The sequence below is a fragment of the Plecotus auritus genome, assembly GCF_963455305.1.
Source record: "Plecotus auritus genome assembly, chromosome: 10".
Classification (NCBI taxonomy): domain Eukaryota; kingdom Metazoa; phylum Chordata; class Mammalia; order Chiroptera; family Vespertilionidae; genus Plecotus; species Plecotus auritus.
The window spans coordinates 48,219,100-48,351,521 of record NC_137785.1 but is presented as its reverse complement, the minus strand read 5'-3'; the positions used below and the strand labels follow the sequence as shown (position 1 = coordinate 48,351,521).

General features: G+C 53.4%; 12 protein-coding genes across 34 annotated transcripts in view; 7 read left to right on the top strand and 5 right to left on the bottom strand.

Annotated features, from left to right (window-relative positions):
- Positions 1–4,226, top strand: part of HSF4 (heat shock transcription factor 4) — a gene marked incomplete at its 5' end in the record, with an annotated part of 5,213 nt that extends 987 nt beyond the window's left edge. Inside the window, 11 exons of one of the 7 annotated variants that reach the window (XM_080645684.1) lie at positions 16–143; positions 242–366; positions 667–742; positions 884–948; positions 1,448–1,550; positions 1,807–1,934; positions 2,047–2,274; positions 3,257–3,362; positions 3,435–3,500; positions 3,588–3,657; positions 3,919–4,226. In XM_080645684.1, the coding sequence (XP_080501810.1) occupies positions 16–143; positions 242–366; positions 667–742; positions 884–948; positions 1,448–1,550; positions 1,807–1,934; positions 2,047–2,274; positions 3,257–3,362; positions 3,435–3,500; positions 3,588–3,657; positions 3,919–4,070 (1,247 nt within the window). In that variant the 3' untranslated portion in view covers positions 4,071–4,226. Of the gene's footprint in view, positions 1–15; positions 144–217; positions 367–666; positions 743–883; positions 949–1,447; positions 1,551–1,792; positions 1,935–2,046; positions 2,275–3,256; positions 3,658–3,918 lie in introns of all 7 variants that reach the window. The other 6 variants (XM_080645682.1, XM_080645685.1, XM_080645681.1 and 3 more) reach the window with 6 other exon arrangements.
- Positions 4,227–4,313: 87 nt separating this feature from the next.
- NOL3 (nucleolar protein 3) lies at positions 4,314–8,782 on the top strand. Of its 2 annotated transcripts, none has more exons than XM_080644959.1 (4): positions 4,314–5,165; positions 7,619–7,923; positions 8,064–8,477; positions 8,581–8,782. In XM_080644959.1, exons 2-4 carry the CDS (start codon positions 7,629–7,631, stop codon positions 8,586–8,588), a joined length of 717 nt encoding a protein of 238 aa, XP_080501085.1. In that variant the 5' UTR covers positions 4,314–5,165; positions 7,619–7,628; the 3' UTR covers positions 8,589–8,782. The 2 variants fall into 2 exon arrangements, with proteins under 2 accessions (XP_080501085.1, XP_080501086.1); XM_080644960.1 differs by having other exon boundaries at positions 4,718–4,938.
- A 314-nt stretch (positions 8,783–9,096) lies between these two features.
- On the bottom strand, positions 9,097–17,088 carry MATCAP1 (microtubule associated tyrosine carboxypeptidase 1). Of its 2 annotated transcripts, none has more exons than XM_080644856.1 (7): positions 16,990–17,088; positions 13,340–13,965; positions 13,113–13,256; positions 12,695–12,827; positions 11,529–11,834; positions 11,344–11,441; positions 9,097–10,379 (listed from the first exon to the last, which is right to left on the bottom strand). In XM_080644856.1, the coding sequence occupies exons 2-7, from the start codon at positions 13,907–13,909 to the stop codon at positions 10,215–10,217; spliced, it is 1,416 nt and encodes a 471-aa protein (XP_080500982.1). In that variant the 5' UTR covers positions 13,910–13,965; positions 16,990–17,088; the 3' UTR covers positions 9,097–10,214. The 2 variants fall into 2 exon arrangements, with proteins under 2 accessions (XP_080500982.1, XP_080500981.1); XM_080644855.1 differs by lacking the exon at positions 16,990–17,088 and adding an exon at positions 16,489–16,661.
- A 341-nt stretch (positions 17,089–17,429) lies between these two features.
- On the bottom strand, positions 17,430–23,230 carry EXOC3L1 (exocyst complex component 3 like 1). Its single transcript, XM_080644854.1, has 12 exons — positions 23,061–23,230; positions 22,757–22,976; positions 21,551–22,163; positions 21,354–21,471; positions 21,093–21,218; positions 20,894–20,994; positions 20,575–20,685; positions 18,480–18,609; positions 18,266–18,388; positions 18,033–18,188; positions 17,817–17,941; positions 17,430–17,735 (listed from the first exon to the last, which is right to left on the bottom strand). The coding sequence occupies exons 2-12, from the start codon at positions 22,854–22,856 to the stop codon at positions 17,546–17,548; spliced, it is 1,893 nt and encodes a 630-aa protein (XP_080500980.1). The 5' UTR covers positions 22,857–22,976; positions 23,061–23,230; the 3' UTR covers positions 17,430–17,545.
- A 2,419-nt stretch (positions 23,231–25,649) lies between these two features.
- E2F4 (E2F transcription factor 4) lies at positions 25,650–32,379 on the top strand. The gene is made up of 10 exons (XM_080645691.1): positions 25,650–25,843; positions 26,275–26,384; positions 26,524–26,685; positions 27,006–27,049; positions 27,770–27,831; positions 28,039–28,345; positions 29,020–29,226; positions 31,060–31,107; positions 31,308–31,352; positions 31,459–32,379. Exons 1-10 carry the CDS (start codon positions 25,709–25,711, stop codon positions 31,572–31,574), a joined length of 1,236 nt encoding a protein of 411 aa, XP_080501817.1. The 5' UTR covers positions 25,650–25,708; the 3' UTR covers positions 31,575–32,379.
- Positions 32,380–32,579: 200 nt separating this feature from the next.
- On the top strand, positions 32,580–37,956 carry ELMO3 (engulfment and cell motility 3). The gene is made up of 20 exons (XM_080645677.1): positions 32,580–32,859; positions 32,993–33,033; positions 33,126–33,198; positions 33,364–33,414; positions 33,627–33,796; positions 33,878–33,977; positions 34,070–34,221; positions 34,303–34,381; positions 34,520–34,570; positions 34,657–34,779; positions 34,869–35,000; positions 35,103–35,204; positions 35,305–35,413; positions 35,522–35,658; positions 35,756–35,919; positions 36,026–36,138; positions 36,227–36,331; positions 36,434–36,516; positions 36,599–36,685; positions 36,773–37,956. The coding sequence occupies exons 1-20, from the start codon at positions 32,782–32,784 to the stop codon at positions 36,983–36,985; spliced, it is 2,163 nt and encodes a 720-aa protein (XP_080501803.1). The 5' UTR covers positions 32,580–32,781; the 3' UTR covers positions 36,986–37,956.
- A 1,215-nt stretch (positions 37,957–39,171) lies between these two features.
- LOC308235601 (uncharacterized protein) lies at positions 39,172–51,213 on the bottom strand. Its single transcript, XM_080644590.1, has 7 exons — positions 51,156–51,213; positions 48,051–48,152; positions 42,031–43,023; positions 40,619–40,834; positions 40,348–40,491; positions 39,918–40,135; positions 39,172–39,832 (listed from the first exon to the last, which is right to left on the bottom strand). The coding sequence occupies exons 1-7, from the start codon at positions 51,177–51,179 to the stop codon at positions 39,664–39,666; spliced, it is 1,866 nt and encodes a 621-aa protein (XP_080500716.1). The 5' UTR covers positions 51,180–51,213; the 3' UTR covers positions 39,172–39,663.
- A 61-nt stretch (positions 51,214–51,274) lies between these two features.
- TMEM208 (transmembrane protein 208) lies at positions 51,275–53,455 on the top strand. Of its 8 annotated transcripts, none has more exons than XM_080644587.1 (6): positions 51,275–51,405; positions 52,036–52,131; positions 52,548–52,607; positions 52,689–52,825; positions 52,987–53,026; positions 53,171–53,452. In XM_080644587.1, exons 1-6 carry the CDS (start codon positions 51,400–51,402, stop codon positions 53,306–53,308), a joined length of 477 nt encoding a protein of 158 aa, XP_080500713.1. In that variant the 5' UTR covers positions 51,275–51,399; the 3' UTR covers positions 53,309–53,452. The 8 variants fall into 8 exon arrangements, 6 of the variants coding, with proteins under 6 accessions (XP_080500713.1, XP_080500712.1, XP_080500711.1 ...); XR_013959195.1 differs by having other exon boundaries at positions 51,281–51,405; positions 52,689–52,851; positions 52,987–53,071; XM_080644586.1 differs by having other exon boundaries at positions 51,281–51,405; positions 52,987–53,071.
- A 110-nt stretch (positions 53,456–53,565) lies between these two features.
- On the bottom strand, positions 53,566–70,095 carry FHOD1 (formin homology 2 domain containing 1). 3 transcript variants are annotated; one of them, XM_080644580.1, is made up of 24 exons: positions 69,804–70,095; positions 61,876–61,982; positions 61,422–61,486; positions 60,798–60,865; positions 60,619–60,724; positions 60,448–60,542; positions 60,082–60,193; positions 59,903–59,997; positions 59,657–59,800; positions 59,400–59,545; positions 59,142–59,318; positions 58,981–59,004; positions 58,534–58,587; positions 57,564–57,679; positions 56,870–57,480; positions 56,395–56,550; positions 55,776–55,958; positions 55,571–55,690; positions 55,334–55,495; positions 54,751–54,941; positions 54,470–54,662; positions 54,226–54,388; positions 53,948–54,145; positions 53,567–53,874 (listed from the first exon to the last, which is right to left on the bottom strand). In XM_080644580.1, exons 1-24 carry the CDS (start codon positions 70,002–70,004, stop codon positions 53,792–53,794), a joined length of 3,570 nt encoding a protein of 1,189 aa, XP_080500706.1. In that variant the 5' UTR covers positions 70,005–70,095; the 3' UTR covers positions 53,567–53,791. The 3 variants fall into 3 exon arrangements, with proteins under 3 accessions (XP_080500707.1, XP_080500706.1, XP_080500708.1); XM_080644582.1 differs by lacking the exon at positions 55,334–55,495; XM_080644581.1 differs by lacking the exons at positions 58,534–58,587; positions 58,981–59,004 and having other exon boundaries at positions 53,566–53,874.
- A 1,306-nt stretch (positions 70,096–71,401) lies between these two features.
- Positions 71,402–94,398, top strand: SLC9A5 (solute carrier family 9 member A5). Of its 6 annotated transcripts, XR_013959207.1 has the most exons (17): positions 71,402–71,806; positions 75,082–75,384; positions 76,859–77,022; positions 77,216–77,294; positions 77,577–77,754; positions 78,321–78,541; positions 78,745–78,947; positions 79,171–79,260; positions 79,358–79,428; positions 80,156–80,285; positions 80,771–80,859; positions 81,020–81,146; positions 85,376–85,546; positions 86,029–86,098; positions 87,429–87,563; positions 90,862–91,451; positions 92,429–94,398. XR_013959207.1 is itself a non-coding variant. In XM_080644750.1 (16 exons), the coding sequence occupies exons 1-16, from the start codon at positions 71,614–71,616 to the stop codon at positions 91,320–91,322; spliced, it is 2,550 nt and encodes an 849-aa protein (XP_080500876.1). In that variant the 5' UTR covers positions 71,402–71,613; the 3' UTR covers positions 91,323–94,398. The 6 variants fall into 6 exon arrangements, 5 of the variants coding, with proteins under 5 accessions (XP_080500876.1, XP_080500875.1, XP_080500874.1 ...); XM_080644750.1 differs by having other exon boundaries at positions 77,712–77,754; positions 90,862–94,398; XM_080644749.1 differs by having other exon boundaries at positions 86,032–86,098; positions 90,862–94,398.
- A 3,445-nt stretch (positions 94,399–97,843) lies between these two features.
- On the top strand, positions 97,844–107,128 carry PLEKHG4 (pleckstrin homology and RhoGEF domain containing G4; the record flags this gene model as incomplete). Its single annotated transcript, XM_080643971.1, has 21 exons — positions 97,844–98,384; positions 98,552–98,647; positions 98,722–98,845; positions 98,941–99,034; positions 99,119–99,193; positions 99,274–99,390; positions 99,622–99,720; positions 99,813–99,961; positions 100,123–100,261; positions 100,356–100,472; positions 102,199–102,381; positions 102,626–103,122; positions 103,197–103,443; positions 104,056–104,145; positions 104,225–104,446; positions 104,539–104,709; positions 104,780–104,957; positions 105,607–105,723; positions 105,860–106,096; positions 106,184–106,299; positions 106,456–107,128. 21 exons carry the CDS (start codon positions 97,844–97,846, stop codon positions 106,459–106,461), a joined length of 3,615 nt encoding a protein of 1,204 aa, XP_080500097.1. The 3' UTR covers positions 106,462–107,128.
- A 96-nt stretch (positions 107,129–107,224) lies between these two features.
- Positions 107,225–128,079, bottom strand: KCTD19 (potassium channel tetramerization domain containing 19; the record flags this gene model as incomplete). The annotated part of the gene is made up of 16 exons (XM_080645227.1): positions 107,225–107,338; positions 108,224–108,325; positions 108,608–108,762; positions 108,894–109,085; positions 110,336–110,963; positions 111,334–111,448; positions 111,674–111,757; positions 111,952–112,094; positions 112,517–112,620; positions 113,876–114,036; positions 115,390–115,600; positions 117,414–117,545; positions 118,763–118,954; positions 119,803–119,953; positions 124,640–124,936; positions 128,071–128,079. The coding sequence occupies 16 exons, from the start codon at positions 128,077–128,079 to the stop codon at positions 107,225–107,227; spliced, it is 2,790 nt and encodes a 929-aa protein (XP_080501353.1).
- Between the last annotated feature and the right edge of the window lie 4,343 nt (positions 128,080–132,422).

The window sequence follows — 132,422 nt, the reverse complement described above, 5'->3', positions numbered from 1 at the left end:
CGCCGCACTCCGTAGACGGTTTTCGGAAGGTGGTGAGCATTGAGCAGGGAGGCCTGCTCAGGCCCGAGCGCGACCACGTGGAGTTCCAGCACCCGAGCTTCGTGCGCGGCCGTGAGCAACTACTGGAACGCGTGCGGCGCAAGGTGGGGCAGCCTGCAGGGGCCAGCGAACCCGGGTGGAGGTGTCGGAACGGCTGGCCAAGTTTTATGTGACTCAGGCCCCCCGTGCCTCCCACCTGCAGGCGCCTGCGCTGCGCAGTGAGGATGGCCGCTGGCGTCCCGAGGACCTGGGCCGGCTGCTGGGCGAGGTGCAAGCTTTGCGGGGAGCGCAGGAGAGCACTGAGGCGCGGCTGCGGGAGCTCAGGCAGTACGGGGGGAGCGGGAGCCGGGGGGAGCTGGGGGAGAGGGGGGTCCGTGGCGCCGAGGAGGGTGGGAAAGGGGTAGGGGAGTGGGGAGTCTGGGTGAGAGGATATTGAAGTTCTAGGCAGCTCCTTCCTCTCTCGGGTCTTGGCGCCTTCATCCAGACAAAATGGGCGGGGCTGTGGAACTCTGTTCTCCGTGGATGATGATCATCCGGGTGGTTGCGAGCTGGGACTTGCCAGTCTGTGGGGAGTGGTGACTGGGGCAACTCTCAGATGCCTCAGCCCCTTCCCACCCCTTCTCCCAGGCAAAACGAGATCTTATGGAGAGAGGTGGTGACACTGCGGCAGAGCCAGGGCCAGCAGCACCGGGTCGTTGGCAAGGTATTCCTCTCCCCCACCGACTGACTTCTCTCTCCCACTCCTGAATACGCCCCTCTGCCAGTCCTCTACCCCACCTGAAAGTGCCTTATTAGGATGGGGACAAGGTCCAAAGGGTGAATTAACCCTTTGTTTCCTCTTCAGCTGATCCAGTGTCTCTTTGGGCCACTTCAGGCTGGGTCCAGCAACCCAGGAGCTAAGAGAAAGCTGTGAGTGAGAAAGCTAGGGACACTCACCTGCCCCTACCCCCCATCCAGCACCTTCCCTGCCTCCTCCTCCAGAAACCCCTTCCTCAGGAATCCTCATCCCTCTACCCCCATACCAGTCTTCCTTCCCCCAAGGCCATCTCCCCAAGACCCCCCTTGCAGGACTTTTCCCCTCTTCCCCCAACTTCACCACCAAAACCCAACTCTCAGATCCCTCAGTTCTAGGACCTTATCCCCAAATTTCCACTTCAGCAGCCCCTTCCCCTTTCCCCCAAAGCATCCCAACATCAGAGGGTCTGGGGTTCAAACCATGCCCCCTCCTACCCCCTTTCTACCCCGGGAGGGCCCCCATCTCTGGGGTGAGCCCCTTCTGCCTTCAGCATGTGACTGATGCCCTGGCAACAGGCCTCAGCTCTGCTGACTTGGCTGCTGGGGCCTATGGGAGGGAGGTGGTGCAGACTGTGGGGCATGAGCTGAAATCTGTATCCTGCCACCTGCATAGGTCCCTGATGCCAGATGAGGGGAGCTCATGCCCAACACCAGCCAAACTCAGTGCCTGCCCGCTACCTGGTGCCCTCCTGCAGGACCCCTACTTTATCCAGTCGGTAGGTTTTGCTTCTCTTTCCTTCCCTAGGGCACAAATGGGCTTATGGAGAACCTATTCCTTTTCCCCCTTCCTCTCCCCAAAAAAAGAGAAGATGGAGGTCAGCCTCACCCTCCACCCCCCCCCCACCCCAGACCAGGCTCCCCAGCATGGGCTGCAAAACTTCCCCCTTAGACCTGGTCCATGTGGGTACTGATTGGGTTCTGGCTCACCCTGTGGCTTGAGGTGAAGGGTTAGGCCTAATCTTCTACTTACAGCCCCTCCCAGAGACCACCTTGGGCCTCAGCAGTCCTCACAGGACCAGGGGACCCATCATCTCTGACATCCCAGAAGACTCTCCATCCCCCGAAGGGACCAGGCTTCCTCCCTCCCGTGTTGGCAGGAGGTAGGAGAAACAGACAGGGGCTGTCCTCTGGGGAGAGCCTGGCAGTCCAGATGGCTGTGGGGTAGGGGAGAGGTCAGTGCCAGGGTCTGGTTGAAGCTTTTCTCTGGTACAGGGAGAACAACCAGGCATTGCTCAAAGAAGAGCCAGCCAGCCCAGGAATGGATAGCCAGGCTGGACAGGCCCTGGCCCCAAACGAGTGTGGATTCTGTGTGTCAGCTCCACCACCACTGCCTGTGGCTGTGGTGCAGGCCATCCTGGACGGAAAAGGGAGCTTCAGCCCTGAGGGGCCCAGGAGTGCCCAACAGCCTGAACCAAGGGGGCCCAGGGAGGTACCTGACAGGTGAGCAGAGAACCCGTTCTTGACTGTGAGCCCTGTGGACCACTTTGGCAGGTAGACCAGCACTACTAGGCCCTTGGCACTTCCCAGCCTTGTCTGCCCCCTGGTGGCTGAGGAGGATGTTGGGTGCTATGAGATGACCTGATTTCTCAGAGCTGCTCTAAAGAGTACTGGCATCAGGCCGCCGGTTTGGCTCAGTGGATGGAGTGGCCTATGGAACGAAAGGTCCGGGAATTGTTTTCCCGTCAAGGGCTTGTACCTCGGTTGCAGGCTCCTCCCCCGCCCAGGCCCTGATCAGAGCGACATTTCTATCTTTCCCTTTCTCTTCCACTGTCTCTAAAAATCAATGGAAAAATATCCTTGGGTGAGGATTAAAATAATAATAATAGCCCTGACTGGTTTGGCTCAATGGATAGAGCGTTGGTCTGCGGACTGAAAGGCCCTAGGTTCGATTCCGGTCAAGGGCATGTACCTTGGTTGCGGGCACATCCCCAGTAGGGGGTGTGCAGGAGGCAGCTGATTGATGTTTCTCTCTCATCGATGTTTCTAACTCTCTATCCCTCTCCCTTCCTCTCTGTAAAAAATCAATAAAATATATTTTTAAAAATAAAATAATAATAATAAGAGTACCAACATCAGAGGTCCTAGAAAGTGGAAACATCTCTGTGGTAGGGCTCAGGAATCTGCATTTTAACCAAGTCCATTGAGGTGGTTGTAAAGATTGTAAAATACACAACAGTTTAAGAACCACTGGTATTAGCAATTGCTTAGGGAGGGGACACATCCCAAGACCCCAGCTCTACAACCCAGTCCTCAGGCCAAAGGTAGGAGGCAGAGGCACTCTTATGTGCCCCTCTGTGAGGGGTCCCCCCCCATACCATTTTCTAGATATTGTCAGATTTAGACACTGTTGTATCCAGGTTCCTTTGGAACCTAATTGGAGGGGGAGTGGTACTGCAGGCCAACAGCAGTTCTCTGTGCACAGGGGGCCTCTGGGCCTGGAAAGCGGGGGCCAGAGCCCAGAGAGTCTGCTGCCTTCAATGCTACTTCGGGCCCTCCCTGAAAGTGTGGAGCCTGCAGGGCCCCTGGATGTGAGTACACCTTCAGCAGGGCATGGCGCTGTGCAACCTGGGAGGGGCACCATTGACCCTGAGCTCCCCCAGGTGCTGGGCCCCAGCCTCCAAGGGCGGGAATGGACCCTGATGGACTTGGACATGGAGCTGTCCCTGGTAAGATTGGGGTGGGGGGCAGGGGTTTGGGAGTTGCTGAGCCCTACCTCCTTTCCTCTGCTGCTTCTGTGGGGTTCTCCCATGCAGATGCAGCCCTTGGTTCCAGAGAAGGGTGAGACTGAACTGGCCGTCAAGGGGTTAAATTCTCCAGGCTCAGGTAATGGTCCTGGTGACCCAGGACCTGGGGGAGGCCCTGGTTGACCAGAACTACCATGATTGGGTGGGCTGGGCAGTTTGTGTTTAGGCTGCCCCCTAGAGAGCTGCTGAAGTCATCCATCCCCTTACCACTGAGTGAGAGTGGGGAGGTTGAGGATGGAAGTTTCATCCTAGCTGAATAGAGGGCGAGATGGGTGAGGCTCCCCTTCCCTGAAGAAAGTGGGGCGTTTCCCCCTGCTGAGCACTGTCCCACTCCTCCTAGGGAAGGACTCCACTCTTGGGACACCACTCCTGCTGGACGTCCAGGCGGCTTTGGGAGGCCCAGCTCTCAGCCTGCCTGGAGCTCTAACCATTTCCAGCCCCCCTGAGAGCCGGGCCTCCTACCTGGGTCCCGGGGCTGATCCCTCCCCCTGAGACTCTCTAGTCTGAAGCCAGCCTGGCTGAGGGCTGCCTGCAGCCTCACGCCTTCCTGTGGCCCCTGGTGGAGGCTGAGCGAAGATCCTGCTACTCAGAGGCCCCCTTCCACTACAGTACCAAGTTATGCACATAAACCGCATTTTTTTCTGTGTTTCTGGTCTCTTTTCTCTACCGACCAGGGAGCACAGAGGCCTTGGGGGAGGAGGGGCGATTTTGCGTTCGTAGAAGCGTCCAGGTCCTAGAGCTTTAATGGAGAAACTCATTCCTGGAGAGTGGAATGCTCGGGGATCCTGCTCCTAGTTCCGCTGCTTAGGCCTGGATCCTCCGGCCCAGATCCAGTGCAACCTCCGGGGAATTGGGGGCTTTGGGGGCCACACCCAGCTCCGCAATGAATCCGCTCTGGGATCCTGGGTAAGCTGGTCCCCTTCTCTGAGCCTTATCTGTGGTAGGTAAAGAGGGGTAAAGGAGAAGATGGGATTGAAGCGCCTGTGAATTGCCAGGCCTCAGTGGGCGCCGGGTACGTGGGGCCGCGGACCACACTGCACCCTCATTGACTCACCCTGCGCGCCCGGAGCGGGGGAGGGAAAGCGGACTACGTGTAGGAACCCTAGCAAAGCGCTGCTCCTTGCGGCCAGAATGCCCGCTCTCCCCTACTCCTCCCCGTTCCCGGCAGCCCTGGCTGCCCCGCCCCCACCCCCGCGGCAGCTGCTGCTCCCATCCCCAACCCCAACCCCGCCCAGCTCTTTCTGCCTTGTCATCTACCCCGCCAAGGCTCGACCCGTGAGTGGGGCCGCACGGAGCCACTGGGGGAGGGAGAAAAACTGAGATCGTGTAAAATCCGAGCCCCCACCGGCAGTGCTCCCAGGTCTGTGAGCCCCGCCCCTCCGCGAGACTCTAACCCTGGGCCCCGGTGGAGGGGAGATAAGGGGAGTCTGTGGTCGCACCTGCCAAAGGCTCCCTAGCAAAGGAGCCCGCGGAGCCAGGTGGGGAGGGGGGCCGAGACCCCCCTCCAGGCCTGGAACTTGGAGCTGCCTGGTGCCCAGGAAGGATCTGGCCCGTGACCCTTGAAGGACTGGCCGCAGCATAACTTAGGTACAGTATTTACTTCTGAGCTTTGAGTCTCAGAGGGGAGGGCCTAGGTCAGCGGGGGTTTCTGTATCCAAACAGGACCAAGAACAGGACTTGGCAATGGGAGGAGGAGGCTAACATAAAAATAACTTGGTTAGGAGTGAGGGAGAATGAGGGGCTAATCCGATCTGCCTCCTCCCTCTCTGCACCTGTACAAGCGTAGGTTCTGTCCCCTCTCCCTTCTTGCACCTGTGTTTGGAGTACAGTCTTTAGAAACCTCAGCTAAAAAGGGTAGGGGGTCCTTGTGCAGAGATGTCAGCTAGCGTAGTGCCGAGGGCATGCACTGTTCACTGGGGTACACAGGAGAAGAGATGAAACCAGTCTGCCTATAACACACTCAGGCATTGGAGTGGACTGGGTGACATTTGTTTGAGACTTGGAGGATGGGTCCAGAGCTTGGGAGGGGGGGGGCTGTATTTCAGGCTTAAGGAATAGCATCTACTAAGGTTCAGAAATGTCAGGGGCTTAATTAGTTCTCCTAGCACGGAGGGTTGGGGAAAGTGGGGGGAAGCCTCACTGTCCAGGAGGTGGGAGAGTGGCCAGGCCACATAGTCTGAATTCTCTCTGATGGGCAGTGGGGAGCAGGGGACAGGTAGTTAGGGCTGACATTCTGCTTGGCAGGAGGCCTCATTGTAATTCAGGTTGGAGCAAGTCAGATTGCAGTTCTGTCCCTTGGTCTCTCTGATCCTGTCTTCTCATCTGTAAAATGGGGACAATAAATCCTGCCCCAGAGAGTTGTTGAAAATCTCTGTGCTGTGGGGGTGATGAGATGGGAGTGAGAGACACTCAGAGAAACTTTCAAAGGAGATGAGGTGAGGATGGTGGGGTTGAGGCGGGTGCTGATAGAGACTCACTGAGAGGTGGGATAGCAGCATTTGTCACAGGTGGGGCATGAATGGAAAAGGAGGGGTAAGGGGTAGTAGTCCTAGTCTCTGATCAGTAACCTGGGGGAAGGGTTGACGCTTCAATATGACCAGGGAGGCATAGCATGACACCAGGTGGTAATGAGAGAGACCTGGGAGGCCGGAGGGGGATAGGACCAAATCTGCTCCCCCAGACCCAGAACCTGGTAAGGAGGTAGAGGACGGGACCCAAAGGGAGGATGAGACCAGGAGGGTACTGTGTGGACAACACTAAGGCTGGAGGAAATAGGCTGAGGGAGTGGTCCAGGGCCTGACCTCTTTGCCTCTTAAACCAGGGGCCTGGCTGCCTGGGTCAGGCCATCCAAGAGGGGATGGGCCATTGTCCTCAGATGTCAATAAATAGACACAGCAGATTAATTTCTGCCTAACACCTGCTGTTTAGTAGAAACAATCTCTCATGTGATGCATGGAGGAAAACAGTAAAAGTTTGCAAGCACTTAAAAATAAATTGTTGGTAGTTTTTTTGAGTTTGGCCCTGGGTACTTCAAGATGAAGCAAGAGGTGGCTGTGAGTCATTCCCAGGGCAGCAGGGAGACAGCTGGGTCTCAGGTGATGCAGGTGATGCCAGGAGATCTTGGTCAGAGTTAGGATTAAAGAGAATTCAGGTATCTCTGCTCAGGGATTAGGGAACCAGGAAGGGCCATGAGACCACATTGGGGTTGCAACATGGTAGTGGCCTTGGTGAGGGGGTGCCCTGAAAGATGGATCTCGGGGTCAGGATAAGGGGTGTGGTCATTCTCCATTCTCCAGTGGGTGAGAGGAGCAGGGGAGGATCTCAGGACTGTGCTCTAGGTGAGGAGGCGAGTCAGGGCTCTGAGGGTCTAGGCTGGAGGTGAAAGCCTAGACCCGTGGTCGGCAAACTGTGGCTCGCGAGCCACATGCGGCTCTTTGGCCCTTTGAGTGTGGCTCTTCCACAAAATACCACAGCCTGGGCGAGTCTATTTTGAAGAAGTGTCATTAGAAGAAGTTTAAGTTTAAAAAATTTGGCTCTCAAAAGAAATTTCAATCGTACTGTTGATATTTGGCTCTGTTGACTAATGAGTTTGCCGACCACTGGCCTAGACTATGAAAATAGCAGATAGACTGGAAAGGACTTGCAAGCTGGGTGTGGGATCTTTGCCTGTTAAGGCGGGGAAGCAGGTTTGGGAAAGAAGTTAGTTTGAATAAACTAGGTCTGAACAAATGGCAGTATCTGCAGGCAGCTGGGGCTCAGGAGGGAGATCCTGGTTGGGGAGAGCGGTCAGAAAGTAAAGGGTCCTGGGAGAGTTGAGAGGAGGGCCACACCTAATGTTTAGGGACCCAAGGAGAAGCCAGAGGAGGAGACAGGACTGAACCGGCCCAAGAGGCTGGAGTAGAGTCCGGTGCTGCGGAGCTGTCCTGCCGCCGGGGTTAAGGTGAACTTAGACCCCAGCCACCGGTGTTCACTGGAGCCCTGGGAGAGAGGTCAAGGGCGGGGAAACCCTGGCCCCCAGTACCTCTCTACCCCTCCCCAAGGACCCCCACAATGGGCAACTCGCAGGAGAGACCGTCAGAGACGATCGACCGCGAACGGAAACGCCTGGTAGAGACGCTGCAAGCAGACTCTGGGCTGCTGCTCGATGCGCTGCTGGCTCGGGGCGTGCTCACCGGGCCCGAGTACGAGGCGTTGGACGCGCTGCCAGATGCCGAACGCAGGGTGCGCCGCCTGCTGCTGATGGTGCAGAGCAAGGGCGAGGCCGCCTGCCAGGAGCTGCTGCGCTGCGCCCAGCGCACCGTGCGCGCGCCCGACCCCGCCTGGGACTGGCAGCACGTGGGCCCTGGTGAGCGCGCGCGGGGCGGAGCCTAAGTCAGAGCCGGGGAGTGACGAGGGCGGAGTTCTAGTCTCCCCCAAAAGTGGGCGTGTGCGGAGGAAACCGCAGAGGGGTAAACTGAGCCTGAGACACTCCCACCTCCACCCCAGGCTACCGGGATCGCAGCTACGACCCTCCTTGCCCAGGCCACTGGACACCGGAGGCAGCCGGCTCAGGGACCCCATGTCCTGGTCTGCCTAGACCTTCACACAGTGAGGAGGCCGGGGGTTCTGAGAGCTCCGAGGCAGTGCAATCCGGAACCATCGAGGGGCCCCAAACAGAGTTAGAAGCTGAGGCCTCTGAAGGGGCTGAACCCGAGTTGGATTCGCCAACGGATCCGGAACCAGAGGCAGAACCAGAACCTGAACTGGAACCAGAACTCGAGCCGGAGCCGGCCCAGGAGCCAGAGCCAGAGCCAGAGCCTGAGCCAGAGCCAGATCCCGAGCCAGAGCCGGCCCAGGAGCCAGATCCCGACCCAGAGCCCGAGCAGGAGCCAGACTACGAGGCAGAGGATGCATCTGAAGGTGTTAGGCCGCCCAAACCCGGCGCCAGGTTTGCGGGAGGTTGTAGCCCCGGGGGCAGTGGGCGGGCCCCACCTGACCAACCACTTTCCCCCTTCATTTCTAGATTCCTGAGGGCCAGAGCTCTGACTGGCCACTCCCCACCCAAGCCTAATAGGACCTGCGATCCCGCCCTGGCTGGGGTGGATTACCACCCAGGCTCCACCTGGCCCAGTATTCGCTGGAGTGAATAAACTGTCGAGGGTGGGTCTGGGCTCTCCGTGATTCCGGCCCTTGGCCCGGGAATAAAGGTATGGACCTGTGCTCTGAGTCAGTGACCTGAGTAGCCCTGTGCCCCACCACCCAGTCCTCAGCCTCCTTTCATCAATGGCTCAAGCTGCACCCTAGAGATCCCAAATCCAGGTGTCCAGTGACACAGGGGCCAGACTTGGGCCCTTTTATCAGTTGGGCAGGTGTTGTCAGCAGCCCTTTTCCATGGAAGCCCCCGGGCCTGGGACAGAAAGCCAGGGAAGGGCAACTTCTCTCCACTTACCGTAGGGAGGGCTAGAGCTGAGGGCCCTGGGAAATGCGATTAGGAGGAAGAGGAAGGGATCTTGGGTAGACAAAGACTGCACAGCTTATTGTAATTGTTGTTTTAATTGTGTGGCTTCTCTCAGGACTGGGAGCTCTGAGGGCTTGACCAGTGACTGGCACACAGAAGGCGTTCAGTGCATTTCACTAAATGAATAAGGGCTTTCCAGCTGCATTTCCAAATTTTACAGATGGGAAAACTAAGGCCAAGGGTGGGAGTGGGACTGGGTCAACCTCAGACAGCGAGTCTGAGGTGAAACTGGCAGCAACAACCATCTCTGCACCTCTCCTGGTCCAGGAGGGGCTCAGGATTTGGGACAGGTAGGTGTCTGCCCCTCAGGCTTGATTATGGCTGCTGCCAGGCTATGCCAACCTCTGTCAGAGACCAGCTGTGAGGGTGTGGGCAAAGACAGGGACAACCGAGGCCTGAGGAGGGGGTGGGGGCAGGGGCAGGGCCTGGTGAACTCTCAGGCTCAGCTCACAAGGCCTGAAGGACTGTGTGTGTGTCTGCTGAGACGGGGGCTAGGAACAGTGGGTGCCTTCCAGAGGAGCCTGTCCCTGAACCTTCAGAAGCTGCTGCCTCCAGCCCCAGGAAGTAGAGCACATAAATAGGGAATAAATACATGCAGTGGGAGAGGCAAAATGCTGGAAAGAACATCCCAGCCCAGCTGGGTCTCTACCTACCGGGACCCTTGTCCCTTGAGTCTGTGTGAAAGCCAGGACCCCAGGCTCAGGTAACCACCCCAGAAGAAGGGAGACCCCCACCAGGACCCAGTGAGAGGTAGACAGCATGAAAGCTGAAGGAGCACCAAGGGGCCGGGTGGGGGAAGGGAGACTGGAGTACGCAGATACCCAAAGTCACCTCATGCAAGAACAAGGTTCTACTCCCAAACCATCGCCCATCCCCATCCATGCTTAACTTCCCTGCTGCCCCCAGGCTTCCCCTCTGCTCAACAGACAGAGGCAGGAGGGCACACTGTTTGCTCAACATGCTGCTGCTGGTCTCTAGGTCCAGGGAGGCTAGCAGGGAACACAAACCCACTGATGGTGCCACTCCTCCCTCCTGAGATGCTCCTGTCCCCTCAGCTTCCCCAAGAAACACCCAGGCTGTGGAAGCACAGAGCAGCCCTCTTCCTGTTCAGGGGGATGGTCTGGAGCCCTCAACCAATATCAGTCAGGCAGCAGGCGGCCCAACTCTGCTTCGTCCAGCCGGTTGGTGGCCATGATGTGCTCTAGTTGCTGCCGGTAGCGCTCCAGGTCCTGCATGAAGTGGGGCACCCGAGTATTGTTCAGCACCCCATAGGGCCGCAGGTGATCTACATCCTCATAGGACACCTGCAGGGAGGAAGCTGGGCTGAGGGGTAGGCAGAGGCCCCAGCTTTCAGGCTGGTCCCAGCTCTCTACCAATGGTTTATTGCCCCTTGCTCCCGGAACTCCTTCCTGTCCCCTCCTGACCTATTCCCAATGTTATGTATCCTGAGGCTCAGTCCTGGGTGTTTGCTCTTTCTCTTAACACCTTCTTTTATCATCTATGCCCTACAACCCCACTCCTGTCCCCGGCCTAGCTCCCCCAATTGCCTTGGAACACTTTCTCCTAGACAGCCCACAGGTACCTCAGACTCCGCATAGCCAACACTGAATTCTTAGGTGTCAGATTATGCCAGGCACTCTCCTGACAACCGTCTAGGTCAGATTCCAGGGAGGGGACTGGACCCTGTCACCCTCCCACTCAGGGTGGCCACTGAGCTCAAGGGATCCCACTCTCTGAAGAGCTCCCCATCCTGCCCCTCCCTCTCCAATTGCATGGCCACTGCTGGGTTAGGCCAGATACCATTAGTTCTGCAGGACTGATTAGAAAGGCCTCCCTCCCCCCATTCCCTTTCCTAGGTCTCTCTCTTAATCCACCTCCCATCTGACATCCAGCCACAACTTGCTTAAAGCTCCTCTGAGTCCCTATTGCTTCAGATGCAGTTTACCTTCTCAGCTTGGCACAGATACCCAGTGCTAGGGACTTGGTTCCTGGCCATTTCTCCAGCCTCCATCTCCAGCCTTCCTGACTGCTCCTTTGGTCTGGAGTGATGCAGTATCTACACACACACACACACACACACACACACACACACACACACACCTGCAGGCTGGGTCAAGCACCTGCCAGACTGTCATTTCACCTCCTGTGCTCACCTCCACCTACCAGAGAGGCCTGGCACCAGTCTTCAGTCAAGCACCCATCAGAGGCTCAGGGAATACTACGATGAGGAGAGCTGGCTGGAGCCTCTGAAGGCCCGTGGCCACTCACCTTGCCCAGCGAGGTCAGCAGCGGGAAATCGATGGTCTGGCGGTGCCGCAGAATGCGCACGATGCCATCCAGGTACACCTGGTCTTTGCTGAAGCATCCTGTGGGCATGGGAGGGCCATGAGCCCCTACACCAGAAGCCACCCCAGCCCCTGCCCCAGCTCGGTACTCCTCAAATGGGTACTCACCTGGCAGCGAGGTGTCGGTCTGGCCGCGTTTGGCGCGCACGCAGTACTCCCAGCGCACGTCTGTGTCCTGCACGTAGCGCGCCAGGTCCTGGAAGAGCTGGCGGAAGGACAAGTGCGCTGCTCGGTAGATGGTGTAGTAGAGCAGCGCCGCGCGCCACAGGAAGGGCTGCTTGCGGAACAGCACGCTGTGCAGGCTGGCCAGGCCCTCCTCAGTGGGGTTCGCTGGCCGCAACCCGTATTGCAGCCGGCCCTCAGAGCTGTGCCAAGGCTGCCGGGCATTGTTCACGCCTCGCAGGTAGTGGGTGCCTGGGGGAGGGCGAGGGCGAGGGAGGTGGTGCTGGGCGGGTCATCCAGAACCCTCCTGCCAAGCCTGTAACTTGTACTCATGCGGGTATCCTCATGCCCCTAAGCTCCAGCTCTCCCATAACCTCTCCCTGCCACCCCTATCCCAGCTTACATACGCATCCAACCTCAGGGGCACCCGCACCCAAGGACCCATAGAGTCTCACATGCAAGAGTCCTCTTCCACCCATCCAGGGACTACACACACACACACCTCCCAAACTCACACTGCTTCCCAGTCCCCTGGAGAGGACGGGACCTCACACACCACCCCAGCCCCACATCCTGCATGCCCTATTGTTTTGACAGTCTCGCTGATTTCCCTAGCAAAAACCAAATTTTGCCCAGGGCAAGAGAATTCTAGATGAGGAGGGACAGGCAGAAAAGAATATCAGTTTGTGTCCTCTGCTTTCCCTTCCAGCCCGGCCTACCCCCTCCTCTACCTGGCTCTGTGTGTTCTCAGCCAATTCCATTCCCACCCTGGAGGGCCTGCATGTTGGCTGGGCTAGCGAGACCCTCAGTGTTTTCCCTCTGGCCTTTCCAGGCCCCAACAGCCTGTCTCCACTGTCCAGGGAAAACAGAGAGGCAGAGGAGGGAGGAAAAGATACCCAAGAGGAGTGAGAGATGAGGGTGAGCCCAGAGAGGGGCAGGCATGTTTGGGCCCACCTCTGAGAGCCAGAGGGAGGGGGTGACTGCTCATGAAAGGAAAGGGCCCTAGCCTCAACGGTAAGTGGGAGAAAGAGAGGGGTGGGGCCCCTCATTGTCCTCCCACATCCCAGCCCCCTCTCATCCCTACCTGCCCACCCACCTACCCACACCCTGACCTATCTCGTGCCGCAGCATGCCTTCTAGCCAATACTGGCGGGCTCCGGTCAGGTTGATGGCCAATGTTGGTCGGCTGTTCTCCACCATCATCACTGCCTGGGACAGCAGGTCTTCACTCAGCTGCACCACAACCTGCAGGCAGCAGCAGTGCTCGGAGCCATGGCCACCAGCTCTGGGGCCACTGTGCAGGTGTACCCGCTAATAATGCCACAGGGCATCCAGCCTGGACACTTGGCCAGGACACCCACCCTGATTCACCACCTCTGCTCAGAGCCAGCTCCCACCTTACTAGGGCAGGGACAGGGTCTTGCCAGGGGTCTCTAGCTGGCCAGGTGTGGAGCTGGGCCTGGCACCACCCACTGGTCAGGCCAGTTTGGGTCAGGTAGAAGAGGGTGCTCAAAGGCAGAGCAAGCTCACCTCTCCAACACAGCCCTCCTTCTGCATGTATTTGCGCACAATAGACCAGATCTGGCACTTGGTCAGCAGCTGGCCCCCAGTCGCAGCCTCGAAGTGTTCGTAGGTGCCAAACTTCTCCAGGACAGCCTCAATGATGCCAACTGCCTGCACACAGGGCCGAAGTGGGTGGTCAGGCCAGGCCTCTCGGGTGGTCAGGGCCAAGGTGAGGTGGGGCAGGCTGGACTGACCTGGTGGATGAACTGTCCAGAGGCCTCACAGTACTTCTCCAGCACAGCCATAGGCATGGGCTCCTGGTACTCGAACTGTGGGTTGTAGGTGTAACGGGACTGGAAGAACTTGTCCCGCTCACTGTCCATGTTGGTTGGCCGCAGAGCCATCAACAGGCAGGGGCTCCTGCTGGCACCACGGCCTCCATACTTTTGAGTCTTAGCAATGTGAGGCAGGGAGGATGCAGACCGCAGGGTGCCCCCGCCTAGATCCCGTCTGCGTCCAGGTGGGGCCCGACCCTGGGTGCCACCCCTGTGTTGGCCAGTACTATTTATAGTGTAGGTGCTCTCACTGCGACGCATGTGGCCACAGTGGCCCAAGCGCAGCTCTGAGAGGGACTGCAGCTCAGGCCGGGGCCGCAGGGCTGAGGAGACCGACAGAGCCAGGGGCAAGGCCAGGGACCGAGGCCAGGGGTACAGCGGTGTTCCATCTCGGTCTGAGGGCTTCAGCCTACGGCCCGAGGTTGAGCGCCTGGCTGGTGGGCTGGGGGGTGGCTGCTCATACACCTGAGCCCCTGAGTCCAGCACCATTCTGTTCTGGGGGTCACATCCAGCTGGGTCACTCCAACTCCCCACACTGTGGACTTCTGGGGACACAGAAGGGCATGTGGAGGCCAGCATGAGTAGGTGTGGCCTGAGGACCAGCAAGCCCTATACTCTACACTGCCCTTGCTGGGTTCCCAGCGGTAGCTGGCCCCTCGCCCCACCTACCCCAGTGTCCATTTCCTCCAGCAGGCTCACCAAAGCAAGCTGGACTGGGAGAAATCAGGGGGAAGAGTCTATGGATCACCTGGAACACCTTTAGCCTGTGAGCTCCTGGAAGCAGGCCTGAACCCCTACTCATGATTCTAATCCCTGTGCTCAGCACCCAGCTGGGCTGGAAGCTGGTAGAATGTAGCCTCAGCTGCCAGGCTGATGGGTGAGGAGGCCTCACCACCTTCTACCTGCCTTCTTTCTATAGCATTTCTCAGTCCCCCCTCCCCTCCCACCTGGCCCCACCCATCTCCTCCAGCCCATTAAGCCTCAGTTTGAGTGCCTGCATGCCCCTAGCTTACGCTCGTCCCTCCACCTGGAATGCTCTCTCTCCACTGGACCATCTGTTCAAATCCAATTTAGAATCAGCTCTTAGGGGTCAAAGAGAAATTTTAGTAAAATCAAGCCAATCCCTGGTCTGTCCCCTATCAGAGGCATCTTTCTAGTTGTCATCCAGGGCCAGTGCCGGGGGCACTCACCCCTGACTCTGTACCAGAGCTCAGTACAATGCTGTTTTTCTCCAGCCTCTGAACTCCCTTGCCTGCCTGCTCAGGGACACATTGCCAGCATTTCTCCTCTCTTCTACATCTCCTACATCACCAATATCTTCTTCTCTGCTGGATTCTTTACATCAGCATAAATACATGTGTTATTTATCCATCTTAAAAAAACAAAACAAAGCCCTAACCAGTTTGGCTCAGTTGTTAGAGCATTGACCCGCGTGGACTGAAGGGTCCCAGGTTCAATTCCTGTCAGGGGCACATACCTTGGTTGCAGGCTGGATCCCCAGCTCCAGTCAGGTTGTGTGCAGGAGGTAACCAATTGATGTGTCTCTCTCACATCGATGTTTCTCTCTTTCTGTCTCTCCCCCTCCCTTCCTCTCTCTCTAAAAATCAATGGAAAAATATCCTTGGGTGAGGATTCACAAAACAAAACAAAAAAAACCCCACACACTCCCTCCAGCTGTTCCTTACTGCAGCACATTTCTTTCTTTCCTGTTCTCTCTCTTTAAAATATGTTTTTGTTGATTTTAGAGCAAGAGGAAGGTAGAGGGAGAGAGAAATATGGATGAGAGAGAGAAACATCGATTGGCTACCTCTTGCATGCCCCCCATGGGGATCCAGCCAGAAACCAGGGCATGTGCCCTGACCTACCAGGAATCTAACCTTTTGGTGCATAGGATGACAGTCAACCATCTGAGCCACACCAGCCAGGGCTCCTGTTCTCTCTTAAATTTCACTCCAGTTAGGCTTTCCCCCCAATCTCTATTGAAACTGATCTGACCAAGGTCATCAATAATCTTCATATTGATCAGCAGCACTTGACACAGTTAATCACTTCATTCTGGACACACGTTCTCCACTTGGCTCCCCAAATCTCCTACCTCACTGGCTGTTTGTTCTTTTCTTTTCTTTTTTTCTGACTGTTTGTTCTTGCTCTTCTTTGCTAGTCATCCCTATCTTCCTGACCTCTTAACACAGTAGTGCACTGGGAAATTTATATGGAAACTTCTCTCCTCCATTTGTGCTCACTCCCTAGGGAATCTCATCCATTCTCATAGTTTTAGGATCATCAGCCCAGACTTCTTCCATAAACCTCAGACCAGTATTGCCAGTTCTCAATTCAACATGTTTTTACTGGAATGTATCACAGATATCTCAAACTGAACATGTCCCCTGTCGGGAATGTCTTTTACCCATATAACTGCAGTGGTCACTCTCCCACTTACCTCATATTTTTGCACAAATATGTTATTAGGAAAGCCTCCCTAAAGCACACTCTATGAAATAATAAATCTCCCCTCCCTACTCCACCACAATTCCCCACTCCCTTCCTCAGGTTATTGTTCTCTGTAGCAGGTATCTCTATCCGAAGTACAGCATATTTAATTGTTAGTTATCCGTTTTCTCCTTTTGAGTGTTCACAGCGTGTCCCCAGAGCCCAGAGCAGCTGTTCAATAAGTGTCTGAACCCAAGAGCCCCTTTCCTTCTCAGAACTGGAATCATTCCTTCCTTGCACTTTGTTTTCCCATCTGGATCTGATCACCTCTCACCCCCCCCCCCCCACACACACACACACATTCCTTCCACCCCGCCTAGAGACCAGCTGCTTAAAAAGATTTCTGGCCTCAGGCTTCACTCCCCTCAACTAACTGTACACTTTCCTGGACTTCTCAGTGGTCTCAGAGCCTCTACCTGGACCAGTCCCCCTTCATCTTTCCTTCCACCGACTTCTTTGCAATTACCAGAATACGCCTGTGTCTTTTATGTCTCAGGCCCTTCTGCCAAGGATGCTTTCCCAAAGTCTCCCTGGAGCAAACTCCTACCCCATTTTTCAGGGCTTGGTTTAGGCCTCACCTCCTCCGGGAAGTCTTCCAGGCGTCTTAGAGGCTCCCAGTGTGCCTAGGAGGCCTCTTTACCGCCCTAGGTTGTTCACTGTCGTAGCCTAGGTCCGTGTCCCCTCACCATGTCCTGAACTCCCTGAGGGCAGGGACGGGTCTGATTCACTCCCATGTCTCAAGCATCCAGCACTAGATGCAGAATGAATGAAAGATGGCTAGGGGAGGAACCCAGACTGAAGGTGGAGTCTGGTGACAAATGAGAGGGTGTGGCCTGCACCAATGGGAAACTCCCGGAGAGGATAACGTGGAAGAGGAGCCAATGGAGACGGAGATTTTGAGGAGGGGCGTGACCTGCAGCCAATAAACGGCGGGGGATGAGGCAAAGGGCGTGCCCAATGGAGGGCGGGGCCAAGAGACAATAGAAGGGGTATTTCTTCGTAGGTGAGGTGGGGGTCACATCGCGCGCCTTCTCAGCCTCTCCGGGTAAAAGGGTTCCATTCTCGTGTCGTACCCCCACCTGTTCGCTGCTCGTCTCTCCGTCACCGTTCCCGCTCCGAGACATCGGTCACCGGCAACCCAGCCCTCCGGAGTTGACGCCTGGGACGCACGCACTCGGGTGCGCGCACGCTCACGCGAAAGCGCGCGGATTCGCGTCAATCTCCGCGGCGGGTTCCAGAGAACACAGCTGCGGGGTGGGGCCAGGCAGGGCAGAGGGGGGCGGTGTCAGCCATCAAGTCACGTCCCTAGGCGGGGCGTTGTCCTGAGCCCGCCCACTCCACGCAGGCCAGGCCGTTTTCAAGGCTTCAGGTGGTACCCAAGTCAGGGCTGGGGAGACACGAAATCACAGCTTCGGCGCGGATACGTGGGGATGCAGCCCGCTCACGGAAGCCCGGGTACTTGGGAATTGATGCCGGGACAGATGGGGTGCTTTAGGCGTGTCCCTGTCCTGGACCCCCTAACGTTCGCGGACACTTTTATTTCATCCCCTCTTGCCAACACACACAATTCAGGCGTACGGCGGGGGCGGGGGGCGGGGAGCGGGCACACAGCTTTATTCTGCGAGCAGTTGAGAGTCAGGCACAGGACCCCGAGAAGAGGCAGGAGGATGGAGAAGGTGTAGGTGCTGGCACAAGGCTGAAGAGTGCGCGACGACCCGCGCGGGGCGAGGGCTGCGGGCCGTCCTGCAGGAAGCTGAGTGCGGCTAGGCGCTGCTCTCGGGACACGTCCCCGCGCAGGTCCAAGAGGGCAGAGATATGTTCCTCGCTAAGGGGGGACCACAGTAATGCATCAGCCCCGTCCTATCCCTCCCAGGTCCCTTCTCCCTTTCCGCCTCCATCTACGTACCTTACGTCGGGAAATTGTTGCCGAAGGCTTGCCACCTCGAGGCCAAGCATCGTGGGGTCGTGGAGGTTCAGCAGCTTTCGCAGGGTGAGCAGCACCGGCGCGCAATGAACGCTCTCTTCCAGGCCCTGAACACGTTGAGGTAGGTCTTGAGCCCGGCCTTGGCTCCCACCCAACCCCGGAGGCTCACACCCATCTGCTCACCCAACAAGCTCTTACCAAATCGAGGAAAAGATCCCGAAGCTGGGTGGCATCCTGTTGCATGCGCTCGGCTGCCTGGTTCCGCTCATCCGCGCTGCGGCACACTAGGCGGCCTTGCATCAGCGCACACAGGTACTGCAGCACCACCGTACGCTCTGCCTCGGCCAGGAGCACCTGCGGGGAGGGCTATCAGGTGGGCCCAGGACACCTTTTCCATCGGTTCCACCCTCGCCAGCCTTTCCCCAACACACCTGGAATGCGGGGTTCCGAACACGCCAGAAGTTCCGGCAGAAGAGCGCTGTCCGCTCGCACACATTGTTCAGCAGCTCCGGGCTCGACAGCCAACGGCGCGAGGGCAGAGTCGCGAATAGGGGCTGGAAGGACGATCCAGACCCGGCATTTCCCGCAGAGACTCCCAAACATACCCTTATTTCCTCATACCCTTATCCCCACCTGAAGTCTCACCTGGAGCTCCAGCAACAGCGCCTCCAACACCAGCCGGCAGATCCTCCTCTGCAACTCGTCCAGCGCTGCCTCCACCGGAGCCAAGGCCCCTGAGACCACCCCTTCGGGCTGCAAGACGGACACGGAGGAGCTGGACCAACCAAAAGTAGGGCTTCAGCACCAAGGCCAAGGCCCTCACAGCCCTCTATGGTCTGGCTGCTTGGCCGCCACCTAATGGCGGGAGTGTGTGTGGCGGGACGGGGCAAGAAGGGCCACTCCCTCTCACTTCTGAAGGTCCAGGGTGTGGACAGGTGGGCTCAGCAAGCTAGAAAAGACACAACCCAGTCGGACCTGTTTCTAATTCCCAGTGAGACCTTGAGCAAGCCATGTCTTTCTGTTTCTGTTTCCTTTTCGGTAAGGGGAGAGAGTTCATCACAGTCAAGAGGTAGTAACTTGTTTGTCTAACCTCTCTGTCCCCATCCTATGTAATAAAAGCCTAATATGCAAATTGTCCCCTCAAGTGGTCATTTGACTGGTTCAACCTGGAGACCAGGAGTTCGACTGCTCGCTATGACGTGCACTGACCACCAGGGGGCAGCGCGGAACATGGCAGGCATCTGCGATGCGATGCTGGCAGCGGTTGGCATTGGAGGTGCTGCCAGCCCCAATGGGCCCCGATGAGAGCGGGACCACCACAGGATGGTGGAGCAGGTGAGTGGGCAGCAACAGGCCAAGGTGGATGCAAGTGGGGGCCCGATTGCCCCGCCGACCACCCCACAGACAGGCAGGGCTGAGGGCCCAGCCCCAATTGATCGCCCCGCAGGCAGGATGGCAGAGCAAGTGACGGGGTGGTGCCAGGCCAAGGCAGGGTGCCAGGTGGGGCTGCGAGGCTGGGGCTGTGAGGGTGGGGGCGTGAGCTCGGGCCCGATTTCCGCAGGCCACCCTGAAGGGCCCTACCTGTGCACAAATTCATGCACCAGCCCTCTAATCCCAAATAATACAAGACCCAGGGGAAAGGAAATACTTTTCTGTTTTGAACCCCAGACACAGAGTAGGCCTTGGTGAGTATATGTTGAATTAATGAATACATGAGACTATGTGCTAGGCACTGTGGTAGGTATTTTACATTAAATGTGATCCTCAGAACGTCTCATTATCTATATATATACTAGTAAAAGCCTAAGTGACTGTTACAACCGATCAACCAGTCGCTATGATGCACACTGACCACCAGGGGGCAGACACTCAACACAGGAGCTGCCCCCAGCCCACAGGCCCCAATCGCCGATGGGGCCTGCCAGCCAACCTCCTGGTCGCCCTCCTGGCCGCAGGCCCCGGGCCCACCACCCACCTGCTGCATTGGTGGTTGGCCCTCCCCCAAGCCAGGCCCTGGGCTGGGACAGGGAACCGGGGGTGGGTGGCAGTGGACGCAGGCAGCGAGGGAAGGAGGAGGCGGGGAGGCAGGGAACCGCATGGTGGTGGTGCACAGGTGGTGAGGGAAAAAGGAAGCGGGGAGGTGGGGAGGTGGGGAGGCAGGGAACCTGATCGGCCCTGATCCCTGGCCAGGCCTAAGAACCCCACCCATGCACAAATTTCGTGCACGGGGCCTCTAGTCTATATATAAAAGCCTAAGCGACCTTTACGACCAGACAACCTGCTGGTAGCTATGATGTGCATTGACCACCGGGGGGCAGGCACTCAATGTAGGAGCTGCCCCCTGGTGGTCAGTGTGTTCCCACAGGCAACCTCTTGTGGCTGGCCAAATTCCTGCAGTCCCTCCCCCTGACCGTCCCCTATCGGGGTGACAGGCCAACCTCCCATGGTCCCTCCCCACTGCCTGGCTGGCCCCAATTGGCCCTGATCACCAGACAGGCTGAGGGATCCCACCCATGCATGAATTCATGCACCAGGCCTCTAGTAACTCATATAATACTAATAAAAAAAGAGAGATTAGTAATTAGCCCAAGGTCACACAGCTAGTAATTAGTAGAACTAGGATTGGAACCATGGGGCTATGTGACTCCAAAGTTCCTAATAGACTAGTGAAGGCTGGGTCCATACTTAGCAGTTACTTAGCAGTTAGTGAAGGTGGGGTTCTGTGGGGGCCTTATGGTACCTGAGTGCCGACTGGTGGTTAAGGGCAGCCAGTAGGTAGGACACGTAATGAGGGACCACTGCTTCCCCTCTGAGGTGGTCTCGGGAGAATCGGATCAGAGCATCATTAAAGCTGCAAAGGACAGAGGTGGCACCTGTACCTGCTGACACTGGTACCCCAACAATTTCTGTCCCAAGTACTCTGGCCCCCACCTCCAAGATACCCAAGGCACTGTTCCAAGGAGCCTTTCCCCTCTGGTGAGCCTTATTCACTCAGAGCCCCCCGGGGCTGCCCATGGAGCAGGGCCAGGGTTTGGGGGTGGGTCAGTGCCTTGGCAGACCTCCTCAGGAACGCTCCCAGTTCTGACAGTGCCATGCCGTGCACCCGCTGCTGCAGTGACTGACTGACCAGGCTGGTTACTCGAATGTTTTCTTCCAGGATCTACAGGCAGGGATGGACAGCCATCAGCAGCGTCCTAGTTCTGCCCTCCTCCCCTTTCTTTATGAGGGCTGTCCACCTGGCTGCCACTTCCCACCCACCTGCAGCACGATGGCTGGCATTGGTGAGTGGTAGAAGCCAGATGGATCTGTGTCAGGCTCCTGCTCCCGGCCCCATTCAGCCACTTCCCCATCCAGTGCCTTCTGCAGCCATTGTACCACACTTGCCTAGCGGAAGGGACAAGGGGCAGCAGAATGTAGCAGGGCACTGACCCTGCTAGAGACAGGTAGCCATGTGACTCTACAAATACAGTCACACAGCTGGTGGCAGAGCTTCTCTGGACCTGGGCCCCAACTACTCACCCGGACTTTGGATACAAATGTTGCCTCTAGCTGCTCGATATTCTCCAGGGTCAGGAGAGGTTCTAGCTGAGACACATCAGCCTCCGGCCCCAATTCCAGGCTCCCCATCATTTCTGGCCTGTTGATGAGTGGCCTAGTGTCACTCTGAGCCCCCAGCTTCTGATCCACCCGCTTCCCATTGCCCCACGGGCACTGACCCCGGGTACACATGCAGCGCCCAGTGCAGCAAGGTGAAGGCGTCGGCGGCTCCCAGCTCGGGCCCTTCCAGGAACTGCTGCAGGCAGCGCCGCAGGCCTCCGTGCAGGGTGTGGGCCCACAGCTGGACCACCTTGTAGTGTGGTGGGCAGCAGGGTGCTATTAGTGCTTCAGCTGTGGCCAATTCGGCTGGCAGAGCCACCCGCAGAGCCTCCAGCCACCCTGCTAGGGCCCCTGGTCCAGGCAGCAGAGGTGTCCCAAAGTGGACCCGCTCTAGGCCCTCCTCTAGTGCTCGCAGACAGCGCTGCCGCCAGTCCCGGGGGGCCTGTTCCAGGGAGGTTGTTCTGCCAGCCTCCACCTCCGCCACACGCACAGCAGCCACCAACAAGGCTGGGTCCTCCCGGGCCAGCTGCCCTGCAGCCCCTACAGCTGCCTCCACAGCCTGGCCCAGTGCCTCAGCCAGAGGGCCCAGCCCCTCAAAGACTGGCAACTCCAGACCCCCCAGAGAGGCCCATGTCTCCTCTTGCAGCTGCTCCAGCTCCCTAAGGCCCACATATGCCTCCAAGAGCCGATGGGCATCAATCAGGGTCTGTGTGTGGACCACTGCAGCTGGCACTGAGGAGGAAGCAGAGGAGACAGCCCTGGGTCTCAGCCTTCCCACCTGTGCAATGGGTACAGGATCAGATGCTGAGGCCCTGCTGCTGGGGTTATATATAAAGTATTTAATAACCAGTAGAGTAGACTTTTACTGAATAAACTTAATCTTATTAGAAAATAAAATATAACCAGTATAGTAGAGCATTGGCCAATCTGAAAGGACTAGGGAAGGTCCTAGAGGCCTGTTGGACCAGGTGTAAACCCTTGAGCTGATGGAACATAAGGAAGTCAGGGATCCTGGAGGGAAGGCAGGGAGGAACTGCAGGACATTCTAGTGGCTATTCACCCACCCTGTTAGGGAATATTTCAATTTAACAACCAGGGTGGCCAGAGCCACTTGCCTGGGTATCAGTGCTGACTCAAACATCCTCTGCTCAGAAACCTGAGTGAGCTAATTTGCAGCCTGCTTTATATGCCATCTGAAGCCTGAGTTACTCTCTGGGAAGCCCTTGGTGTGTCCCTCCATGTAACCTCCCACTGGTACCCCAGCCCCTTGGTGAGTGTGTTGACTGACAGTTGGGGGCTGAAGCCCAGGGCCCTTGCACACTCACCTGCTCGCAGCCGGGGCAGCAGCTGAGACAGGGCCTGCAGTTGCTTGTGTTGGACAACCTGCTCCCTCAAGGGCTCTAGGGTCTGTACAGCCTTGGCCATGCCCCGGAGCAACCCATGGGCCTGACCCAGGGCCTCACGGGCTCCTTGCACGGCCTCGAGGGCCTGTGCCAGTTGCCACACACCAGTCTTCACACCCTCCAGGTATGACTGCACCACTGACTGCGGAAGGGAGGGAGACGGTGAGGCCTGGCCAGCTGGCCACCCCCCCCACCCCAGCTCTCCTGCCCCTTGCCTGATGCCCACCTTAATGCGTGCTTCCAGGGAGCGGGTGCGCTGTACCTCACGGCTGCGGTACTGGCCCAGCCTGGCCAGCTGCTCTGGCCGGTAGAAGATGCCTGAGGCCCACTTGAGTGCTGCACCCCGGGCCAGCTGCTCCGCCCTCTCCTGCTCCGGCCACTCTGACCCTGGGCAGGAAGAGCCTGGGTAGCCATGTCAGTTGGGCAGGGCCTGAAGGAAGCAGCTGCCGACCCTGCTCCCCTTCCTGCTCCTCAGCCTGAAACCCCAGGGCAGTCTACTCCTCTCACTGACCGACAGAACTCCAGCCAGACCTGGCAGGGAGGACCCGAACCCACCACTCCCATCTTTCTTGCCGCATCCCTCCCCCACCCCACCCAGAAGGGCTCATACCAGGAGGAAGTGAAGGCTGCATTTCATCCTTGGCTGTGGGGTCCATTTTAGGCCCTGGAGGAGCCAGAGCCGAGGTAGGAGTCCGGGCAAGGGTCTGGGTTAGAGCAGGCAGAGAGGATGAGCTTTGAGCTGCAGGCTCTGTCTAGGCCTCGCTCAGAAGGAGGAGGGAGGTTCCTGCCCAGGCTCCTCAGGAAATGAGAGGGAGGCAGGGTGAGATTGGGAGGCACCTGGGAAGCCTCCTTTGCTGGGTTTCTCAGCGTTGTCCCTTCAGATGCCAAGTGAGGCAAGGTGGGCACAGGCCTCCACTAGACCCCACTCCTGTCCTGAGTTGCAGAGGACAGTTTGGTATGGAACTTACCAGGCTTGACCAGGCGGCCAGTTCTCCCTCCTCCGCAAACAGCGTTGGCCTTGAGGATGGCCCTCTCCCCCAGCCCTCACAGCAGAGCTGGGCACTCCCTCCACTGGCTCACAGGGCCTAGGTGGCTCTGGGTCACACCTCAGCATGCAGCAGAATTCCCCTTTCCAAGGAAGCCTCAGTCCCACCTCCCTGTCCAGAAGCCCGCCTCCTCTCTCCCCAAGACCACATGCAGAAAGGAAGGAAGCTGAGTCTCTGGCATTTTATTCCCAACAGGAAAGAGCATCTGCACTGTGGGATGGGGTGGGGAGGGCTGGGCCCACTTCCTTGGGGGGAGGGGGCGGTACTCCCTGTGATTATTAAGTCTTGACCAGTCCACCCAGGACCTCTTAGTGCTCAGAACAGACATGAACTAGATGGCCCCAATTTGGGGTGGAGAGTGAGGTGTGCAAATATGGATGCAGACAACATCACAGTATGAAAACTATGCTGACAGGCCCTTCAGAGGAGGGTGTGTAACCTCTGCAGAGAAGTGAGAGATCACAGGCTGTTGTGAAGAATGTGCGCCCTAACCGGTTTGGCTCAGTGGATAGAGTGTCAGTCTGAGGACTGAAAGGTCCCAGGTTTGATTCCAGTCAAGGGCATGTACCTTGGTTGAGGGCACATCCCCAGTTGGGGGTGTGCAGGAGGCAGCTAATCGATGTTTCTCTCTTGTGGATGTTTCTAACTCTCTATCCCTCTCCCTTCCTCTCTGTAAAAAAAATCAATAAAATATATTTTTAAAAAAAGAATGTGTATGGTGGGTGATGGCAGGAGAGGTTCAAGGGCTCTGAGAACGCTTTATCTTGAGAGTTAAAGGGGCCACAGAAGGGACTATAAGGTAGTAATAATGTAGCGGGCACTAGGGAATCACCCAAATCCACCCTTCAGGACAAAGGCAATTGTTCCCCTTGCTGCTTGGAGTGTATGCTGCTGAGGTCTCACAGCTGAATCTCATGGCCAGTGTTGGGATACAAAGGTCCAGAACCCGAACCCCTGTCTGGATATGGAACGTCTTGGAAGGACCACCCCAGTTTCAGAACTCCTAATAGGATGGGCTGGGGTCTTTATTATAACTGCATTGTAGTTTAATTCCTTCTCTGTCCATTTCTGCTTATCTTACAAGTGTGGATAAACTTCCTGCAGGCAGATCCCTGTGTCAAAGTCTGCTTCCTGGAGAATTTGACTGGGTAAAAATAATAACAAAAACGTTAAAAAATAGCAAAATGATACCAGCAAACACAAAAGCCTTCCTACATGCTGGGAACTGCTCTAAGTGCTTTACATATATTTACTCCTTGGTGAACATGTTTGCATTGGCTGAAAAGTGGCTATAATTCTATTGCCTCTGAGCACTGCAGAGGGAGACAAAGGAAAGATGAGGCTGGGATCAGGGAAGGGGAGTGGGGCTGGAGACAAGAGGACAAGCTAGATGTAGTTAGTGCTTATTGTTTGGCAGGAAGTGAGATACGATAATAGGATGGGTGACCCCAAGACAGTGGAGCAGCTTATAGGAGCAGGAATTGGGGAAACACATTGGGTTCATCTGGCATCGCGGTCTCCTCTCCTGAGACGGGTTGGCCACCGGAAGGTTTTGGTGGCTCCCCCTTCTCTACTGCCTGGGCTGCCACCGACTTCCTACACCTGGGTTGATTTCGTCCTTTTCGGCGGTTGAAAATTTGCTGATGGCCCCAAAGTTTTGCGGCCGTACCCGCAGAGAGGAATTGCTCCAGGTTCCCTAGAAGAGAGCGGAACGGAAGCGGAAGCTGCGACGCTGGCGCCGGCGGCTCGGCTGTGAGGAACGGAAGCGGAAGTGGCGGCGGCGCCGGCCTGGCCTGGCCTGGCTGAGGGGAGGTGGCGGGCGGGCGCGATGGCGGAGGCCGGGCCACAGGCGCCGCCGCCCCCGGGCACCCCAAGCCGGCATGAGAAGAGCTTGGGACTTCTCACTACCAAGTTCGTGTCGCTTCTGCAGGAGGCCAAGGACGGCGTGCTTGACCTCAAGCTGGTGCGGTCCGGCCTGAGGGGCGACAGAGGGGATGTTGGAATAGGCCTGGGCAGGTAGCGGGAACTCCTAGGGCGACACAGCGGAGCCCTCAGAGAGCAAGCCGCCATCCGTGTGCTTTCTCACAAGTGGGAGGTCGGGAGCTGTTTAATTCATTCGGCTGAGGCCATTGGGTGTCAGCCCTGTGCCAGTCTCAGGGCTGCAGGTTCTGGTCCTCGTGGCCCTCCCTCCCTGCCTGGGGAAAAGAGCATCAGAACATAGTTTAGTTTGTGCCAGGCCTCTTTCCACTCTGCGGTCCTGAGCTGCTGTAATGCCTGGGAGGAGGGTTGGGGCTGTCTACCCCCTTTCCAGTCTACTCCAGACCAAGTCTCAAGGTAGCTGAGGATACACCTGAGAGTGGAGCTGAGCATCCTCCCCTCTGTTCTCTCTGCCAGGCAGCTGACACTCTAGCTGTGCGCCAGAAGCGGCGGATCTACGACATTACCAACGTGCTGGAAGGTATTGGGCTGATCGAGAAAAAATCCAAGAATAGCATCCAGTGGAAGTGAGTGGAGGCACCTGGGAGGGCAATGGGATCTCCTATCCAGAAGTGTTGGGTGGGCGGTGGAGGGTGCAGGAGAGAGCAGGGTCCATGGGACCCAGAGTTCCTGGCAGTCCTCCTCAGCCCCACTCCCTGGGCTCAGGGGCGTGGGGCCTGGCTGTAACACCCGGGAGATTGCGGACAAGCTGATTGAGCTTAAGGCAGAGATCGAAGAGCTGCAGCAGCGAGAGCAAGAACTGGACCAGCACAAGGTGTGGGTGCAGCAGAGCATCCGGAACGTCACAGAGGACGTGCAGAACAGCTGATATCCTCCTGGCAGTCCCTGCTCCTGGGGTGTGGGCGAGGGGCCCTCTAGTCCAGCTGGGTTTGCGTTGTGGTGTCCTGGCTCTATCCCTCTTGGGAGGATGGTCCTGCAGCTCCTGGCCAGGTCCCAGCCTCCTGCTTCCCTCTCAGAGCCCCTCTCCCACCATTCTTGGTCTGTGATCCCTCCCTTCTAGACCCCAGGCCCCAAGACTTTCTCCAAGGGCTTGTATGTTAGACCTCTGCTGAAGAGCTGGGTCTTCTCTGTGGTCTGCCATCTGTCACCATAGGCAGGGCATCAGTCGTTCTCCTTAACCCCCACACCTTGGCCTACGTGACTCATGAGGACATCTGCAGATGCTTTGCTGGTGAGCAGAGCCTGAGTGGGGGGAGATGGGGTTGGGGCTGGGCTGAGCCACAGCCCTGAGCAGTGGGTTCAGTATCTAAAGAGAGTTCTGTCTCTTAAGAGAGTTGCTGGGGCCTTCCCAAAGAGGAATCAGGCAGGATAAGTCCTGGGTTAGAGGATCACTGGGGCCCTATGGAGGCCAACCATACTGAGAGGATACAGGAATTCTGGGCTCGGTCTCTAGGTCAGTCCCCATCTACATGGTTCCTTGGGCTTGGCTTCTCAGGTGTGATGAGCAAACATAAGGGGAAAGTGTGTGTGTGCTCATGCGTGCATGCTTGTATGCAAGGGGTCATGATGCCCACTTCCAACCTGTAGTTAGTTCAGTTGTATTGTGGATACAGGAGCTGTTCCTTCTCTGTCTTTCATCCCCCAGACTGGTCCTGGGGAAGGGATGTTGGCCTTGGCCAGAATACCTATACCTAGGGAGCAACCCTCAGTTGGGGAATAAGATACTCATGGCCAGCAATTTTTTGTTCCACATGTTTGAATTCAGATTTTCTGGTTATTCACCCCTGGGGTCTTAAAAGGAGAAAAGCTTTAGTTCTATGTCCCAGACACTGTGGGGATTGGGTGTCTAGCCCCTCAGAGACCATGATCTTCCTGCTCCAAGGGATAGGAACCCCCATTCCCAGCTCAGATTGAACCCCTGGGCCCTGACCCATCCCCCTTGTTATTCTAGGAGACACTCTTCTAGCCATCCGGGCTCCTTCTGGCACCAGCTTGGAGGTGCCCATCCCAGAGGTGGGTGCTCAGCTCAGGCAGGCGGGGTTGGCTGAGGGCGGGTGCTGGCTGTGGAGCCCGATAAGTCTCGGGTGGGGCGGGTAGGGGGAGGCCTGAGGTTTCGGGTTATCTAGGAGAATGGACAGCCTGGGGTGAGAGAGGACACTGTGGCTCAGGATCAGGCAGGAGCCAAGCCTGCTTCCAATTCCACCTGCCTCACACCTCTAGGGCCTCAATGGGCAGAAGAAGTACCAGATTCATTTGAAGAGTGTGAGTGGTCCCATCGAGGTGCTGCTGGTGAACAAGGAGGCATGGAGCTCACCGCCTGTGGCAGTGCCTGTGCCACCACCTGAAGATCTGCTCCAGAGCCCGTCTGCTCTCTCTACTCCTCCACCTCTGCCCAAACCTGCTGTGGCCCTGCCCCAGGATGCCTCACACCCAAGCAGTCCCCAGGTCACCACCACCACCACCACCATCTGTGTCCCTGCTAGCATCGAAGCCCAAGGGATGGCCAGTCCAGCAGCTGAGATCATAGGTGAGGCATGATGATCATCTGGTGATGGGGTGATCTCTGGGGGCCAAGAGGCAATACCTCTGTTGTGGGATGCTGTACTCAGAGCTGGAAGAGACCTTGTGGAGGTTGTCTTTTCCTGGCCCTCAGCTGGCCTCCCCTTGCTGTGACAAGGGAGCCTTTTTTCAATTTTTAAAAAATATGTTTTTGTTGATTTCAGAGAGAGGAAGGGAGAGGGAGATAGAAACAAAGATGATGAGAATCATTGGTCAGGTGCCTCCTGCACACCCCCTACTGGGAATTGAGCCCACAACTCAGACATGTGCCCTGACTGGGAATTGAACTGTGACCTCCTGGTTCATTGGTTGACCCTCAACCACTGAGCCACACTGGTGGGACAATGAGAGCCTTTTTTAACAGGGAATCTCTGACTGTGTGAAGGGACATTAGTGGTGGCAGTTTCCCCCCAGATCCACCTGTTTGACTTGCCTTAGCAGCCTCTGTGTCAGAGGCCTCATGCCCCTGTGTCCTGCAGTGCCTCATTTCCAGATGACCTCTTCGGGGGTGACTGCAGTACCTAACTCTCCTTGGGCCTGGGAACCAGGGCTGTAGTCATCCTGGTCGTGAGTTCTAGCACAGCTAGTTTCAGTATTCCATTTCCTGCCCCAAGTGACTGGGTTTGGGCCATGTGGTTGCAGTGAGTGGCGGCCCTGGATCTGATAGCAAGGACAGTGGTGAGCTCAGCTCACTCTCGCTGGGCCCGGCAGCACTGGACACCCGGCCACTGCAGTCGTCTGCCCTGCTGGACAGCAGCAGTAGCAGCAGCAGCAGCAGCAGCAGCAGTTGTTCATCTGGACCCAACCCTTCTACCTCCTTTGAGCCCATCAAAGTGGATCCCACAGGTGGTGAGTTCTTGTCCCATCGGGAGCAAGGAGAATCCAGCCTCAGCCAGTTTTGGGTCAGAAACAGAATTTGGGCTAGAAACCCAGCTCTCCTATCTTCTCAGCCAGAGCTGGCAAGCATGAGGGCCAGTCCTTGCTGTCAACCCTGCCTAGATCATAGCTCTGCAAACGAGAGTGAGGAGCTTGGCCTCCCTCTGGTGCCCCTTTGTCCCCCTATTAGTCTGACACAGAACTCCCTGGCCCTCTCTCAAGCCCTGCCTGCCACCCTTGGACTTAGGTCTCAAGAAGGCGGAAGCACTCTTTTGGGGAAGGGGCTATGGTATGGCCCTCAGGCTCCAAAGGTAGGCAGCACCTTCCCCGGAGAGGTGATGTTATCTGCCTGGAGTTCCATCTCCATCCTGTGCCTTGAGTGTTTGCTTTTTCCAGGACTCATTCTCCTCAGCCCATAAGCTCTGCTCCCACTAAATGACACTTTGCCCTCTGAGTATCCTTCTCTCACCTTCCCTGTCTCCTCTCTGTCTGGACTCTGAAAAAGTCATCTCCATTCCACTTCATTTGTTGGTCTCCCAGTCACCCTTTGGGTTGCAGCAGTCAGAACCTCTGTACCCACCTCACACCCCATGCTCTTGATACCCACCCCTGACTGCCAGCTCCAGCGGTTTCGAGGCTGATGTGCTCTGCTGCTCTTGCTTCGTATTGATGCTTTTTTCCTCCTTTGGCTTTAATGATACCAGCTCTTGGCTCCTCTTACCAGCTTCCCTTCTGGCCTCTCCCTGGCGCTTCCTTAACCACTGACACTTCCTGGGTCTCTATCCCATCCCACACCTGCGGAGGGCTAGATGAGCCCCAGGCTCCGTCTTGCCTCGATCTTTTGCCCGAACTCCATCCTTGTGTCCACGTGCCTTCCTCTGCACATCCAATGGGCTCTTCATTTCCATGTGTTCTCATCTGAAACTTGCTTTTCCAGTTCCAGCTCCTTCTACTCCTCACCTCACATCACCTAAGTGAGTTCTATTCCAGATGTCTCTTATATCCCCAGCACTCAGGATCACTGCCAGCCACCTCTCCTAAATTCTCCAGCATCCTCTTTACCTCAACTGACAAGGGTCTGTCTGAAACACAGCCTGGCTGGCATTCCTCTGTTTACAAAAGTACCTTTAATGGCTTCCTAAGGCCTGCTGGGTAAAACCAGAGCTCCCAAATGTAGCCTGTGACATCCCTGGTGATCAGCCAGCCACGGCACTCCTCCCCAGCTTCATTTTCCTCTGCTTTACATGTGAATCCTCCCGGTGAGACTTTTGTAGCAGGGTTGTCACCCTGTAGCACCGGCCCCTGTTGAAGTGTCTGCCTCCTCTGCCAGGTAACCCTGCTCGGGTGTGGTGTCTGAGCCTGGCACCAAGGAAGTGCTCAGTAAGGGCAAGGATGGATAGGGCATTCTTCAGGCAGGATATCCTGCGTCAGAGAGGAAGTCCTGCATCAGACAGGGTATCTTCCATTACACAGGGTATCCTCCATCAGACAGGGTATCCTCCATCAGTCAGCGTATGCATGCTGGACCCAGAAAGGGAATGGTCTCCTTGCCCTTGCAGCACTTCTGAGTTACAAGGGAGTACCAGTCACCTGCAATGAGCCTTTGGTATCCTGGACTCCGCACTGAGGAATTTGTGTCAACAAGGGAGACCAACGGATAATGCCAGCCTGGCTTAGGGCAGGGCCTTCCTTTCTTCAGCTATGTGGAACCCCAGGGTGGATGGTATAGGATCTGGGAAAGTTGGGGCCTAGAGTGGGACCAGGCTGGACCTCTGTGCCCTTGAGCATGGCTTTCTTGTCTTTCAGTTCTGGAACTCCCCAAAGAGCTGTCAGAAATTTTTGATCCCACACGAGGTAGGGCTGTGTTCCTCCTTGGGGCTGGGAACGGGGCACAGCTTATTGGGTCTTGCAGCTTTTGAGGACCTATGGTTGTGATTGGTACCTGGACACAGTGTAAAAGTTCCTGATGGGGGCAGAGGGAGGTCCCCTTCATGGGCTTTGGTGGGTGGAGAGGCAGGAGCCAGAATGTAAGTGAGGTCTCCCTCCTTCCCCAGAGTGCATGAGCTCGGAGCTACTGGAGGAGCTGATGTCCTCAGAAGGTAGGTGGCCCAGGAAGGTGGGGGGGGGGGTGTGGACAGGGGGTTGGGCAGCTGTTGGGTGGGGCCTTGTCCTTGGCCTCAGGCCTCAGCCTGGTTCTCTCTGCAGTGTTTGCCCCTCTTCTCCGCCTTTCTCCGCCCCCCGGAGACCACGATTACATCTACAACCTGGATGAGAGTGAAGGTGTCTGTGACCTCTTTGATGTGCCTGTTCTCAACCTCTGACTGACGGGGACATGCCCTGTGTGGCTGGGACACAGACTGTCTAACCTGAGGGCTGCTTGGGGACCTCCTACATCTCAGCCGTACACACAGCTTGAGAGCCACAGACTCCGGCTTCCCCAGCTTTCCCTCACTGCACAGTTCTGGCCACAGCTCCCCCTCCTGCACCGACACCTGCATTGTGCTGGGAGAGCAGAGGGGCTCAGCTCCCTCCACGGTGGAGCCAAAATATTTGCTTCTCCTTTTCTGGAGCCTTCCCCAACCTGTGTCCTCCCTGAGCCCAGACTCTGCTGCCACCCAGTGTCACAGAGTGAGGTAACACATTCACTCCAGAGGGCAGCTTGTCTAACCTCCCCCTTGTCCCGTTTCTGTCAGCTCTTGCCCCTCCCAGGAGGGAAGCTGGGGTAGGGCTGGGCACTTGCCAGCACCACTCCTTGCCTCCTTCACTTCTCTCCACCCCTTGACCCTAGAGCTCCTCCTGGACCTATCCTGCCTCCCTTCTGCCCGGCCCTTAGCCCTGACAACCTGTAGGTGATGTTGGGGGAAGGGGGTGGGTGCTAACAGGAACAGAGGTCTCTAGCTAGGAATCTGGGCAGGTGAGTCCCTGAGGATTGACCCAACCTCCCTCCTCCCTATAGCTCCTCTCGTTTATTCATTTACCCTCATTTAGAGCCATTTGCAGAGATTTAGAAAGATTTGCAGTAACGAATGGATTCCTATATAAAGATTATTTTTATACTTTTTTGCAACAAAAGGAAATTGTAATATTTGTACAGTGTCCAAGTGAATAAAGATCGTGCCTAAGGCTATCTCTGGTCTGGTTTCTTTTGGGGGCCTCTCCCTGGGACCGCTGGATTGGTGGTGGGACTGGGTGGGTCACCTTGCTGGAAAGGAGGTGTGGCGGAGCCAGCTGCCCGCCCTCCCTCCCTACTCCACCTGCCGCACCTTGGGGCGGGGCGGGGCCGCCTCTTCAGGGCGGGGCAGGGCAGGCGCCGGCCTCCCACTCCCGGACTCCAACCCGGAACTAGCCTCGGCTCCCTCGGGAAAGCCGGCGCCGGGCCAGGAGTGGGCGCCTGGGCAGTGAGTGCGGGCCACGGGCTTCAGGCCGCGGACAGAGGAACGCCCTCATTGTCCCCAGGGGCCCAGACCCAGTGCGCCCTTGGCAGGAGGTTGCAAGGTGAAGGTACAGGTGTCCCGCCCCGGCTGGACCATGGCGCCCCCTCGGGACGTGGTGAAGATCGCCGTTCAGAAGCGTGACGCCATCCCGCAGCTCATCCAGCTGGACCAGGTCACCCGGCCGGTCCGGCCAACATCACCCCACTGCCCACCTCTGGGTCACCCTCTTCTCGAAACAGCCCACCCTACCCCTTCCCCAGGTTCTTCCCCACTCCTGGCCCTGTGAGTTACATCTTCCCTTGCAGGCAAAGCCCCTGGCCGCTGTGCTGAAGGAGGTGTGCGACGCGTGAGTGCGGGCCTGGCCGGCCAGGGGGTGGGGGAAGGGTTGGCGGGAGGGGGCGCCCCTTTCCTGCCTCACTAAACCTCCTCTGCCCGCAGGTGGAGTCTGGCTCACTCTGAACGCTATGCCCTGCAGTTTGCTGACGGGCACAAGAGATACATCACTGAGAATGTGAGTCCCTTCTCCCCTTTAACCCCTTCTAATTCCTGATTTCTGACACTGATTCCTCAGACCCCTCATCCTCGGGGATCTTTCACTGAGTTCCAAATCCTCCTTCATTGACAACCCCAATTAACCAATCCTGAGAGCCCTTCTTCTCTCCTTTGTCTTCTCCAGAACCGCTCAGAGATCAAGAATGGCAGCATCCTGTGCCTCAGCACCGCCCCAGTAATGCCCCTCCTGGTCCCGCCCTCATTCTCTGCCCTGCTGGCTGTTGTGCCTCCTTCTGTTCCCCTATGCCTCTCCCTGCCCCAGGTCCGGAGGCCCCAGTCACATCCCTGCAGTGCTCCACCTAGTGGACACCCCGGTCTCCACACCTCCAGTTCCCACTTACCTCCACCCAGCCTCCTCACCTTCCCTTCTGCCCCTATCCCTGCCAGGACCTCCAGGCTGAGCAGCTGTTAGGTGTGCTGCAGAGTGGGAGTCGTGAAGGGCGCCGGGAAGCCCTGCAGCATCTCGTCCTGCTGGCTCCAGACATGACCTTTGCCCAGGAGGTCATCAGCCGTGAAGGGCTTCAGAAGCTAGGCACCATCATTGAGGAAGGGGATGAGTGAGCATCAGGCTGTGGTGGGTGGTGGACATGGGGGCTGGGGTCCTGACTGGCCCTGCTCAGCCCCAGATATGCCCCCAGCCTAGGAGAGGAGCTGGCTCTCGCACTGCAGGTCTTCTTGGAGCTCATGGAGCACGGCGTGGTGTCCTGGGAGACACTCAGTATCCCCTTTGTTAAGAAGGTGGGTGGGCTTTTCTAGGGACAATAGGTAGGGGCAGTGGGGTGATGTTAGGATCTGGCCATGCATGCTGACAACCCCTACCCCTCTTACAGGTGATACGCTATGTGAACATGAACCTGATGGACGCATCTGTGCAGCCCCTGGCCCTCAGGCTGCTGGAGAGTGTGACCTTGAGCAGCCCTACCCTGGGTCAGCTGGTCAAGAGTGAGGTGCCACTGGACAGGCTGCTGGTACACATACAGGTGTAAGTGTCTGGGGGTGGGGCACAGATGAAGGGAGTGGGGCCAGATCCTGGATGGCCGATTGAGCCCACTTTTTGTCCCAGGATGAATCAGCAGCTGCAAACCAAGGCCATGGCACTGCTGACAGCCTTGCTGCAGGGGGCCAACCCTGTTGAACGTAAGGTGGGTGTCCATCTGGTGGATGTCCATCTCGTGGATGGATGAGGGGCAGGATCTGGTGAGCACTGTGCTCTACTGTGGGCCTAGGGTGGATGCTCATGGTGAGGCTACATCATCTAAGCCCCCTTCCCACCCACTCAGCACATGCTTGACTACCTGTGGCAGAGAAACCTTCGCCAGTTCATCTATAAGGTAGGAAGCCCTGGGCCAGGCAGGCCCACCCACTCCTCCTCTCCCTGTGAGCCCACGCTTACACCCATGGACTCGCTGTCCTACAGAGCATCATCCATAGTGCAGCACCACTGGGCGACGAGATGGCTCACCACTTGTATGTACTGCAGTCCCTTACACTGGGGTTGCTAGAGCAGCGCATGCGGACACCACTGGACCCCTACAGCCTGGTGGGTGCCTTTGAGATACAGAGGCTGGGGGCAGCTGGAGGTTGGCCTTGAATCTGTGATCGTGACCACCCCCAAATAATGACCCTCAGGAGCAGCGGGAGCAGCTGCAGGCCCTGCGCCAGGCTGCCTTCGAGCTGGAAGGGGAGTCTCCCAGTGCCGGGCTGAGTGCTGACCGGCGCCGTTCCCTCTGTGCTCGGGAGTTCCGCAAACTGGGCTTCACCGTGAGTGACCCTTACGCAGCTCCCCACCCCTGCCTCAACCCAGGGCTGCTGCTGTTCCAGAGGACCGGGGCCCTTCCTCAGCTGCCTGTCCTCTTCCCCCAGAACAGCAACCCCGCACAGGACCTAGAGCGCGTGCCCCCCGGCCTGCTGGCCCTGGACAACATGCTCTACTTCTCCAAACATGCACCCAGTGCCTACAGCCGGGTCAGTGTTGGGGTGTGGGTAGAGCTGGATGCCTGCCTATGATGGGTCCCCATGGGCTTAGCTGTGACCCCTGCCCCTTTCTCTGCTCCCACCACCCCAGTTTGTGTTGGAGAACAGTAGTCGTGAGGACAAGCACGAGTGCCCCTTTGCCCGGAGCAGCATCCAGCTGACTGTGCTGCTGTGTGAGCTGCTCCATGTCGGGGAGCCCTGTGAGTGGGATTGGGCATAGTGTGTCCGGGAACGGGGGACGGAAGGGCAGAGAGGGCCAGGGGCTTCACATACTTCCTCCCTGAGCCCCTCCTGCCCCCCTGCTCCAGGCTCCGAAACGGCCCAGGACTTTTCACCCATGTTCTTCAGCCAAGACCAGAGCTTCCATGAGCTCTTCTGCGTGAGCATTCAGCTTCTGAATAAGACCTGGAAGGAGATGCGGGCCACACAGGAGGACTTTGACAAGGTGGGTGGGTGGGAGCTGGAGACCTGGGCCAGGGCAGAGGGCTATGCAGGGTAGGGGTCCAGAGCTCAGACCCTGAACTGAGCCTGGGTGGCACCAGGTCATACAAGTGGTCCGGGAGCAGCTGGCCCGCACACTGGCCCTAAAGCCCAGCTCCCTGGAGCTCTTCCGAACCAAGGTGAACGCACTCACGTACACGGAGGTGCTGCGACTGCGCCAGACTGAGCGGCTGCATCAGGAGGGCACACTGGCCCCTCCCATACTGTGAGTTGGTGGGAATGGGTCCCAGTCCTAGCCCCCACTTTCCCTGGTACCCCATGGGCCTTGTCCCAGGTCAGTTTCAGTCAGCAAACCCCCTCCCCCCACCCAGGGAGCTTCGGGAGAAGCTGAAGCCAGAGCTCATGGGCCTGATCCGCCAGCAGCGTCTGCTCCGCCTCTGCGAGGGCACACTCTTCCGCAAGATCAGCAGCCGGAGACGCCAGGGTTGTTGAGTGGGAAGGGGGCAGAGAGGGTGTGGCCTGGGTCAGGGCCCCTCTGCTCACTCCTTCCCTCTTCCCCTTGCTGCCCATAGACAAGCTGTGGTTCTGCTGCCTGTCCCCCAATCACAAAGTGCTGCAGTATGGGGACGTGGAGGATGGTGCCAGTCCACCTGCCCCTGAGAGCCTCCCAGAACAGCGTAAGGAGGGCAGGGACAGGGACAGGACACCTGCTCCCCCAGACCGCCACATGCCCCGGGATGCCTGGGGCCCCGGTGGTTAGCCCAGTCTTCTTCCCGCAGTCCCAGTGGCTGACCTCAGGGCACTACTTACTGGCAAGGACTGCCCCCACGTCCGGGAGAAAGGCTCAGTGAAGCAGAACAAGGTGAGGGCAGGAGGATCTGGGCTCCTTCCCACTCGCCCTGCCCTGCCCCCTGCTCAATGCTCATGGTTCCCTTCCTCCCCAGGACCTCTATGAGTTAGCTTTCTCAGTCAGCTATGACCACGGGGAGGAGGAGGCATACCTCAACTTCATCGCCCCCTCCAAACAGGAGGTGAGTGTTTGGGCAGGCTGAGCTGAATTGGGCAGATGGGCAGGGGAAGAGACTGGCAGGTCCTCATGGAGCCATCCCCGCCCCCAGTTCCACCTGTGGACAGATGGGCTGAGCACCCTGCTGGGCAGTCCCATGGGCAGTGAGCAGACACGGCTGGACTTGGAGCAGCTGCTGACCATGGAGACCAAGCTGCGCTTGTTGGAGCTAGAGAACGTGCCCATCCCTGAGCAGCCACCCCCTATCCCCCCACCCCCCACCAACTTCAACTTCTGCTATGACTGCAGCATCACTGAACCTTGATAGGGTGGCTGAGGGCCACAGCAGCTGCCTCTGTGGTGGCCGTGAAGGGTGGAGTGTGCAGCAGTGCAGACACCCTGACCAGCAGAGGCTGCAGCAGGAATAAAGTCTGCTTGGCTCCTGGGTATGTGTCGAGCCAGCTGTGAACCCTGTGGGCCAAGCCTGCCTTAAAACTCGGTTGGTGCAGGAGATGTGGGCATCAGGCCAGGGCCACAGTTTGGGGCCACAAACCTGGGCAGCTACAGTTGAGGGGCTTGTCCTTCCTCAGGATGAGTCCTCAGCCTCCCTCTGTGCTGGGCCTGCAGACAGGGATGGCCTCTGTTTGGGAGGCACCAACCAAGAGAGTGCTGGTGCTACCAGCCAGGTGAGGGAGGAGGCACGGCCCCAAGTGGACGCTTTCCTGGGCAGCATTTATAGGGGACTGATGTGGGAGCCATGTTTCCAGAGGCCTCTGAGAGTCTGAGCTCAGTCCTGAACCTTGCTTGGCTGCCTTGTGTCCGTTGTGGGACTTGGAGGCCCTCTGGTGAGAGCAGGAAAGGAGAGATGTGAAGCTGGGCCTGCCTTGTGTTGAAGGGCAGATTTAAGATTCCAGAAGACATCCCCCAGTGGTGGGAGGGTATTCTGACAAGAGGGAATTCAGTGCAGGAAGCCTGGATTCTGATGAAAACCCACTGCAGGAGGGTGGGGATGGGCACAGGAAGGCCAGAGCTCCTAGGACTAGAAGTGGCTGGGGGATTGGGCTCAGCTGGAGGTCACGCTCAGAGGCCCTGGTCAGGGACCTCAAGCATCTGAGGCCAAGAGGAGCACCCCTGCCCACAGGGCAGACTGAAAGCTTCACCACCCACCGACCTCCTTTTCCACTCTTCTTGCTACCTCTTCCCCAGCACCTCCTCAAATGTCTTTTTTAACAATGTTAACCATCAACATGTTGCCTTGAAAAGTGATGAAATGACATCTCCTTTGGAGAATGTACTGAGCTTCCCCTCCCCCAGCCATGCTTCTGACTCAGGCACCCGGAGACTTCCCACCACATTTGGAACAGTCTGCTGTTGAGTTCAAGGTGGAAGTAGGGGTGGGGATCCCAGATGCTGTTAAGTCTCCACATACTCCTTGTCAGTGGTCCAGTCCCTTGTGCAGGCCACCATCATCTTGACAAGAACCTCCTGGCTTCCTGTCTCCAGTCTTCTCAATACCAGCTACCCGAGCTGTTCCAGCAAACATGAAGCTGATCTGATCACACACACTACCCCCATCCTGTATTCGTCAGTGTCTCCCTATTGTCCAGGGGGTAATGGTCATGGTACCATGATGGGCAGAGTTGAGATGGGTTGCAGACATGTGGTTTAGGCCCTGCACAGGGTTCTTGGTGCTTGGCCCCTGCTGGCATCCTCCCTGCACCCTAGACACCCCCCACCCCAGTGTCAGCTCTGGCCTGCCATGTGCACCCCCCAGTCCCTTCTGCCTGATTGCCTCCCTCTCTCTCCGCTCACTTTTTCTGCTTTGAGTCCTTCCTTGACCTCCCAGGCTAAGCTCATGACTCCCTTAGGTCCCCAGTCCCAGGTGCTGTTGCTCTATTTGTGCACACCCTGCACACGGCTATCCCTGCCTGTTGGCTGATTTGCTTCTCCAACTGCCCTGGAGGCTGGGAGAGCTTCATCACCTCTGAATCCCCACAAAAAGCAGGCACTCAGGCAGCCCAGTTGGCTGCTCCTAGAACTGACGGACAAAGTATAGGTGGACATATGGAGGGTCCGACACTTTCAAAGAGCTGCTGTTGAGAATTCACTGGTACTGTTTAAGAGGTTGGACTAGATGACCTCTAAGGACCCTTCCTACCCAGAGAGGCTATTCGCTATCCTCCTCCTTGCCTCCCCCCTCCAAAGACCACCTCATGGACTCTGGCATCATTAATCAGTATGTTCCTGGCGTCTGGCTGGGCCCAGTGCACACAGATGTACCTTTGCTACAGGATCTGCCTGGGAGCTCATGCTAGGAGAGGCCTCCAGACTTTTGGAGTCTCCCACCATATTGGGAAGCTGGGGCCTGCTTAGGGGCTCCTATGGGGCTTTGGGCCACACCCGAGGAAGTTGTCTGGTGTTTCCTCCATTGTCCTTGGACTGGGCAGGGCTGCTTCAACTGCGGTGGGGAGGGGAGGGGCCCTTTAGTTTGAGAACTTCAGATAAAGAGGTAAAATCTGGAATTTTTAATCTTGTTTGGGTTTACAACAAAGGTAAGGCTTGGCTGCTAAAGTTCAGCGCTGGTAGGGGACTGGGAACTACTGGTATAGGGAACAAGGTAGGGCACAGGCCTTCGATGGAAGTAGGCAGGGCAAGAGGGGGGTCTGCTCCTCTCCAGCATCCGACCCAGCCACCTATGGGCCTGGGGCTTCCAGACCCAGGCCTGGCCAGGAGATCAGGAGCTGGCATTTCCAGGGGCCTGTGGCAGCCTCATGTATCGGACAAGAAGCCCCTGCTGGGCTGTGGGACAGACTGGGGTAGGAAGCACCCTGGGCTGCCCTGGATTAGCCCCACCTCCAGTCCTTGCAAAGGTGTTTATAGCTTAGGGAAGGGGCCCTGGGGTCTGCAGCAGAGGGAAACAGGAGGCACTGAGTCAAACTCCAGGTCAAGAAGCCAGGGCTAGGGACATGAGTCTGAGCTATCCCTCTGCTTACTGACCTGGCCTCAGAGTGTTAGGGTCAGGTCAGCCCCTCCCACAAAGCGGGACTGGATGCAGATCACCTGGGGCAGTTGGGCTTGGAATCGCCTGACGGCAGCCATGCTAATACCAGGGCACATTGCGACATCTAACCTCTGTATCTGCTTGCACGCCTGCCCAATGGTATCCAGTGTTCTGCAGGAAGGCCCCTGTGTGAGTGCCTGATCCGAGGTGGGCCCAACCCAGCCCAGCCCCTGCACTGGGATTGCCGGACACTCACTGCTCTGTGAGCCGACTGCAGCTGGACAGGTTGAGGTGTTGCAGCCTCGGCCAGGAGCTGGCTGCCTGGGCCCAGCCCTCATCACTGAGGAGGCTGCAATGACTCAGCGCCAGACGCTCCAGGCTAGGGCAGCCCCTGGCCACAGCCACCAAGCCCTTATCTGTGAGTGCTGGCAACAGGCTCAGTGACAACTGCCTCAGCTGGGGGAACTGGAGCACCTGCAAGGATGGAGGATGTGGGGCTGGCGTGTAGTATGGCACTGGAGCCAAGTGCCGGGGGCTCTTCTAGGTTCCCCACCCCCAGCAAAAGGAGAGGCCATACACAGCAGAAGCCAATAAGAAAGGAACATTTTCTAAGCAAAAAGTGGGTGGGCCCAGGCCCCTGGCTCCAGTCCCGGAACCTCAGCCTATCCCCACCCCCAGTCCCACACCTGTGCCAAACTGGCATCAGTCAGCTTGCTGCAGGCTGTGAGGTCCAACTCCTGCAAGGACTGCAGCATGAGCAGGGAGGGGCCCTGTGGCTGGGGAGAAGGGTCCATGGTGCCTGAGGCCTGATGCTCCAGCTCTCGGTGTGGCTGTGGGAAGAGGCCCCTGCTTCTTAGTTCCTCCGGAGTTTGGCCCTCAAATGCTCCTAGAGAGAGACTCAGGAGGGCAGGTGAGCCCAGGGACCACCCACCCTTCATGACCTTGAGGTTCCCACACCTGGGCTTTCTGTGCTGGCTCCTCACTTGGTTCCCCCAGCCCCAGAAGCCCCCAGTCACGAAGCTCCTTGCACCAGGCCAGGCGCAGGACTGAGAGGGGAATGAGGTAGGTGCAGATGGCCTGCAGGGTCCGGTTGGTGAGGGCCACACAAGAGGATAAGTCTAGCACTCTGAGACTCGGTCCCAGCACTGTGATCAGGGAGAGCACTGAGGTGTCCTAGGAGGAAAGTGGAGAAGGGAGAGAGCAATGGAAAGATGGCTTGTGTCTATGTTGCCATGCTTGGCAAGGGTCACTTAAGAAGGTTCTGTCTAAGGTTCTGGCCCGACAGGCAATAAGGAGCTAGCAGAGGGCCCACGGAGGGAGGCCATGATGTCCCTGTGCTGGTGAAGGTCGGAGTGGACACGGGTAGCCATGGGGCTAGGACACCAGGAGGAGTTTGCTGGAGGATAGAGCTTGGCAGGGGCAGGAAAGATGCTGGTACAAATATCTCAGGTATCTGCGACATTTACCCCTGACTGTGCTCCCAGTCCCTGCTGAAGGGGTGGGCTGAGGCTTTCCTCTGACCACAGCTTATTGGACTAGTGGTGGACATCTGACCCAATCCGATATGCTCCCTCTAGATTTTGAAGCAAAACTGTGAGGTCACAGGGGGCACAGGGCTGCCACCTGGCAGAAGCAGTCGTGATGGGGGAAGTGGGAGCTAAGGGTGGAGTAGAATAAACTGGTTTGTAGAGAGACACAAGAAAGTGAGGCTCCAGGGTCCAGCTAAGAGACAATAGTGGTAAAAGGAAGATGGAGGGGGGCAGGGGAAGAGAGGCGCTGTGGGGAAAGGGTTGAGAGGCAGTTTTCAGGTTGGGAATACCCTGGTCACATTGATAGATTGAAAAAATAACCCGCTAAACAAGACTGCCATTGCCAAGACAGGGATGCCACCCAGAGGGACAGGGCTGAGCCCTATTGAAGAGATTGGCTTCAGACAGAAAGTGACTCTGCTGCCCCCACATCACATTACCTCCCTCGGGCCTTGCCTGAGAAACCTCTTCTGTGTATCCTCGGTGCCCCTCCCCATAGGGCTCAGTTCTGTCACCTCCTTCTCCAGCCTCCCTAGCCTCTGGAACACCCACTTTTAGTGCCCCCGACTGCAGTGGTCACTGAGCACTTGGCATGCACAGTGGATGCCACCTCATGGGCTGGGCCTCCCTTTACCGGAGCCCAAGTGGGAGCTGCCAGGAGGGGTGCTAGTGGCCACACAGCCACACTGTCTTGTCCAGGCCCCTTTCTTCGTCCAGAATGTGTTCCAAGTTCAGTACTAACTGCTTGGACACAAACATCAGGCAGTTTCTCCCTCCTCGTGCCACACCTCCACTTCTCCAGCCCTGGCCCTGGGGAGGAAGGAAGGGGTGGTGGCTCACCTTGAGTGAGGAGCAGTAGGCCAGGCTGAGAGAGGCCAGTGGGGGTGGAGCTCTGTGCACTGAGCCCAGAGCCTGGGCCAATACCCGCCCGCTCACTAGGCAGCACTCAGCCATGTCCAGGCTCTGCAGCTCCCGCAGGCCCCCAAGGGCTGTGCATCCTGCATCCGTCAGCCGCTGCAGCTTCCTTAGGCTCAGGCGCTGGAGGTGCCGCAGGCCCCGGCTCACAGCCAACAGTGCCCCGTCAGCCAATTCTGAGCAGCCGCTGAGGTCCAGGGAGGTAAGGCCTGGTTGCTGGCAGCAAAGGGCAGCCACAGCCTCTGTGGAGAGGTCCCGGCAGCTGTGCAGGCTCAGCTCCTGCAGCTGTAGCCCGGCCACCTGGCCCAGGGCCTGCAGGGCCTCAGGTGGCAAGCCAGTGCCACTCAGGTCCAGGGCGCGCAGCCTAGCGGCCCGCTCCTTGACGAATCGCAGCAGGTTGTGGAAGGAAAGTTGGGATGGGGAAGAGTGCTGGGGGTTGATGGAGTCCCAGGCTGGGCCTAGCTCAAAGGTGAGGTGACAGTAGGCCAAGGAGAGGCGCTCTAGTCTGGGGGCGCAGCTGCTTAGCCTGTTGAAGCTGAGGTCGGCCAGGTCTCGCAGGCCAGCCAGGTTGAGCTCGCGGAGGCCGCTCAGTGCCTGCTGGACTTGCTGTGCTGTTTCGGGTTGAGCTAGCAGTGTGCCCGATGCAAAGAGGCTGTTGCAGCCACTGAGGTCAAGGCTACGCAGGACCGGACAGCCCAGGATCAGGGCCACAAAGGAGGCCTCTGTGGGGCTGCCCCCACGGAGGCACAAGCTCTGCAGGTGGGGGCCCAGGTAGTAGGCAATAGACTGCAGCACCTGGTGTGAAGCTGGTGAGCCATCCAGGTTGGTCAGGCTGATGCAGGAGACGCCCCTGAGGCCCATTCTCTTGATGGTTGGGAGAGAGGCCGAGGACACAGGGATATTGTACCGCACATTTATCTAAAGGGCAGCAGCAGACTTGGGTTAGCCCTCTGACCTCAGAGCGTGCTGGGCATCAAATCTGGTGGCAAGTTGCTGGTTAGAGGTTCAGGGCAGGTCAGGGAAGGACCCTTCTACACAGGGGCCCACTATGGTATAAAATGTCATGTGTGGTTGAGGGGTGCTAATGGGAAGTGGGAGCTGGGAGGATAAGGGGATTGATGACTGGGGCCCAAGGGGATTGATGACTAAGGGGAGGACATGAGATTAGTGATGGATGGGTCTAGATGCCTATGGAGTCCTGTGAGGAGTGGGGAGTTGGCATGCAGGGTACAGGAGGGGTAGGGGATGGCCTGGAGGAGGCCCAGAAAAGCCTCCAGGGAGCAGGAGGACCTCAACCTTTGGGACTTGCAGGTGGCCCTGAGACCCATGGACTCAGCCGCTGGTATTAGCTAATAAGCAACCAGCCTCTGCTACTTTCTCAAGAGCATATAAATAGCCCTCAGATCAGCTGAACGCGGGAAGAAGCGAGGCAGGTGTCACTCACCACAACCCGCGAGATCTGGGGCAGGCAGTGAGGCTGAGGCCCCCTGGTGGCTTCAGCCACATGTTTGCAAAAATGGGTTTTGTGTGTGAGTGAAAATGTGTGCATGCATGCATGTGTGTATGTGCACACACTAACTCGTGTGAGCTCCCCAGGCTCCAGAGTTTGAGAGTGCTTGTGATTCCCAAGGATCTTCTCTGGAGGGTCCATCTTATCCAGGTAAGGAAGGAGAGCCTCCATTTCTGGGGCAGGAACCAAGAGAATGAATCTTTGCCCAGCCGGTGTGGCTCAGTGGTTGAGCATCAACCTATGAATTCCCCTTCAGGGCACATGCCCCGGTTGCTGGCTTGGACCCCAGTGTAGGACGGGCAGGAGGCAGCCAATCAATGAGTCTTTCTCATCATGCATGTTTCTATTTCCCTCTCCCTCTCCCTTCCTCTCTGAAATGAATGAATGAATCTCAGGGGCTCCGAGGAAGTTGAGCTGGCCCTGCCTTGGAAGAACAGGCGAGCGAGAGTGGGGAGCAGACAGCTGAAGTGGGGGAGGCAGGAGGTCAGCTCAGGGCTAAGTCGTTGTGGGAATAAGCTGGCTTGTGTAGGAGTTTGGGGAGCCCCCAGCTAATGAGGTGTTTCACAAAACCTTCCCTGACCTTGTGCCAGAGGGAGCTAAAATGCAGTGGGTACAGGTCTTTGTGGAACAGGTCTGTGGCAGGAGGGAGAAGAGGGTTTGGCTTCTAAAATCCTAGCCCTGTTCCTCCTCCCTGAGGATGGCCAGGTTGCAGGCAAGTGGTACTCAAAGAGGCTCTTGTCTTAATGTATCAGCATGATCCTGATGCAGGAAAGCAAGCTCCCTGGAAAACTGCCCTGTCAGCAACTGTAAGAACACACTCACATTCCCTGCGGTGCCCCACAGAACATCGAAGAGAGCAGAAAGGTAGACATGGCACACAACGTGCACTCCTGTAAGATTTCAGTCCACAGGATCCTCCCAGGAAGACACATGGAACTCAGCCCCAGGTGAGGAGAAACCAGCCTGACTTCTGTCAGAGAGAAGCAGTCATCTATGGCTACCGTGGTGTCATCATGGGGAGGAGTGGCTGGTAAGTGATGGGGACCAGCTCCTGGATGCTTCCACAGGGATTGGGGGGTCAAACCAGGTTCCCTTTCCACACCCCATTCCGAGTGAGATCATTATGTATGATAGGAGCGCTCCCCACATCCCCTCATGGACACTGGGACACAGTGGGGCAGTGGAGACTTCAAGGACCTGGGTCCCTCTCTCAGATTTCAGGAGAGCTGGGGAACATCCCAGTGTGAGGTGGGAGGAAAGGTTTTGGAAAGGGAAGGTACAGCAGGCCTCCAGCCGTTTCCATGCTCTGCATGCCAGATGAGCCAGTCTGATGATGCATGGAGTGAACTATGGCTGGGGGAGTGCAGAGCCTGCTGGTTACCCAGGCAGCACCCGCCCCCTCAGCCACCCCCACAGGCCCCGGCTCCTTCTGCCTTCAGTCTTCCTTCTTTCCTGAGCCCTGGGGTGTGGGGTGTGAGTGGGGTGGGGTAGGGGTGTGGGGGTGGGGGTGAGGGGTGGAATGTTCCTCTCTCTCCCACTGCCTCCCTATAAACAAGGTAGACAAACAGTGAAGGAAGGCACTGGCAGTCAGCCTGGGGTCCAAGTTCAGGGCTGGTAACAGTGAAAGCCACTGGATAAAGGGGCAGGGCCTGGTCTAAAGGACTTCCAGCTCACCTGCCTCCCTGCTCTCCACCATTTTTCTTGGTGGGGAGGGGGCAGCCTCTAAGTCATCACCTGGTGGTCTAGCCTGGACTCCAAGTGCAGGAGCTCAGGAGCAACCTGTTAGGGATATGTATCACCTGTGGGGGGCAGAGCAGCAGGCTCCTGGGTCCTTGTGTTTGGTCCTGGTATAGCAAAGCCCCCTCCCAGACCCTAGGAAGATGCTTCTAGAGCAGGGGTGGGCAAACTTTTTGACTCGAGGGCCGGAACAAAAGCATGGATGGAGTGTTTGTGTGAACTAATATAAATTCAAAGTAAAGGAGCGGAGGGGAAAGCAAGAGAACCCTTGCTCTTTCGGCTCCGCGGGCCGGATAGAACAGCCGAACGGGCCGGATCCGGCCCGCGGGCCGTAGTTTGCCCACGGCTGTTCTAGAGGCTCAAGAGAGGACTGCAAGGGTACCTACTCCAGATTTAGCCGCCCTATCCACAGAGGCCAACTAGCCCTTGGTCTCCTCCTTTCCCAATGCTGTTGTCTTCAGAGTAAATGCAAAGTCCTTTGGGAAATGCCCTACACCTGCTAAAAGTGACACATGTCCTTTGACTGTGAGAGGCCAGAATTGCGTTGTAGCTACTGAAGCCCGAGCTGAGGCTCCAGGCCTCTGTGTGCAGACTTGGAGAGCCACCTGATAGAGAAATGGCCTCTGTCTGTTGGTACAGAAATCCAAAGCGAATACACCTGTCCTCTAGGAGGCCTTGGAGGAAACAGGCCCTGGAACTCAGGGGCTTTGGTGTTTAGAGAGGAGTTAGATCTCCAGGTGAAGGCAGAGGTGAAGGCAGAGGAGGGCAGAAGCTGAGATGTTCTGAGTTCTTCACAGTGACCAACCCAGCAGCAGGCAACTAGCCCCTAGCCCCCACCCCTGGGAACAGGCAGAGCCTGGGGGTATGTGGGGGTGCTGCTTTGTCTACTTTCTTATTTGAGAAAAATTGGGAGTAAATGGGGCAGGTCAGGGAGAATAAGAAGCCACTGAGTCCAGCATCCTAGCCTGGCCTGGTGAGCCATAGGCCCTAATGTGGCCTTGGTGAGCCACAACCTTCCATAGCACCTACTAGCTGGGGCACTACCTCCTTTTCATCCTGCCCAGAAACCCAACTACCAACTAGATTGTACCATCCAGCTGTCTCATACTTTAAGTTTTAAACAGGTCCAAATCAAATTCCTTCAGACAGTAAGCTCAATGACACTGGACAGGTAACTCGACAACAGGCCCTCCACATTTAATATGTGACAAATGCGGATTCTAATCCAGCAGGGAAGGGGAAGGGAAGATTATACATAAATGGTATTTGGGCTAATTGAAAACTAATCAGTTTAGCTTCTATCTCATAGCATAAATCAAAATAATTTCACTGATAAAAACAATATAAAGTTTCACACTGTAAAACAGAAGAAGCAATTCTGTTGTGAGCAAAAATAAAGTCTAATAAAAAAACAAGAAAACATGAGTGTATATTTATCAAGTCTCTGAAGAGGCAAGGGATCCCTAAGTTTAAAAAGCGATGGAAGAGCCACTGGTGTGGCTCAGTTGGTTGAGCATTGTTCCAGGCACCAAAAGGTTGCTGATTCTATTCCCAGTCAGGGAACATACCCAGGTTGTGGGTTTAACAGGAGGCAACAGATCAATGTTCCTCTCTTCTCTCTTTTCCTCCCCTCGCTCCCCCTCTCTCTATAAAAAATCAATAAAAATATATTAAAATAAAAAGCAATGGAAGAAATAAAAAAAAGATGTTCAAAATCAACAACATAGAAATTTAATCTCTGTATTTCATAACAAACACATATCTACAAATCAAATTAAAAGGCAAACATACTAGGAATATATTTCAATAAATATGTAAAAGATTAGTCTCTTTAATATATAAAAATTTTATACAAATAGATAAGAATACTGAGACCCCAAGAGTTAAATGGATAAAGAACATGAATAAATAAAAGAGGGAAATATAAATGGTCAACTAATGAGAAAACTATTCAACCTCAGTAATAAGTAAAAATTAAAACAAGGAGTTACCATTGCTTGCCTTTCCAACTCGAACAGATGTCTGCATTCACCTCCAAGCTGGGCTGTCTCCTTATACTCTGCCTCCCCCTCTCCAGCCCACTCTGCACTGCAGAATTCTAAGACACAAATCACCCTGTGTCACTCCCCAGCCTTAACATTTCTTTAAAGGCTCCAGGATGGTAACCAGGAGAAAACCCCAGCAATGCCACCTGGCACATCTACCAGCTTGTAGTCTGACCCCTTTCTAACCTTATCACCTACCACTTGTCCTACACACATCTACGCTCCAGTCATTGGGAACTTGTATGGTTGTTTCCAGAACTATTTCACATCTTGGTGCCTTCACCTGTGTTGCTACCAGTCCTGGAAAGGCCAACCTTCATCCTCATCCTATTCCTTCAGGAAGCCCGCCCCGATGCTGCTGTCTCCTTTGGATCTCCTTCCTCATGTTTCCGGAGCACCCTTCAATCCAATATCACAGCACTGAGCACAGGATATTACGATCACTTGTCTTTCTGCTCCACTGGACTATGTGCTCCTTGGGGAAGGGGCTATGCCTTATTCATCTGTATAGTCCCAGAGCCAAGTATGTACAAACATAATGTATATATGAATATGTATGATGAATAAATGGATGGACGATGTATGAGTAGGGCCATGAGCAAGCTGATGTGAGAGACAACTGAGAAAGGGCCAGGTGAGGGTGGGCACCTTACCTCCCGAAGGGCATTCTGAGCTGCATAGTACCAAGCCCGACTCACGAGGGAGGCCTCTTTCTGATCTGACAGAGGCAGGAAGCTCAGAATATATGTGAGCATCTGAGGGAAAAAGAGAGGGCATTGGGGGCTGTTAGAGCTGGCGGCCTGGGGAACTTTCTCTGGCTGATAGCACAGCAGGGCTGAGGGGACTAGATCACTGGCTTCTACTTCATCTTGAATCCTAAGCTTCACAGAATCCTCATGTCCCATCTCCACCTCCCAAGTATCTTTGCTGTGAAGGAACCTTTACTTGGTCTGGTTGCGGGATTGTACAGACTTATAAAAATCAAACTTCCTGCTCAGTTTGGTCATAAGAGCCTGGGCATTGGAACCGGATTAACCTAATTCAAATCTTTACTCTATCAACTGACCTCTCTGAGCCTTGTTCTTATCTGCAAAATGGCAGTTGTATGAGGTTTAATATATATTGTGAGAGTTTAATGACATATCTTGTATAGGCTCTACAACATAGCAAGCCAGGTGCTCCTCTGATTTCCAGGAAGGTATACGTCTTCCTCCTGCCCTCATAGATCAGGCTCTGGGAACCCACTCTTTCCCCATCTTCTCCACTGCCAACTTGCCTTCTCAGCTGCTAAGAAATGATCCCAGCAAGACCGAGCCCAGGAGGCTCAGGCCCTTATGCTCTATGAGGCTGGTGGGAGGGTGGGGGAGGTTGGAAGCCCTATTATAGGGAACTGTAAAGGGAGTCGGGTGTGAGGCCAGGAATGATCTAATGTTAACTCTTCTTCTGGAATCTTCCTTCCTTGACTCCTATGATACTCTGTTTTCTAGGGCTCCACTCACCACTCCAATTGCCCTGTCTCTGGATCGTCAGTGGTTCCCAGGGCTCAGACTTGGGTCTTTCCATCTGTTTATTTTCTAGAATAAACATTTGCATGGCTTCCACAGTTACCTCTATAGGAATAACCAACAATTCAATATCCTCATGTTACCTTACTCCAGTGTCACCAACTGTCCACAGAAGCCTTCACCCAAATATTTTTACTATCACCTTCATCTCAGCCAGAATTCATATTCTGCCCTCAGTCCAAAGCAGTCCCATCTCCCAACTTTCCAGCACCTGAGCTTCAATGCCAACAGTGCATCTCCTCTGAAGGTCTTGATGATCCTTTGTACTTGTCATGCTCTTCTGTCCCTTGCTCTCAGACACAGGTGTCAAGCATAGGCTTTAGGCCAGGCTAACTTAGACTCATTTAAACCCCAATTCCACTACTTCCTAGAATGGGGATATTAGAAAACATATGTCATAGTCTCATGGGGATTAAGATATAGTTATATTAGATATGATGTGCTTGACACCTAGTAGGTGTTCCATAAATGGTTGTTGGATTGCTGTTACTAATATTTTTACCTTTGAAACTTTACTTAGTAGCCTAGATTTTCAGTGTCCTAAACCTGGATTCCTTTTACAATCTTCCAACTGACTCTCCTGCCTCCAGGCTCATTCTTGCTAATCATTCTGCACACTGCAGCAAGGTTAATTTTCCAAAAAATAGCTTTCGGTCTCAGCACACCCCTGATGAAAACTTCTGGGGTATCCCAGTACCCTCACAACACAATCTCCACTCTTGGGTCAGCACTGCCAGGCCTACACGCCCAACTAGATCCCTGATCCCAGAGCTTCCCCAATCCAGTCTCCCCACCGTCCTACAAACACAGCATGTCTATTTCCTTTGCCTATGTGAGCCTCTTTCCTAGAATGCCCTTCCTTAAGCTTGACCTCATCAGCCCATTCTGATCTCCTCTCATCCCTAGCACACGGAAGGTGCTCAGCCAATACTCACTGGATTGAATTAAGGATGGATAGTCCTCTATCTCTATTTTCACCAAAGGTTTGCTCAGGGTGGGGAGATAAAGCAGATCAATTACTGAGAGAATGACTGGGGAGGAGGCTAGACATGGGGAAGAGAACACCTATGGGGACTGGGAATGACCAAGCCTCCAACCCCCAGGGGAGGCAGATATCTTATCTCTGAGCTGAGATAAGATAGTGGCCGTTCCATCTTCTGGGGCTCAGCAGCCAACCTAAGGATCAATGGATAGTAGAGGGCAAAACACCTGTCCTCACTGAGAGGATTCTCTGAGTTGGGAAGGGGAGTGGCTTTTCTAGAGAGACCAGAGCAGGCAGTGATAAGGATGGAGTGGCCATCCCATGAACCCCGTCCCAAGAGGCTACCAGAGATGACTGGTCATTCCTGGGATCTATGTGGATGAAGTAGATAACCTCTGGGGCCAAGGGAAGAAAAGATGCCATGGTAAGGGGGCTCCATGGGGTGGGAGCAGTCTTATTTTTGCTAAGGGGAAGGAGAGGCATTCCAGGGCTGATGTGGAAAAGGTGTCTAGTCTCCCGGAGGCATAGAAAGGGCGGCCAACTCTCAGGGCAAAAAGGTTGGAGGAGTCATCCAAGAGTCCCCTGGAGACAAAACCTGTTACCTGCTCTCAATAATGGCGGCAGAGAGGTCTTGCTTCAGGCTAAGGAGGAGGGGCAAACATCCCTTGGGGTCAAGGAGGTAGGGGCGGCCATCACTGGAGGCGGAGGGAAGGGGGAGCAGGCCCGTCTTCGGGGACAGAACTCAGCGACCTTGCCCAGAGTTGATGGGAAAGGCAGTCTCCCACCGCCAGAGGTAGGGGACAGCCATCTCTCGGGGTGGAGGGAATGAACCGATCATCCCAAGGGACCAATGGAATAAGATCGGTTACCCTTTGGGGACGATGGGATAGAGCAGATACCGTCCACTACTGAGGGGGAGGGCGGCCATCTCAAGAGAAGGTGGGTAGGCAGAGGCCCTGTTCTCTCTGAGGTGACAGAACAGCCATCTCCTGGGGCCGATGGAGAAGAAGAGGATGTCCCCCAACTAAGGGGACGGAGTAGCCTAACGGTGGGGCCGTTACCCATAGCTTGCAAGTCCTCTGATCTACCGTACGGGTCATTTCCGCCTGGCTAGCGGGACTCGGCGAGCGGTCTGACAGCCCCTCCCCACAGCCCGGGACCCTGAGGGCGGGGCCTGGCCCGAGCTGGACCTGAGGGCGGCCTCCTCTCACCTCCAGGGGCAGCGACTCCGCCATCGCATCCCTGCCGCCTCCGCCCCCGCGCAAGGCATCTGGGAAGTGTAGTCTCACGGACCCTGGGGGGCGGGGCTAGGAAAGGAAGTGGCCCACTCACTTCCGTCCCAGTTGTGACGATTTGGGTCTGCACCGGAAGTGCCTGTGCTGCCGATGTGGTACTTGGTGATTGCGGTTTCATTCGCTATTCCTTGTTTCCCCGGCTGGGTATTTGCGTCGCACCATGGCGGTAAGGAGAGCGGGTAGGGCGGGGTCCGCATCGGCAAAGCGCTTCCAGGTCTGGGAGACTGAAAACAGAGGAAGGACATCAAGAGAAGCGGGTCGGCCGGAGGGAGGCGCCATTCAGTGGCCGGGCCGTACTAGATGCACGGGGGTGGAAGGGAGCAGCGCTGGACCGTACCAGAACTGGTGCCGGAGTGGGGGTGGGCGTCAGTGTCACATAGTACCAGAATTGGCTAAAGGTCTGAGGGGCCAGAAGGGTGTGGGTGTCAGCCGAGATCTTGCCTACTCCAGCGGAGGCCGGAGAGGGGCACTAGTCAACGCCACTCAGGAATTCCCCTTGACGGGGTCTTCAGTCCAAAGCTGTACCTTACCAGGGAAGCCAGGCAATATCAGCCTAGTGTTGTATTGTCCCAGGGTGTGCAGGCGATCATTGCTGAGGTTGTTGGAAAGATGGTTTCAGCCCTAAGCAGGATTGCCTGGAGGAGGGGTAGACATCCCAAGTATTGTGCTAGGTTTGAGCACCAACAGGAACTGGATGAGGTGCAACTGGAACTCTGTAGCTAACCAGACTGGTGGGGAGGGTGAAGAGGACCCTGCTGAGGAGGGCTCTGACAAGCATCTCATCATTCTTCTGCAGCCCAAGGGCAAAGTGGGGACAAGAGGGAAGAAGCAGATATTTGAAGAGAACAGAGAGACCCTGAAGTTCTACCTGCGGATCATACTGGGGGCCAATGTAAGTGCCTGGCTCTTATTTCTGTGCCTACTCAAGGTCCCAGAGTCCTCAGTTCTGTGTAGTGGGAGCTGCGGCGGCGGCGGTGGTGGTCAAGGCTTTAGAAGAAAATTCCGAAAATAAATAAATAAATAAATAGATAGATAGATCCTGTACAGAGGAAATGTTGTGTAGTCAAAACAACAAAATGAGATGGACTCGAGAGCCTTTACCACTCCAAATACAGAGGCTTCTTTCCTAGGCTGATGTGTCAGAGAGTAGTCTGGGTACTCAGGACAGGAAGCAGACCTCTTTTTCCCCAATCCTGTAAGAAACAACCTGTCTTCTTCCACAGCCTGGCCTAACTCTTGATCAGAGTCAAGGGAGGTCCATGGTTTAGGGTAGCTTTGATCCCAGCCTGATCCTGTGTCTGCTTGCAGGCCATTTACTGTCTTGTGACCTTGGTCTTCTTCTACTCATCTGCCTCATTTTGGGCCTGGGTAAGTGTTGCCCATCCTGGGAAGTGGGTAAGCACATAGGGTTAGTGGCTGGCTTTTGATACTTCCATTCTTGTTCTGCAGGTGGCCCTGGGCTTTAGTCTGGCAGTATATGGGGCCAGCTACCATTCAATGAGCTCAATGGCACGGGCGGCCTTCTCTGAGGATGGGGCCCTGATGGATGGTGGAATGGACCTCAACATGGAGCAGGGCATGGCAGAGTGAGTGTCCCCCGCCGCCAGCTCAGGTGAGCGGCCCCAGGGCTGTGGTGCTGGGGCCCAGATAGCCCAAGACCCACAGCTGCCTGCAACTTGAAGGGGTGGGAGGTGAATTGGGGCCCATCTACTATTTTTGGCCCCTGCAGTCTCCCTTCTATCCACAGGCACCTTAAGGATGTGATCCTACTGACAGCCATTGTGCAGGTGCTCAGCTGCTTTTCCCTCTACATCTGGTCCTTCTGGCTCCTGGTGCGTGGGTTGTTGGACTCCCAAGAAGGGGCTGGGGCACCTAACCCATCTCTTCTTTTATTTCCTGAACCTGGCTTCAAGTTACCTTTTCTCTCCTAGGCTCCAGGACGGGCCCTTTACCTCCTCTGGGTGAATGTGCTGGGCCCCTGGTTCACGGCAGACAGTGGTGCCCCAGCGCCGGAGCACAATGAGAAAAGGCAGCGCCGGCAGGAACGGCGGCAGATGAAACGATTATAGCCACTAACATTGTGACTACTGGTTGCTGAGCCCTAGGTGGCTCTATCAGGCTGCATGGCCCCCTGCTAGGAGTAATGAGGGCCTAGTCCAGGGGCCCAAAGCAGTCTAAGGCATAGGATTGTTGAATAAATGGCTTAGAATGTGGCTAATGGCTGTGTGATGGTGAGGCATGAGGCAGGAAGAACCAATACTTTGGTATTTCCCTACTGCTGTAGACCTTGAAAGCATGGTCTATACCTTGAAAGAAAAAGGCTCTTGGATTGGCTAAGAAAACTTTATTATGCTCCACGTGTTTTGGGAGCTCATACATACATACACACAGACACACACAAACACAGATAATACTGCTCAAGGCACTGGCCACTGGGTACAGAGTGACCTCAGGGTTGAGAAGATGCCCAGAATTCTGCTCTGGCCCCTCCTCACTTTATATAGTCTTGCATGCAAGCTGTGGCCCAGCTAGATATCCTGGAGGCAGCGGCTTCACACCTCCAGGCCAGGTCCCTTGCTCAGTCCCAGTGCCTGCACCAGGTCTTCTCCAAGTCCGCTCTTCAATGTCCGTCTCACTGCAGGGACAGAGCAGGGTTGGAGGGGATTGCTGGGGATAAAGTGGGCAGTGGGTATGTGGGGAGTACTCACAAGATTTGCGGTTGCCACGGGAACGCTTGCGTTCCCGAGCAGCTAAGGCACGAGGACTGCTCTTGGTCACTGACTGCACCAGCAGGTCCATGATCTCATCTGAAGTGTCACTGGGTGAACTGGAGCCTGGGGATTCTTCTGGGGGTGCATTGGAGGCCCCCACTGCTGTGGGCATTGGGGAGCCGCTCTGGACCAGGCCTGAGGGAGGCCAGATAGGGAGGTCAGGCCAAGGTGGCCCCAAAGCAAAACCCATTCCCCCTAGCGGCCACAGGTCCCACCTCTGCTGCGGCGGCTGTGTGTGGTATCTTCAGGCTTACTGGTCAGCAGACTCTTCATGCTGGCGTGACTGTCTGCATCACCCTGGCCTGGCCCACTACCCACAGCCACTGGGACAGATAGGTTGCTGGGGGCTTCCCCAGCCACTCCTGAGAACTTCTCTGTCTGGAGAGGGGAGAATGATGAGCTGGGAGCCAGGGAAGGAAACCATGGGAGTGGCAGTCAAGACCTGGAAGGGGCACGCACCTCAGTGATCATGCGTCCCCGGGTCTTGTTGCGCTCACGGTACGTGGCCCGCTTCTGCTGCTGTTGGAGCACCCGATCTCGGCAAGTCCGGTACTCCAGCGAAAACTCCCGCAACGTGTGGCAGAACTGCATGATGCGTACTTCGCGGGCTGCCTGTGCGGTGTACCCCAGGTACAACAGGAAGGCGTGGAACCTAGGCAGGCCAGGATAGGAAGGGATGGTGAGTCCTGCTTGGGGGTGAGGGACAGGGTGGCGGTCCTGCCTCAGGCCCACAGTCCCACCTGTTGCAGACACGGCGGTGCACTACTCGCAGCATATTAACGCGTCGGGAACAGTGGGCCAGGAACTGGGTGAGGCGGGTACGCAGGGCTGGGGCCAGCTCGTGCTTGGCCAAGCTCCGCAGACTCTCCTCAGCTGCACGGCTCCGATGCTCCAGCTGCCCCAGGTTCTCAGCCAGCTGTTCAAAGTCCACCTGGAAAAGCAGGGGGGTACACAGGCTGTCCCCCCACAAGAAGGTACTGCCTGAGGCTGCCTCTGTGCCAGGCTGGTGAGCCAGGCCAGAGGAACACAGATGAGATACAACCTTTGCCCTCCAAAGGTTCATGGTCTACCACAGGAAACGGACAAGTTCATTTGGTCCAATGGGGAACAGAGAAGGTTTTTTGGGGAAGTGGCAGTTAAACTGAGACCCAAAGATTGAGTAGTTATAGCCAGGCCAATAGAGGGAAGCATTTCTGGCACAAACATCTGTAGCTGAGCCAGCCTTGGCACAGCTGTTGAAATAGGAGGGGAGAAGCCAGCCCCAGGAAGCAGCATTCCCTCATGCCCTGGCCAATTTTATTCAAGCCCCTGGCTGGTGCTAACCTTGGCACAGCGGGTCAGGGCGGGGATTTCCGAGTAGAGGTCGGAGGAATCGGGCCGCATCTGGAGCACCAAGGAGCAGAGATGGTGCAGCAGTGACTGCCTACGCACTGTGTCCTTCACCTCTGACACTTTTTCCAGGTAGCTCAGCTCAAAGCCACTGCTCTGAAAGGACTTTGTCTGAGCCTGGGCCTGGCTGGCTCCAGAGCCTGGCCCCCAGCCTCATGTGCTGTCACTCACCTGGGAGCCATTGAGGAAGTTGCCCACAGCCAGAAGGGTGGCCAGGATGCAGCGGAAGGTGGCATTATGCACCAGCTGTTCCATGCCCACCTTCAGGTCAAACAGTGGCTCTGCGATTTCCTGGTGGGGGAGACCAGGGACTCAGACTACATGGTCATCATACTCATCTACCCCCACTGCCTGTCCCACCCATGACCCCAGGTACCCGTTCCATGCTGTCATAGTCCAGCTTGAAGGCCCAGAGTTGTAGGCGGGCAGCCAGGCCCCCAATGGAGGCAAGAGTCATCAGGAAAGTCTCAGCTGGGCCCAAAGGTATGTCAGGATTGGCCAGTTGGGCCTCCTCGATCTTCTGCCGCTCTTCTTCCGTGGGCATCATGGTCAGTAGTTTCTGAGGACACAACCACCACCCCACACAGGCCATAAGTGCTGGCCTGAGGCCTCAGGTGTTGGTCTTGACTCCCCCTAGGCCCGTGGTCGGCAAACTGCGGCTTGCAAGCCACATGCGGCTCTTTGGTCCCTTGAGTGTGGCTCTTCCACAAAATACCACGGCCTGGGCAAGTCTATTTTGAAGAAGTGGCGTTAGAAGAAGTTTAAGTTTAAAAAATTTGGCTCTCAAAAGAAATTTCAATCATACTGTTGATATTTGGCTCTGTTGACTGATGAGTTTGCCGACCACTGCCCTAGGCTATCTGGGGGAGCCCCAGGGCCTGGGGACTACTATGCCAAGCCCATGCCCACTCCTAGAGGGTCAGGAAATGCCCACTGACCAAAGGAGAGGGCTGGACCTCCCACTCCCTTCCACACCCCCAGCTGGCTATCCCTACCTCAATGCCATCCTTGCTGACAGCAAACTCATCGAAGTTGACCAGGGCAGCCTTAATGACATGCACAGGTGGCAGTGTGGTTAGACCAATGTTGATAGCGTTGCTGCGCTTGGGGTCCAGCACTATGGTCATTGTCCGGCGGCCCTCACCAGCTTTCTTTGAGGTTGAGGGAAAGAGAGTGTAAGTTTGGGAAAGGGACTAGCTGGGGCAACAACCTAAGAGGACACTTCAAGGGCCCCCCTCCAAATGGTGGGGTCACCCCACAACCGTGAACCTGGGATGTTTAAAGCCTTGGGATGAGCTTAGGTAACAGGGCTCTGCTGATCCCTGTTGAGATCTCAGACAAATCCTGCTCCTCTGTTTGCCTCGCTCTCCCCACGTGGGAAATGAGCCGCAGCCCCAGTAGTTAGGACCCTTGAGCTCTGATTCCCTCCCCTCTCCACTGGGGTTACCTTACAGATGAGGGTGCGTTTACCTTGGAAGGTAATACGTCCTTGGCACGGGACTCAAACAGGTGTTCCAGCCGCGCTGTGTCCACAGAGACAGGCTCCAGGGAGGCCCACAGGGTGGAGCAGGGCCCAAAGCGGCTCCCAGAGCTTCCATGGCCCCCAGCCAGCTTCAGCTCCCGCCAAAAGAGTTTGACTGTCTTCCTCTTGGTGGGGAGGGCTAGGCCGTCAGGCGCTGATGGGGGGAGAGGGGCAATTGGCGGTGGAGGTGGTGGGAAGGAGCCTTTGATGGGTGGTGGTGGGGGTGGTGGTGGAGGTGGGGGGCCTTCAGAGAGCAAGGGCAGTGGGGGTGGTGGGGGTGGGACCCCTTTCCCAGCCTCCACAGTCTCTATGTTCAGTATATCCTGGTCTTCATCCTCCCTCAGATCTGAGAAGTCCAGGTCCCCAATGCAGAGCTTGGGTACATGGATAGGGAACTCCTGGGTGGGCTCAGCCTTGGGGCTTGGTGGGGCCAGTGGCTCCTTGGGCTCTGGCTCAAGGCTCCTCTGGGACCTGAGCAGGACTCGGGGGGCAGGGCTCTGGGGTGTTCTGGGTGCAGAAACCAAGACCGGTTCAGGGGTACTCCACAGTTCCCGGGCATCTAAAAAAAGAGAAGCAGCTGTCAGTGTCATGCCCTCTGTGGAGCAAGAAGGAGACATGGGTAGATTCTGCCCACCCACTCACCTGGGTGTCCATCAGCCTCATCGGGCACTGCCCCAGCCAATGTCTCTGCCCGGCCCTGGGCCAGCACAGCCTGCTTCTCTGTTTCTGCTGCTGCCACATTCTCCAGGAACCGGGCTCTGGGGGGAGGCACATGTCAGCGAGGGTGTCTGACACACCCCAGCCCAGCGTGGTGCACATGCTGGTGCCCTGGGCACTGCCCCTAATTGCAGGCACACACAGACACACAGGAACAGACCATGCGCCGAGCAGACCCAGGATCCGACCCCCCCCCCCCCAAGTCCAGCCCCTGTTCAATCCTCCACATCTGGGGAGGGTCACTTCCAACCCAGCATTCCTATGGCAACGTACAGAGACAAGTTCTACTTAATGTCTAACTGGCAACCTTGCTATTCATGTTAATTGTCCTGATTCTAGACAAGGACCCTTAGAGCAGGGGAAGAGGATAGCTGTGCCAATGGGCACATCCCCCCTTGGCATGTCTGCAGCTTCTGAGAACTATGACCTATGCCCAGAAAGGGGCCTGGTAGAGACAGGCACTCAGTTTATGTTGAAATAATGAGTGATCCAATATTTCTTTCTGGGCCCCTCTAGCCTCCATTGGCCCTCAGTCCCGGCCCTTACCTTAGCCCTAGGTTGTTCCTTTACCTCCACACTCACAGCACCCTAATTCCCCTCCCTGCCCTATTCCTGGCCTATGCCTGGGAGAATGGGCTCCAGGTTGGGAGTCCATGTCCTCATCTCTGGTCAAAGCTATCAAGGTATCACTATTGAAGCACAGGGACCACTATGACCTCAGGGAACCAATCCCAATGCTTAGTCCTTAGGTAACCGAGGAGGCAGAAGTCTGGGAGAGAAGGGGCCCGAGAGTCCCCAAGCTCTGGCTGCAGCAGGCAAGTGGAACCCCGCTGGGAGAAGCAATGCTGAAGCCCTGAGCACATGGCAGGCCTGGCAGGCTGGCCTCTGTACTTACTCCAGCCTGGCCTGCACAGTAGGGGGCTGGGGGACAGGTGGGCTCTCAGGGGCCCTGGGTGGGGGTGGGGGGGAATGAGAGAAGAAACAGTAATTGTGGTGTCTGCTCCACCGGGAAGCCCAGTTGCTCACACCTACACAGACCTGGGCAGTGCTATCAGGGATTCCTTCCCAGCCACCGTGGGAAGAGGAGGGGGTTGGGGAAGACATGACAAGGGGAAACTGTAAGTGGAGGGGAGAGACGGACATGAAGCCGAACAGGGTACAGTCAGAGACCAAGACAGAGCAGAACAAAAGTCAGAGACAGTGCCGGAGAAACAAGGACAATAGGGGGTAGGGAGAGAGATAACACTGGCCGAGACCAGACATAATGCCAGAAGGAGATGAAGAGAAGCCCCAGGGGGAGGAGGTCGGTCAGAGCCGAACCCCACCCCTAGCAGTCACTTACCAAATAGGAGCAGTTTGGTGAAGTCTGGAAAGAAAGAGAGAGAAAGCACGCGTTTGGGCAGAGGAGGCTGAGGGTCCATGGAGGGGAGCAGAGCAGAGGGACAGGTGGGGAGAGGATTCCGGGAGCGGGGGGAGGGGGGTAGCCTCTATCTCCCTACTTACTTGTAGATGCTTCTCTCACAGGAGCTGTCAGCTGAGGATGCCACGGAGAGGGCAGGAAAGAGGTTCACAGAGGTACAGAGGCCAGAGGCAGGGCCCATGGGGCTGGGCACTGGGCTTGTGAGTGGGTCAGGGCCGGAGGAGGAGGAGGAAGAAAAGGAGGAGGCGGGGCCTGTGGGGCTGGAGGCAAGGTCTGTCAGGAGACAGGTTACTCCTGGTGCATCCATTCCTCCTCCCCAAGTGCTGAGGCACTGTTCTTACCCAGGCTCCGTGGTGCGCACATGGCAGCCCCCGCCTTCTAGAGATCGGCGGCTCCTCTTGCCTTCCTCTGATGAGGGCTTTCTACGCTCCCGCCGCCCACCTGCGGCAGCTTCCTCGATGTCTCCATCCTCCATCCGCAGGGCACTCTAGCAGACATGGGTCCAGATGTGAGCAACTGAGGTAGAGTGGGCGCTGGGAAACTGTGCCCCTTCCCTCCCCTCTTCTGTTGGGCCCTGGCAGCCCAGCCCAGAGCCCACCTCATAGAGCACAAGCTGTGCACGTAAGTCGATGTCAGTGCCCGCAGCGCCCAAGTGCCGCTGGACCAGTGCCTCCATGCCCTGCTGCTCCAGTGCATCCGTCACGTCGTAGAAGGAGTCCTGATCTGGGAGCGCTGCCAGCGTCTGGAGGGTGGGGATAGGAGGGCAAGGCTAAGGCTCATGGGGGCCTGAAGGCAGGAGCCTGAGGTGCTCATACCTGGCATTTGGTTCCCCCTCCACACACACCTTGTTGATGAGGGTGACTGTGTACACCAACAGCTCAGGGTCTGCACCATTCTTCTCCTCTAGGATGCACACCAGGTTGGCCCATGGAAGAGCACCTGCCACACAGAATGGGGAGCAGTCATGGGGAGAAAGGTAGGAGAAGGCTCTGAGTGATGGGAGAGGGAGGGACAGTCTCTGACCGGTCGTGCTGGCCACAGAGTTGACTGCGTAGATGAACAGCGGTGCATTGCTCTCAGAGTATTCCACAAACACCAGCAGCAGCTTCAGAGCTGTCTTCACCACCAAGCGGGACTAGGGGAGGGATCACCACATATGAGTGGGGCTTGGGCCACTCCTGGTGCAGTGGGGGAAGGGCTCCTGGGGCTGGACCCAGACAGGAGAGTCTCAACAAAAAGACCCTGGCTGTAGGCCCAGGCATTGAAGTGCTTTTAGGCTTAGAGGGGCCACAGACTCACTCCATTCTAGCCCATCTTACAGGAGAGGAAACTGAGGCCCAGAGAGAGGCAGTGGGAAAAGGGTGCATGGCTGGGGGGAGGGCCATTTACCAGGCTGGCACACAACATGTACAGCCACTGCACGGTCTCAGTGTGGGCCACCACTCCCAGCATCCCATCCACAAAAAGCATCACCTGGCCCAGTGCTGAGGACACAGAAACAAGAAGAGGTCAGTAAGGGGTCGTTGAAGGCAAGGGTCCTGGGGGAGGAGTGGGGCTGACCTCGGAGGATGTAGCTCTGGTAGTTGTGGTCAGCAGCAGCACCCACACGGATCAGGCAACTCAGCCCCTCTGAGTGCACAAATTCAGGCACCAGGTCCTTGTCCTCCTGGGGGCACCATGGGGGAATTTAGGGGGGCTGAGGCTGGGATGCCCACCCCCAGCCCACCTTTGGGCCTCACCTGGAAGATCTGCTTTAGTGAGAAGAGAGAGCGGCGGAGCTCAGGGCCACTGGAGCCATACAATTTTTCTGCAAGGGGTGAATGGACATAGTAACCTCAAGGGGACATTGGCAACCTCAAAGAATATTCTAGTATTCTTTTTTTTTTTTTTTTTTAAAAAGGTTTTACTTTCATTTAAAAAAATGTTTCTTTTATTGATTTCAGAGAGAAAGGGAGAGGGAGAGAGAGATAGAAACATCAATGATGAGAGAGAATCATTGATCAGCTGCCTCCTGAACGCCCCCCACTGGGGATCGAGCCCACAACCCGGGCATGTGCCCTTGGCCGGAATCGAACCTGGGACCCTTCAGTCTGCAGGCCGATTCTCTATCCACTGAGCCAAACCACCTGGGGCTATTCTAGTATTCTTGAACCCCCCACCTCCTCCTCTACTTACTCCCTGGCTCTGGGCAGCCCCCACTACAGTCTAGCTGCAGCATTAGCCTTGGCCCTAGAAGGAAAGGTCAGAATAGGAATGGGGAAGGTCTACATATTCTATCTATGATCTGTCCTGTCCACTGTCCAGCACATGCCTGAAAGAAACTGAGCCAGCTGGGCTGAACATTGATGCCCTCACACACTCACCTAAGATGGCATTGACCCTCACGGAGAGCTGGGTCCGCAGGATCAATGTAGGCTTCCGCCCTTTGCTGGAATCAAGCAGCTTAGTCAGCACCTCCCAGCTCATTCTGCGGGGTCCCTTCCCCCACACCAAAGCAGCCAAAGACCTCCCCACATGCCAACTTAGGCCCAGCTCCTTCCTCCCCAACTGCTCCTCCAAGCCCAAGGGTTGGCCAGACAGAAGGATTTATGCAAATACAGGTATCTCAGATATGTGGGAGAGCCCCCACTCCATCTTGGGTAGCAGGTAACACTGGCCAGGCCTTGGGATTCCCCTGGCACAGTTCCCTGGGGCAGCAGGAGGTGACCTACATGTGTCCTTAGCTAGAGAGCAGGTGTCTTGGCTGCTGACACCTGAGCCAGCCTCGTGGGGCAAGGTTGTGGCTAGTCTTATCTTCCTGGTCTCACCAGCTCTGACCTGATCTCTTCATAGAAGCCCTCCAGCATTTCCCGCTGCTCTTCCAGGGACAGCTCAGGGTCCAGGTAGTATCCAGAGGGAGACACTTGCAGGGCACAGTCCTCTAGCTGGGGGCAAAGAGAACAGCTGTCAGGGATGGGGAAGAGGTAGCAGGGGTAGGTACGGAGACCTCACGACCTCCTACCTCCTACTCAGGGTGCTGGCAGAGAGGCACACCACAAGGTCTGCACCGTAGCCAAACATTCCTTTAGCAATCCTTCATGTACCTACCATGTGCAAAGCCTTTGTATATACTATGGCTTCTCCTGACTAACACTTATCCATTCTTCAGGTTTCAGATTACATAAGGCTTTTTTGAAAAGACTTCCTGGACTCTTTTGCTATGCAACCCACTCCATGCCATGTGTGTACCCTACTCTGAGGCCTTCCCCAGGGCAGTATAATATCCTAGACACTAGTCTTCTTCCCCTTTAACCATGTGTTCTCTGGGTTCGGGCACCATGTCAGTCCTGCTGCATGCTATATCTGCAGAGCCTAGTATAGCATTTGGCACATTGTAAGTTCTCTCTAAACATGTATTGAGTTAATGAACATAAATGAGGAAGGAGAATGGAGAGAAGATGGAAGGAAGTTCCTGCCTTCGAGGAAGTTCACAGCCCTGGGGTGATAAGCTGTAGTCACAAGCATTCAAGCCCTGGGAGAAAGTGTTAAGGGGAAAAAAAAAAAAAAGAATGCTGGTGTTATTGGTGGAAGTGGGGTATCCACTGGTGAAAGTGGGGGATCCCTTTACCCACTGGGTGTTGGGGGTCGGGTTCTTATGATATTTTGAGAAAAAGAATTTTCTAAGATTTGCATGGGAGAAAGTGATTTTTATTTGCGTGGAGTATATCCCTGGGTTTCAAAAGCCTCATCTCCCTTAAACCAGTCCAGGAAAAGGTGCAGCTGGGGATTCAGCAGAGCCAAAGCAAAGCCAGTGACCACAGTTTCCGTCCCATGGTGGAGTTAAGTCCGGCATAGCATCAGGCTAGTCACAGTCCATTAGACTAAATGTTACTGTGTAGTTGGAAGCTGTGAGGATTAGGCAATTGTGGCATATTGTGTGCAAAGAGGTTAAGGGTAGTATATGTCATATATGATTAGTCCATTGTGTGGGGTCCACGTGGCTGTGGGCCATGTGGATGAATATAGGGGAGTGTGCCCCTGCAACAAGTGGACCAGGAGCCCAGCACACAAGAGAGGGAACCTGTTTGTTTAGGAGCTTATGTATCTCAGATTTTGCGCGCTTGCAGTGGCCACACCTCTTCCGGCCAATGACCTGGCTCCTGGGTGTGACTGACAGATAATCACCTTTCTTCCGTCACCCAGACCTCATTGGGCATGCCTAAATATCCCGCCTTCCCTTTGTTCTTTTCCAGTTAATTAATAATTGGGTTAAATACAACATTATCACTGGGAGGTGCAAACCCAGCTGGGAGGTGTATGTGTGTCCCTGAATTAAGACAGCGAGTAGCAGGGGCTAATCCACAGGCTCCCAGTCCCTCCAGGCCTGAGGGTCTTTGCCATGTCAAGTGGGCTATAGTGACCATGGTCCTACCTGGACCTCAGAGGCCTCCAAGGGGCCTATTGAAAATCAGATTTTAGGGTCTGACTCAGTCAGTCTATAGTGGGTCCCTGAAACCTGCATCATAACAAGAAGGCACCTGCTTCCCATGCCTCTCTCCCCACTGAGCCTGGCTCGCCTCCACTACTGGGCAGGACACTTGGCTCCTTGAGAAGTACTTGTAGAAGGGCCTAGTAAGGTGACTGTGGAGAGGCTGATGGCAGCACTGTGCCTCCCCTGGACACCTTCCCCATAGCAAAGGCCCCTTGACTTGAGTGGCTCTCCTCTTTGAGGTGCTATGACCCAGAGAGAGCCCCCTCTGCAGAGTCAGGGTGCCTATGGTCTCCATCTTACTGGGACTAAAAGTCCTGTTGTTCTGCCAGTCCTGCCTTGCTCTGGACCGAGCCCAAGGGCTTCCAGCTGCCCTTGATCCCTTGAGGGGAAAGGGAGCCCAGCTCCTGCCCCCACCTCTGCCTCTGCGTAGCATCCCTGTTGCGCCTGAGAGCCTGACCCAGCTCCTTCCTGGCAGTTCAGGCCCTTCCTGTGAGGCCCTTGGGTGACTACCTCCCCCCACTGACTGGGACATGGGACATAGAACAAATACTCCAGCCTGTTCTGTCCCACTTCCTGCCTGGCTGCCTGCCCTTCCCTGGGCGCCTTGGGCGGGCCTGGCCTCTCTCCCCTCCGTAGGAGCAAACTCATCTTCTCCATGGCCTACTGGGAATAGGCCTGAGATGGGAGAGGGTAAAGCCTCTGGGCTGGGGTACATTGTCCGGGGCCAGCTCAGCTGAGGGCAGCCCCACATTCCTCCTGATCCCTCTTCCCACAGATGACTCAGCAGCCTACCCTCCCTACCCCCATCCAGGCACAGCTACATCTCCTTCTGGGACCCTAGAGAAACATATCTCCCCCAGAGCTGCAACCCCACTCAGTGATTCCCCCAAATCACACACATATAGAACAGCTCATCCAAACATTCATGAACTGGGCTGGTTTTAGGTTCTGAGGACAGAGCAGAGAACAAGACACTGCCTCTGCCTTCCCTGCTTTCCAGCTAGTCCTAGAGGTAGGCAGGCTTGACTCAGAGAAAGGCCACAAATAAATGTAGAGGCAAAATGGCCAAGGGTGCCAAGCAAGGGGAGAGGTGGAGTTATATAAAGATAAACACTGGAAGGGTGATTGAGGATATGCAGTAACTGCTTACAAACCCAGGTATATATGGTCAGGTATATACAAGGTGTCCCCCAAAAATGTATACACACTTGGTATAATTATAAAGGCAATGTTTATTAAAATACATTTCATTTTCAAAATATAATAGAAATTAGCTGTTAAAGTTTGTATACAGCCTAACCGGTTTTGCTCAGTGGATAGAGCGTCGGCCTGCGGACTCAAGGGTCCCAGGTTCGATTCCGGTCAAGGGCATGTACCTTGGTTGCGGGCACATCCCCAGTAGGGGGTGTGCAGGAGGCAGCTGATTGATGTTTCTCTCTCATCGATGTTTCTCTCTCTCCCTCTCCCTTCCTCTCTGTAAAAAATAAATAATAAAAAAAGTGTGTATACATTTTTTGGGGACACCTGTATATATATGCTCACTGGCCAGGCACAGGCCCAAGAAGCACACCCACGGAAAGCTTGGGCCCAGCACACTTTCTTCCTCTCCTGCATGCATACTTGCACGCTCTAGTCTCAAGTGTGCAGGGTACCTGGGATGCCTGTATCCCTGTGGGGCAGGGGGTCCTCAAGACTAAGTGCTTACCACCCCCAGCCTCCTCAGATGAGCAGGTTTAAACCCTGGTGGTTAGTGGCTTCCCTAACCATGTCACCTGTCTAATTCTGCCAGTGCTCCATTTATGGAGAGGAGGCTCATGGGTAAATGGCAACTCAAAGCCTATAGGACAATGTCCCCCTCCTCCAGCTGTTTGTCTTGGATGGAGATGGGGGAGGGGGTTAGAGTTAGGCAAGCAGCAAAGAGCAGAGACTTCCTGCCAGCTGCGTGGTGCTTGTCCCTCACACCCCTGGCCCCTTCCTGGGGTCACCCTTCTGACAGCCAAACCTCTGGGCCTTGTTTCTCACACCCTGGGGCTGGGCCAGGCCTGAGTAAGCCCAAACTCTGGTCACTGCTGACAGTGCTTAGGGTCAGCACATGGTCAGTGTAGGTCTACATCCGTGACTCCCTCCTGGCTCTTGTCTTCCACACTTCTCTGCTGTCCGTCTTGGGGTGGTGTCCCTTCCCCATTCTTCCCAGGCTCAGCCCCTCACTTCAACCTCCAGACTATGTTTCTTTGTATTCTCTGGGCTCAGGTTTTTCTGGCAGCCCTAACTAACTTGTTACATATGATTTTATATGCAGGGCCAAGCTTAGGGGACCCTGGTGTCTACTCCCCAGTATTTTTTTTTAAATATATTTTATTGATTTTTTTACAGAGAGGAAGAGAGAGGGATAGAGAGAAACATCGATGAGAGACATCGATCAGCTGCCTCCTGCACGCCCCCTACTGGGGATGTGCTCGCAACCCAGGTACATGCCCTTGACCGGAATCGAACCTGGGACCCTTCAGTCCGCAGGCTGACGCTCTATCCACTGAGCCAAACTGGTTAGGGCTCCCCAGTATTTTTCATAGCAGTGTAATCAGGTGAGAATGAACATGCCAGGGGCAGGGTACAAAGAAGATGGAGAAGAGGACAGAATTATATGCTGGAGGATTCTTGTTTTAGGAAATAATTTAACTGCCCTTTTCTTTCCTTTTCCTATAAACACAAGACCCTGTGCTCTATGAGCCTCTTTTCCTGTTATCTCTGATCTCCAAGGAGACCATGACTTCCTGGTTGAGATAACATGGATGGGCTTTGAGGAGGGAAACCCACTTGTTTTGCCTCCTCTGTATAATACACTGGGCTGCCTAGTTTGATTCTGGTAATCATTTGACAGGTGAGGAGACCAAGAAATTCAGTGAATTTGCACCTGCTGCACAACCAGGAATGGGCCTAGGGCTAACTGACCTAGATCTTAATTACGCAGAAGTTCATTGGAAGTGCTCCAGGGAACCCTGAGGGCAGGTGGAATGAGGGTTGGGGCCTGTAGGGTTGCCAAGTGCTGAAGACAGCCTCTCAGCTGTCTGGACTCTACAAATACCCCAAACTGGTCCTCCCAGTTCCAGCAAGGGAATGCTAACGAACACACACACACCATGCATGTTGGGGTAATAGTGCCTACTTTTGCCAGGATCTAAGTCTGAGTCCTTCACCAGGTTACTTAGCCCAGAATGATCAGTTAATTGGACATGCCAGCCATTGGGAGAGTGGGGAGGCCATGACTCATGCCCACATCCCAATCTTCTACAATCTCCCAAAGAAACCTCTATGTCAGGGGGCTAAGGGTCTCAGTTCATAATCAGAGCACCCCTTCTTACCCTTAAGAATCCTCTGGGACCCCTCCAATCAGTCCCTGTCCCAGTATGTCAGTTTAACACTTAACCTCCTTGCCACAACTGCTTCTGAAGGGTAGACTGAGGCTGGAGCAAGGAGGGGGCAAGGTCAGGACACATTCTAGGATAGTGCCACCCTGTCCTACTCTAATCTTTAGCCACAGCTGGGGAAACAAAGTTGCTGGTAATGGACAGATTTCTAGGGCTATCTCTGCTGCTAGGAATAGGGGGTTCCTCTAGCCTTTGCATCAGGGTCGGAGCAACACTAAGGTCCCTCTGCTCAGAGCCCAGGGAGAAGTCAGTGCTATCCCAGATGTGGCAGGGCCTTTGGGTGTAAGGGAGGGGCTCCTGAGGCACCACCCCAAGAGCAAAGGTAGTAGAGGGCGGGTAAGGAGGTGAGTGGCAGGGCCAGAGGGCCAGGTTGCCCCTGGGGCAGGGGCAGGTTCCTGGAATGGGAGAGGTTCTGGCACTAGAAGGAAGATAGATATTCCTGAGTTTCCCTGGAGACATCAGGCATGGCCCAGGGCACTGCCAGGACCCTCCTCACCCCCCTTAGGGCCAGGAGATGAGTCAGAGGCTGTGGCCAGGAGCTTCCTCCTAGACTGAAAGGAAATGAGCAAGGCCCTTTGTGGTGTGAAATCTCCAAGTCTTTTAAAAAGGAAGAAGCCCTAGGGGAACTCAAAGAGGCTAAGCCTCGCCCAATGGGGTGTGTGGTGTGGCCCCAGAGGGAAAGTGGGCTGGGTCTCTGTACATCCACAGAGAAGGGGGCAGGGTCTGCAGGGATGATGGGGGTCAGTGCCCAGACTGGGAGGGCAGGCTTGGCTATGTCCTGTTCCTTTGCTGGACAACTGTACAGAGGACGAAGCAGGGAGTTCAAAACCCCTCCCTCATTTCTGCTGTACAGCCCTGCACAGATATGCCTGCATTTCTGGGTCACCTCTCCCCTCTAGAGACTATCAAGGCCTGAGTCATGTCTGTGCCCCTGGGGCACCCACTTATAGGACTAGGGGAGGAACCAGTTGTTGACATTTCTTGCAAAAAAGGGCCCTGCTCCCCCTCTCACAGATCTCTGATGTCCCTGACCCTACCCTATTCTGAGCCCTTCTTCCTCCAGCCTTCTATTCTGGGGCTGTGGTCACAGTTTATATTTGGGATGAACACATCACAGTGCATCTGACCACTGCTGGCAGAGCTGCCAGCCCCAGGGAGTCCTGCTCTAGGCACTGTGGTAACCCAATGTGTCCATCCCCATATCCTGCCTGTGGGGGATATGGCAGTCCCTCAAGTACACCAGGTGGGAGGTCCTGAAAGTGGGGAAACTAGGAAGGACTGAGTTGGCAGAGATGACACATTCTCTGAGTTCAGTAGTGTCCTCAGCTAGGGAGCAGAGAACAGAGGGCAGAGCCTCTTTCCTGTAGCTGTCCTCCCAAATCTGCCCCTAGCTGGAAAGTCCTGTCCTAGAGTAGGGGTGGTGGTGGTGGGTGGAATACTGTGTTCTCTGTGGAGCTCCAGGCTTATTTCGGCACCAGGAACTACAGGAACCTGGACTCAGTTCAGCACCCCTCTCTCCCTAGCGCCCAAGCTGAATAGGAGGTGGCCTCCAGCTGGAGGAGGCGCTTCTTCCAGGCCCACCTGTTTGCCCCTTTCAACAGAGCAGGATGAGGGTGGAGCGGGGGGGGGGGGGGGGTAGATGTTGCATCAAAACTCTGGAATGGGCAGCGTGCTGACACTTTCAAGACATGGCCTTGAATACCGGGCTTTGGAGGGACACGTGCCATTCCCCAGGCCAATAGTCCCACTACCTCTCCCGCCCATTCTCGGAGGCGGGGCTGGCCCGCAGCGCGAGGAATGCAGGCCGGGGGCCTGGCGCCCGGGGCACATTCCAAGGGAGACCCCGAGCCCGGGGGGCAAGTTTGCGCAACTCGGCGACCCAGCTAAGGCTGGGAGCAGGGGATTGCACCACCACCAACTCTCTCTCCGTTTCCGCACCACTCGGTGTGGACTGGCTGGCGGGGTGGTAGTGGCCTCCCAAAGTCCTGGCCCGGAAACCCAGCGCGCCGGAAAGGGCTGCCTGCGGGGGGCTGAGCGCGGCGAGCCGGAGAAGAGGTAGGGCCCGCCATCTGGAAAAGGGCCTTCCCCGGTATTGTGCGCGAGTCGGTTCTGGGGCGCAGGCAAACTAGGGCAGGCCGGCGGTTTAAAATTAGCCCGGCCCGCCCCCTCCCTTCCAGCTGTTGGCCCGCGGCGGCGCGAGTACGGGGTGGTGGGGGCGGTGACTCAAAGGGCTTTTCCACCAGTGGAGCCTCCCGCGCTGCGCTAGTCCTGGGCTGGGCTGCTTCTGGAGGACGCCCCTCACCCCGTTAAGTCTCTTCTTCTCCCAAGCCATCTCCCCACCCCCACCTGCAGAGGCAACACTCTACACAGCAGGATCCAATCCAACCTCCAGGAACCGCTCGAAGCCTTTGCCACCTACAGTGGCCCGCCCCTCCTCGTAGTTCCGCCCCCGCTTCAGGTGAGGTGAAGGCTGGTCCACACATCCCCAGCTCCGCCTCCTGGGTCCGCTACCACTCAAATATCTACCGTCACCCAATTCAGAGCAGTTACCCAGGCAGACAGGCAGCTAGTAATACCCCCTCCCCTCGACCACCTCCCCAGGGGGCCCTCACTTTTAGGGGCAGCCAGGGTGGCGCAAACCACAAGCTCCCATCTCCCTTCTTCAGTTTCCCCACAGTTTGAGAGACGTTCCCGCAAGCAGGGCTGCGCGGACCTTGGGTCCTCAGCCCAAAAGTATCCCAGAGGAGCGTACCCACTCCAGCCTCTCCCCGAGGGGTGCCTCCCAAAGACTTTCATGGCACCAACTCTGAACCCTCGATCGCCCCCATACTTTCTCCGGCGCCCCTCACCTTGAGCGGCGCCCCCAGCAAGCGGTGCAGCGCGGGTATCTGTGCGCCCAGGGGCAGCGCCCCGTCCAGGCTGCAGGTGGGGGCCCGGCGCGGCTCCGGGAAGTTGGCACAAGCAAAGGGATCGGTGTCTTCCAGGTACTGTACCCGCACGGTCACCACTGATACCGGGTCCCCGTCCCCGCGGTCTTCCCCGCCAGCCATGGCTCTGCCACTGGCTCGCACCGCGCGTCTCGGACCAGGTCCTGGTCCCGCCGCGACAACTAAACTAGATTTGGGAGGGGCAGGACCGGACGCTGCTGAAGAGGGGCGGAGCCACCAGGAGGCGGGGCCGAGGAAGGAGGTGGGGCCAAGATTCGTCCCGGAAAGCGCGGGGGGGGTGGGCAACCACTGCCGGAGGCGGGGCTTGCGGCGAGCCACTCAGAGGACGCGATCTTAATCCCGTTAGTTCTCTGGCGAGGCGGGCGGGAAAGCCCGAGCTCGAGCCCCGCCTTCGAGAGCGCGCAGGGGGCCGGAAGGCTTTCTTTGGGCGTGGAGCAGTGAGGCTGCGCTCCTTTGAGGGGTTGGTAGGGCAGGTGGGCGGAAATTTCCTCAGATAGTGGCTAGCCTGGTCTCCCTCAGTTTAGAGATGAGATGGTCCTGACTCCTTTAGTTTGAGGAATGGAGTGGATGGGATCCTCTCATTTGGGGAAGCAGGGAGATGATCCCTTTCAGTTTGGAGCAAGAAGAGAAAATAAATTCCACTCAGTTTGAAGGAAGAGGTGGGATCATTTTCCTTTAGTTGGGGGAGAAGAGGGAGCGGTGCTCCTCAGTTCTGGGGAAAGGATGGGATGACACAGTTTGAGGAGGGAGGTAGAACATGTTTCCCTCAGTTTTGGAGAAGTGGGATGGGCGCCCCTCAGCTTGACTGAGAAGTGGAGACGGACCTCCTCAGTTTGGGACGAGATTAAGCCCAATGCCCCTCAGATTTGGGGAAAAAGTTGGGTGGATCCCTCTTAGTTTGAGGGGAATTGGTAGTCTGTGTTTTCCATAGTAGGGGAAGAAGATGTGTCCTCTTGTTTCATGGGAAAGGTGAGAAGAGTTCCCTACAGTTCGAAGGAAATGAAGAGGAATGGTGCCCCTCGGTTTGGGAGATGAGGGGAATGGCCTCCTTCTCAGCCTGGAATGAGCTGGGCCCAGTCTGGGCCTTGGGTTTTCTGGGGACGTTGGGGACAGCGCTGTCCATCACGGCTTTCTGGGAGCGCCCAGTGCGCGTGCGCAGCTCTGGTCTGGTCTGGGGCCCAAAGGGGGTCCCAGGCTCTGCTGGGCGGCGCGGAAGGCGCCGGCAGCGGCTGCGGCCGGGGCCGTGGCCTTGGTACCAGGGGCCAGCTGCTCGCCGCCGGGTGGGACTCGCCTTGGAGACCCGCCCCTTTTGTCTGGATCTCGCCCCCTGGCCCTACCGCGGCGGGCTGCCACCTCCTGTGAGTGGGACGAGCAGGTGACTCGGGAGTGCTGTGGTCGCTCACAGCGCGAATCCGAGCCGGGGAAGGTTTTGGGTAGGCGGATTGAAGGAATAGGTTGCGGGACCTGGGGGAGGGCTGCACTGGAGAATTTCCAGAGCTGAGAGTGGGACGGAAGGAGCCGGGGAGCCTGAGTACGGACGGGACGCCCGGGACAGGACCTCAGAGTCCAGACCTGGCTTGGGGGTATCAGATCCGGGATTGGGGAGAGCGCGTCCCACGTGCCTGTGACGCGGGGGCGGCCGGTAGGCGGCGGCGGCGACGCGGGGCCGGCTGCCGCGCGGTGCCGGGAGGGCGACTAGGCAGGCGGCAGGATGCTGCGCGCAGCGCTGCCGCTGCTAGGGCTGCCCCTGGTGGGGGCGGCAGCGACCGAAGAACCCACCCAGGAGCCAGGGTCTCCGGGCGAGCCTCTCCCAGGGTTGGTGCTCTTCCGCTGGCAGTGGCACGAAGTGGAGGCCCCCTACCTGGTAGCCCTGTGGATCCTGGTGGCCAGCCTGGCCAAAATCGGTGAGTGCGTATGTTCGAGTGCCGGCTGGCAGCGGACCCGCCCCCAACCCCTAGTTCCCAAATCAGGGCCGGCTTCTTGCACAGTGCTGGGACTTGGGTTGTGATTCCACAATCCGGGCTCTCACAGTTGCTGCGTTGCCTCTTGAGGGTTTCCCTCCTCCCCTTCTCCTCGCGTGGGAGCTCTGAGGATTTGCCTTTTCCAGGGGTTGCCCTAGCTCTCTACGTCCCCACCCCTAGACTCCTTTGCCCTCTCTGCTCCCCTCTTTCCCTTGCAATAAGCCCTTAGGTCTCGCTTCTCCACCAATCCCCAGCCACCCAGAAACCCGTGGCAGTGGTGAGGACGTGATGGGACATTGAGGGGATGGTGTTCTTGCGGAAACCCCAGGCATCCTGGTCCTGAAGAACAGTTTTCCCTGGAGAAGAGGTCCAAGTGTCCCACTCTTTCGGGATACTAAACTGTCACTTTTCCTCTAGTCCCCTAAAGATATCTCCTTCTTGTGCCTAGCTGTAGGACTCCACCCGAGCCCTTCAAGTTCAGGTCTGCAGTCTCTTCCCACTTCAGGGCATAAGAAACTTCCATTCATTGGGGCCTTACTCTGTGCTGCCAGCACTAGATGCTTTCATACACCCGACCTCCTTCAGTCTACACAACACTGAAGGTTATGCTTCAGAATCCTTTCCTGGAATAGTGCAGCTTTTCCTAGCCTCTGTCCCCTCCTCCCTACTTCTGAGCAGCCAGTGGTCCCTCCTCCCACCAGAGACCCTCCTCCCTTACCCTGTTGTTCAGACTCTGCTGTGGGGGTGACTAATTATAGCTGTGTTGCTACTCACTCCCCATCTATGCTGGTACAGTCTGTACTCCAATCTCACCAGTACATGTAGGAATCACATAGACTTGAATTTGCCCCCTCCTCCCCCAGGGACACTGTTGAGAGGAGGGAGGCTGAGCAGGAACTGAAGAACTCTCCACTCTGCTGTGGCAGCCCATTGATAATGGAAAATGGGGCTTTAAATGCTGTCAGGGAGCCTAGTTCTGTCAGAGAACAGGCTTTGGTGATGGGTATTGAATTGCTGGGGTTGATGCATGCTCTGGAGATGAGAATGGAATAGGGTTCCTAGAGGGGAAGAGAGGGAGGAACCAAAGGTAGTCTGTAGAAGATCTATGACTGAACTTAGCTTAGGGCCTGGCAGCAAGGAGAGCAAGGCGAGAGGAGCCTCAGATTTGGGAGCCAAGAATTGGGTTTGCTGAGAAGTTTGTGAGGTGTAGGAGAGTTCCTGTCTTACTTAGGCGTATAGCAATGACTGTAGTTTCCCCCATAAATCACAGAATCATAGTGCTTTTCCTAGATTGGATGACACCTCCTCTGGAGGTAGAAGAGAGCCTCCTTTGCATCAGTTAAAAAAAAAAAAAAAAGCAAGGAGGAGAAAGATAGGCAGAATGTCAGAATGTTCTGGGATACCCTCCTCCAGCTTCATTGCTAGTAGATCCCCTCCCTCACCCCTTTTATTCAACAAATCTTTTAAAAAATATGCTTTATTGATTTTTTTTTTTTTTTGTAGAGAGAGGAAGGGAGAGGGATGGATAGAGAGATAGAAACATCAATGAGAGAGGAACATCATCCATCAGCTGCCTCCTGCACGCCCCCTACTGGGGATTGAGCTTGCAACCCTAGCATGTGCCCTGACCAGAACTGAAACAGTGACCTCTTGGTTCCTGGGTTGATGTTCAATACCTGAGCCACACCGGCCAGGCTCAACAAATCTTTATGTAGATCCCACTATGTGCCAGGCACTGTCCTAGGTCCTTTGCGGGAGGGGCTTCAAAAGGGCACTGTCTTGGCATTGAATCTCACACAGGCTAACATGGAGGCCTACCCCACTACCCACCACCCCAAGGGATTGCATGGACAGAGGTGTTCATTCATGGCCTCAGGGACCAACAGAAAGCCGGAAGAACTTATTTTAGAGGCAAAGGTAGAAGTGGAAATGATGTTAGAAACCCATTTCATACCACCTTCTCTTTTCCTAGAGACAGATCTGTTATTATTTTGCCCCAGAGTCATATTTAATTAACATTTGAGAACCAGCTATTTATCCAACATCCTACTAGGCACATTCCCACTATATCATTTTATCCTCACCCCGTGTAATGGGTATTTCCCATATTATAGGAGAAGAAATTGAAGTTCAGATAAATTAAATAATATGCTTGAGATCACACAATTAGAAAGTGATAGATACAGAAGAATTGGAGATCTTCTGATTGTTAAACCCAATACTTTTTAAAGTACTGAGTCCTTGGTGAGCCTTTTAATGAAAAGCACATTGGACTAGCATAGTGCTCCTAGGAGGTATAATATTCATTAAGGTCTAGTTAGGGAGACAGGACACAGTAATATAATAATAGGTAACATTTATTGAGTACTTACTATAAAGCACTGGACCAAGTTCTTTTGAGTAGATTGTCTTATTTAAACCTCACAACAGGCCGAAACCGGTTTGGCTCAGTGGATAGAGCGTCGGCCTGCGGACTGAAAGGTCCCGGGTTCGATTCCGGTCAAGGGCATGTACCTTGGTTGCGGGCACATCCTCAGTGGGAGGTGTGCAGGAGGCAGCTGATCGATGTTTCTCTCTCATTGATGTTTCTAGCTCTCTATCCCTCTCCCTTCCTCTCTGTGAAATATCAATAAAAAAATATATTTAAAAAAAATAAAATAAACCTCACAACACTTCTATGAGATCACTACTGTTTTTATTCCCATTTTATTCTTGAGAAAACTGAGTCATAGAAGTGAAGTTATTTGCTCCAAAGTCACAGAACTAGTAAATACAGGAGCCAGGCTTTGGACCCAAGCAGCCTGGCTCCAGAGGCCCTGATTTTTACACCTATGTTATACATAGAAGTATATTGAGTAGCATTTGCTGAGGTTCAAATAATGGTGATGAATGAGGGAAATCAGAGAAAGGCGAGGTCCCCTGAATATGAAGTAGAGAGGAGGGGGAATTTCTGAAAATGGAAAAAGCAAGCAATGGTCTAGGTTACCATGGTAGGAGCACCAAGAAATAGACAACTTTGTAGCCCTGGAAGGTTGGAGATTCTAGAAGTCCTGCATTTCTTTTCTCCTTCCTTGGTCCCAGGGCCAGGGGTCCTGACCTTGGATAACCTTCTAAGACTGGGAGGTTATAGGCCAGTATGTGTGTGTGTGTGTGTGTGTGTGTGTGTGTGTGTGTGTGTTCTGTGAGCTGAAACTTCTGGCCCTCTTCTTGCATTGCAGTGTTTCACTTGTCTCGGAAGGTGACGTCTGTGGTCCCTGAGAGCTGCCTGCTGATTTTACTGGGACTGGTGCTTGGAGGCATTGTCTTGGCTGTGGCCAAGAAAGCTGAGTACCAGCTGGAACCAGGCACCTTCTTCCTTTTCCTTCTGCCTCCTATCGTGCTAGACTCAGGCTATTTCATGCCAAGCCGGCTGCTCTTTGACAACTTAGGTGCCATCCTCACCTATGCCGTGGTGGGCACACTCTGGAATGCCTTTACAACAGGTGCTGCCCTCTGGGGCCTGCAGCAGGCTGGACTTGTGGGTGAGTGACTCTAAGACCTGAGCTGGCAGAGGGAGGTTTTGCCAGACTCATCACCGAACTCTTTTCTCCTCCAGCTTTGGAGATCCCATGTTGGCAAGAGCCATACCGGAGAGCTCCATCTTGGGTCCCTCCCACCTGGAGTGTAAGGCATTGCTCCAGATGGGCCCTCAAGCCTTCATTTAGGTCTTTGCCAGTTGAATCTGGGCTCCTACAACATGACAGATAATCAGGGACCTGACTCCCAGCTGTGTGTGGGCTGCCATGGCTGGGAAGCCTGTGTCTCCTACCCTGCTGCCTCCTACCCTGTTACCATTCTGCCACTTGCCAGCCCTGTTCCCCTGAGGCACAGCTCACCATTTCTTTGAGGGCCTACCATCCTGACTCATTTTATTATTTTTAATAAATACATAGTATACATCCACAAAATGCAAGATACTACACTGGGTGTTCTCTTTACTTATCCCACTGACTCATTATAGCAGCCCTGTTGAGGTATATTTTATCCCATTTAATGGATGAAGAAATAGAGGCCCTTAAACTTATTCAATATCAGGTCCAAGATTAGCAGGAGAGATCCATTTTACTGAGGCTCTTTACATTCAGGCTGCTGTGACCTGCTCCCTTCCTCATTTCTTGCCCTCCCCCCCAATTCATTCAATTCTGAATGTTCGTTAATTGAGCCTTCTTCCAAGGTGCAAGGAAAAGTTTGCAATTTTCACTTGAGGACTCCAACCTGGTTTTTCTAAAGGGTCAGTGAACTCCCTGAGCTGTAAGGAAGGGAGGACATGAGACCATGATATTAACAGTAATCCTAATAATAGGGTACTTTTAATGCATTAGGCACTGGCTAAATGAAGAACTTCGTGGGGAAAATACTGTTGTTATTCCCAATAGATACATGAGGAAACTGAGGCTCACAGAGACTTGACATGTTCAAGTCTCACCTGTGGTGCTTTTCATATTCAGCCCTCAGAGATGGATAGCCTCTCCCACTCCTGCTGAGAACTGGGAGGGTCACAGCCCTTAGGCTGAGAACCACAGGTGTGGGAGAAAGCACGCTCTTTTGTTCTCCCTAATAAAGCCAGTCAGCAGCCAGTTTCCACCTGCTGGTGGTTATGATTACTGCTGCTGCAGTGTTTATTGTCAGTGCCACTTCAGCTTTTCAGGTTACATAGAGCTTTCTTAGCCCGTCTCCTAGGTTGATTTTTGCAGCAGTCTTGTGAGGTAGGCACAGGAGGAGGCATGGCTAAGAGGTCATGTGACAACGACAGTGCCAACATCGCAGAGCTGGTGAGTGGCAAAACCAGGCCTTAGGCTTAAGTCTCTTGATTAGCAGGCTGATGCTCTCTGTCATCCCAGGTCCTCTCTGGGTGTCCTTGTTTTAACACTGGGGTGGAGTTTGGGCTTGTCACAGGGAATGCAGTAGGAGACTCAGTACGTCACCAATTACTGTCCCCCCTCTGTCCCTTGAAAGCCCCTAGAGTGCAGGCTGGCTTGCTGGACTTCCTGCTGTTTGGGAGCCTCATCTCAGCAGTGGACCCCGTGGCTGTGCTGGCTGTCTTTGAGGAGGTGCATGTCAACGAGACTCTCTTTATCATCGTCTTTGGCGAGTCCTTGCTCAATGATGCAGTCACCGTGGTGAGAGTGCTCAGCTGGCTGCCATTCCTGATCCCAGGCCCTCCCGCTCTGACTAGTTGGGTATATGAGCAGGCTCAGACCCGCCCCCAACCCCAGATCCTCTGGGGAAAAAATATAGTCTTAGCGCTCACCTTCTCCCAGCAGTCCCAACTGCTGCCTTCCCCTTGTTCCTTACTCTCCTTTTCTCATTCAGGTGCTGTACAAGGTCTGCAACTCCTTTGTGGAGATGGGCTCTGCCAATGTGCAGGCCACTGACTACTTGAAGGGAGTCGGTCAGTATCTCCCCACTTTCAGCTGGCACTGCAGGTCTGCCTCCCCTGGGTTGCTGCATTCCTGTCCCCACTGCATCAGGGCAGAGGAGGCTTTTCAGGCCGCCTCATTCCCTTCCCTCCTTTAAGGAGAAATGGGCCCTGAGAACCTAAGAAGGAGGGTCTTTTTGGGATCCTGCTCCCCGGGGAGTGCAGTGGGCATCCTCCTCCACTCCCTGCCAGGCAGAAGTCTTGTCAGCCTGGGTCTGGTCCAGGGGTCATGCTGACAACCCACTCCTCCCCCAGCCTCCCTGTTTGTGGTCAGTCTGGGCGGGGCAGCCGTGGGCTTAGTCTTTGCCTTCCTCCTGGCCCTGACTACACGCTTCACCAAGCGGGTCCGCATCATCGAGCCACTGCTGGTCTTCCTCCTCGCCTATGCAGCTTACCTCACTGCTGAAATGGCCTCCCTCTCCGCCATTCTTGCGTGAGTCCTGGGGAACTTGCAGGCAGGCGGCGGGGAGGGGGCACTGGAGATGGTTGGCCCTTACATGGACAGATGGAGGGCCCTGAGGAGTCCATCCGTTCCCCTCAGCCCCTGTGGTAGTGGGAGCCTCAAACTCCCCTTGGGAGACAATAAACCTCAGGTAACGTTCCAGGATCTGTGTCCAGAACTTTCCTGGGGATCCCAAAATCCAATCTTCCTCGCCTGAAGTGCTCTGTGGGGTGTGGGCTGAGGTGGAATTGGCTTCAAGGCCTGGTGCCACTGGCTAGGGTGGCCACAGCAGTCCCCTAGGTGCCTCAGAAAGTGTGCTATTCAGAGTATGTTTCTCCTACCTACCCCTTTAAGAGGCACTGAGCAGGAAGCCTGGAGATATGAACCCTTATCCTAGGACCACCTCTAGCTATTCTTGGATGGTCTCCATGCCTCCTGGCCGGGAGAGTGTGACATCCTGTGATGGGCCACACCCTCTCCTGTAGCATGTTCAGACCCCAGAACTGTGCTTCCTGCAACCCCTTCTCACTTGCCTTGTCTCTCCATTCTTCTCCCAGGGTGACTATGTGTGGCCTGGGCTGTAAGAAGTATGTGGAGGCCAACATCTCCCATAAGTCACGCACAACTGTCAAATACACAATGAAGACTCTAGCCAGCTGCGCTGAGACGGTCATCTTCATGCTGCTTGGCATCTCAGCTGTGGACTCTTCTAAGTGGGCCTGGGACTCCGGGCTGGTGCTGGGCACTCTCTTCTTCATCCTGTTCTTCCGAGCCCTGGGTATTGCATTCCCACTCTCCTTCCTGCCCCTGCCCCAGCTTATCTCCCAATCTGAGTCCACATCCTTGTCAATTCCTAAGCCTTCCCTTGTTGCTATCCCCTCCCAGCCCCTGTCAGACCTTAGCTCAGATACTTGGTGCCATCCACTGCCAGTGCGCTCCACTCCCAATCCCCTGCTCCTACTGGCCTCCCTCCTGCTGTAGGTGTAGTCCTGCAGACGTGGGTGCTGAATCAGTTCCGGCTGGTCCCTCTGGACAAGATTGACCAGGTGGTGATGTCCTATGGGGGCCTGCGGGGGGCTGTGGCCTTCGCTCTCGTCATCCTACTGGACAAGACCAAGGTTCCTGCCAAGGACTACTTTGTGGCCACTACTATTGTGGTGGTCTTCTTCACAGTCATCGTGCAGGTGGGAGAGTCCACAAGATTGGTTGGGAGAGGGCGTGGCAGGGCCTGGGGGAGGCTTGGAGCCCTTGGGATAGGGGCTCTTCTTCCTGTTGGGGGTACAAGGGCCTTCCTTCCCAGACCTTGAATGGATTGAGGTCAGGATACAGAAGCTGAAGCCTAATTATGGGGAGAGAAACACATCAGGGAACTAGGTAGGGCAGGGCTCACCTGCTGCCTGTCTGTAGGGCCTGACCATCAAGCCACTGGTCAAGTGGCTGAAAGTGAAGAGGAGTGAGCATCACAAACCTACCCTGAACCAAGAGCTGCATGAGCACGTGGGTACCAGAACCCCATCCCTCTACCTGTCCCTCTCTCCCTTTTCCTATTTTGAGCAGAGTCCTGATCCAGTCCCCCTACCCACCCCCCTTCTAGACTTTTGACCACATTCTGGCTGCAGTGGAGGACGTTGTGGGGCACCATGGCTATCACTACTGGAGGGACAGGTGAGGGAGCTGCCCCGAGGCTCCTTCAGCAGCAGCAGCCCCACCAGCCAGGGCAGCATGGGGGATGTGCCACACTCCTGAAAAGGGACACAGCGGGCTCAGGCTGGGTGACCTCTGCCTGAACCCCTTCAGTGGCATCCCAGTACTGTCAGGATAAGACAAGGCCCCCCAGTGAGGCCTGCCTGGCCCTGCATGGTCTGGCACCTGCTGGACTCCACCTCATTGTGCTCTGTTCTGTCTTTGACCATCTGCCTGTTAATTACATGGATCCTGGTTCAGAACTTCAGGACCCACCATGTTCCTCCCACCCTGGCCACTGGGACGTTTACACATGTAGTTCTCTCTGCTAGAACATTTCCTCGCCTCCCTTTCACCTGCTTAATCTCTGCTCATCCTTCAGATATCACCACAGCCATCAAGTCCGTAGGGAGGCTGTCCCTGGCCTCTCTGCTAGGACAAATCCTTATCACTCTCAGTAATTATTCTTTGTAGTTCTCGTCACGGTTGCAGTTTTACAGTTATTTGTACTAACTTCAGTTAGTGGCAGGCTTTCCCATAACACAATAACTTCCATAAGGGCAATGACTAGCTTCAAGATTTTTCCTGACTGAGGCCCATATGAAGAGAGCCAGGCCAGCACTGGTAGTGTCCCTGCCCCATTTGAGGAAGGGCCAGGTGGCCGGGCCATGGGAATGGCACTCAGGGCCGGGCCTGGCATCCTCCGTAGGTGGGAGCAGTTTGACAAGAAGTACCTGAGTCAGCTGCTGATGCGGCGGTCAGCCTACCGCATCCGGGACCAGATCTGGGATGTATACTACAGACTCAACATCCGGGATGCCATCAGCTTTGTGGACCAGGTGGGTCTGCAACCTGTGGTGGGTGAGCAGGTGGAAGGCAAGGCAGGAAGGGGTGACTGACAGCAGACAGGCCCTGAGCAGGAAGTCAGGAATTGCTAGCAGACTCAATGGTCTTGTGGCGTGGCAGCTGCAGGAACCAGCCTGGCCTGATGCTGACATTCAGAGTCTGGCAGACAGCAGAGAAAGATGGGAATCAGCTAAACTCTGGTTGATAGTTCAACCCTATCTCATCTCAAATGTGGTTCAGTTCTTATCACTAGGCTTGTGACCTTGGGTAAGTCACTTACACTCTCTGAGCCTCAGTTTCCTCAACTGTAAGAAAGTGGAAATAAGAGTGCCCATGCCACAGAGTTTTGAGGATTCATTAGGTAAAGTTGAACCTTGACCATCAAAAGAACAGAATGTGTTAACTATTGTTATTTTTGTTGTTGCCCTCTGACACATTCAATCTGATTGTCCTCTGACCTTTGTCTTGGTCCCTCCAGGGAGGCCACGTCTTATCCTCCACTGGGCTCACTCTGCCCTCTATGCCCAGCCGAAATTCTGTGGCAGAGACCTCTGTCACCAACCTGCTGTAAGTCCTTGAGCCTGTTTCCCCTTCCTCAAGCTCCTCTCCCTTGGGCCCTCTCTCTGAATCACTTCTGGGAAAGTTTGTGAGCACCTCTGCTTCTGCCCTTCCCCTGACCTGTGCCTCCTGGCCCTTCCCCAGCATGTGTGTTCCCTGCTTCTTGCAGGAGGGAGAGTGGCAGTGGAGCGTGTCTGGATCTGCAGGTGATTGACACAGTACGTAGTGGCCGGGACCGTGAGGATGCTGTGATGCACCATCTGCTCTGTGGAGGCCTCTACAAGCCGCGCCGCAGGGTGAGGGCAGCCAGAGAGTAAGAGTGCTGAGGGGGTGAGGGGGATCTGAGGAGGCCATGATCGCAGGCTCAAGAGGTGGTGGGCACCAGCTGTGGGGGGTTATAGATGCCCAATTGAAGAGTGGGGGCTTCATCTTGTCAGTAATAACTTTCAGCTTTTCTTTTCTGAGTAAGGGCTGGTCTGATACAAGCACTGTTTAAAGATGTCTTCTCTGGTAGCAGAATGCAGATCAAATAGGAGGGGGTGAGTTGAAAGGCTGTGTGAGCCAGTTGAGAGGCTGAGTGAGTTAGTCAGGAGGCTGGAGTGCAACACTGGATTAGAGCTGGGTGGTGGGAAGGGGAAGGAGCATAGGACTGGGTGATTGGCCCTGGAGGGGAGAGAAGGAGATCGAGAACAGAGGGCTTGATGGAGTCAGTCACAGACAAGCTGGAGTGCTGAAAAAGCCTGTGGGACCGGCTTGGCATGGGGAAGGCAGACACTATTTTAGGTAACAGTGAGTTAGCCGGGTGCAGGTTGTTTGTAAAGTTTGGGGGCTAGAAAGGCCCATCCCCATCCTGGAGGGAACCTATCACAGCCCCACAAGGGGGCAGCAAGCCATTACCTTGAACTTTCCTGAAATGGGGAGCCAGCTGTTACCATTTCTGGCAGTTTTAACAGTCAAGGCTGTTTCTGTCATTGAGACAGAATTGGCCTCCTTTTAACTTGCTCCCACTGGTCCTGATTTAACTCCCCGCAGCTCTGCGGAATATATTTTCAAAGGTTTCAAGGCAGTTCCCTTCCACAGGCCTTCTGCCCTGAGGCCAGAATTTCTTCTTCCTGCTGTGTCTTCTCTGGTCATAGAAACAGGCCTACACTGGAAGGTGCAATTCTAGCTGCCATTAGCTGTGGCAGGGCATGGAGCCTCTCTTACCTTTCTAGTTCTAGAACTTGCCATTCTCTTCTTGTAGCCCAGAATCTCTTCAGCTTTGGCTCACCACCCTGCGGCCCCATATTGTCCTTACAATCAGACAATCCCCCAGTGTCTTCTTCAGTTAATGGGAGTTTAACCCTATCTCATCTAATTTATTTTGTTTAATATATATATATATATATATATATATATATATATATATATATATATTTTAGAAAGGAAGGGAGAGGGAGAGACATGGAAACATCAATAATGAGAGAGAATCATTGATTGGCTGCCTCTTGCACACCCCTGTCTACTGGGGATGAAGCCTTGACCAGGCACGCCCTCTCTGCCTGTCTGTAGGGACCAAGCCAATGCTCAACCACTGAGCCATGCCTGCTGGGCTTGTTTACTGTTTTCTAATGGAAAATTTCACTCATCCACAAAACTAGAGAGAATAAAATAACTCATTTATCTATTACCCATCTCCAGTAATTATCAATGCATAATTTAATCTTATATTCTGGACCCCCACACCCCATCCACACTTTATCACAAAGCAAATTCCATATATCATATCATATCATATCATATCATATCATATCATATCATATACCATCTCTAAATATTTCAGTATGTATCTAGGTGCAAGAACTCTCTTAAAAAACACACAACATACTACCATTATCACTTATAACAGTTAACAATAATTCCTTCTCACATCAAATATCCAGTGTTCCTAAATATCTTTTTCCAGATGGTTTGTTTAAATCAGGATCCAAATAAAGTCCACACATTGCATTTGGTAAATTTGTCTCTTTATTTAAAAAAAATCTATAATATTTCCTTCTCCCTCCTTTTATCTCCTTGTTATTTATTGATTGAAGAAACTAGATACTTTGTCTCAGAGAATTTTCCATTTTACAGATTTTGCTGATTATATTTCAGTGATGGTTTTTAACTTGTTCCTCCCTCCTCTATGCTTCCTGGTAGTTAAGTCTAGAAGTGTGGTCATATTCCAGGAACATTCAATAAGTATGCTATGTGTTTCTTACTGTGTCACATCAGGATGTACATGATGATTGGTTGTCTATGGATATGTGTGTGTGTAAGATTGGTTAGTGGGGTCTGTCCAACCTGTTCTTGCGTAATTAAAAAAAAAAAACTGGAGTAAGATTGTACTTATCCCTGTTAAATGTCATCTTATTTGATTTAGCCCATCATTCCATCGTTTGGATGCCATGTCTGCCACCAAATATCCGCTCAGATTCACATCATATGAAAATTTGCTAACCTGTTAACTCTGTATTCATCCAAGTTAACATAAAAATGTTGAACATGATAGAGCTGAGGACAGAACTCTGTGGCATCCTACTAAAGACTTTTCTCCAAACTGACATGGATCAAGCATTTTTGGGGTATGGTTACTCAACCAGTTCTGAATCCACTTAGTTATACCATAATACATAATTCCTTGTGTTCTCCACAGAAATATCATCAAGGAGAGACAGGAGTGTCTAGTATGCAGTTAGAAATCTAAGATTATAGTTTAAGAGAGAGATAAGGGCTGGAGATAGATTTGGAAGAATTCTTTATCACAGGTTTCCTCACCTGGCTACATCAGCATCCCCTGGGGAGCTTACTGGAATACACATTCCTGACTTCACCTCCTACAGATTCTGATTCTGTAGTATGAAATGCAAAAAAGAAACTGTGTGTTTACATTTAAAAAAATATATTTTTATTGATTTCAGAGAGGAAGGGAGAGAGAAATAGAAACATCAATGATGAAAATATTTGATTGGCTGCCTCTTGCATACCCCTACTGGGGATCGAGCCTGCAACCCAGGCATGTGCCCTGACCAGGAATCGAACCATGACCTCCTGGTTCAATCGAACCTCAATCACTGAGCCATACCTGCCAGGCAAGGATCTCTGTTTAATACCTCCCCCTGGTGATTCAAAGCTGCTAGTCTGATGGCTGGTGTTTGGGAACCACAGATCTTTATCACTGGGCTAACTGAAGCTGAAAGAATGGATACCTTTGCTGGGGAGAGTATTTAGAAGGGAGAGAGGAAGGCCAAGGACAACACTGTGAGGAATGCACATGGAAGAAAAGAAGGGGGAGCCAGCAAAGGAGGAGAGAGAAGGAACCCTTGGAGTAGCAGCTGGTGTCCTGGACGCCTGGGGCAGAAGTGGGACTGGATGCTGCACAGAGGTCAGGCCAGTGCTTAACTAGGGGCCATGGCACTGGTGACCAGGTAGAAGGTAGCACCGGGGAGTTGCAGACCCTGAAGTAGTATTTCTGGGAATAATGGGTATGAGGGAGAGTGTCAAAGTATAAAAGTCTGGCAGCAAATGGGAAGCAGTGGAGTCAATGGAAAGGTTTTTTTCAAGGAGGTAAATGGGCAGTGGTGAAGGAGGGATAGAAGAAGCAGGAGAGGGAGAAATAGGAGTAGGGAACTGATGGAGGCAGCAAGGAGTGAGCTGAGCAAAGCAGAGGCTGGGTTGGAGATCGAGGACTCCTCCCTTTACCTCCCGAGAGAGGGGCAACTCTGGGTGAGTATGTAGAGGAGGGCAGATGGGAGACATGCAGGGAGCTCTTAGAATTGGTTCAGGGAAGCAGGAAATGTGAGGTATAGGAAAGGGGAAGACTGGGAATGGGAGGCAAGGCAAGATGATCTGGAATGGTGGAAGTACTTGGGAGATTACCACTAGATAATGAAAAGACTGCCGGAGCCAAGGGCGGAGATGGAGGCAGTCTTAGGCGAGTGTGTAGTAGGTTTTTATGAGAAAGAGTTGGAAGGAGCAGTTGATGGGATTAGTCCTGAATTGGGCACAGGTGGTTGTTGTATTGAGAGGGTTTGGGGTGTCAGGAGAGAGAGATAGGGGAGTTCCAAGTGCTGCCCGAGGTATCATGGAGGTGGTTGTAGGAATGGCTAGCTTGAGAGTTCCACCTGGAGAGAGAATCCTGTGTAGCCAGAAGGGGGCGTGTGGACCAGGCAAGTGGACAGGTTCATAACTGGAGGTGCAAAGAAAGAAGTATCCCCCATGGTCTCATAGTAACCCCCTGCTTCTGGTCACTTTAAATCAGAGAGAATTGGGGAAGGGCATTAGTGGAGAGGGGAAACCAGACTTGGGGGAATAGGTTTTGGGGTAAAGGAAAACTTCCCCAGTGAACTGAAGATACAGACTGGCTGGATTCCTATTATATTTTTGTTTTGTTCTTGAAAATCTGGGCTGGCAGGGCCTATGGTGCCCATGGGGCTGTGGCCTGGGATTCCTGTGGGAGGCCAAGGCACCCAGCCTTATGGCAGGTTGGGGCTGTCATTGCCAGTACAAAGCCAGCTGCAGCCGCCATTTCATCTTGGAGGACACGCAGGAGCGGCAGGACAAGGAGGTCTTCCAACAGAACATGAAGCGGCGGCTGGAGTCCTTCAAGTCCACCAAGCACAACATCTGCTTCGCCAAGAGCAAGCCACGACCCCGCAAGGCTGGCTGCAAGAAGGCACGTGCTTTCTTTGGGACCTCTGTTTGGGGCTGGAGACTGACGGCATGCAGTTTTGAGCCCCCCAAGTGCTGGAGTCCAGCCCAGGGAGACCCTTAGTTGGATAATACTCAGGGACTTAGTGGCAGCAGCAGTCTGGGTTCCCTTTTGCATTTTCCTGGAGCCCCCAAAGGGCAAGGTGAGGCCTTCAGAGGGAGATCAGCCTCTTGGCCATGCAGTCACCTGCTGGGAGGCAGCAGGACTTCCTACCAGAAATGAAATGAGCAGGAGAAAGGCAGATTCCTTGGAGGGGGCAACTCCATAAGCCCCTAATTCAGCCCAGACTGGGGTATGGGTTACTCAGACTCCACACTTGCCTGGGGGCCCAAGGATGGTAGAATCACTGGGATTGACACAGATTCCATCCCCTGCTGTGTCAGGAAGACAACAGGGTTGGGGTTGGAGCCAGGACCAGAGGCTTAGGGTTTTTTCTTGCTTCTTAGAAGAATGGTGTGGCTAACACTGCAGCTACAAATGGGAAATCTCCTGGAGACCTGGGCTTTCGGGACACAGGCAAGCAGGGAGTGGGGGGAGGGGGAGGCTGAGGATGGGAGGGGTAGGGAAAGGGCAGGGACCCATCAGCCAGAATCCCGGAAGATCTACTCTGTGCTGTATTCAGTGCCAGAGCTGGGGTGCTTCCCCTCAGGGACTAGATGGACACACTTGATTTTAAAGCTGGATGTGTTCAAAGCAGTTATTAGACAACTAGAAGCCTGGTGCATGCATTTGTGCACCGGCGGGGTCCCTCAGCCTGGCCTGTGGGGATCAGGCTGAAACCGGCTCTGACATCCCCCGAGAGGTCCCAGATTCCGAGAGGGTGAAGGCCAGGCTGAGGGACCCCAACAGTGCATGATCGGGGCCAGGGAAGGACTGTGGGAGGGCTCCAGGGCGTGTCCGGCCCTGGCTTGCCCAGTCCCCGATCGGGGTGAACAGGGTAGTCTTGCTCAGTCCCGATTGGGCCAATCTGGGCTGGCAGGCTGGGGAGGGACCATGGGAGGTTGGCTGGCCAGGGAGAGACCTCGGGAGTGCTCTGCTCCAGGGTGTGTCTGGCCTGTCTCGCCCAGTTCCGAATGGCCTGGACCCCAGCAGCAAGCTAACCTACCGGCTGGAGCATTTGCGCCCGCCCCCCCCGCCCGGGTCGGTGCGTATCATAGTGACTGGTTGAACAAATGGTCGGACACTTAGCATATTAGACTTTTATTATATAGGATTTGTGACAGGAGGTGTCTGATAGCTAACTACAAGTTACAGGCCCTGAGGACGTGGAAAAGGTGTCATGGAGAAGGGGAGAGCTTGGTCTGAGCCTTGAAGGATGGGGAGACCCTGGGGCCCAGTGTCCCATCTGCAAAACCAGGATGAGCTGAACATTGATGGGCCTTCCAGCTCTCCAAATGCTCATGTTTTTTTCTTTTAAATATGTTTTTATTGATTTTTAGATAGAGAGGAAGGGAGAGGGAGAGAAAGATAGGAATTGAACCTGGGACCTCTTGGTACATGGGATGATGCTCAACCCACTGAGCAATACCAGCCAGGTCAAATGCTCATGTTTTCAATTGATGGGATCTGGGGCTGAGAGGATACAATGGGAAAGCTAGAAAGTGTGACTTCCCTGATGGCTTCCTCTGAGGACTCTGATTGCCCAGTTTGCCTCCTTGGGATCTGTAGCTCCACTTCCCTTCCTTGCAAGCACCCAACCCCCAGGCCAGTGCTGAAGCAGCCAGAGGAGAAGCAGGTGCCTCTGCCAGCTGTGGGCTCTGCTTGGGTGGAGAAGGAACTGGCTTGTGCAGTACCAAGAGGCAGCTGCTGGGCTGGCCATCCCGACTCAGCTCTTGTCCCTATCCAGCTGCTGTGATCTTAACTGTGGAGTCTGAGGAGGAGGAAGAGGAGAGCGACAGTTCTGAGACAGAGAAGGACGACGAGGGGATCATCTTTGTGGCTCGGGCCACCAGTGAGGTTCTGCAAGAGGGCAAGGTCTCAGGTAATGGCTTCCTCCCTGCCTCACTCTCCTCTGGAGCAAGGTGGAGCTGTGCAGTTGGCTTCTCCCTTTTCACTCACGGTCTCTACTCCAGACAACTCCCTTTCCCCATTCACTCACTTATTCACCAACCAGCATTTACTGAGCATCGCCTTTGTATCACACACCTGACGTACATGATTTGATTCAACCCTCCCAACGACCAAGAAGGGGAAACAGCTCAGAGAACCAGAACTTGGGACTTGTCCAGTATCCCACAGCAGGTCCAGAACTTGACTCCAAAGCCCACAGCCTTTTCACTACCACGCTGCCTCCCTTTATAGTCTGGGGAGGAACATGAGGTGACAAGCTAATATCTGGCCCTGTTGTGACCCATGCTCAGCACACCTGCCCTCAGGTAGAGCCCCTGTTGAGGGTGGCAGCCTTTCTAGAGGTAGAAGCCCGAATTCATAGAAATGGGATTACTGTGGCTAAATAACACTATTTACTTTTTTCCGTATGTGGAGAACGAACCCACTCATAAATATCACTGCTAGTTGACTCAAGCACCCTCAAGTGTCTTTAAAAGTTTTTTTTTGTAGACAATTTCAAAATATACATTAGATAGAATGGTAAAATGAACTCCCATTGATCTGTTACCCAGCTTCAAGAATTATCTACTTCTAACCAATCTTACTTCATCTATACCAGTGGTCAGCAAACTCATTAGTCAACAGAGCAGCAAACCACGGCTTACGAGCCGCATTTTGCCAACCACTGATCTATACCATCATTATTCACTGAGTTCTTTTTAAAACATATATATATATTGATTTCATAGAGAGGAAGGGAGAAGGGGGAAGAGATAGAAACGTCAATGATGAGAGAGAATCATTGATCAACTGTCTCCTGCATGCCCCACACTGGGGATCAAGCCTGCAACCTGGGCATGTGCCCTGACCAGGAATCGAACTATGACCTCCTGGTTCATGGGTTGATGCTCAACCACTGAGCCACACTGGATGGGCTCAATGGGTTCTTTTGAAGCAAATCCAATATATCACTTCATCAGTAAACACTCCAACATGTATCTCTAAAAGATGAGGATTCTTCTTTAAAGATACAACCATAATACAATTATAAAATTTTAAATCGTGGTTGTCAAATATCCAGTTAATGTTCAAATTTCCCTGATTGTTTTAATATTTGTTTTTTTACAGATTTCTTCAAATAAAAATCCAGACAAGGCCCACATACTGCATTTAGTCCAAAAGCCTTTTTTAACCGTTAGCAATGTATCTCAAGGGGGTGGTAGTGGAGAGATTTTTGCCTTTAGAAGACATTTAGCAATGTCTGGAGACATTTTGGGTTGTGATGACTGGAGGAGTGTACTTGCATTGAGTGGGTAGAGGCCAGGGGTGGTGCTAAACATTCTACAATGCACAGGCCAGCCCCCACAACAGAGAAGGATCTCTGCCAACACGTCAATGATGTCAAGTTTTTATAGGTTCCCCCAAACCTCTGCCACCTACTTTTTCCCCCTTGCAATGTATTTATTCAAATAACCTGGTTATTTTGTTCCATAGTCTTTCCTTGTCAGGATTTTGCTAATTGCATCCCAAAAATGTCATTTAGTGTGTTTCACTGTTCCTTATATTTCCTTTACTTATTTTTATTGGTAAAAATCTTTAAAAACAAAAGGAATTATTCCATTCAATGAGTGGTTCCTGGCCACCCTTTGACCCCTCCTTCCTGTATGTTCTCCAGCAACTTCTCTAACTTTGTGTAGACTCTGTGTCATTTTCTTAGCTATCTTATATTTCCTCTAAACTGGTAATTACATCTAGATCAGATTTCAGTTTTAAGTTTTTGGTAAAAATATTTTATAGGTGGTAATGGTGTACTTCCTATTGCAACACATCTGGAAGCCCATACCATCCAGTTGTCTTTTTGTGAAGTTAACATTGACCACTGGGTTCAGATGCTGTTACCCTGAACCCGCCATTATCAAGTTCCCCGTCAGCTTTTCATCGACTGGTCTTAGCAGCCACTGATGATCATGACCAGATCCAACATTTCACAGGGGGTTGCACAATGGTGATATTCTACATTTATTTTTTTGGGGTCTGCATTATTAAGACCTCTCATCAATTACTCAATTATTTTGAGATATAGTTCATACAGGAAAGAATGGATAAATGCTTGATTTGTTCCCTTTTGTTTATCAGTTTTCAGACCACAAGTTAGTTCCCTAGTGTCCAAAGGTGAACACTGAAAGTTTTTATTTCATTGTGGTTGTTAATATTTCAGGTCTCTCCAGGGAGGCAGTTTTATTTTCAATCACAGTATCAGTACATTTTATAATATACTCAATCTAGTCTAGTTTATTGGGCTGCTCAGGACTTTATCAATGAGCAGACACATACTGATCTGCAAGGCATTGTGCTTGACATTGGTCAGAGACTTCTCTTTCCCAGGTTTCCTCTTTCAGAACCTCAGACTTCCTGTCCTACAGGGGCCGAGCCTTCCATCCTGGCTGCCAGCATTCTGGCATTTTCAGCTCATGTCCTCTGTGCTCTGGCACTTTCTTTTTTGGCACGGCTTTAGTCTGCTATTAGGTTTGTATGAGCTCACACTCCTGGGCTCTGCCCCACCAGAGGGCTGTGGTGGGTGCTCAGACAGGGCTCCCAGCAGCAAAGCCTTTGGGTGGAGACTTGAGATCTTCCTCACCCTTGCTGCCATCTCACCCTGGGATGGGGCTTGGCAGGATGTAGTTCCTGAGACTGCAAGTCGGGTGAGAGCTGACTACCGATGGGGCTTTTCTCCTGCCTGGCTCATTGCTTTAGTTACTTTCATATTTCTTTTTTTTTTTAAAATATATTTTATTGATTTTTTTACAGAGAGGAAGGGAGAGGGATAGAGAGTTAGAAACATCGATGAGAGAGAAACATCGATGAGCTGCCTCCTGCACAACCCCTACTGGGGATGTGCACGCAACCAAGGTACATGCCCTTGACCGGAATCGAACCTGGGACCTTTCAGTCCGCAGGCCGACGCTCTATCCACGAGCCAAACCGGTTAGGGCTACTTTCATATTTTAAAGGGTATTTGTTGAGCAACTACTATGTGCCCAGCCCTGTGCTAGATGCCTGGGATACAGTGGAGAGCAAAACCAGCTGTGGAGCTTCCCTTCAGCAAGGCATTCATCAAATAATCACACAAATGGATGTAACATGGCAACTGTGGAATGAATTTATTTATGAGTCTAACTTGAGAATTCCATTGTGTTGGTACTGAGTGTGTGTGTACTCTCTGTTTCCAGGGAGCCTTGAGGTGTGTCCGAGTCCACGTATCATCCCCCCGTCTCCAACCTGTGCAGAGAAGGAGCTACCCTGGAAGAGTGGGCAGGGGGACCTGGTGGTCTATGTATCCTCGGAAACCACCAAGATTGTGCCCGTGGACATGCAGATGGGCTGGAACCAGAGCATCTCATCCCTGGAGAGCCTGGCATCCCCGTCCTGCACCCAGGCCCCAACTATGACGCGTCTGCCTCCCTGCCCGCTGGCTGCTGAAGAGCCTCAGGCCCCTCTTGACCCGCGCCCTAGCTTTGCCTTTCCCCCGAGCCTGGCCAAGGCTGGCCGCTCTCGCAGTGAGAGCAGTGCTGACATCCCCCGGCAACAGGAGCTGCAGCCCCTCATGCAACATGAGGACCAGTCGCATCTTAGCCCAGGCACTGCCAGCTCTCACTGGTGCATCCAGTTCAACAGAGGAGGCCGGCTGTAGCCCAGGGACTCGAGGGGGAGCAGGAGACTGGAGTCCCTGTGGGAAGTCCCCGCACAAAGGAGCCCACTCAGCCTGACACGGGGTCAGAGGGGCCTGGACTGAAGTAGCAACTGGGCTCCTTAAGGGCAGGTCAGAAGGGTCTCCTGGGCTGGTCCTTAAAGGGGCCCTTTTCACCACCACCACTGCTTCTAACTCCTGCCACCTCCCCTTTTAGTGAGACCCTAACCCTGGCTCAAGACCCAGTCCAGAGCTAGGGACTGGGCCCAGAGACTTGGATTGCTGATGTCCCTTCCCCAGAGGGTCTTCCTGGGGTCACTTTAGGCAGTTTCCTGCCCCCAGTGCAAGGGCATCATTCCTCAGCCGACACTGGCCTTTCCTGCCCTCCATCCCCTCCGTAGCTCCAGCTCAAGGACAGTGGCAATGAGGTTCCTCAAGGGCTGGTCCTTAGAGGGCTTAGGTTGGAGGTGGAGCAGGTTTCAACCTCGGGCTTTGCTGCCCTGTTATGTCAGCTACCTATAACCAAATTTTTTAGGGCATTGGGAATCCATCTTCACTTCTTTATCTCCTTCCGTTTGCTGCCAGTTATTGGGGTGATAGCTCCTCCTTTTCCATGACTAGGGCCACAGAGCTGGGCCAGGCTTCAGGTCAGGGCTGCTTTTTAGCCAGGGTCACTCTGAGGCTCTGCTGCTCTGTGTCCAACTCTGGACCTTTCAGGTCCTTGGATCTGGTTTCCTAAGGAAGGGAGACAGTGACTACCTTGACATTTCCCAAACAGTAATGGAGCCAGGGCCACTGCTCCACTGCTCTGGGGGCTGACAGGGTGGCAGGTGACTTTCCTGGGGTTAGCACCTGCCCTGTGTTTTATACCTTGAACCGAAGCTACATTAAACATCCCTCAGATGGATGGGTGTCCCGTGTCCAAGTGTCTGGGGGTCTAGGGGCTTGGGGTGACAACAAGGGCATTTAGTGAGGGAAATGGAAACTTCCAACCACCTGCCCCAGGGCCTCTGGGACAGAGATTGGAGGGGGATCCTGGGAAGGACTGCTAGGCCCTCTGGCCTTCCCTCCCTCCTCTCCTGGACCTTCCCAATATTGACCCCTTTCAGGGGCCTGCAGCAGCAGTCCAAGACCACTATGGGCACAGGGGCACAGAACTGGGAGTCCACAAAATGGTGAAGGCCAGCAGGAGAAGAGACCCCAGAGGTCAGGTGCCCTGGTGTCCAAAGATGCCGCTACCACACGACGAATGAGCCTTCCTTGAAAACGTGAAGGCAGGTGCAGGACAAATGAACAGAAGTGCTCTGCACATGGTGGGTGGGAGGGCAACCTCAAGGAGCTGGCTACTGTGAGTGTTTATGATGCAAATCGGGTAGTGTGGGCTCCAGAAACATCTAGGGATAGAAATTCCTGGTAACAGCAGTTCCAGATTCAATTTCCTTAAAGGGGAATTGTGTCTGAAGGACTTTTAAAGATTACATCTATCTTGCTCTGGTCAGTGTGGCTCAGTTGGTTGAGTGTTGTTCTGTGCACCAAAAGGTCCCGGTTTGATTCTGGGTCACATACCCAGGTTGCAGGTTCCATTCCTGGTTGGGATGCATGAGGAAGCAACTGATTGCTGTTTCTCACATTGGTGTTTCTCTCTCTCTCTCCTTCTCCTTTCCCCTCTCTCTAAAATCAATAAAAAACATTAAACAATACATCTATCTTTACTAAGATATAACATGCATACCTTAAAATCCACCCATTTACAATGTACAGTACAGAGATTTTTAATATATTGAGTTGTGCAACACCACAATCTAAGTTTAGAACATTTTCATCATTCCCAAAAGTTACTTCTTATCCCTGGCTCAGCCCTAGGTAATCACTAACCCACTTTCTGTCTCTAAAGATCTGAAGGACTTGACATACTGCCAAGGTTACAAATTGAGTCACTTTTTCTGTTAGGCATGGGGAAAGTGGGAAGAAAAGAGTGATGTAAGCTTTGCACTCAAGTTGTTTACAGATGGCAGTGGTAAGCCCTAGCAGTTAACAGTCCCAGCTGCCATTCACCAGGTATGGCATCAGTGTTTTCATCTCTAAAATGGGATAACAATCATACTTATTTCATAAGGTTGCTGTCAGGATTCAATGGTAAAAATAAGAAGAATCTAGTACAGAGCCTGGCCCACGGGGATCACAAATGTTGGTCATTATTGGTCTTATACTATAAGGCAAAGAGCCCTGACAGAAGGAGGAGGTCTGAGTAGGCTCTGGGAGTGTGTGTGTGTGTGTGTGTGTGTGTGTGTGTGTGTGTGTGTGTGTGTAGAGGCTCAGACAATACAGGCAAAGTTGGGTGGGTGCATTCTAGGTAGAAAGAGCAGCATGAACAAAGGATGCCTAGAGCACACCCAGCAAAAATCAAGAAGCAGTGGGTGATGTGGTTGGGAGAAACCAGCCAGGGACCCAAGTCTTGGGTAGGCAGACTCTGCTGATGTATTTTTTTTTTTTTTTTTTTTTTTTTGCAGATGGCTACCTGCTGAGTTTTGGGGGTCTTCCAGAGAGAGCTGGCCTGGGAGAATTTTGATCTGGGAGTGGTGTGGGCACTGATGTGCTTTAGGAAGCTCAAATGTAGCTGAGCCAGATGGCAGATGTGTGACATCCCAGGATGGGGTGGTAGAGGAAAGGCTAGAGAAGACCTGTTGGGAGGCTACATCCCAGGGACGTGAAGGGGCTGGCACTGGAGAGGACAGGCAGCCATCCTCAGACTTTAGTGTCAGAATCATTGAGGAGCTTATCAACCATGCAGATTCCCAGGCCTACCAGAAAGGTCCTATGGTGTAGGGGCGAGGGTACAAGGGGGTTCCTGGGCCTGGTGCTGGGTAACTAAGAACAGGGACTGCCAGCTGAAACCGGTTTGGCTCAGTGGATAGAGCGTCGGCCTGCAGACTGAAGGGTCCCAGGTTCGATTCCGGTCAAGGGCATGTACCTTGGTTGCGGGCACATCCCCAGTGGGAGGTGTGCAGGAGGCAGCTGATCGAAGTTTCTCTCTCATCGATGTTTCTAGCTCTCTATCCCTCTCCCTTCCTCTCTGTAAAATATCAATAAAATACATTAAAAAAAAAAAAAAAAGAACAGGGACTGCTAGGCGGATAGGGTTGGTCAGAGGCAAGGGGACTGGGGGAAAAAAGCAGGTGAGCACAGGCCGGGGAAACAGGCATCTGGAATGCAGGAGAGTGAGCAAGTCAAGAGCTCATCTACGGGTTACCACCTGACTGGGCAGAACAGCAGGAATGGCCTTCAGTGCCACCTGAGCTGTATCCAGGCCTTGAAGGAGGAAGGATTTTGACCTGGGGAGATGGGTGTGGGCATTCCAGGTAGAGAAGAGGTAACCAAGACTTGTAATTAGAACCGTTTTGCAGGCCAGTATAGGACCTGGACAAGGAAGGCTCGGATGATGCCTCTGGATGGCCTTGAATGCCACACTAAGGAAATTGGAGTTTATTTAGGTCAAAGGTGAGAGAGGTCTAGAAGGTTAGGGGTATATGTCACTCTCACTATCTGGGGCAGTATTGAAGAGCGTATGTAAATTTGGGATGGAGTAAGGTTAATGAGTACAGGTCTCTTATCACTAGGTCCACTGAGGCACAGGGCATTTTATTTTTGATTTATTTATATTGGCAAGAAATGGGAGGATGAGAGAAAGTGAGGGAAGGCTGGGAAAAGGGCAGGGGAGGGAAGCCCATTCCCATTTTATGATCTCAGCGGAAAAGGCTGCTGTGAGTATATTCTGCCAGGAGAGCCACAGAGATGGGCCCCATGAGTCACTGCTCAGTCCTGCAGCCTCAGCCCACAGAGCCTGCTGTGGTCAGCAGCCAAGGTTGGCTCCAGGCCCAGACCCCAGTATTCCAGTATTCCTCACGAGGCCTCAGGCTGTCCCCATTTCTATCTATATTTTTGCCATCCTGGGGCCGCGCATCCTGTAGGTCTCTGCCTCTTTTGTGTCCCTTTCAGATGAAGCCTCTGAATCTGTCTCCATTTGTGAGTCTGGCGTACAACTGGCTCATGGATGGAGAGCCGCGGGAGGGCAGGGGCAGTGTGACCAGTTTCAGGCATCCCTTAAGCATTTATTATTGCTGGAAGTACAGAGTGGACAGCACATAGTCTCTGTTTTCATGAAGCTTACAAGGCACATTCTATGTGGAGTGAATAAACCAAACCCTGGCCCGAATCTGTTTGCCTGTGCTCAGTGGTGCTGGGGTTAGCTATGGCCTGTGGCTCGGGGCCTCTTATTTACCTCTGGCATTAAAAGGGTATGTGTGCCTGCCAGCAGGTTCCCCCCTCAGCTCTTAGGGCTCCTAGGGGGCCTGGCTAGTGGGCGGGTGTGGGCAGCAGAAGGGGTGGGAGGGAGCAGGAGGCAGTGACTCAGTGGGGCGGCCCTGGGACAGCTGACGAGGGAGCCAAGGTTGGACCTGATGCTCACTGAAGCTAGAGGAGGGTGGGATGAGAGGACCCACTGGGGGTTGGGGATGGAGCAGGACAACTCCAAGGCTCTTTTCTTGCAGCCAGATGAGCTCATGAAGGAGGCTCCTCGGTAGCTGAGAGTCTGGGCTCTGGGTGCTGATGTGAAGCTGGGAAGAGGAGGGATTGCTGTTCCCACTATGCCTGCTTCTGGTGCTCAGCTTCCCTGCTCTGGCAGCCTCCTTGGGCTCACGAGGGAGGTCCCTGCCTTAGAGTCAGGGAAGCCATTGCACCCAGGAACCAAGGGCCTGAGCATATTGTGGGGCATAGTGCCTTCTTTTGGCCACATAGCCTACCTTCTAACCATCTTCCCAGAAAATTTGGGAGTGTTAGGCTAGGCCCACATGTCTTAAAGGGACCTCATACTTCAGAACTGGGAGGGATCTCACAGGTCAACTATCCAAGTGACTTTCACCAGTTGAGGATCCATGATCGAGGGTGAAGTGAGGGGCAGGGTGCCAGCACAGGCCAAGTGCTGGCAGCAAGTGGACGTTTGACATAAGGGGTCTTCCCTAATCCTCATGGCAATCCCAAGAGAAAGAAATGACTTTTTTTCTTTTTTAAACAGGCGAGTAAGGTGAGGCTCAAAGAGAACTGAGTTGCTCGAGTTCACCCAGCAGGTAAGTGGAGGAGCAGGCCTGCGGTACCATCTCTCTGCTCTAGGACCAGGCCTCATTCCTAGCCTCCTTGGCTGGATTTTATGGGGAAGGGGTGTTGGCTGAGGAAGGTGTATGTGAAAGAAGTGCCAGGAATGTCAGGCAGTGGAGGGTCTGGGCCTGGTGGATTGGTGGATTCTGCCAGGCCTGGGTCAGCTCCCACCCCAGTGACCTCCCTGCCCCCTCCCTCTTCACGTCATGGGATCATACAACTTGTCTCTTGGCGCCTGGGCCTGTGGCCTGGAGGGAACATGGGGGTTGCAGTGGCGGGGACCCTCCCTCCCACCCTCCATGAAGATACCCTTACTGGCTCCTAGCAGCCCAAGCAGCTGATCTGGGCTTAGGGAGTCTCTCTTTCTAGGGGCCTCCTGACCTAGGCCCACACTTTGCTCCTGGCTGAGAGAAATTAGCGCTCCTTGTTTTGCTTAGGGAGGCTGGGGCAGGACTCCCCCCACATTTCGTGCATTCGGAGCAGAAGCCCTCCCCGCTTACATCCCAACCCCCACCCCCCTACCCTCAGGAGGATCCGTATGGTCCCTTACTTGCAAGCCTACACCTCCTTCCCTAGCGGGAACCCGCTTTTCACTCTTCGGCGAGTGGGCACAATGGAATGGCCGTTGGTCTCTGTCCTTACCAGACAGAAGCTGAGTCAAAGTCACTGGGGCCTGGAGGTGCGGGTGGAATCCAGCCGCCTGGGCCGCGGGGAGGGAGGGGTGAGCGGGCAGCAGGCGCTGCAAGGCCCGCGCCTCCGCGCTGTCAGGCGTCCGGGCGTCCGCCGTGGGGTCGGGCGCGGCGGGTTGTGGCTCTGTCCTCCGGCCCCCAGGGGGCGGCGCGGCGCGGAGACCCCGAGCGCCCTGCGGTCCCTCCTCCCGCGGCCAGGAGGCGGCGCCCGCGGACGCCGGCTGCACGCTGTTACGGCCGTCGAGGCTCTGCTGCTTACGTAGGGGGGCTCCGGTTGCGTGGCCTCCCCGGCTTCTTCGCTGATCCTCGTAGCGTGTCCCGGGGTATGAGTGCGGGGACGGGGGAGGGTGGAGGCTTGGTTCCCGTTGGACCCACGAGGGCGAGGGCGAGCACGAGGCAGCGCCCCCAGCACAGGCCTGCAAAGCCGCGAGAGTGCGCTTGGGAAGGCGGGAGCCCATGTGAGCGGAAGGGAGACCCCTGCCTTTCCCCCTCTCCTCAGGCCTGAACTGCGGCAACATCTGCGTTCCCTGTGCCGGGGCACCCAAACTGGCACCTCCTACGGTCTAGTAGTGCCTCTGCCTGCATTGCCCACCGAGTGCTGCCCTACCGACCGCTTTGAACCCTTTTCCTGGATGAGCTGAGGCCTCAGTTCACACCGAGGCCTCAGCCCCTCTCCCGCTTGCCATGAGCAGGCCCAACCTTAAGGAGTGGGTGATGGAGGGGTCCCTGGAGGATGGGGATGAGTCTCCAGACTCCCAGGGCCAAGCCACCGACTGGAGGTTTGCTGTGTACCGTTTCAGGGATGCCTGGGATGAGGAGGAGCCTGCTCCCCAGGTGCAGGTTAAGGACCCCAGTCCTCCAAGACCACCAGCAGGGGCAGCTCAGGGTGAAGGGCTACAGGGCGGCCCCCTGTCTGGGGAGCTTCAACCAACCCCAGGACAGATGGCTGTAGATGGGTCAGGGGATGGCCAGAGGGGCGCATTAGGAGGTTCCTCAGGCAAGTCAGAGGAACCAGTCCCCTCTGAAGTGAAGAGCCTCCTATGCCTAATGTCCTCCCACCTCAGCCTGGCACAGGGCAGTAGTGCCAGCCAAGGGGGAGACCTGGCAGGGGACCCCGATTCAGGCAGGGTAATGACAACTGACTTGGACCCTGGGGAGTTGGGCAGCGATTCTGTGAACCTGGGAGGCCCATTATCTGAGACATCATCACAGCTGCTGGAGGCAGGTAAGGGAGGCTGGGCTGAGACGTCTGGGAAGGGGGTGGGAGGGCCTGGAGAGGGATGCCAAGACTTGGGGAGGGCCCCAACCCTACTCAGGCCAAAGTCCCAGGTCTGAGGAGGGGCTCTTTGGATAGATGGGCCAATGCAGACCCAAGCCATTTCCCTTTCCAAGACCCTAGTGGATCCAGCCTCCCTAAGCCCGCTGACTACCTTCTGGCCCAAGACCTCGTCTGGGAGCTGCTGGCCAGTGGCATGGCTGCCCTGCCAGGTAGCAGGAAGGACTAGAGGTGGTGGAGGTAGGGTGACCTGACTGGGAAGATGTTCACTGCCCTCTCCCCACAGGGACTCGGGATGTAGAAGGCCGGGCAGTGCTGCTGCTGTGTGCTCATAGCCACACCTGGCTTCATCCCAAGTGCAGCAGCCAGGAACTCACCCGCCTCCTGCTCTACCTTCGAAGCATCCCCAGGTTGTGGGGAGGAGGTTGGGAGGTTGAGGGTAGAGCCTGAGCCCAGAGATGGCAGGGCCTGGGAATTGGGTGCTGAATGAAGCCTGTTCCCTTAGGCTCGAAGTACAGGCCCTGGGACTGACGGTGCTAGTGGATGCCCGAATGTGTCCCCCGAGCTCTTCCCTCTTCTGGGGGCTCAGCCAACTGCAAGTGAGTACTGGATTGTGGCGCCCCACCCCTAACCGTTCCATTTGTGTAAGGCTGGGGGCAGGGATGAGCTCAGGTTTCTTTCAGGAGGCAGTCCCAGGGTCCGTGCACCGGGTGCTGCTGGTGGGAAAAATGCCACAGGAGGTGCCTTCAGGGCTGCAGGTACTGAGCCACGTTGGCCAGGGGTAGAGGTGGGAGGCTTCCCCACCAGGCCTGGGTCACAACACCGTTTTTTCCTGCAGCTAGAGCAGTTGTCCTCTCTTCAGAGCCTGCTGACCCACATCTCCACTTCATGGTTACCCGCTTCACTGGGAGGAGGCCTTCCTTACTGCCATCAGGCCTGGCTGCACTTCCGGATGGTCAGTGCACTGGGTGGGGCATAGAGTGGGTATGCAGGCAACCTGGCCAGCAGAGGGGGAGACTTGGCAGGGGATCAGATCCAGGCAGGGCAATGACAACTGACTTGGACCCTGGGGAGTTGGACAGCGATTCTGGGTCGGGTGGAGCATCACAGAGCTGGCTGCAGCATCCTGGAACCCAGATGGGACCAGCACTGTGCACCCCTCTGTCATGCCTGCCCCTACACACAGCGTCTAGAAGCCCTACTGCAGAGCTGCCAAGTGGTTTGTACCCTGCTCCAGGGGGCCATTGATACTGTGAAGGCTATGCCCCAGCCCATGGAGACTGGGGTGAGTGTCTCCTCCTGACTCCTCCCCAATGCTTCCTGTTTCCCTCTTTTTCTCCCATGCTCACTTCTACTACCTCTTGCCTTTAATCACAGGAAGTTGATCAGCTGCTACAGCAGGCACAGGTCCTGATGCAGCACGTGCTAGACTCACCACAGCTGGCATGGCTACAATGCCAGGGGAGCTTGGAGCTGGCCTGGCTGAAGCAGGAGGTCCCAGAAGTGACCCAGAGCCCAGACTACAGGTAGGTACAAGCCCCGCTCCCAGATCTTGCACCAGCACACCATATCCCATGCCAATGACTCAGTTGGCTGGCTCAGAACCAGCCAGGATTGTGGTCCCAGGACAGGGTGGAATGGAGCAAGGCAACCGGCAGAGGCCCTAAGATGGTGTACCTTGCACTAGGCCAGCGGTGGACAAGGTCGATGAGCTCTATGGCCGCGTGGATGGGCTGCTGCACCAACTGACCCTGCAGAGTAACCGTCGAGTACAGGCACTGGAGTTGATCCAGACATTGAAGGCCCAGGAGGGCGGGCTGCACCAGGTGGGAACTATCCGCCCAGATGGGCCCACCCCTGATCTCAAGCATGACCCCCCAGCCCATAACAAGTGTCCTTGCCCTGTTTGTGTCCCTCCAGATTGAAGTGTGGCTACAGCAGGTGGGCTGGCCAGCACTGGAGAAGCCAAGGGAACCCTCAATGGACACCCTGCTCCAGGCCCAAGGCCCTTTTCGGGAGCTGGACCGGGTTGCCCAGGTGAGTTTGGCCACTTGGTTTATTCTGTAGGTACTGGGGCACTTTGCCAGGAACTAGTAATGCAGGGTGGGTGAAAGCAAATCTATACTCTCTTGGGATTTGTAGTACAGCAGAGAAGTTGTAATTAAAGGTTCAAAGTCATAAATATGTGTTTGTAAACTGAGGCAAAAAGCTCTGGAGAGAAGCAATGCAGGTGGTTCTACCTCAGTGTATAAGAAAGACACGACCACTGTCTCCCAATTTTTTTGCGGGGGAGGTAACCAAAATTTTTGGTGGCCTTATTTTGACAAGGCAAGAAAGGGAGGGAGGGAAGGGAGGGAGGGAGGGAGGGAGGGAGGAAGGAAGGAAAAGGAAAGGTAGAGAGGGAGGGAAAGGAAGGGAGGAAGGGAAGGGAAGGGAGGGAAAGGAGGGAGGGAAGGGAGGAAGGGAAGGGAGGGAAAGGAGAGAAAGGAGGGAGGGAGGGAGGGAGGAAGGAAGGAAAAGGAAAGGTAGAGAGGGAGGGAAGGGAGGAAGGGAAGGGAGGGAAGGGAGGAAGGGAAGGGAGGGAAAGGAGGGAGGGAGGGAGGACGGACATGACCAGAGGGATGTTGGGCAAGCTTTCTTGAGATAGTGACTTTTGAGTTGAGAGCTGAAGGATAGGTTGGGGTCACCCAGGCAGAAGAGGGTTGGAGATATGAGACATTCCAGGCTGAGGGAACAGCATGTGCAAAGGTCCTGTGGCAGGAAGGAGCATGACTTGCCTGAGGAACTGTAAGGACAGTGAGGTTGAATTGCAGAGCAGAAGAGGGAGGAGAGGTGGGTGGGACGAGGTAAAACAAGGCTGGAAAAGTGCTCAGTGGCCAGATCACTGGGCCCTGTCAAGGTGCACAATATAGGCAGGAAAGTCACATATTCAGATCGTGTTCTAGAAAGATTACCCTAGTTTCTGGGTAGACAACGATTTGGAGGATGGATGTGGAGAATCCATTGAAGAGGCAGTTGCAGTGGTCCAGATGGGAAATGGTTGCTCTGGCCAGGATAATAGCAGAGGGGATGGATTAGATGGGATTTGATGGTGGACACATATGAGAGGGTAAGAGGGAGAGGGAGATTGTAAGAATTAATGGGTTCTGTTTCCAGAGAGAGGTACCAGGAGACAAGGACTTTCTGGGGGAAGGGCATTTGTGAATCCAGTCTTAGGTGTGCTTTGGAGATGGCCATGGGGGAATGAGAGGAAGACCCATTAGGATTGGGCCTGATGCTTAGAGGAGAGATCTGGCTGCAGAGGGTCACTTGGTGGATATGGGTGTGTGGGTGACATTTGAAGTGTGGTTACACAAGATTGCCTGGGGAGAGACAGTGGACTGTCTTCAGGAGCCTCAGTGTTCAATGGCCCGGGTAAGGGTGTGGGAGCAGGAGGTGGAACCACCAGAGACAGATGAGGAAAATGAGGAGCGTGGGGAGGGTCAGGAGCCAGGAGAGAGAGGGTTGAATGTTGCTGAGCTGCGGAGTCAGCCGAGTCCTGAGATATGCTGGGAGTGGATTAGAGTGGGCTGATGAGGTGAAGACGCGATGATGGTGAGGATAGGATAGGTTTGGCTGTGGGGCTAAGAGGCAAAAGGAAATGTGTGGGGAGTGGGGAGAGGGTCTTTGACAGGAGAGACTTGATGATGATGTGTAATGTCAGTGGAGGAGACCTGGGCTTGGGGGCTAGACCTTGGCCGCTGAGCCCAGTCTGTGTCTCCAGGAGCAGGTCAGGCAAGGGGAGAAGTTTCTGCAGCCACTGGCTGGCTGGGAAGCAGCTGAACTGGGTCCCCTTGGGGCCCGCTTTCTGGCCCTGCAAGCCCAGCTGACTGAATTCTCTAGAGCTTTGGCCCAGCGGCGGCAGTGGCTGGCAGATGCTGAGAGGCTGTCATGCTTCTTCAAGCAGGTGTGTGAGGGTCCTGCCCCTGGCTCCGGGTGGTCAGTAGGGCCCGAGGGGTGGCTGCCCAGCTCCTCCACAGCCTGAGCTCTTCCTGGTCGTCCTGCCCGTTCTCTCTCCTTGTCTTCAGTCTGACCCCAACCACTGGGGATGTGGCCTGAGGCCAGCATCCTGTGGGGATGGGGAATGGGGAGAAGGCTCAGCGGTCTTGGTGGGATTCTCCTTCAGTGCCTGTGTGGCCTTGGTGTTGCAGGCCTCAACATGGGCTGAGGAGGGGCAGCGGGTGTTGGCAGAGTTGGAGCAGGAGCGCCCAGGGGTTGTGCTGCAACGGCTGCAGCTGCACTGGACTAAACACCCTGAATTGCCTCCTGCCCACTTCCGAAAGATGTGGGCTCTGGCCACGGGCCTGGGCTCTGAAGGCATCCGCCAGCAGTGCCGCTGGGCCTGGGCACAGTGCCAGGACACCTGGCTGGCCCTGGACCAGAAGCTAGAGGCTGCACTGAAGCCACTACCAACGGGCAGCACAGCTAGCCTGTGTGTCAGCCAGGTCCCAGTTGCGCCTGCCACCCCTCTGCTGAGGAAGGCATACAGCCTTGATCGGAGTCTGGGGCAGAGTCTCAGAGAGTCTGTCCAGCACTGCCACCACGCGGCCAGTGTGGCTGCCTGTCACAGACCAGAGGCTGGTGCCCAGCCAGGGTTATCCCCCACCATGCTTCTGCCAGGCAGCTCTGATCCCAGGAGTCCCAACAGGTACAGGCATTGGGCAGGGCAGGGAGGGCAGTGGCAGGGCAGATGTCAGGGTCTTGACTTCACCTACCTGGTAGGCTCCAGTTGGTGCTGGCAGAGATGGTGTCTACGGAGCGGGAGTATGTCCGTGCCCTTGACTATACCATAGAGAACTACTTCCCTGAGCTGGATCGCCCCGATGTGCCCCAGGGCCTCCGTGGCCAGCGTTCCCACCTCTTCGGCAATCTGGAAAAGCTGCGTGACTTCCACTGCCACTTCTTCCTGCGTGAGCTGGAGGCCTGCACGCAGCACCCACCCCGGGTGGCCTATGCCTTCCTGCGCCACGTAAGCCCCCTAGGCCACACTGCCCCCTGCTTATTCTGCCACACCCAATAAAAGCTGTAGGGCACATGCTTGGTGCCAGGCCTTGTGCTGGCTATATCTGTGAATGAGACTAGTAGGGCCCTGCCCCTCAGGATGCTCATAGTTAGGTAGAGGAGACATAAAAGTGAAAAAGGTAATTCCAGGTTCTAGTTGGGGCTAGGAGGAAAATAATCAGGAGAGAGATCATCGAATTACCAGTGGGGTAAGGTTTAGAGCAGTGAGGCCTGTGAGGAGCTGATGTTGGAGGTGAGGCCGGAGGGTGGGGCTGGAGTCAGTGTCCCATCAGAGGAAAGAGCAAGTGCAAAGCCTGTGGCAGGAAGGAGGCCCAGTGGTCCAGGGAGAGACGGAGCAAGGTGGCTGAGCGTAGTGAGCAGAGGAGGAGTCCAAGCTGAGGTAAGACCAGAGGGTTCTCAGAGCTGTGGGAGGAGCCGAGCTGGGTACAGGGCTTCTTCCCTGTGGGCAGGCCCCTTCTGCACAGGGCCTGCTCTTGCCAAATCACCCCTCGTTCAAAGCAAGGGCAGCTTTTGGGAGCTGCCCCCCTTGCACCTGGGGCTGAGTTACATGTCCTCTCAGAGGGTGCAGTTTGGGATGTATGCGCTGTACAGCAAAAATAAACCTCGCTCCGATGCCCTGATGGCTAGCTACGGCCACTCCTTCTTCAAGGTAGGTGAGCCTGAGTGCAGGGGGAGGAGGATGGCGGGAGTGCCCTGAGGCTGCCTGATGCTCTCCACCCACCTGGCAGGACAAGCAGCAAGCCCTGGGGGACCACCTGGACTTGGCCTCCTACCTGCTGAAGCCCATCCAGCGCATGAGCAAGTACGCACTGCTGCTCCAGGAGCTGGCACGGGCCTGCGGGGGGCCCATGCAGGAGCTGAGTGCTCTGCAGGCTGCCCAGAGCCTGGTGCGCTTCCAGCTGCGACATGGCAACGACCTGCTTGCCATGGACGCCATCCAGGGCTGTGACGTGAGTCATGCCAGGCCGTGGTGGGCAGGTGCAGTGGGTGTCAAGGGAGGGGGCCAAAGAAGCTGGGCACCCACTGGGCCCCAACTCGGCAGGTTAACCTCAAAGAACAGGGGCAGCTGGTGCGACAAGATGAGTTCACGGTGCGTGCTGGGCGCCACAAGTCCCTGCGCCGAGTTTTCCTCTTTGAGGAGCTGCTGCTCTTCAGCAAGCCTCGCCGAGGACCCACAGGCATTGACATGTTTGCCTACAAGCGCTCCTTCAAGGTAGGCCAACCGCCCCCACCCCCGGGCCCCTGCTTCCCCATGCCTCACCGCACCCGTCTCCGCCACACAGATGGCAGACCTTGGCCTCACTGAGTGCTGTGGGGATAGCAACCTGCGCTTTGAGATCTGGTTCCGCCGTCGCAAGGCCAGGGACACTTTTGTGCTGCAAGCTGCCAGCTTGGCCACTAAGCAGGCTTGGACGGCTGACATCTCCCGCCTGCTCTGGAAGCAGGCCGTCCACAACAAGGGTAGGTCCCTGCCCCTACTTCACCATGCCCCCCCCCCCAAGGTTTTGTTGTCCCACAGGGGCCAGGGAGGGCCTAGGGACCTGGAAGTACTTGGGAAGTGGGGAGGAGGTCCAGCAGCAGCAGCAGCCAGTGTAGAGGAAAGAACCTCCAAGTCAGCAGTCCTGCTATCACTGTCTCTGACTGTGGACATAATCTTTTTCTTCTTTTTTTTTAACATATTTTTATTGATTTCAGAGAGGAAGGGAGAGGGAGAGAGATACAAACATCAGTGATGAGAATCATGGATCGCTGCCTCCTGCACGCCCCACACTGGGGATCAAACCCACAATCTGGGCATGTGCCCTGACTGAGAATTGAACCATGACTTCCTGGTTCATAGATCAACACTCAACCACTGAGTCATGTTGGCCAGGCCATGGACACAGTCTTAATCTGAGTATCAGAGGCCTCGTCTCTAAAAGGGGAATTATACCTGCCCATAGGATTGTTGGGAGGAGAGAGTCTGGCACCCCCAAGGCTCAGTGCATGGGATGGATTATCTGCTGGGAATAGGTGTCAAGGAAACACTTATTTAAGGGGGAGGAATAGTAGAGGCCGAGGGCCAGGCTAATGTCACAAAGGGCCCCACCTATGCCCTCTCCCCACCCAGAGGTGCGCATGGCTGAGATGGTGTCCATGGGTGTGGGGAACAAAGCCTTCCGGGACATCGCCCCCAATGAGGAAGCTATTAGCGACCGCACCATCAACTACGTTTTAAAGTGCCGAGGTAGCCTTGTGGGTGGGGTAAGGAAAGCTGCGTGGGAGGCAATGAGAACCTCTATCAGCCCCAGTCTTCGCTCCCCTCAGGACCTTGGTCCAGGTGGGCTCTCACCTGTCCTAACCTGACCCTCTCTCTTATGCAGAAGTTCGTTCTCGGGCCTCCATTGCTGTGGCCCCGTTTGACTGTGAGAGCCCCTACCTGGGGGCCTCGAGTTCCCTTCCTGCAGACCCTGCCTCTGGCTCAGTACTAGGGTCCCTCAACCTGCACCTGTACAGAGACCCGACTCTACAGGGCCTCCGCTGGCCCCTGTATTCCACCAGCTTCCCAGAGGAAACAGCGCTGGAGGCTGAAGGGGAGCTGGGCAGCCAGCCGTCCTTGAGTAGGTCTGGGCTTAGCCAGAGGCAGGAGGGCATAACTTGGGCTCTGGGCCACCCCTGCTGACAGCTCACCCACTCTCCTGCCCTAGCTCCTGAGGACTCAGAGGTCTCATCCCAGTGCCCATCAGCTAGTGGCTCCAGTGGCTCTGACAGCAGCTGTGTGTCAGGGCAGGCTCTGGGCAGGGGCCTCGAGGACTTGTCTTATGTGAGTGCCATTTTGCCTCATACGCACCAGTCTGGGCCTATGGCTGCCTTTCCTTTAGGTGGGAGTGGGGGTGGGTGGGCCAGAGCCATTCCCCAGAGACCCCACCTGGACCCTGAGCTGGGGAAATAGGCACTCATGCCTAGGTTGGCACCACAGGTCTGAGCCCATGCTCGAAGGTGAGCAGTGGATCCAGCAGCCTATAACTCCAAAGAACATCACCTCTGTCTGGATCTACTGTGACCAGGGCATAGCTGGCACCTGGGCCACTTCCAGCCCACACGCACTGCCCTATTGACTACCCTTTCTGACATCTGTACCCATTGGACTCCAGGGGAGTCTGCTGCAGAGCCTGAGGAGCACTCTGGTCCTGGGCTCCTGGTTCCATGTCCCCTTTTCCTGTCTCTCCAGTTCCCACCCAGTTGTGGGTTAGGGTTAGACTAGAGCAGAGGGTGGGTGTTTCCATGCTCGAGGCTGGCGGGCACCAAGTGGCTCTGGGCAGTGACTGGGCTGCCCCACTCCTCGGGAGGAGCACGGGCAAGTCCCAGCAGCTCCGTCCCAATCTTGGTCTCAGCCAAGCTCCTTAAACTAAGGGACAATCCTATTGGGCCCTTACTGTTGCCTGCCCTGGCTCCCCAGGCCCAGCCCCTTCTTACCTGGGTCAGTTTGGTTATATTGACTCAGTGCCTTTTGAACAGCTTTCAGTTAGATTTGTTGTCTAAACTTATTTCACTGGTTGTTAGGTTTTTGGCATCTCAGAGAGGGTTCCTAGGACTTTGTCTTGTTATTTACTCTTTTATTTGTTTATAATAAAAAATAGACTGATACATGCATTCTGGGACATCCTTGGTTCATGCATTCTGGGACATCCTTGGTTCAAATGAGTCTTGGAAGCCCGGGACATGTGGGGGTGGTGTCTCTGGGTACCCTAGCCCTCTTGTAAGTACTTGCCCAAGATAGAGTAAGAGACAGACCTAGACAGGCCCCTCTGGATGAGCAGGTTCACGCAGCAGCCATATTTCCTGGCGAAAGGCAGTGTGAGCTGGAAAGGAAGGTCATTCTTATCCCTGATTTCCTGTCCAGTTGCCTGCTCTAGTTCTGTGTGGGCAGGGGCAGGGGCCGGAGCAGGGACAGGGTAAGGCCAGTTGTTGAGAAACTTTAATGCTCTTGGGCTCAGTTCTACCTAAGGACATCTTACAGGGCTGTGGCTAAGAATGGCTATCAGGGAACTGACCAGAGGGTCAAAAAATGCCACTATTTTCCCACTTTCTAGCTGTAGATGCTGATTTCACCTTTCTAATGACACCAGAGGCCTAATAATTTGGCACTAGTGAGTTTGTGGTAAAGGTGTTAGAATAATATACTTGATTACAGAAATACCAGATTAAAGAGAAATTAGCTAAATCTTTTTCACCTACATTGTTAAATATAAACTTTGAAGCCCACAATCATTTTAAGGAATAAAAAAACAAAACCCTGGGTCATTTCTTTGCCCTTACTGAACATTTTCTTTTTCCATATAAAAATGCTTTAAAGCAGCTTAGGTATAAAAGGAATGTACAAAAGTGGTGACATTATGGTTAAGTAGGTGAAGTTGGTATCACCTGTTGAAAAGGTCTGACTCCCAATAGTTTCTCTGATTTCAGCATCCCAAAGTCTTGGGCTTGTATGATGTGCTTCCCTGAGAGTGGCCATTGTTGTTAGTGATGAAGGCAAAATTAGTATCATTGGAGGAAAACTACAAAACCAAGTAGCCTGAATACTGCTTTTTGACCACTCTGGACTGGTTAACTTCAGCTCTCCTTCCTCCCCACCCCCCACTGGGCCCAGGGATCTGAGGTCTAGTTGTCCACCTTGCCTTCTGGGAAGCAAGACTAGTGCCCCTCTGAGGCATCCCGCGTCCCAGTGGGGTGCAGGTGGCTCTCACCTCCACCCAGCTGTGCAGGCGTTCCTGGGTATGCCGGTCATTCTTGAAGCCGGTGATGGCCAGCAGATCCACCACAAACTGCTTGGGGCTGATGTGCAAGGTCTGCCAGGAGAGCCCACGGTCAGGCAGGGCCGGGGTAGCTGCCTGACATAGTTGCTCTCAGCCCCTCAGAGTGGGATGCACAGCAGGGCTCCCTTGGGCCTGTAGTAGCTGCAGGGACCAGGGGGCACTGTCACCCCACACTGCCTTGGCCAAGGCTTGGTGCAAATGACATTTCCCTGTCTTCCTGTCCTGGTTTCTCTTGCCACCCTTCTGTCCCTGACCTACTCCCCACTTATTGTGGGGTAAGAGGACAGGAGGAGAGGGAACCTGTCGTGTACATACCCACAGTCGGTTGGCCAGGGAGACCACCTTGGCTGTGATGGCTTTGGGGTCCTTTTGTCTGATGGAATCCAGGATGATGTCAGTCAGGAAGCGGTGACATTTCTGTGCATAAAACATCTCTTCCCAGGACAGAGAGAAACTCAGGAAGGTCACCTCTATAGAGGAGAGAGTGGATGTGGCCCCTTCTGCCCACATCTAGGGCCTTAGAGGCAGCCTGTGGTAAGGGCTTCTGAGGGATACTCCCCCTGGAGGACCCTCGGCGGGGCTCGGCCTCGGGCATCCTCACCTTGGGGCAGGGGGCTGGCTGAGGGCAGTGTGTGCCTCAGGATGTCCGTCTGTGTGGTGTAGACGATGCTGTCCTCAAAGAACATGCAGGAGCCATCGTTGCCCACCACAGGGGGGTGGCTCACCTTGAGGATGACCCCTGCGCTGCCTAGGTCACTGATCTCAGGCAGAGGCTGCTCAGGGTCAGGGCTTTCTGAAAAAGTGTAGGGGGAGGGTTCTTAAGCCACCTCAGAGCTCAAGCAGGGAGGGACCTCTGGAGTACAGTCAGTCACCCCAACCTTCCCGCAGCTGCTGCCTCCAGCTTCTCGGAAGTGGCACCCTGGGTTGGCAGGGGGCTGTCCTGGCTCTCCTCTCTACGTTGCCCTGGAATCATGGCAAGCCAAATCCTAAATTGCAGGACTCCAAGGAACTCTCCAAATTTTGCTGCTGAACTAAGACTGGTATCAAATAAGGCCGATATTAACCCAGCTGGGGACTGGGAACCTTGGTAGTTATAAAATGAGAGGAGCTTTTTGGGCGAGCCTTTGATGTATGTCCACTCTGAAAAGAATGTTTGACAGAGCAGAGGAAGCAGTCCGTCATTGCCGTTCTTGGCACATGTGCTCTGCACCTCCCCCCCCAGACACAGCACACCTCGTTCTTCAGCTCGTTGCCCTGTCCATCCCACCTCAGTAGCCATCCACTTCCTTGCAATCACCCAAGCCAGAAACCTGACCCCTCTGACCCAATACTTAATCCCCTTCTGCCCCCATCCTGTCTAGCCTGTTTCATCTAGAATGACTCCCCACTCTAACACTTCCCTTCCTGCTGCTGCATTTCCTCTGCTTCTGGAGCCAGCTTTCTGAATGCACACCTGACTGCTCTCTTGTTTGTTTTTAAATATTTTTTTTTTATTGATTTCAGAGAAGGGAAAGGGCGAGAGACATAGAAACATTAATGATGAGAGAATCATTGATCGGCTACCTCTTGCTCTCTCCCTACTGGGGATCAAGCCTGCATCCCGGGCATGTGCCCTGAGCAGGAATCGAACCATGACCCTCTGGTACATAGGTTGACGCTCAACCATTGAGCCACACTGGCCGACTGTTTTTAATTTATTTTACTCCCTTGTTTAAAATGCTGCAATGGCTGCCCACTCCCCTTAGGATCAGAGCAAAGTGCCAGGTCCTGAACTTGGGCCACAAGACCTTTTCTGATTACTTTGTCTTCAGTCTTATCTGCCTAGGTGAAGCCTGGCCTCCAGCTAGACTGATAACCTGCTTCCACAGCACCAAGGCTTCTCTTCCTTCCTCTGTTGACTCTCCAGGCCCCAGCCTCCTCTGTGCTCCATTATTTCATAGGGCCCCCTTCCCAAACGCTTTATGTGGTTTCTCAGCCCCTCAAGCCATGCCATTGTGTTAGTCAGGTATCTGTACCTGCTGCTTGGCACAGAGCTGGACTCACCTCTCTCCTTTGACTTTTGCTTGCCCCACTCCTTCAGGGTGATGGCTCTTTTTGTGGGGAAGTATGGTTTAAACGTTGGCTCTGGCCCTTTGTCTTTGGCTCCAGCTCCAGCCCCTGCCTGCAGACCTGGGTCCTTCTCTGAGGCTGTGGAATGACCTTTCCAGGAAGTTGAGGTACTGGGCTGGGAAGCAACCTCACTCCCCAAGGGGAGCTGCAGGGTGGCCTCCTCCAAGGCACTGTTCAGAGGAGCCTGCAGAGGCTGGAATTCCCATTGTTTGCAATTGACCATGTCCCATTCCCTCACCAAGGAGATGAGTTTTTGCATGGGTGTGACAGGAGGGTCTTTGGTTTCACATTTCTGTGTGAGGTTGACTGTGGTGGACTTCTTTTTGGGGGGACTTTCAGGGCAGGCCCCCCAGTGTCTGGGGTTGGCACATAGGCTGGAACAGTGGGAGTACGTGCTGGGATTGCCTGCCCGCTTGGCACCTCGGCACAAGGACATCTGGATGGTCCGAGAGTACTGCTCAGCCTCCTCCATTTGGCTGGACCTGGCCAGGGTCCCCTTGGCCTTGTTCCAGGGAGTCCTGTCATTGCAGTCCTGGAAGTCCCCAGGCATGCAGGCTATGGTCTGGGGAGGGAGGGCAGAACAGCTCTGGGCATGTTGTGTTTCCACATTGGAGCCTCCCCAGGTCTAATAAGCAAGGCCTCCGAGACTTTACTTGCTCACCCAGAATGATCCCATCCCCACGTGGTCCACCAAGGAGCTTTGCTTAGTCTGAGTGGGGTGGTGTCAGCCCAGGGGCCTCTCAACTCCAAAGGGACATATCAGCATCTCAGGCCACAGCAGCCAATGTGCCCTGTGCCTCCGTCCAGGTTCAGAAGCCAATTACTATGCTAGCTGCACCACTCTGCTCTGCCCCCAAGTAGCAAAGCCTGCCCTGAGCTTTGTGGGAGTGTCCTTTGAGGACACCACTAAACTAAAGAGGGCTAGGCCTTACTTCTTTGGCATCTCTCCCAAACTCCACCAACGACTCAGGCCCTTCCGTCACCACATGCAACCTCCTGATGGGAAAAGCTTCTTCATTTTCAGATTCCTTCTCCTGGGTCCATGACCTGCAGACTCCAAGGAGGATCGGTTAGTGAGCAGAAGCTTCTAGCCCATTGCCCTGTCGGGACAGTAGGGGAGAAGGGTTTTGGTGTAAGTCAATGCCCAATCCTGGCCTGCCCCACCCCCTTAACCCCAAGGAGAACAGGTCCTACTGGGAAGTGGGACTTAAAACAGGATTCCCATGAGGAATATAAAGGAACAACGTGGGGCCTGGAGCAAAGTCTCCTTACTTGTACGCCTCACACTGGGCAAGGGCTTCTGAGAGGGATGGGATGTGGTATTCCTCCACCTCCTGGCAGAAAAGGGGCCACTCCCTGCGGACGACAAGGAGATGTCGGACTGGGCAGCTGGGTGGGAGTGTGGGTGGGGCATAGACCTGCAGAGCTGCTGCCTCCAACAGCAGTTCATATGTTGGAACTACTAGACCCTCCTCCCTGAAGGTTGCAGACCTGTTTCCTTTGATACAGAGGAATGGGGTTTCATCATGCACTATCCTTCCTTCGCTTACTTAAATTCAGATGGTAAGAACAGTTTTCCAAGTCTCAGGAAGTTGAGAACGTGTCGAAACATTTGGCCATCTCCGTGGATCAGCAGGGTCTGTCCATATGTGATCCAATACGCTCTCTGAGGGTTGGACAGCAGTTCTGGATACTGCAAGGGATTGGACACCAGGTTGTTAATCTGTTAGTCAAAGGGCTAGGTCTTTAGTAAAGCATATCAGTCTTCTGTCGCTTCATTTTCCCGACCATTCTAGAGCAGAGGCTTTGGGATCTGTTGGCCACAGAGAGCCATACTGGGGAGCAGAGCATCTAGGGAGAAGCACATCATCTCTGCTTCAAGTTTTGCTGGTCCCTAGACCACCCTCTTGAGGCATCTGGAACCCCACCCTACCTCTTTCTTAGTCCAGGCCCCTCAGCCTGGCCTCCCTACCCAGACTCCTGAGGGCCTTCCCAGCTGTTCCTGTGGAAAGAGCAGGCAGAAGGTCCTTGCTCTAAGCAGGTGCTGAAGGCTATGTAAGGGTCAGGTGACCAGTTCCAAAGCTGCTCAGCTACAGAAGCCTGGGGCAGCAGTACCTTCAGCAGGGTCTGCAGGGTGGTTGCATACCAGTGGCTTCCAACATAAACCTTGATGATCTGTTGAGGGGAATACACAGTAATCTCTGCCATCCACTCCTCATCTAAGGAAACCAATGAGAGGGGACACATCACTTGGGCCAGAAGGTAAATTTTGGTCAACAGTGTATTGCATATTAAGACTCAGTATCTTCACCAGTCATACTGTGTTGCCTACTCTAAGAAGCAGCTGGAATCCCTGACACCAACCTTCTCGGCTACTCAGGGCTTCCTGCGGCTCACCCTCTCGTTTCCTGGTTTCCAAGCCAGAGACTTGGGATGGGACAGGTAAGCCCTTTGGAATCGCAACCCCAAGGGCATCGCTCCTCCTCCCCTGACCCACCTCTCTCAAGAAAGCTGAACTGAGGTTCACGTCTACTCACATTGCTACCTGCCTCTGGTTTCTGGTTGGGTATGTCCTGGGTAGGAAGCTTTTCATGTGGTTACTTTGACTGGAGCTAGGAGTCCCTGGTTATGTTTGCGCTTATGGTTTGGTGAATGTCATAGCGCCTGCTCTCATCAGTTCACTGTCACTTCTTTAGAGAACAGGCCTCTAGACATGTCTGGAGAATGGGGCTTTCTTCTGGGGATGATTAGATATTTGGGAATCAGTTTCTATTGAGCTTTGTAATGAGTGATAGGTATATAACTAGATTACAATTAGGTAAGGGGTAAGAGATACATAATTAGATTGTGAGCTCTGTGAAGATAAGGCCTGCATTTGTTTTGGTCACTTTTGTACACCCAGTGTCTGCTTTTGTCCTGGTATATGGTAGGTGCTCAACAAATGTCGCATGCTGCAGAATGACAATATACAGACTAAACATGACCAGAAAAACTTTTGTTAATAGGAGGTTATAGGCAGATGGTGAAAACAACTCTGTCTTTGGACTCAGAATTCAACTCCAGCTCAGTCATGATCTAACTCTATAATTTGAGCAAGTTACTCCCCTGAGCCTCTGCCTCACTGGTTAAATAGACTCAGGGACTGTTTCTCCCTGGATGGCAGTGAGGATGGATGAGCACAGCATGTCAGCACCAAGTGCTGGAGCAGGCATGCCTCGGGGACCGTGCAGCCCCGTACTGGGTCAGTCTCAACTGCCCAGTCTGTACTGCCCAAGGCTACTTGTGGGCTTGGGGTAAGAAGGGTCACTTCACATGAAAGTTTCCCTTTAGGCATAGCCCACAAATGTTGGTCTGTCTGGCTTTCATTTCTTTTTCCATGTACAGTTCTTGGCCCTGGCCAGCCTTATCTTTCCCCTCTGATCCCCCAGACCCCCCCCTGATGCTAAATTCAAAATAAGAAGCTTCTTCATTTACTGAGCACATCCATGGGTGCCAGAGTCCTTGGCTCCAGATGAGTCTTCAGAGCCACTTTCATTGGCTCATAGGTGATGTCCCTCTTGTCCAGGAAGGCACAGAGCTCATACACCTCAGAAATGGTTTCGGTCAGGGGCAGCCGGCAAGTCCCCAGCCAGTTCCTGCCCAGGGGAGAGGTCTGTCACAGAGAGCCCCCGTACTGCACCACTAACATCATTTCCTTGATTTAACTGGGAATCTGGTGTTACCTGTAGGACAGTAAGCCTAGACACACACAGTCACCCTTTTGGAGCTGATCTTGACCTATTTTAGCTGAGCCCTCTAAATCGACTAATTGCAAGCCTCCAGGCCTTATCTCAGGTTGAAAAGCCAGGCCAGGGCCCAGCCACATTTTTCCCATCCTCCTAAGTATTTGCCAAAGACATCCAGTCATTATGTGGTAACCTGCCACAGACTTGGTAGTTGACTAGTACCCTGTGTGCCCAAGAAAATCTGAACATCAACCCCCTGCATCCAAAGGTGCTTGTCTTTGTCTTCTGTGACATTAGGGGTGGGCTACAAAGGCCCAAAACACCAATATTGGGATAGGATAGCATTCAGGGTTGACTGATCTTCTCTCCAGCACTCAGAAAAACCTAGTTCTATCTTTAGTTTTGGTACCAATGTATTTTGTGAACCTAAAAGAATTGCTCCACCTTGGCCAGGTGGCTCCGTTGGTTGGAACATTGCCCCTTACACCAAACGGCTATGGTTCGATCCCTGTCAGGGCACATACTTAGGTTGCAGGTTCAATCCCCCGTCGGGGCACATACAAAAAGGCAACTGATTGATGTTTCTCTCTCTCTCTCTCTCTCTCTCTCTCTCTCTCTCTCTCTCTCTCTCTCTCTCTTTCCCTCCCTCCCTCCCTTCCTCCTTCTCTGTCTTTCTAAAAATCAATAAAAACATATCTTCATGTAAAAGTTAAAAGAAAAAAAAAGTTCCACTCCGAATCTCAGCTCTCCTTCTATAAAGCAGGATTGGAATCCATGCCCCTGCACTAATGGAGACATTCTGAGCTCATCCCTCAAGGCAAAGGCCAGGTATCACCTCCTCTGTGAAGTCTGCCTTGCCTTACTTCGGGGAGACTCATCTCTAGCTCTGGCCTCTCTGTGTGTCCAGTGAACCTCTAAAGGATTGCGGGGAGGACCTTCGTAGGAGGATCTGCATTGGGGGGCGGGGGGGGGGGCGCGGTAACACTTAGCATCCTGAGGGTTGTGACTGTGGCTTGGTCACCTCAGACCTAGCTTAGGGCCAGAACCAGAGCAGTGGTTTGCAGAGAACAGAGATATGGGCCAGTTTGAGAACCTTGGCACCTTGACACCAGCCCTCCCCTCTGAGGCTGGGGTTCAGTGATGGTGGTGGGAGTGGCTAAGATGATGGACACTACCTCCCTCTGCCTGGCGGGGCCCAGGTGTTTCCTAGGGAAAGGCAAAGCCCACCCTGAGTGGGCTGAGCTGTGCTGAGGACGGCCTTACCTGACGTGCTGGAAGAGAACCCCATTCCCCGTGATGTACAGTCTAGTTCCGTCCAGCGTGCTCTCTATGTGGAGCTGCCCCAGTGCGGAGTCTGGGTACTTGACCAGCACACCCAGGGCCATCATGTACAGCGGCTTCACAGACTCCAGGCCGGCTGCACGGCCCCCCTTCCCCGGGCTTGGGGGAGGGCAGGAGGTCCGGGAACAGCCACCTGTGCCGGGAGAAAAGGTGACTCCTAGACCCCTCATAGCCATACCTATATTGGGACCTTTGGGTCTCCTTCCTGCTGCTTTGAATTAGTACTGAAGAGGTTTAGAACCAGCTTACTTCCTTGCACAGCCCTGGTCTGGATCTTCTCAAAATCAGTATAATTTTTCATTTCTGAGTCAGGTTTAGAGGTCAAAACTATTAGTTGGGAGGAGTGGGGAGAAGAGAAAAATCTGCTGCATCACTAACATTTGGAGTTCAGAATTTTGGGCACAGCAGCCACCAGGCCCTGCCTCTGCAGGAACCTCTCTTAGTTTCGGGCCCTGCTGTAACCGGCCATGGGAGAGTTCAGCAGCCATAGCACAGAACTCAAGGTGTGCTACAGCTTCCTGGATTCACAGTGTCTCCCTTCTGGGCAGAATTTCCCCCAAAGACACAGTAGGTGTTGTTACTTCCAGGTGGGCATTTGGGTTGCTGGCTCATGGACAGGACCTTGTTCTCCTGCAGTGGGCACAATGCACAGTCTACAGTGGCCACAGTGAGCTGATGGGCAAGCTGCTGGGTGATTTTCATGGATCCCCTCCAATCCCAACAGCAATCCCACAAGAGGGTAGTGCTAGCCTCACATCGCAGCTGAGGGTACTAATGAAGCACCTTGTCCAAAACTGCAAAGCAGGACAGGAGCGGAGCCTGTCTCCAGGGCTACTGGAGCCGTTTCCCTTAGGCGTGGTGCTTTAAAAGGCAAAGCCCACACTGCGTTGGGGGACTGCGCGCGGCTTACAGAGCCTACCTTCACATAGCCCTTGTGGAGTAGGCACCTCTCCACCCATCTCTCAGTGACCCGAGTTCTCTGAGGAACAGAAGCCCTTGGGGGAAGGGTTTGAAGTCACACCCCTTTCAGTGGATTGTTAGAGCCTGGGACAGGCCCCCGAGACCTGCTGCAGGATGCCATGGCCCCCAAATAGGATAGGACTTCATCTGCCAGGTGGGAGGCTGGGAGAGCTGGACCTGAAGACAGGGAAAGGCCCATTCCCATGGGATAAATGTCTGGTGGTGTGCAGACCTCACTTCACACATGCTCGGCTCCATACATTCTCAAAACGCCTGCTGAGGCCACACTGAAGCAGTTAGCTCCTGAAACATGCACGGAGACTTCAATGGATGTGCAGGAATTGCAGAATGGGACGAAAAGCAAAAAAGAACCGTGAGGGGAGGAGCAAGCTGGAATGAGGTAGCAGCAGGAGCATGAAGGCCTGGACTGGGTCAGGGTCAGGAAGTGTCAGGTCAGGGCAGAAACAGACACAGCAGCCAGGGGTTTCGGACTAGGGGACAAGGGAATTTGGAGGTGGGTGGGAACACTGAAGCACTAGTGAGGAATTTGCTCAAGCATCTCCTACCCCCCACCGTGCCTGGAAAACAAAATTCGGGAGTGGCAGGTGGGCGCTCTAAGTTCCCAGTGTCTCTCCACTTTCACAAGCAGAGCAGACCTGCCTGGCCCCTGGGAAGTCTGCCATCAGGCCCAGCCTCCCTTCCTTGGACATTCTGGCCTGGTTTCCCCATGTAAGCTGAGCTGGGCTACCTCCAGCCCCTGTTGGCTCTAAGCCATCCACCCTCAGTGGGGAGGCTGAACAGAGGCCACACGGGGCTTCAGATGGACATTCCTCCTCTTGATTCTAAGCCCAAACACCTGCTTCTTGCACAACCAGCCAAAGCCCAAAGTAGTTGTGGGAGGGGAAATGTTTGTTCTTGGCTTTTCCAGGGCAAGCCTGACCACCCCTGAATGTGAAGGGGAGGGCACGTTTCCCCGGGTGACATACCCATGTTCATCCGGTACAACCTCACAGCTTCAGTGAGTGCAGGGATTTCTAGAATTTCCACTTCTGCTTCTAACACATCGATGTTGGAGAAATTATCCGGTAGTAAAATCTTCTGTGAGCGAAGAAAATTCACTTGAAAAGCAAAGGAAAACCAAATGAGTTAATGAAGTAATTTCTAATTTAACTGAAGGTCCAGGTTTTGACAGGTGTTTGGTGCTGCAACTTATCCTAGGTTCTCCTTGATCTGAAACGTTTTTTAAACATACCTGGTTAGATTAGCTTTAAGTCTGTGGTTTTCAAGGTGAAAGACCACAAATTACTTTGTCTTCCTGTATTTGAGGCTATGGGTGTGGTCTCCCATGGCCTGGCCTGGGGCTCCCAAGCCAGGACCTCCTGGTGAGCACATTGGCACTGAGACTTACCCTGTGAGTCTTGACCCAAGAGCAGGTCATTCCAAAAGGGAGTTGTCTTGCTGCTTAGAGAGGAAGGGCCCAGCTGAGCCTGGGCTGGCAGGTGGCACTTGCAGTCTGTCCCTGCCTGGACTGCAGTGTAGGAGGCAGAGATGCAGCCCATGCTAAAGCCCTGTGTAAATCAACTTGGAGACTCAGAAGCACATCACAACAACTTTCCAGGTGACTATGAATACGAATGGCTGGGGTTTCAGGCATTTGGGCCCCTAGTACAATTGGGTATTTCCTGCCCTATTCATCTAGGTGGCAGCAGCATCTTAGGATCAAAGGGGTCATTCAGTTCACACCCCCACCAGAGCTTGTCCTGGGGCAGTGGGGGGAGGGAGGCTCTCTTCTGTCCAGGGTTGAAGATCTCACCCCTCAGGTTGCTAATTCAGGTGGATAATTCTACAAGGACTCTGGGGAAACTCTCACCATCCACCTTCCTTCCCTTTTATTCTGATTTAATGGAAATGAGAGTAGGTAGGGACCATCCTTTGAGATACCCTATTTCTTCATTTGATGAATCTAGGGTTCCTTGGTGAGAGGAACCAAGGCTTGGAGCCCAATTGGCTACATAAGGGCAAAACAAGATGAGTAGCAACTTCACACCAACTCTTGTGGTCCCTGACTGCTGCAGTCCCTTACACCCAGGCCATCCCCCATGAACAAGGAACAAAATAGCCCTGAGGCAAATAGGAGTCTAAAGCTGGGATTCTACTTTCCTCCCCAAAGGCTTTGTCATGCCCCCTCCACCTCTGCCCAGGGAAGCCCCTGGGGTCCTAAGCACCAAGCTGGGCCTCTACGTGGGGAGGAGTGGATGCTCTCTATCAGTCCACCCCCGCTGCTCCTCCCACCCCGAGCCCCACTGTTGCCCTCTTCCCGCCATAGAGCAATCACCAATGAACCGGAACTCGCTGCACTCGCACTCGATCAGGGCCACAGTCTCAGCCAGCCACAGCAGGTTGTCCTCAGTCACCAGGCTTGGATACTTGGCCACTAGGTCTAGGGGCAGGAAGCAGTAGTGCACTTCCTCTTCCGTGTCTAGCAGTGGTGTGTCCATGAGCCCCAAAGGTGCCTTATCATGTAGGCCTGGAGGAGAATGGGCAAAGGGTGTCACCACCTCCTAGAGCAGCCGTGGGCAAACTAAGGCCCGCGGGCCGGATCCGGCCCATTCGGCTGTTCTGTCCGGCCCGCGGAGCCGAAAGAGCAGAGGGTTCTCTTGCTCTCGCCTCCGCTCCTTTACTTTGAATTTATATTAGTTCACACAAACACTCCATCCATGCTTTTGTTCCAGCCCTCCGATCCAGTTTAAGAACCCATTGTGGCCCTCGAGTCAAAAAGTTTGTCCACCCCTGTCCTAGAGGCCAAGGCTCTTAGAGGCCACCAGGACTCTCACTGACCCAGGGGTCCCAGAGGAAGCTGAAAAGATTCACCCAGGAGATGGTCCCTGCCTGATGCCTCCTTCCTCTGTGTTTAGATGTAACCCTAAGGTTTGGCAGGAGTGTGGTGGGGAGCAGGGCATGGACATCTACTTTTTCTCTAGTGAAGGGCAGTGGGACATGTTATAAAATTTTGGCTTATGTATCCAAAGTTATTAAATTCACATTGGTTATCTATTTGGTTCTTTCTAATTGATCAAACCAACCATTGTGACCTACAGGTGAAAATAGATCCTTTTGACTCTCCTGGAAGCCCCAAACCCATCCATAATCATGAATGGTTGTTTGGTGTCTCAGTTAGGCTAATCCATACTGCAAGGCACACTTGGGGACATTGCTTGTGTGGTGGTGAGAGTGACTTGAAAGGATGGTGGAGTTCCCGGGCTACTAGGAAGCGTGGAATTCAGCCCAGCTCTGCCCAAGTGAAACCAATATGCAGAGGACTGAATGTGAAGGGAAGCTGTTGGGGGCTTCGGGAGGCTCAGCCTGTGGTTATACCTGTGAAGGCTGGGCTTTTTATAGGAAATTCTGAGGGTTTGCTGATACACTTCCACGTTCGCCAGTAGTTCAGAGATGCTCTCTCGGCAACAGGTATGTCTGCAGGCCGCACGCGTAGATGGTGTTTTCCTTCCTTCAGATTATCTAGAGTCTTGGATAAAGAAGATGGAAATTCTAAACCAAATAACTATCCATCAGCTCTAGGATAAAATACCAGAAAAAATAGTACATGACTTACTTTGATAAATGTTTTGGAATAGAGTCAATCACACAAATATGTACAAATTTAGGTCTGTAAAATGACATGCTGATATTAAAAATCTCAATGATGATTTCTCTCCTGATTTTTGAAATAATTTGTGGATTATAATTTACGTGGATTAATAGATTTTACACAATCTTAAGGGTAACTTCTACTTAACTATCAAAAACTTGAGATTTTCTGTTATCATTTCCCCTTAAGAGTTCAAAAACGCTTCGGCCTATTATAATTGTTTTGTTCTGCTTGTCTGTGCTCCTCCTAACCATGGAACCTGGTCTAACTAGGGAAATGGAGAAGGCACGGGGTACGTTGTTCAAAGTGCTCGCACCCATTCGCTCATTTATGCCAACACAGCTCTGGGAGGCAGATGTGGTGTTTGCATTCCGATTTTGCTGATGTGTCAGTTGTGGCCAAAGGATCTGTGACTTGCCCAAGCAGTCCTCCACGTCCAGAGCCTCTCCACTTCAAGGATCAGGTGAGCAGGGGTGGGCTGAGGCGGGAGTGGAGCACTCCAGCTAGGCAGAGCTGAAGCCCAGGCAGGTGGGCTGTGTGTCTTCGTGCCGCCTGGACTCAGGAACCCATTCTCCCTCAAATGTCCTGCTCAAGGGGCAGGTTATCATAACATCAAGCCCATTTTTTTCTGTCCCTAGCTTAGAAGAAAAATTTCTTAAGACATTTTTGGATATAGCTGGAAAAGTCATCCTGTAAAGGCATCACATGGCCAATTTTTTCCTCTAATGGATAGCAAACCTCAGATTCAGTATGAAACTAATAAAAGAACCTGCTTTTAATTCCTGTCTCACCAGGTGAGGCTTGTGAAATTGTTCATGGAAATCCCGAGATTTGAGAAGAGCCCTCTGGTGGCTATGGCTATAAACTGCACCCACATAACTACTTAAGATCTGCAAAAGGTGGGGACCAGAGTGAGGCTTCCCCATTTAGGGCGGCTGGTGGACTTGTGGAAGGACTGGGGTTTGAGTCTTGACACTGTCCCTTAAAAGCTAACATTTATTGCCCAGGCACTTTTAAACTAAATCCTCCTAATGTACCCTCGACCCACAAAGTAGGCTCTAGCACTATCAGTCCCATTTAGCAAATGGTAAACAAGTCCCAGGAAGAGAAAGTATTTAGTGCCCCAAGTAAGTGGAGATGCTGGGAATGGAACCCAAGATTCTAGAGCCCATGTTCTTAACCACTGCTCTTAACCAGCTGCCTCCCACTTGTCACTTAACCTCTCCAAGCCTCAGGCTCCTCACATGCAAATTGGAAATAGTAAAATCTGGGAGGTAGTGTTGTAGGGATTAAAGGAAATAATGTTAAGTTTAATTTCATTTCTCTTAGTGGTCAGAATCCAAACTACCTTTCCACCTTCATCTCCCACCATTATTTCATCCCCACCCCATCATCAGTGACATAAACGCCACAAAACTCTAAAGGGAGGAGGGAAGGAGGAAGGGAAGGAGGGAGGGAGGGAGGGAGGGAGGAAGGGAGGGAAGGAAGGGAGGGAGGAAGGGAGGGAAGGAGGGAAGGGAGGGAGGGAAGGAGGGAAGGGAGGGAGGGAAGGGAGGGAGGGAGGGAGGGAGGGAGGGAGGGAGGGAGGGAGGGAGGGAGGGAGGGAGGGGAGAGGAAAGAAAGAAAGAAGGAAGAAGGAAGGGAGGGTACTTCACAGAGCTAGACTCCCAGCTGTCCTTTGACTTTGCTAACTGAAGTTGCCATAGCGTGTGCGGTTGGTCTTCTATGGACTTCAATTCCACTTCTATCTGCCTGAATATTACTTCTAGAATTTTTATTCTTCATATGATCCAGAAAGTTATTAGAAGGAAGATTTCTTTAAGGGAAATACAGATTTGAATTCAGATGGCTAATTGCTAGCACAAGGATAATTAATGTTGTTTTTGGCCTAGATAGTAATGAAAAATAAGTCAATCAGAAGCAACATAAGACTGATGGCACAGGAGCAGTGTGTGTGTGTGGGGGTTGTTGCCAAAAGATGGCTGACAAATGCACTGCTGGCAGAGCTTTGGGACTTAATGGAAGTTTTCCAAAGGAGCAGCAGTGCTCAGAGATGCCCGATGCTCTGATGTGGGCTGTTGCTCTACTCTTTAAAAAATATATATTTTTATTGATTTCAGAGAGGAAGGGAGAGGGAGAGAGGGAAACATCAATGAAGAGAATCTTTGGTCAACTGCCTCTTGCACGCCCCACACTGGGGATTGAGCCTGCAACCAGCATGTGCCCTGACCAGGAATTGAACTATGACCTCCTGGTTCACAGGTCGACGCTCGACCATTGAGCCATGCTGGCCAGGCACACTGCTCTATTCTTCATGGCACTTACTTCTGCCTGACATTGTATGACTATATGATTCATTCTTGTATCTCTAGTGCTTGATCTGTGATTGCTGCTCAATTCACAATAAATGTTACATTTAGAATCAAGGCGTCTTTAGACTAAGAACTGGCAAGCTCCATTTTCTCCAAGCAATTGTTTGTACATTTAGGCAAGAATCTGAGTCTCTGAACAGGCCTTAGTGAGGAAAGTGATGGAAATGTGTGAGGCTGTTGATTTGCTTGATGACTGTTCATTCTCCAGCTGTATTTACACTCAGCTTCAGTGAATAAATACAGCTTCGGTTGTGCCAACCTAAATGTTTATTATTTTTGAAAACACCATTTCCAAAACATAAGCACTTGTTTTAGGGTCTGTTTTAGAAAGGCCAACCCACATGATTCTTTGAATACTCTACCACACACAATTTGGAATTTTGGAATTGGACCAACTCATTGGCCTCTGAGTGGTTACCTCCTATTTAGAAGTTGTTTTCAGTTATATTTTGTCTCAATTTGGGAAGTGAAGACAGCAAAGGAGTGAAAGGGTTTGATAAATGTTTGTATTACAGGCTTATGTGATTTAAAAATGGTTCTTAAAAAAAAATTGCCTTTGTCTCTTTGGTTTTCTGCAACGAACAAGTGGCTCCTTCCTTTTCCCCACAAAACGGTGCCTTGTTACAGAGTCATCAGCAATCTTGACATGCCAGGCCATTTAAGTGATTTTGAAGCCACTTGCAAGCAATTCTAGTAGTCCATTCTTGGGGTAGTTGAAAATTTTTAAAATTCAGGTGGGTAGCTTGAAAAGGATACTACAACCACTTGCACTGGAGTATGTTTAGCATTTTGATTTCTAAATATATAATAACTTTTAAGAGAAAACATTTAATTATTTGGTAAGGAGTCTCTATAAAAATATACATTATAAATGTTCTCATTTCTACATGACCCAGACATGCATGGTCTACCTCAATTTTCTTCTACGAGGTGCTGGGGAGGCACAGTTGGTAGTGCACTGAGCTGCAGTGCGGCTTGTTGGGTCAGTGATTGTGGAGATAAAGTAACACCTTGTCCAGATGGTGGGATTCATCTGAAGACTAGCTAAGGGTCCTTCCCAGTCATCTTCCAGGATAAAAAAAAAAAAAAAAGTGATTGCAGCCTAGCCGGTGTGGCTCAGTGGTTGAGTGTCAACCCATGAAACAAGAGGTCACTGGTTTGATTCACAGTCAAGACACCTGCCTAGGTTTCAGGCTTGATCCCCAGCAGGGGGTGTGCAAGAGGCAGCCGATCAATGTTTATATCTCTCTATCCCTCTCCCTTTCTCTTTCTCTAAAAATCAATAAAAACATATATTTTTTTCAAAAATGTCATTGTTCAAAAATTAGAAATATACTAAAGGTAAGCCACAGAAGTGATTTCTGTAATTTGGAGAAAATTTAAGAAAAAAGGCAATGGTCTTTGGTGATACTTTAATGGTTATAAGTAAAGGCATTTAAAGCTGTTACTCACAATGAGAAAACAAGGAGTCTTGGAAAACAGAGAAGTGAAGGCAAAGGAAAGATTATGCAGTTTGGAGGACTTTTTGCTTTGCTGTAAATGTTGTGGACCTAACAGGCAAAATGAGAAGTACTACTTTTTTTTAAAAAAAAATATGTTTTATTGATTTTTTACAGAGAGGAAGGGAGAGGGATAGAGAGTTAGAAACATTGATGAGAGAGAAACATCAATCAGCTGCCTCCTGCACACCTCCCACTGGGGATGTGCCCGCAACCAAGGTACATGCCCCTGACTGGAATCAAACCCGGGACCTTTCAGTCTGCAGGCCAACGCTCTATCCACTGAGCCAAACCAGCTAGGGCGAGAAGTACTACTCTTGATCAATCTTTTCGATTTTAAATCTCAGACACAGTGTATACAACAAACCCTACAATTTGTAAAGTTTTCACCTTTTAAAATTCAGCAACAAAAAACAGTAGAAGCTTAAAATAGGGTTTCAAGAGTCAAGAGCATACTCTCAGGAAGTGGTAAGTCTCATTCTGGGTCCATGTTGGCTGCTGGTATAGATTAGGCAGAATTAGGATGAAATTCTTTATTCAGAACATGCATTCTCAGTGTATTATTACTTTAACTTACTCACCACACTTCCCCATTAAGGGGGTCATCTTAGCAACCAAAATACAAAACAACACTTAGTGATGTAAGGACTATGTTTACTGATCACCACTCCTAGAAGATAAGAGTATCTTACCTGTAGCAAAGGCATCAGCTGCAGACCCAGTGCTTGCTCATAGAGCAAGTTCAGTTCTGCACAACTGGAGAAGGAGAGTTTAGAGGTGTAGAGGTAATAGTGCACGTGCCTAAATGTGGAACCATCTCTGTCAATAAACAGCCTCTGGTTTTCCAAAGAAGTCAAAGCTGAAGCCTCTTTCCACAACAGGGAGTCTGGGAATTGAGCAAGTTTGCTTCTGGGAACCGAGAAATGCCAGCCCCCAACGTTGAAATGAAACAAATCTTCTGCTGACTCGTGAGGCATGCCAGGCTCCTCCTAAAGGGGAATGAAAAGAGAGCTATGCAAGAAAAGAAATAAAAAGCATCCATATTGGAAAGGGGAAAGTAAAACTATCTCAATTTGCAGAGGACGTGTTTTCACATAGAAAAGCCTAAAAAAATTCACTAAGAAATTGTTAGAATGAGTTCAACAAGGTTGATCAACATAAAAAGAAAGCAACTGTATACTAGCAATCCATAACCCAAAAATAAAATTAAGAAAATAATTCTGTTCACAATAGTATCAAAAGGTGTTACTTTATCTCCACAATCACTGACCCAACAAGCCACACTGCAGCTCAGTGCACATCCAACTGTACCTACTTAACACCTCTTAGAAGTACAAAATATTTAGGAATATGTTTAACAAAAGAAGTATAATACTTACACTCTGAAGACTTCAAAACATTGTTAAATTTTAAAAGACCCAAATAAATGTAAAAAATAAAACCCCATGTTTATGGATTGGATGACTTAATATTGTTAAGATGGTAATATTCCCCAAATTGATCTACAGATCGAATACAATCCCTATGAAAATTCCAGCTGTCTTTTTTTTTTTTTTTTTTTTGGTAAAAATTGACAAGCTGATGTTAAAATTCATATGGAAATACAAAGGGCCCAGAGTAGTCAAAACAATCTTGAAAAAGGAGAACAAAATTTGAGGATTCACACTTTCTGCTTTCAAAACTTACTACAAAGTTACAATAATCAAGATGGTGTGCTACTGATATAAGGATAGACATATGAAAAAGTGGAATAGAATTAAGAGTCCAGAAATAAACCCTTACATTTAAGGTTAATTGAATTTTGAAAAGGGAGCCAAGACAATTCAATTCAAAGAATAGCCTTTTCAAAAAATGGTACTGGGAAGTAGCTGGTTTGGTTGAGTGGATAGTGTTGGCCTGTGGACTTGAAGCAGCAGTCGCCAACCAGTGGTCCGCAGACCACTGGTTGTTCATGAGGTCTGAAAGGTTGGTGACTGCTGGACTGAAGGGTCCTGGGTTTGATTCCGGTCAAGGGCACATGCCCAGGTTGTGAGCTCGATCCCCAGTGTGGGGTGTGCAGGAGGCAGCCGATTAATGATTCTCTCTCATCATTGATGTTTCTGTCTCTCCCTCTCCCTTCCTCTCTGAAATCAATAAAAATATATTTAAAAAGAACTCTTACAATTCAATAATAAATAGAGGAATAACTAAATTTAAAAGTGGGTAAAGAATCTAAATAGACATTTATCCAAAGATACATAAATGGCCAACATCATGTATAAAGGTACTTAACATTATTAGCCATCAGGAAAATGCACAAAATTCACAATGAGATAGCACTTCACACCCACTAGGATGGCCTGAATCAAAACAATCGGTAATGAGTGTTGATAAAGATTGGAGAAATTGAAACTCTCATATACTGGTGGGAGTATAAAATAGTGCAGCTGGCTCTGGAAAACAGTTTTCTGGTTCCTCAAAATGTTAAACATGGAGTTACTATATGACCCAATAATTCCACTTCTAGGTATAAACTCAAGAGAAATGAAAACCTATGTATGTCCACACAAAAACTCGCAGACAAATGTTCATGGAAGTGGTAAATAGTATATAAAATTTGACCTAAGAAAGAACCATAAAACAATACTGAATTCTAGGTAAAAATTATGCATGCTGAAGTAATTGGGATACAATGTACTGATATTACAACTTATTTTGAAATGCATAAAAATAAAATGGATTAATGGAGGAATAGATAGATGAACATGTACTAAAACAAATACAGCAAAATGTTCATTGTAGATGGTGGTTGTAAAATGTTCACTGTACAATTCATTCAACCTTTCTGAATGTTTCAAAACTTGCATTAAAATGTTTGTGGGAAGAAAGAGTGTTAAAGTAAGAGGTGGTTGCCTAAGAGAGGAAAAGTCCATTTCTCCAACAAAACCCTGAATCTCCAATTTTGACAACTGAGGAAGGAAAATAAATGCTTGCAAGAAAGAAAGGTGTGGGGTTCTTTTCTTATAAGCAGCCTGGTCTCAATATTCAGATATAAAGAAGAACAATTATGTATGTCACATTTGAGGCTAGAAGAGTTAAAGGGGACTTAAAGAGAATTACAAATAGTAAAATGGTGTCATGACTCAGAAGCAGAGCTGGAAAAGCCAAGCTAATGACTTAATCTAGGCTTTTGAGTCCCGACCCTTCTAAATATGGGTAGTATCATCAGCTGAGAGTAACTAAGGGCCTCACCTAGACCAGAAAGCATAAATATGCAAGGACTCTTGACTTTGCTTTCTGTTCTCCTTAAAGGTGACTGGATGGTTGAGAGCTCGGTAAACTGTGCTTTGAGTGTGCAAATTTTAGATGTTAAAGAAAACCTGTTCCTTGAAGGTGAGCCACAGTTATGGTCTCCGTTCCTCTTTTCTTATTAAGGACTAGAAGCCCGGTGCACAAAATTTGTGCATAGGTAGGGTCCCTAGGCCTGGCCGGTGATCAGGGCCGGCTGGGGCCTTCCTTTGTTTCGCGCCGCCCCCTGGTGGTCAGCGCATGTCATAGCGAGCAAACTCCCGGTCAGTAAAACTCCCAAGGGGACAATTTGCATATTAGCCTTTTATTATATAGGATAGAGGATGACAAGAGGGTCTCGGCTTAAGAGTTTGCCTCCTTCTTACATATACATGCCTCATTCACGGCTGGGGTCTCAAGAGGTGCCTGCTGTAGTGAGGGTAGGGGTTAAGGATGTGGTTGTTTCCAGAGTTTTCTTCCCGGAGACTGCTCAGGGGCTGGTTAGTGCTGAACTACCCCAGCGTGGGGAGAGCCCTTAATTACTGGCAAACTTTGGGGCCTGTAGTACTTAAAGCGCAAAAGGCCTCTTGCCAGACTGACTTCAGGAAATGGACTAGCTCTATAGCCATCTCCACCCCATGCCAAAGAGCATCTTTCTTTTCCACACTGATCCCTCTCCCCCAAATCAATTTCTAGAGCTAGAACCACCTCATGCTCTAACTTTTCAGAGCCAAGTTCCCCAACGTTTCCCATCAAGAATCTGAGGGCTGCTTCCCAATACTTCAGATCTGGATCCCCTCCTCCCCCCGCCCCCCGCCTGTTAACCTGCCCACCCACCGCCTAGCCCTAGCCTCACAGTCAACATCCACGAGCGCTGAGATGTAAAGACCTTCACCCAGTCAAGAAGCACACCCCCACTTATCAGACCTGGAGTCCCCCAAATCCTCAAAGCTAGAACACTTGAGCATCCTTCCAATTTCTCAGATCCAGCACCCAGACCCTTCAAAGCTGGGGCCATATCCCCCCAGCATGTCCCAGAGCCAGTAACCAACCCTATCCTCCACCACACCGCCCCCAAATTCGCCGTTTTAATGGGTTTGGTGCCCCCACCAGAGTTGGCTCCATACCATAGTTCGGACTCCTGCAGCAGGCGGGTGGGCGGGCGCGTGACCCTGGCAATAACGGCCCCTCGGCCCCTCGACGAGCGGGAGGGGCGGGCCAGGGGCGGGGCCTGGCGGCGAGGGCGGGGCCCAGGACGCTGGGCGGGGCCTGGCGCGCGCCGGGAGGGCGCGCGGGCGGCGACAGGTGAGCGGAGAGGACCAGAACGGCCCCGCGGGCGGGCGGGCGGGGATGGCGGAGCAGTGGGATCTGGACGAGGAGGGCATCTGCCGCCTGGGGGCGCTGAACCTGGAGCACCCGGGTAGGGCCAGGCCGGGAGCCTGGGGTCTGAGGCTGAGGGGAGGAAACTGAGGCGGAGTCAGGGAACCTGAGGTAGACACGGGGGTAGGGGGGCGCTGGAGGCCAGGGCCCAGAGGCGGAGGAGGGGGTTATTGAAGGAACTGAAGTAACCGGGGAGTCTGGGCCTCAGGGCGAGGAATTGAGAGAGGAGCAGAGAAACAAGATTAACTCGACATTGCGGCCGGAACACAGAACTGGACTGTGTCTGATCTAGTGGAAGGAAACGGACTCTCAAGAGGGGTGTTGGCGGGAAAAGGAAAGTGCTGAGAAGGGCGTTTGAGGTCGGGGTGCTATTGAGGCACGAAGGGTGCTATTGAGGCACGAAGGGCAGGCTGGTTGGGGTGAAATGCTCTTCGTCCACTCTCTGCCTTAAGAATTTGGCCATTTCTTGGACCCATCTGAATGCGTAGCTTCCTTTTAAGAGAGACTCAGAAAGGGACCGGATGTGAAAGGAATAGCATTAGATCTCTCAGCACTTAGGTCAAGGCCCCAGCCCTGACTTGGTCCTAGAGGTAACCCTGGTTGAGTGACTCCTGACCCAACCTTTGCCCTAGGGTCTGACTCACACAGGTTGCTTTCTGACTGTCTAATGGAAATGTTGGGAAAGTTATCAGCATTTCTAATTCAACTTTTACACTTTCTAAATATATTATTAATGCCAAACCCTATGTTAATACGTTCCTTGCATTATTTAATCCCCCAAAGAGCTTCTGAAGCGGACACTGTTATTGTTCCCATTTTACAGAATTAGGTTTAGACTCTGGGTGCATACTCCAAAGTCGCAGAACCCCAAGGAACGCAACCCCAAGGAATGCAGACTCTGATCCCAGAGTCTGTGCTCTAATCGTAACACAAAGTTGCCTTTTTTGCTTCTAGTACTTTTTATTTGTGGGATATGAAACAACTTGGTTTCATTTTATTTAAAAATTACTATTTTTAAAAATTGATTTCAGAGAGAGAGAGAGAGATACATCAGTGATGAGAGAGAATCATTGATTGGCGGCCTCTTGCATGCCCCCCACTGGGGGTCAGCCCGCAACCTGGGCATGTGACCTCCTGGTTCATAGATCAATGCTCAACCACTGAGCCACGCCCATCAGGATAAAAATTACTATTTAAAATTTATTAAAATTAGTGCATGTTAGTAACAGTCAAACATTACATGAGTGAATAAAGAGGATATTAATTTTTCCTTCCTCTTGAAACTTTCTCCCACCCCGACCCAAAGATAATGGTTTGTTGTGTGGAAAAATAGATGCAGATGTTTCAGATTTATTTTTTTCTTTTCCAAACTACTTTGAACTTCCTTAGTTTATAAGTTAGCTAAGAAAAGCTTTATTGGCTTACACAGTTTTACACTTTTCTTGCCTTTAAAAAATAATATTGATTCAGTTTGATTGGGGGGGGGGGTGCATACCCCTCCTATACTCCAGCTAGAGCAATATATGGCAGATTTTTTTGCTTGTTTTTGTTTGCTTGCTTGTTTTTATAACAGACATTTGAATAAAAAATTGTATTCATTCTAACAATTCAAACAATACAGAAGTGTTTAAAACAAAAGAATGTTCTTCCCTCTCCCTCCTTCCATACTGTTCCAGTTGCTTATAGAAACATATACACATAGGTATCTTTTTTTTAAAAAAGGAATAAGAATTTATGTATTATTTGGCAATTCACTATTTTATTTACCAATAAATCACGGATGTTTTTCAGTTAAATGAATGTGCTGTTATATGCATCATACAATTCTTCTGTAAAAAAATCACAGAGGTTATCTTCGGGGAGAAAGATTTTCACTTTTATTCTGTACTTTACTGTTGAAATTTTCTGGGTGTATAATAAGTGTTATTTTATTTTTAATGTCCAAAGAGATAATCTTGATGGTGAAATTAGAGGCTTTTTTGTTTGCTTGTTTTCTTGGTTATATTTCTCTGTACTAAAAAATTCCAGTAAACATTTACATTAATCTTTGCATGCAGAACATTTCCACCCTATTGTCTGTGTCCATGGGTTATGCATATATGCATATAAGTTCTTTGTTTGATCTCTTCCCTCCTACCCATCCAGTTTTGCCTTTCCTCTGAGATTCTACAGTCTGTTCCATGCTTCTATGTCTCTGGATCTATTTTGTTCATTAGATTCCACACATAAGTGAGATCATGTGATACGTGTCTTTCTCTGATGGCTTATTTCGCTTAGCATAATACTCTCCAGGTCACTCCATGCTGTCTCAAAGGGTAAGAGGTCCTTTTTTACAGCTGCATAGTATTCCACTGTGTAAATATACCACATCTTTTACACTCATCTACTAATGGGCACTTGGGCTGTTTCCAGAGCTTAGCTATTGTAAAAAGCACTGCTATGAACATAGGGACGCATATATTCTTTCTGATTGGTGTTTCAGGTTTCTTAGGATATATTCCTAGAAGTAGGATCACTGGGTCAAATGGCAGTTCAATTTTTAATTTTTTTCTTTTTTCTTATTTTCCATTTTTAATTTTTTGAGGAAACTCCATACTGGTTTCCATAATGACTGCACCAGTCTACATTCCCAGCAGTGTACTAGGGTTCCCTTTCCTCCACATCCTAGCCAGCACTTGTCATTTGTTGATTTGTTGATGGGTAGCCATTCTGACAGGTGTGAGGTGATACCTCATTGTTATTTTAATTTGCATCTTTCTGCATTTTTGAGCATTTTTTCATATGCATTTAAGCGGATCTTTGATCCAGGCGTGATTTCATAACATCATGCATTGGTCATTTGAAAAATATTAATTGGCTGAGATATTAGACCTTTCAAATATTGATAAATTTCATTATATAACATTAAAATCATGTTAATATAATTACCAATCTCATTTTAAAAGTCTTTAAGTGTTGGGAAACTGTTAAGTTCATGGTGGCAAATACAAGTTTTCCAAAATTCTATTTTTTGCTTGGAAGCTCAAATGTTATAATTAACAATAATTACTAGTACTATTGGTTGTTTTACTGAAGTGACAGGCTCACTCATTTTGTTTATTTCTAAGAAAATTTCTGTCAGATATTAGGTCTAAATAACCATAATTTGTCAGGTTTTGTTTTTTCAAGTAAAAATGGTGTTCCATAAAAAAAGTGACTGGTTCAGCTGGCATCTTAAAATTCACACAAGTCTTTTTCCTCAAGATATCCACCATATATTAGTATGAGGCAGAAGTACTTCATGCATAATTCTCATTTAGTCACACAATACAAAAAAGGCATGTACTCAGGGGTCAAGATATAATAAAACTAACCATTTTTACTGCTTTTTCAAGGGCATTCTTTTTAAAAAATATATTTTTTTTATTGATTTCAGAGAGGAAGGGAGAGGGGAAGAGAGAGGGCATCCTTAAGTGTATAACTGCAAACATATGATGGTGAAGAATACAGTGATTCACTTTGTCATGGTATACTCTAAGAATATTTCAGTTCTTTTTAATATACTATATAATATCAATAGGTCAAATGAGAAAAATCAGAATCATTTTAATAGATGCTAAAAAGATATATGATAAAATTTAAAATTTACTCCAGATTTAAAAATTAAGCAACAATAGAAACCCTTAGCAAAATACAAGTAGAAGACTATTTCACATACATACATATGTTCACATATATTTATATATTGTATATATTAACTATGATGGTTCTAAAAATAAAGCATTTTGAGTAAAAAGAGAGAATACAATGACTATAAATGAAGTTTGATGATACTGCTTTGATATAAGG

Coding starts and splice junctions, on each gene's coding strand:
- NOL3 (XM_080644959.1), top strand. CDS start 7,629: ATGGGCAACTCGCAGGAGAGACCGTCAGAGACGATCGACCGCGAACGG. Junction 7,924..8,063: donor CTGGCAGCACGTGGGCCCTG/GTGAGCGCGCGC, acceptor CCTCCACCCCAG/GCTACCGGGATCGCAGCTAC.
- MATCAP1 (XM_080644856.1), bottom strand. CDS start 13,909: ATGGTGCTGGACTCAGGGGCTCAGGTGTATGAGCAGCCACCCCCCAGC. Junction 11,835..12,694: donor CATGCTGCGGCACGAGATAG/GTCAGGGTGTGG, acceptor GCCCTCCCCCAG/GCACCCACTACCTGCGAGGC. Junction 10,380..11,343: donor TGCTGACCTCGCTGGGCAAG/GTGAGTGGCCAC, acceptor TCCTCCCTGCAG/GTGTCCTATGAGGATGTAGA.
- EXOC3L1 (XM_080644854.1), bottom strand. CDS start 22,856: ATGGCCAAGGCTGTACAGACCCTAGAGCCCTTGAGGGAGCAGGTTGTC. Junction 17,942..18,032: donor GGGATCTTTTCCTCGATTTG/GTAAGAGCTTGT, acceptor CAACGTGTTCAG/GGCCTGGAAGAGAGCGTTCA. Junction 17,736..17,816: donor CAACAATTTCCCGACGTAAG/GTACGTAGATGG, acceptor GTCCCCCCTTAG/CGAGGAACATATCTCTGCCC.
- E2F4 (XM_080645691.1), top strand. CDS start 25,709: ATGGCGGAGGCCGGGCCACAGGCGCCGCCGCCCCCGGGCACCCCAAGC. Junction 26,385..26,523: donor AAGAATAGCATCCAGTGGAA/GTGAGTGGAGGC, acceptor CCCTGGGCTCAG/GGGCGTGGGGCCTGGCTGTA. Junction 26,686..27,005: donor GAGGACGTGCAGAACAGCTG/ATATCCTCCTGG, acceptor TAACCCCCACAC/CTTGGCCTACGTGACTCATG.
- ELMO3 (XM_080645677.1), top strand. CDS start 32,782: ATGGCGCCCCCTCGGGACGTGGTGAAGATCGCCGTTCAGAAGCGTGAC. Junction 35,920..36,025: donor ACACTGGCCCCTCCCATACT/GTGAGTTGGTGG, acceptor CCCCCCACCCAG/GGAGCTTCGGGAGAAGCTGA. Junction 36,686..36,772: donor TCGCCCCCTCCAAACAGGAG/GTGAGTGTTTGG, acceptor CCCCGCCCCCAG/TTCCACCTGTGGACAGATGG.
- LOC308235601 (XM_080644590.1), bottom strand. CDS start 51,179: ATGGCGGAGTCGCTGCCCCTGGAG. Junction 43,024..48,050: donor CTCAGAATGCCCTTCGGGAG/GTAAGGTGCCCA, acceptor GCTGCCCTTTAG/ATAAATGTGCGGTACAATAT. Junction 39,833..39,917: donor TGCAGTCGGCTCACAGAGCA/GTGAGTGTCCGG, acceptor GCCTTCCTGCAG/AACACTGGATACCATTGGGC.
- TMEM208 (XM_080644589.1), top strand. CDS start 51,849: ATGGTTTCAGCCCTAAGCAGGATTGCCTGGAGGAGGGGTAGACATCCC. Junction 51,939..52,035: donor ACCAACAGGAACTGGATGAG/GTGCAACTGGAA, acceptor ATTCTTCTGCAG/CCCAAGGGCAAAGTGGGGAC. Junction 52,132..52,547: donor GGATCATACTGGGGGCCAAT/GTAAGTGCCTGG, acceptor GTCTGCTTGCAG/GCCATTTACTGTCTTGTGAC.
- FHOD1 (XM_080644580.1), bottom strand. CDS start 70,004: ATGGCTGGCGGGGAAGACCGCGGGGACGGGGACCCGGTATCAGTGGTG. Junction 55,496..55,570: donor ACTTCCTCAATGGCTCCCAG/GTGAGTGACAGC, acceptor AAGTCCTTTCAG/AGCAGTGGCTTTGAGCTGAG. Junction 54,146..54,225: donor ACACAGCCGCCGCAGCAGAG/GTGGGACCTGTG, acceptor GGCCTCCCTCAG/GCCTGGTCCAGAGCGGCTCC.
- SLC9A5 (XM_080644748.1), top strand. CDS start 71,614: ATGCTGCGCGCAGCGCTGCCGCTGCTAGGGCTGCCCCTGGTGGGGGCG. Junction 77,755..78,320: donor TCCCTCTCCGCCATTCTTGC/GTGAGTCCTGGG, acceptor TTCTTCTCCCAG/GGTGACTATGTGTGGCCTGG. Junction 80,860..81,019: donor ACCTCTGTCACCAACCTGCT/GTAAGTCCTTGA, acceptor TGCTTCTTGCAG/GAGGGAGAGTGGCAGTGGAG.